The 142,501-nt window shown below is 38.6% G+C and overlaps 5 protein-coding genes across 5 annotated transcripts; 1 reads left to right on the forward strand and 4 right to left on the reverse strand.

Annotated features, from left to right (window-relative positions):
* Positions 1 to 6,233: 6,233 nt before the first annotated feature.
* metrnla (meteorin like, glial cell differentiation regulator a) lies at positions 6,234 to 18,152 on the reverse strand. The gene is made up of 4 exons (XM_082137821.1): positions 17,797 to 18,152; positions 13,466 to 13,854; positions 8,659 to 8,718; positions 6,234 to 7,128 (listed from the first exon to the last, which is right to left on the reverse strand). Exons 1-4 carry the CDS (start codon positions 17,892 to 17,894, stop codon positions 6,815 to 6,817), a joined length of 861 nt encoding a protein of 286 aa, XP_081993947.1. The 5' UTR covers positions 17,895 to 18,152; the 3' UTR covers positions 6,234 to 6,814.
* Positions 18,153 to 67,636: 49,484 nt separating this feature from the next.
* On the reverse strand, positions 67,637 to 113,492 carry tbcd (tubulin folding cofactor D). The gene is made up of 39 exons (XM_082150704.1): positions 112,990 to 113,492; positions 112,586 to 112,636; positions 112,399 to 112,496; positions 112,202 to 112,303; positions 109,561 to 109,707; positions 109,414 to 109,469; positions 108,324 to 108,456; positions 107,032 to 107,077; positions 106,800 to 106,932; positions 106,549 to 106,691; positions 106,392 to 106,452; positions 106,153 to 106,227; positions 105,972 to 106,066; positions 100,689 to 100,845; positions 94,237 to 94,294; positions 93,903 to 93,932; positions 93,680 to 93,765; positions 90,955 to 91,035; positions 90,788 to 90,861; positions 89,415 to 89,532; positions 89,278 to 89,338; positions 89,158 to 89,180; positions 89,022 to 89,053; positions 86,429 to 86,491; positions 86,214 to 86,290; positions 86,049 to 86,130; positions 85,518 to 85,636; positions 85,339 to 85,430; positions 85,017 to 85,157; positions 83,687 to 83,770; positions 83,438 to 83,596; positions 81,374 to 81,512; positions 73,882 to 74,003; positions 73,544 to 73,621; positions 73,214 to 73,303; positions 70,592 to 70,679; positions 70,390 to 70,502; positions 70,213 to 70,297; positions 67,637 to 69,000 (listed from the first exon to the last, which is right to left on the reverse strand). The coding sequence occupies exons 1-39, from the start codon at positions 113,156 to 113,158 to the stop codon at positions 68,995 to 68,997; spliced, it is 3,567 nt and encodes a 1,188-aa protein (XP_082006830.1). The 5' UTR covers positions 113,159 to 113,492; the 3' UTR covers positions 67,637 to 68,994.
* Positions 101,369 to 105,812, forward strand: znf750 (zinc finger protein 750). The gene is made up of 3 exons (XM_082150903.1): positions 101,369 to 102,319; positions 103,367 to 104,649; positions 104,779 to 105,812. The coding sequence occupies exons 2-3, from the start codon at positions 103,415 to 103,417 to the stop codon at positions 105,392 to 105,394; spliced, it is 1,851 nt and encodes a 616-aa protein (XP_082007029.1). The 5' UTR covers positions 101,369 to 102,319; positions 103,367 to 103,414; the 3' UTR covers positions 105,395 to 105,812.
* A 530-nt stretch (positions 113,493 to 114,022) lies between the features above and the next one.
* Positions 114,023 to 121,402, reverse strand: fn3krp (fructosamine 3 kinase related protein). The gene is made up of 6 exons (XM_082151017.1): positions 121,114 to 121,402; positions 119,835 to 119,986; positions 119,628 to 119,719; positions 119,471 to 119,553; positions 119,253 to 119,375; positions 114,023 to 116,062 (listed from the first exon to the last, which is right to left on the reverse strand). Exons 1-6 carry the CDS (start codon positions 121,252 to 121,254, stop codon positions 115,724 to 115,726), a joined length of 930 nt encoding a protein of 309 aa, XP_082007143.1. The 5' UTR covers positions 121,255 to 121,402; the 3' UTR covers positions 114,023 to 115,723.
* Positions 121,403 to 124,208: 2,806 nt separating this feature from the next.
* LOC309484471 (cytolytic toxin-alpha-like) lies at positions 124,209 to 140,069 on the reverse strand. Its single transcript, XM_082150832.1, has 8 exons — positions 139,961 to 140,069; positions 139,142 to 139,193; positions 138,168 to 138,203; positions 131,375 to 131,461; positions 129,334 to 131,061; positions 129,105 to 129,227; positions 125,259 to 125,356; positions 124,209 to 125,164 (listed from the first exon to the last, which is right to left on the reverse strand). The coding sequence occupies exons 1-8, from the start codon at positions 140,051 to 140,053 to the stop codon at positions 124,829 to 124,831; spliced, it is 2,553 nt and encodes an 850-aa protein (XP_082006958.1). The 5' UTR covers positions 140,054 to 140,069; the 3' UTR covers positions 124,209 to 124,828.
* Positions 140,070 to 142,501: the final 2,432 nt, after the last annotated feature.

The raw sequence follows: 142,501 nt of genomic DNA on the forward strand, positions 1-142,501 counted from the left end.
TTTTTCACAAGGGAAGACAAAAGTAAGCCCTCCATGCCTTTACGTATACTTTAAGTACACTTAAGTTGTCTCTCATTATTATACAATCTGCAGGCAGTATATATCTTTAATATTTAAAGTACACTTGAAGTTCACATTCAATACAAAGTTCTGTCATGAAACTCTAGATAGAGCAGGCTGATAGGTCCATAACTCAATCTGCTTGCAATCACATCATTATCTATAGGGCACAGCTGATTGGTTTCTACTGTTTCAGTAGCCAATGAGCTCACTGCTCAACCTTTAAATACTTGGTCAGCATTTGCTGTTGCAGTTGCAGCATGCTTTCAGAAACCCCCCACCTTCCCCAGCTCCACCTGTACAGATCTGCTTCAGGTAATTCATGTATGCTATTGTACAGCAACAGCAGCATGTCTTACTTGCTCACAGCAGCGTGTCGTGTGTTTGCATTGGCTGCAGCAAATCCCCTACATGTTCTGGAGCAGAGCGGATCTATTCCATCAAGACCAAACATATCAACATTGTCATATCCATTGCCATGCCAAACACTCGAGAGGTGTCATGACAGAAATGCAGTTAAGCGCACTTCATTTTCACAAGAGTAAACCCTAACACGTTGCTCAAATAGACTACAGTATACACACTACATGCTAGTATGCTATTCTGAACATTCTAAGATGAGAAATTGAGAGAAGGAGCCAGAGCTTACAATTTGTAAGAAGTCAATTCTGTTCCTATAATCCAGTTTAGACATGCTTACTGGACAAAACGTTAAAACAAATTCTCAACACTGAAAAAAACTCAATATATGGTCAGATGTGCTATAAGGCCATTTGCTTGCGCGTTCATAAGCAATATGCATGTTTTTATTGTCTGTGTGTGAAGGTCTAGCTGGTGGGTGTCCTCTGGGCAGAGGCGTAGTGTTTGTACTGGAGGAAGCGCCACGTGCAGACGCCACAGAGCTCCTATTGATTCGCCTTCATCAAGGCCAGGCTTCTGTGGGGGGGTGCGCGTGTGTGAAGTCAACACATTCCCAGCATTCCTCCACTTCCCCTGCAGGAGAGATGTCACTGGCCCACAGAGCACCAATCACTCGCTTTGTTCGCTTGCCCATCTCCTCTCCCTCGGGACCCCCGGCTCTTTCTCTGGACCTCTTGCTGCCAAGTCGCTGCGCTATTTGCTGTATCTGCAAATATCTTAACCGCTCAGTGTTTATTCGGTCCACTCCAAGGATGTCCTCAATGAATAGTTTCCCGTATTCTTCTAATGCGTATGGTTGGATGTGCATTTTAACATTACTTGGATCAGAACCATTCACTGTGATTATAGCATTTAGAGTCCAGGAAACTGTGTGTTGTCTGCTCAAACCTCAACCTTATAGTGAACTGGGCGAGCAACAGTAGCTATAGTCATGGGAGACACAATCTGACTGGGCGCCGCGCAATATATAACTTTGCTCACACTCTTAAAAAAAAGATTCCAAAAAGGGTTTTCGCAGTGATGCCATAGACAGAAGAACCATTTTTGGTTCCCTAAAGAACCTTCTAGTGAACAGTTCTTTAAAGAACCATTTTTTTCTAAGCGTGAAGAACATTGTGAACCTGGACCACAAAACCAGTCACATGGGTCAATTGTTTTAAATTCGATTTTACATAATATGAAAGCTGAATAAATTAACTTTCCATTGATGTATGGACTGTTAGGATAGGACCATATTTGACCGAGATACAACTATTTGAAAATCTGGAATCTGAGGGTGCAAAAAAAATCGAAACATTGAGAAAATCACCTTTAAAGTTGTCCATTTGTGTTCGCGATTGTGCTGCATTCACTCACAGAAATTAATGTTTTATATATTTACGGTAGGAAATTGACAAAATATCTTCATGGAAGATGATCTTTACTTAATATCCTAATGATTTTTGGCATAAAAGAAAAATCTGTAATTTTGACTCATACAATGTATTGTTGGCTATTGCCACAAATATACCCGTGCGACATGTGACTAGTTTTGCTTGACGTTTTCCCTTTGTGTTGAGCTTATAGGTATATGCCATATTCACTTTACCTTATGTTCCTTGGTGTTGATCATTCAACTGGCAAAGTGCTGAAAATACAGATATCCAGTACATATCCAAAAACATATCCAGTAGACCAAAAAAATTTTAAACATTGGATGTAAAAACTAGATGGCAGTGGCTTCTCTTTGGATGAAATTCAGACGTATACATCCGCCATGTTGTTACTGTTATGTGACCTACCAGCGACAGTTGTGTCGCTTCACTGTCATTCATAAATGCTCCCCCGTGGCCTCATGGGATAGTAGCCTAAAGTGTCCAACGAGTGCGAACTTCAGAATTTTGCTAGAAGTTGTAGGTCATCCGGGTGCTTTTGCAGACTGTTTTTTAAATAGTATGTACTTGGACATACTACTCTGTTAGTATACTGTTTTGCGCATAGTATATAGAATCTACTATATATTGTATAAATCTACATTTTTGAGGTATATGGGTCACAGACACTTATCTATAAATATTTGATTCCGGATGTTTGGCCGGTTAGCATTTAGCATATTTCATTACATTATAGTTGTATAGATGTTTTACCACATTTATTTATTTATTTATTTTTGAATAGTGACATAATAGTCCCTGTCTGCTGTCTTTCACATTTTCCCCTTTGAAGAAAAAAGATGCACTAAACTGTATTGAATGTGCATTTTGTAGTGTTCTTCAAATCTATAATATACACTGCACTTTTAAATAATATAATATTAATGAAATAAAAGGCCACTTAAGTGTACTTTAAGAGACTACACTTGACTTGCATGACTAAGTTTCAAGTACACTTTAAAAAATGCACTTTATAATAATTTTCAAATTTTTGTTTTAATAATTTTATGCTTTAAAGAAGTACACTTATTTTGATGTGTTGACTAACATACAGAGCACATGCCCTTGATTATAATTTTAACTCCAGTGTGTTATTCGATATTAGACTTGCAAATATATCTAATAATTGCAAATATATCTAAATAATACATGCCATGCAAGATTCAATAGAAATGACATTCAATTTTATTTTTTTTATTTTTTTTTACCATAAAGGCCTGTCAGTACATTCGGGAGTACAATTGAGCCATATTTCAAAGACAATAGAAGTAATTATAAATTGCATTTATATACTCCAAGTCTCCCTGTAGTCAGTAATTGTATCCCTTAAAACTCATCTTTGATCACCAAAATTACATATTTAAAGGTTTTTTCTTTGAAAAAAAGTTTTTTTCATGCCTTAAAATAGCTTGAACGTAACTCTACACCCTTGAATGTAACTCCACACAAGAAAATGTCCGTAAACTTAATGTCCTGGCAGAAAATTACCAGCATTTTTTGTTTTTCCACAGATTTGTTTTTCTTACCATGGAGATAGCTTCCAACATTTTTTTTAATCATAAATAAAAAAAAAGGGAGGGGGAACAAACTCAAAACTTTCAACAAAAAACTAATAAATAAATAAATAAATAAATAGGGGGAGAGTTGTAATAGTTGCTATACTCCTGGTTACAGTCAGATTAAGAAAAGGGTGTTGGGGAAGTTCATTCTGCAAGACGCAGCAACTTTATCATGGTGACAAGGGCATGGGTCCACTTCCCCAGTTTATATATAAGTCTACATAAACAACTAAACATTGGCAATGTGACCTTACATCAAGGTCAGTGTCTAGTTCCAGTGGGAATATCTTATCCAAAAACTCCAAACATACTTCACAATGCGGTCGGGATGCCCTTCGACAGAACGTCGCCAGCGAGACGCTCAAAGCGGCTGTGCAAATGGACAACCACACTTCTTTCCCTTTCTTTTCTCTTTCACCTCGCAGGAGCTTGGAGCGAGGGTTTGCTGCGCCGCACCGTTGTCATGGGAACACTGTTTGCATTTCCCAGTGAGCGATTCCAGAGCTGCTGCCGTTGGACTGGAATTCAGACTCTCCATTGAGCGCAGAACAGCCTGCAAAAGCAATTGTCTATTTGTGGCCACTCACTGAGAGACATTATGGGTGTGCTTCTGTCAAAAGTGAAACAAAAAGAAATGGAGAAAAACTAAACTCTTTGAGGACCGAAGTGGGCCTACTTATACTTATTCGGTGTAATGCTGAATGTTGAAAAAGACGCTCTGAAAATAAACCACAAGCATCTTTCATTGGTCAGGTTCGTAGTCCACATGGCCCGTTCCTCCATTTTGTGTGGCATCACAGGGCTCTATTGAAGCCGTCTCGCTCTCTCAGACCGGACCAGCTCACACAAAGAGCCCTTTCAGTCTGACCTTGACTGAGCGCCTCCCTGAGCACCACAGCAACCCGTGGAGAGGAATCCGCTCCAGTCTGCTTCCAGTGAATGATAACGCTCCTGTAAGGCTCGAAAACCAGAAGTAATGCATTTCATATGGAGCTCAACCAATAGACCAACCACCAACAGCAGCGTGAAAGCCTGATATTTCTCAGAGGGAGTCCAGACGGAAGTGAATCCGCACACAATGCTCAACGGATGAAGCTTGTTATGCATCATGTTCTTGATTTAATAATAATGGGGAGAATGGGAGGTTGGTTAGTTAATCACGAACATGAGGTCGGTGAATAATGACAGAGGCATTTTTGTCAGGGAAGGAACTATTTATGAAATGTTTGAGATGTGTTCACATAGATCTTGCAGAAAGTGCAACATTTCAGTGTTTGTTTTTTATTTTGTACTTGCAGAGCCCATAAAGAACATGTGATGGGAAAAAAACATGACATGGGAGGAAAAATCATATGCTTTTGCGTTCTCTCGCAAATGTTTTGCGTTCCCCCGGCTTCTAATCTTAATAAGGCGAATGTTTGGTTTAAATTGTACCTATTATTTAGACATGCAAATATCTTTTGTAGCTTCTGAAGAGTAGAACTAAATATATACAATTTACCCAAATCCTTCAATTCAAACGTTAGAAGCAATTATGATGATCCCTTTTTTATTTTTTATTAACAATTAGCATATTGTGCAAGGTTTTGTAAACTTATGAACTCAAATGTGCTTAATTGTGAAACTAATACCTCAAAGCATCAGCAGTGATTACCAAGAAAGCGCCACTATTGCGCTTGCTCATAATTTGGGGTAGAAATTTGAACAAACCAGGGAATAGAAATGAACTTGTTCCAAGCATTTTTAAGGTATGAACAACAAAAAGTGCCATAACTCCAAAAGTTTATCATAGAAACCTTTTGTTTCATGGAAAGTATCATTAAACAGTATTAACCGGTGTTTAATATTATTAATTTGACTGCACTGACACTTTTGGATGAGAATTCAACTCAAGCTGGATGATGACATCACTGTTTTCTGCAGAGCTGCTTTATAGCTGAATTGAACTAATTTCATAATTGATGTACTTCACAGTTGAACTGAAATGAATCAACAATGAACTGATTTCAACTAAATTATGACAGTTTACTATTGTCTTTTTAGAGCTGTTTTACAGCAGAATTGAATTCTGTTTGCATCATTGAATCATTATTTTCCTGTTTATCCCTGTAAAGCTGCTTTTTGAAACAATCTGCATTGTATAAAGCGTTTCATTTAAAAAATGTTTTCACTCATTTGAAAGGGATTTTGTTCCTGTTTTTGATTAGAGTCTGTATGACTTTCTTTTTCTGTGGAACAAAAGGAAGATCTTTTGAAAAGTGTCTTTTTTTTGGTCCAGGGTATATTGTTTGGACTCCACTGACTTTCAAAATATCTTCTTTTATGTTCCACAGAAGAAAGTCATAAATGTTTTTGGAACGACATGTGGATCAGTAAAAGATCTTAATTTAAATTATCTTTTTTTTTTTTGTGAACTATCCCTTGAAGCGTATAACTTATTCAGCCCCGTTTGTACATACACATACATGAATGATACCTCAAATTGTGGGGTTTTTAGGGGAGATGTGTGATATTACTTTTCTATGCAATCTGACTTACAATTTTCCCCTGGTGGCTGATAAAATTAGTGTGAAAAACACAGTTCACACAGTTTAGCAGAAATGACTCAAGAATATTCAGAATTCAGATTTGGGATAAGCCCTTTGTTAAAATCCTAGTAAGCAACCACCTAAGAACTACATAGAACAAGTACATGATAAATCATTTTCGGACATGGTTCAAAGATTAGGTTGAAAACTACAGTGACCATGAGTGAGCAAAAGACCAAAACACAGACACATGATTTAATTCCAAAGAGAAAAAAAAGAACTTTAATCCTTGGAAAGACACATTTGCAATTGAACAGCCTGAAGACAAAACACAGGCAGGAATTGCACTTCAAATTTTCTTAAAAAATTCAAATTAAAAAGCAGGCTTTTTCTTCAATATATTTCTGTCATAGAAACAACTGCAAAACTGTACAACAAGCTTTTTACAAAGCATTTGGGACTTCCGTTTCAGAATGTTCTTTTCACATTTTACACATTCAACAGCCAGGTCTGCTACATTGTGACCGCAAGAAAGTAAAAAAAACAAAACAAAACAAAAAATATCTGAAAATATCAGTCTTAAGACATGTCAGGAGAATTCGGCATTGGCTTAGTAAATACAAGTCCAACTTTAGTTGTTTTAGCGGGATGTTTTAAGAGCACGAGTCGTGTCTCAGGGAATGCTGGGACAGCAGGCGAGAGATTTCTGCATCGATATTGCAGTCTATACGGACCTAAACCTCTCCTTTCTGCAGACACAAACAGAGACAGACAGCTGCTCGCGGGGTCACAGTTCCTCGCGACGGGGCGGACCGTGTGGTTTCCTGGAAAGAATTCAGTCTGTGTCCAAATGACATGGGTTGGTCCCTCGCTGCTCTGCGTCCTGATACACCCTAAGGAAGTCCTTGTACCGTGGAGCGCAACTGAGCCAGGCCTCTCCAAATCTCACCGTCCCTATAAAGAGGAACTCGCCATCCCCTGGTTTAACCCCGCACTGGCTGGGCATCTTCACAAAGCCCGTCCAGCGTTTGGCCCGGCCGCCCCCGGACACAAACACTTGTGTCTTCTGTCTGTAAAGGCGACTCAGGGACACGGTAACAGAGGTCTGGTCCTCTTCCTCTGCCACACCGAGAATATTCCCCCGTGCCACTGTAGAGGAGAGAAATAAAACTACATAAGACAAACATAGTTGGTGGGATTTTTCCATATTGATTGCGTTACGGGACATCCCTGGTCAAACAATCCTCAAAGAATGTGTATGGGATTCCCATTTGAACTAGCACAATAGGGAACCCATCCTGAAGGATCTACATTGGAATTTTCTCTTAACATAAATTTGCATTATGAAACATTTTTGATTCAAACTTAAAATAAAAACTAGATATTTTAAAAACATGTTCCAAATATCATCATGATCATGATGGCTCATCACAGGAACTGTATGATTTTGCAAGTTCCGATAAAGAAGACATAATGAGGGCTTTTGATTCAGAGATATGCATAATTAATGTTATTAAACTAACAAGATGAGTAAAGTTTGGATGGATGGATGGATGGAAGGATTGATAGACGGATGCATAGATAGAGACACGAATGGATAGATAGAGAGATGAATGGATGGCTGAGACAGACACGGATGGATGGATGGATGAGACAGACGGATAGATAGACAGACGGATAGATAGAGAGACGGATGGATGGATGGATGAGACAGACAGATAGATAGATAGATAGATAGATAGATAGATAGATAGATAGATAGATGGATGGATGAGACAGACAGACAGATAGATAGATAGATAGACAGATGGATGAGACAGACAGATAGATATATAGATAGATAGACGGATAGATAGATGGATGGATGGATAGATAGATAGAGAGACGGATGGATGGATGGATGAGACAGACAGACAGATAGATAGATAGACGGATGGATGAGACAGACAGATAGATATATAGATAGACAGACAGATAGATAGATAGATAGACGGATGGATGAGACAGACAGATAGATATATAGATAGACAGACAGATAGATAGATAGATAGACGGATGGATGAGACAGACAGATAGATATATAGATAGACAGATAGATATATAGATAGATAGACGGATAGATGGATAGATAGATAGATAGATAGATAGATAGATAGATAGATAGATAGATAGATAGATAGATAGATAGATAGACGGATGGATGGATGAGACAGACAGATAGATAGATAGATAGACAGATGGATGAGACAGACAGATAGATATATAGATAGATAGACGGATAGATGGATAGATAGATGGATGGATGGATAGATAGATAGATAGAGAGACGGATGGATGGATGAGACAGACAGACAGATAGATAGATAGACGGATGGATGAATGAGACAGACAGATAGATATATAGATAGATAGACGGATAGATGGATAGATAGATGGATGGATGGATAGATAGATAGAGAGACGGATGGATGGATGAGACAGACAGATAGATAGACGGATAGATGGATAGATAGACAGATCTAGTGCCAGATCTAGATTAAATAGTGCCAGGTGGGAAGGATGCTTTAGGATCGTTTCCCAATTATAATTGACATTTAATTGTAAACTTATTTATTTAGATTTTTAACTAATGATCATTAAAAACATTACAAATTTCTTTAAAGATGTGGCTCGTCTTACCAAAGTCACTGGTGCAAACGGCCAGCAGGACCTCCGTATCTGTACAGGGTTGGCAGGGTGCTGTGGAGATACAGAATAACAAAATCAGACTAAACACAGCCACTGAACAAGAAATAACCATCACATGTGCAGAATGTAGCATGTTATTTTTAGAAATCTGACAAACAAACCAGAACACAGATCTACATCCACACCCGCCACGTGCTCCCAATACACATTGGACCTTCAAAGACATAATTAATTTCTGCTGCAGATTTATTGAGCGTGCAGAAGCCGACTTTATCGTCACGGCTAGTTGGCTTCTAACCAAACAGAGATGTGGGGAGGCCTGCAAGAAAAGGCTCCCCATTATAAAAACTAAAACATCTGTAATTAACCACCAGGACGTTGTGTTGGTGGAGAGGAGGGGAACATCTCGACCCTTCCCCCTCTAGAAAAACACTGACAAACACACACAGTGTCCTCACACCCCAACGCAAATGAGATCCAGCTGAGAACAACTCAAACATGGAGCAGCGACTGCAAGGACTGGAAGCTCTGGGTAAAGAAAAAAAAGAAAAAGAAAGAAACATCCAGAGAAGCCAACCCTGCACAGCACTTCCACCTGTGCCAACAACCTGGGGTGCGTCGAACACTTTGTACTATTTTACAACCCATAGCGACACATGACAAGAGAAAAACACTCCCTCGCTTTCAGGTCGCCGCAGAATCTTGAGACGGCTACAAGGCAATCAGCAAAACCTAAACACTGGCAGCACCGTGTCGGCTTTGATCGGCGTGTTTTCTCTCTCCAAATAAATCAGGCTCCGGGGTCATTACTGCCCCCACGCGCAGATATAGTCCAGCACGTTCGTCTGGAGGGTCTCAAGCCCCCCCAGGCTTGCAGCAGAGCGACTGGTTGATTCAGCTGGCTGGGTGAAGGGTTTATGGGTGTTTTACAGGTTTATGGGATACGGTCTGTTGGGTTGGGCAGGTGTGTCAGTGGACGTTGTCCACAGCTACCAGACAAAAGTTTTGTTGTCTATTAGTGCAGGTAGACTGAGGGGCTTCAAAAAGATTTTCAAAATGACAATTTTCCTGAAGTAAATGTGAGTGGTGGTTGGCCAAAACTCTTGTGGGCGGCTCACAGAGCAATGCTATGTGGTTTTTCAAAGTGTTCTAGCTTTGAGTGAATCGTGATGCAAGGATACACTGGTCCCTAGCTGTAAAGTACAACAAAATTGTTATAAAGTGTTGTATATTGTTATGGAGTGTCTATTTACACAATTTACCTTGTTGGCAGAGGCCATTTACGTTAACTCCGCCCAATGACGTCTGGTTGGGCCAGACAAAATTACGGAAGACACTGGATTGCCAACAGTAGTTTTGACAAAAGTTTTGACGCAAATTGATCCAAGTTCGAATCTGGCCTTTGCCGAATTCGCTCAACTCCCTTTTCCCATCACATATCAGATCCGAAAGGCATTTATTTTCAATTAAAATTAAGAAAATATTTGAAAAGTGGAAATAAAGTGTCTAACGGGTGTTTAATGATCAAGTGTTTGTCGGTCAGGGTAAGGGGAGGGCTTTATTGTCCTAATAAGCCAGCATCCATTTAATAATTTTAATAAATAGTCATTTACACTCTGTTATCATTGCATACCGTTTAATGTACAACAACACTGAGGTGCAAATAGTATCTGCCACTATAATATATATTTATAATAAACACCATTTAAAATATAAATAGCATTACTACTATTTGCACTTATTGCAAAGGAAATACTGATATTTTTACATATTGTAAATAGAATCTATCGCTGTTTTCACTTAGTGTAAATAGCATATTGCTAAGAAAATGCTGCTTTTTCACAGTGTAAATAGAATCAATTGCTTTTAAAACCATGTAAATAGCATCTATCGCTAAAAATATGCTATTTTCACTTTGTGAAAATATAATCTAGTTGCTATTTACACAGTGCAAATAGCCACTGCCATATTGTTATGAAGTGTCGTAAAAAGTATATAGCGTCTGACACCCACTCTACACTGGAAGCAAGTAGCAAATAAGAGTGACAAATGTCAAAAATAAATAAATAATTATAAATGTCTTTGCAGTCATTAAAGGTAAAGCAAAAAAATATGTCACAAACCCTCATTATAAAACTCCCATTACAAATCTCTGAAGTATTTGCACTGCAATGGGCGTTTACAGTGTAGGCTAAATAATTGTTTAGAAAAATATAAATCTAGTTTCGATGCTTATCAAGCTTGCTTCCAACGTACATTGGGCGTTAGCAAAGAAAGTTGGTGAAATAACTGATCTGTTGAGCCTGGCCCTTCACATACTGTATGAGCAGAGCTGGTCCGGTCATGTCTGTTGAGGAGCTGTGGGTGAGGTGAGCGGACCAGAGGTCGCCCGTTGTTGCAACACAAGGCGCGTCGCATCACCAACAGGGCCAGAGGTCATCCAGGAATCAGCTTCGCAACAGCTGGCAAACGCCAAAGCTTCAAAGCGGGTGATCTTTCAGAACGCTAGGCCTCACAGAATTTTGATGTGAAGCGTTAACTGCTGCTGCCAGCGCTTACGTCCTGAACGCGAAAGCTGGGCTTGGAGCGCAGATGGGCTTTTTCAAAAGCTTTGTGGCGACTCGCATGCAAAAAAGTTGAAACGGAACCGCAGGAATGGGCTGGCATCTGAGTCAGCAGGCCTCGCTGCCCCAAATTAATGCAACGCTGCTGGGATCACAACCACTTCACATGCTGGCAGGGTGAAAGGGGGAAGATAGTGTCCCAGCTACATCTGGTCCCCCCCCCCTGCATTCCATGCTAATGCAGAAAAGATTCATATGCCACTCAGCCTGCATCCCAACCACTTCAGAGAGGCGGAACGAAAAGTAATGAAGGAAAAAGTGAGGGAGGGGAAGCCAGGGAGACAGGGGAAAAGAGGAAGAGGAAGGGAGTAGGAAAAAAAAAAATGGAGATAATATATCCTCCCAACAGCTGGTCTAAGACACATTCCACAGTGATGGAAAAGCAACTCAATTCCAGCACAGCAGGTCAGCATTCACGAGGTGAACGCGAAGAAAAACCCACACAAGCTCGGAAAAAGGAAAACAGGTCACCTTACAGATCCACCCGCTCAGATCGCTGAAATCACAAGCAGGCGAACACACAAGCTTGACAATAAAGGACACATTAAACCATGTGTAGAAAAGTTTGCCTGCCCATTTTCTGGACGTAGTAAACTGTCCAACTCGCAAATGCACTATGGTGCAATGGTGGCATTTATTGACAGTGACAAAGAAGTATGAAATATCCACAAAGTACAAAGTATTTACACTTTGAGGATACTTTCAATGCCTCCTACTTCCTAGTATATTATAATATATAAAAGGAAAAGGGTTTATAGTAAATTAGTTCCAGTATACAGAAACCATTTAAAGTTACTCTGGTTTTACTGTATCCATGTCTGTAGAAATCTAACTAAATGCTGTTTATCAGAGCACAGATTTACATGGCAGCTCTGAACGTGTTACCCTTGAGGGGGAAACACACTGAAACAATACTTTAGCTTTGTTTGGGAGAGGAAAAACAGACCTGTTATTTGAAGAATCTACTTTGCTTTAGGCCATTCAGTTTCAGCAGGTGCACTGCTTGAAATTTAATTTCTGAAATGAGGCTAAATGTTTAACATGCTTTTCCGGAGCAAATGACAGATAGAAGCAACGGGGCGCTCGTGGCGTCTCAGCGTGAGACCTATGCCACAAGTCCTGAATAACACGGTATTTAATCACACGGCAAACAAGGTTCAAATCAGTATCACTTTCCAGTATAAATATGAGCACAGATCTCAGCATCACAGAGGGGTGGATGTTTCCTGAGGTAAAGATATCATCTGTTGCTGGGCATGAAAACATTAGCTACGGATCGTGTACTTTTTAAAATAAACAAACCCTTAGTATTGCGTGCATTAATGTACGTGTACCCAAAAACCATGGAGTCACGGAAATGTAATAATGCTTTTTGCTGAAAAAAGCAGCAATTGAATAGAATTTCAAAATAAACTCTTCCAAACTCATTCTTTAAATGATTCAATTCATTAAAGAACCCAGAAAAATGGTTTCCACAAAAACATTAAGCAGACCGACTGTTTTAAAAATTGATAATAAGAAATGTTTCTTGAGCATCAAATCAGCATATTAGAATGATTTCTGAAGGATCATGTGACACTGAAGACTGGAGTAATGATGCTGAAAATTCAGCTTTACCAAATTATTCAAATAGGGTTACAATTTATTTTGATAGTCCAGTTTAGAAATTCTACTAACTCTAAGTAACAACATGTCAAATAACTCTCATTAATTTGCATCTTCATGTTAATTAACTCTTATTAGAGTATTAGTAGACTTTTAGGTTAAGGTTTGGGTTCACGTTAGTAGAATAAGTTGGCATGTAGTTGCAAAGTTACTTATAGTCAGTAGAATACTAAAGTGGACTATCGAAATAAAGTGTAACCTCAAGAGACCTTTTTTTTATTACTGTATTTTTGATAAAATAAAATCCAGCCTTGGTGAGCACGAGAAACTTCTTTCAAAACCACAAAAGAAATCTTACTGTTCCATCAAAGCTTCCAGGAAATCAAAATTGGGATTTTTAGCTGATGTCTGTTGGCTTTGAGGCCATTTTACGTTATATATTTTTTTCCAAATACAACTCCTTTAATTTGACGAAAAAAGAAAAAAAAAAGTCTGTTTGAGGAAACACTTCACATGAAAGAAAACTGTGCTTGTCAAGGGAGTCTTTAAAGATCAAGAGAACATCATACCAGATAATGACTGTGGATCAGCTCCTGGTCTGTGGTTGACCAGCTCATACTGGAAGGATGTGATTTTTCGGCTGATGTCCCTTTGAGGCACTGCCTCGATGAAGAGCGCCCCGTCCTGGATGCTGAAACAGTGCACTCTTCCCTCTGCCTGATCTTCCTCACGGAGGAGCAATCGCAGTTTTCCCAGCCGGTCCAGGTAGATGTGGGTCCCGCTGGACTCTGCAGAGGGTTTGATGCAGACGGAGAGAAGAGACGCCGCTGGGGACAATGTGTTCGGCCGCAGGTTGACGATGATGGCCCCTGTGGGGTACAGCCACTCCAGGTAGCCCTGGGCGCAGCGGAGGTACACCTGTTCCACATCCCGAGTGTGTCCCTCATGGGTCAGACCACTACAAGAAGGCAGAGAAAGGAGATATAAGCTCTGATCCAGGATCTACCCTACTTTAAATGGCAGAATCCTAACTGAAACTCAACCCCAAAAGTAACATAGGCTGCGACCCACAAATAGCGAACCTCAATTGAAACACATGATGAGAACCTCCAACTCACAACTGATTCCAATAGAGTGATGTTAACATGAAGCTAACATTCTAATAAGCATAAAAATACACAGCTCACACAAATTAAATCAGGTGATGGCCAATGTAATGCCAATATACATGATAAACCACAATTTAATGAATATGCTAATTAGCATATTCATAGAACTGCGTATACTAAATGAGGCAAGGGTGTGGAGTTACATTCAAGGTATTTTAAGACGTGAAAAGATTAGTTTTAAGGGATAAAATTTACTACAGGGGGAGTTTAAGATAGAATCAAGAAGTTTTCAAAAAGTGTATATCTATCTATTTTCTAAGAACTTACTATATATCTTATAGTCGACAGTTAATTCGCAACTTCTTAATGCTTAATCAAAATAACATAACGTAAAGCGTCTGGTGACATACGCAGGACTTCTCCAATCACTGAAACAACCACATCTCAAATTCCAATCAACAACCGATGAATAGAAACAAGTCCCCGCCTAACATTTTTTCTTTTTCGATAATCTGTTACACAGATACCACGATACACAAGAAAAGATCTGTCACTTCTTCTGTTTCATTGCAAGTTTAAAAGAGAGAATAAAAAACAAAGTAAACACTGAAACCAGTGCACTGATAGATCTGTGCGATCTGTTCAGGCAAAGATAATTTAACATACAGTACACAGTGAATATGATTGTTCTCAGTACTGTCAAAATAAAAGTCCCACTTATGACCAAACAGAAAAAAAAAAAGCCAAATATTGGCCAATACAATGTATCAGCCAAAGCAATATATTGGTCGGCCACTAGAGCGGATAAACTCAAAATATGGGCCAACATATTGGTCTATCAATGGAAAAAAGTCTATTAGTCTCTTTTTATCAAAACAATTCAGCACTGCATGAAATACAGTTAAAGAATCATGTTCAAATATAGAAAAACGTAGTTTTTAATGTTGTTTATATGTCTATGGGGTGTTTTTAATGTGCTTTAAGTCAAACCATTTGCAAATTCAACACCATTGCTGAGTATTTTCTCCTTAAAACTGCAGTGAACAAACACTCTTAAAAACCCAGTTTGAAATCGATGGTTTCTGATGTAACTACCTTGTAACCAATCACGTCAACCAATTTGGCGGGCCTAATTTGTATATTCATAGAACTGCATATACTAAATGAGGCAAGGGTATAGACTTACACTCAAGCTATTTTAAGGCATGAAGAATTTTTTCTTCAAGGAAAAAAAAACATTTAAATATGTACTTTTGGTGATCAAAGATGAGTTTTAAGGGACAAAATTATTGACTACAGGGGGACTTTAAATACAATCATATAATTAAAAAAACATTATCCATGTCCCTTTCGACTTCATGAAGGCATTGTGTTCACTGAGCACCATCATTCTGGGATTGGCTTATCCATGAATTCTGCCAAAACAAATGATTTCAGAAGGCAGCATAATTTTACTGGCTACTGTCTTGAAGCAATCGTACGTTGCCTTAAAATACTGGAAGGGAAATGGTAGTTCATTAAGTTTTGGAACAGGTCAGTCATCAAACATTGTGATGTATTACTTATCTAATTCTGAAATTGGAGTTATAGCTAGTAAATTTTAACAAACAACTACGTAGATTAAACAAAGCAAACCAGCCTGGTTTGAAGCAAATGGCGGCATCTCACACCAGGGTAATCCCCTAAATAAGGATGGTTGGATCTTCTATCATTGGCCTTTAACGTAAAACACAGCAAAGGAAACTTCAAACATTAGGGCGATCGTTCTGAACAGTCTGCGCCAGAGTCGAGTCCAAAGCTGAAGCTCATATGAAAGGAAAGCTTTTCTCCGAGCAGGAAGAATGAAGTTAATGTCTTTTCACACAAGGTGTTAAGACCCACGCGCAAGGCTTGCTGCATGACCCGTCACGTGCAGGCATGCGCACACACATACACATTAACCGTCTCTCATTTTTCTTCTCTCCTTTCCAACGCTTTGGCAAGATCCAACACTGGGCATACTGCCGTGGGTAGGATTTTTGAAGCGCAAGTCAATGGCTCCTAGGACACGCAGGCCTCTCCGCAGACAAGTGCAGAGACAGTAGCCGAACCCGGAGCATGCAAGTGCAAATGCAGGTCACGCAGTTGAACCTCCCCTCGCTTTCAACTCCTCAAAACGACGAGGATCTGCACGTCCGGGCAGCAGCCATGCCGCTGTCCAACGGCCACACAAAAAGACTCTCTCCTCTACTTTTAGACATCATCTGCGGTTCTGCGCCTCGAGTCTGTGGCCTGATGTCAGTTAGGCAGAAAATGAGCCATCTGCTTCCGAACCCTCCAGCGGTTCTACAACCAGCCTGCTGCAGACCCCAGATTAAACTCTCACCAAAATGAGAGGTGAGGACCCAAAACTCATGTGGAGCCTGGGGTGACACATGTGCGGGGCAGACTCACAAGCTGCCGTGTCCTCATTTATAACGGCTCCTCTTTAATTAAGAGCGTTTGAAATGCAGCTCCGCCGTAATGAGAGGCTGAACTAAGACCTGGCAAATCAACAGCAGATTATGGCTGCACAGTCAGAGTACAGCACACTCAGCCTTTTTATTGTAAAAAGACTTCACAGAGAGCCGAAATATGTTATGCTATTTTTTTTTTGAAGGAAGAGAGCTATTGTTGAGGAATAATAACAAGCATTGTAATGAGATGAAGTTATGTGGCAGAAAAATCTATAGCATGAACTAAGATTTATCATATTTCACATTTAAATGCACATTTACATTTAAAAGCCAAGATGACCAAATAAGATTATATTAAACTAAAAGCTTCTCTGTTTTCTAGAAAATGACACAGCCGGCGTGAGTGTGTATAGGCAATCGTTTATTAACTCAAGAAAAGTTCAACTGTCTAAACAAACAAAGAACAGAGTGATTTGCATATTTTACATGAGAGATTAATCTGGGTTAGGTCAAACCAGTGAGCAGAAATGAATCACTGATCAGAGAGTTTCTGCTTTCAGGTTATGCCAGTGAGCTTCACCATAGCAGGACAGAATAACAAGACTGAACACTGTAAAAAAAAAAGTAGCTGCTTTGAATTTTTAAGTAGCCTACAATCAACTTGGATGTTTAAGTCATTTCAACTTAAATTACATTAAACTGACTTAAACAAATTTGCTGAATCTTGTTTAACTTATTAAAAAAAGTTGAAAATTGCTTAACTTATTTTGATCATTTGAGTGCCAGCAATGTAAAAACATATGTGGTCATAACTTATTGATCATATAATTTTTTTACTGTGTAAATCTGAGTAAGGAAATCTAAACTATCCAGACCAAGAGAACAGTTTATGAGTCGAAAAAATAAGAATATAATGATAAAATGTTATTAATACAGACAGATGCTACAACCACTACCACTCATAACAACATAACTCCTACAAATAACAGGCTTGATACAAAAATAAAATAAAAACTACAATTACTCAACAACTCATAATCATAACTTGAATAGCCTACTAATGATAGACTACTACTGCTCATACTGAGACTTCGCATACTGTAATAACATTAATCATGATTTAATGTTACTATTCTACTTGTTTTATAGGCAATAGAAAAAAAAATTAAGTTTGAAATTAAAACATTAGCTCAACAACAACAACAACATTAACTGCCATCAACACATTTAACCTTGGATTTTAAAGAGTTAAACCTCCAACTGCAATTTACTCAATTGAAATAATTTTTACATTAATAGCAAACGAGTAATAAGGGCGCACTTGTATAATAAGAAAATGTTCAAAGCATGTCTCACCTGCCCCTCCAGCTGCACTGGTCGCTTGAGTACTGGGAGCACGCAATCCTACACAGAACCACAAGCGACAGAAAATACGCCAAGAACGGCGAGAGCATGTTTGTCCCACCGCTGTCTACTTCTCCTCCAGCGCGATACTAAACAACTCTGCTTTGCAGGTATGAAATTTAACAGTCCAGCGTCGGTAATATGCACTACATCGTGTTTTTCTTCAGTATCGTTTCACTTTCTAGCCCGTGATTTACTCAAGAAGAGCAACTAAAGCCGAAAGTCCGAGAAGCGCGCTCGCTCGCTCACTCATGTCGCGCGCGGTGAATATTTGAGTGAACTGAAGACGGCGTTGAGGAATCCGAGCAGTCAGAGCCGCTCACTGAACTTTGAAGACCGCGCATGCGCAGTCATCAGCAGCGCTCTACTCCACTGGAGGCGCGTTCCTCAAGAGTTCAATGAGTGGCTCTGCTCGGATTCCTCTGCGCGTCACCGCCAGCTGACTGACACAGGACGCATGCGCAGAAGTACTTCAAGACGCTACAATTTTTATGATAAGCGTGGCTCATTTGTTCATTAAAGACATAATTGCCTAACAAAGAATTGGAGATATTATTTATTTATTTCTAAATATATCAAAGCAAACATACATTGGGGTGAGGTCCAAAAGTCTGCGAGACTACAAGAAGTCACCACAAAATCAAAATGGACAATTCCTACTTTCTTTTCGTTAGCCTATGGAATATTGCAGTACAGCATATTTATTATAAATTATTTATCTTGCTTAATTCTTAATGCTTATTATTGTTTTTTGTTTATTCATGTGCCCTCATAATAATCTTTCATCAAAATAACTTCCCCAAAATATCTTCTCTTCTCTGATGATGTGTTTACTGGCGCGAGGGCGGGACAACCAGGAATTTACATGTTTGAACAGGAAGCATGTAGGCCTATACAAATGAATCAATATTCGTCAATGGACAATGAACAGTGATTATAATAAAACAATATAATATCTATAATATTATAGGACTACATGTAGATAAAGAAAAGGTGGCTACAATTAATTAAACCTCTAACCCTCAGTAAGAGGTGTTATGATCATGAATGATGTCTCAAAGCTTTTTGAGGACGTTCCATCAATTTTCACCTTGTGACTGATACGGCATAAAAACTGCACAGACATGAAGTAGCAATATCTAGGGACCCAATTATCAGAGACTTGGAGGTGGGGTTTGAGACTATACACTCAAAACACACTAGCATAGTGGCAACAACGTTTCTACATGTAAGCACCACTCTTTTTTTCCTAAGAAAACATAAGAATTTAGTTTTCACATGAAATGTGATATTCTATTCTTTCATCATCATCAAGTTTGATCAAGAAACCCGTTAAGCAGGAGAGACTAGAGGTGTAAGAGACAATTGTTTAACAGAACGCAATGTGATTGAGAGCTGTTTGTGACCGTACTTGTTTTGAAACAGGCACACTGCTGGCCTGCCGCTGTCTCTGAGGATAATGACACAACTCCTCCTTAAACGAGAACAACGTGCATGTCAGGACAAGCGAACCACAACTCAAAGACACCTGCAGATGTATTTCCATATTATTCCCTCTCTGTGTTTGTCTTTTAGGAGACCACAAGCAGAACAGAGCTTCTATAACAGAGCATATGCATATGTAAACAGTTCATATATACAGTTCATCTTAGGTTTCAGAACCCCCAGAGTACCTCAAAACAACCCACATTTCTGACTTCTGATTGCTAGAATGGATTTTGTTTAGGGTGCGAGGACCTCAGACTCATTCTCTGTTTTGGCTGACTGTGCCCCTCTCTGTTTACTTAAAGGAAAACAATTAAAATTAAAATTCTGTCATTGTTTATTCAATCTCATGTCATTCCAAACTCAAATGCTCTTGTTTTTTCTCTCTCCATGGAACACAAGAGGAGACTTTTTGAAGACTCTTCATGCAGCTATTTTCCATACAACAACCAGGTCTACAGATTCAAATCAGTGAATAAAATTAAAACTATTAAAAATGAGTGCCGTCAAATCCATTAATCTAACATAAGAGTTTGTGCATATACACAATATATAGAAATATGTATAGAAATAAATTAAATTAAATATAGATATTAGATGAAAACATTGTTACTTAAGAGGAAACTTTAATGAAAATTGGAAGCAGTTGAAGTACTAAATTACCAAACTGAAAAAAGTTAAAGATAAATAGAAATATTAAAAATAAAAATAAAAATAAATAAAAATAAATACCACAAAAGTATAAAAATAGTTCTACAATAACACTGTTTCAAAAAGGACAGAAAACACTAAAAGTATAAATAACTTTAAATAAATCATAATTTCCTCATCTACTTTTCTGTGGAACACAAATGTTGTTTTGAAGAATGTTTCAACGGTTTTTAAACATTAACAAAAATCAATAAAGGCCAAAAGCCCCAAAAATAACAGAGGTAGCATGAAATTAATTAATGTGACTCACCTGATATATTCTAAACTCTAGGTGTGACATGATCACTTAATATAATAAACAGATTAAAATGTAAGCCTTTATTCACTCTCGAATCAAAACACTAATCACAGACTGCATTACATATCGAAACAAGAACCAACAAGGCCATTAGTTGATGTTTGAGGTTCATACCAACCAACCAACCAACCAACCCACAAACCAACCAACCCACAAACCAACCAACCCACAAACCAACCCACCCACAAACCAACCCACAAACCAACCCACCAACCAACCAACCAACCAACCAACCAACCAACCAACCCACAAACCAAACCGACCGACCGACCAACCGACCGACCGACCGACCCACAGACCAACCCACCAACCAAACCACCAACCAACCCACCCACAAACCAACCCAGCGACCAACCAACCGACCAACCAACCAACCAAACAACCAACCAACCAAACAACCAACCAACCAACCAACCCACCCACCGACCGACCGACCGACCAACCAAACAACCAACCAACCAACCAACCAACCAACCAACCAACCAACCAACCAACCAACCAACCCACCCACCAACCCACCGACCAACCGACCGACCAACCGACCAACCAACCAACCAACCAACCAACCAACCAACCAACCAACCAACCAACCAACCAACCAACCAACCAACCCACAAACCAACCCACCCACCAACCGACCGACCATCCAATCCACCGACCAACCAATTAATTATCCTGTTGTGTTCCACAGAAGAAAGTGTTTGGAATGATAAGTAAATAATAACTTTATACACTATAAATAATTTTGCAACTACATGTCAACTAACTCTCATTAGAGTATTAGTAGACTGCAATAGACGTTAGTAGACTGTTAGGTTAGGGTTCGGGTAAGTAGAATAAGTAGTTGTAAAGTCACTTATAGACAGTAAAATGTCTGTGTTGGGAAGCATCAAAACAAAGTGTTAGCAGTCTATTAATATTCTAATGAGAGTTAGTTGACATGTAGTTGCAAAGTTACTTTTAGTTAGTAGAATATCTAAAGTGGACCATCAAATCCACCTGAAAAAAACAAGAACCAGTTCTAACAGGAGATTCATAAGGAAAGAGCTAGAGTTTTGGGCAGACTGTTTTTGGTTTCTGAGTTATTGCCTAATTGCATGCAGGGATTGAGTCACTCAGCTGTTGCACATCCAGTTTCTGAGCTGAAAAACAAATGCAAAGTGGAGTTAACTGGTGTCAAGGTGTGTATGAGTGTGTGTCTGCAGGAACAAGGAAACCAGTGTATTAGGGAGAACTATGCGTTGTAGTATGACATCATTACTCTGATTCACTTCTCCAAGTTACGAGATTTTTCTTTTTTTCTCACTTGGTAAATTGAGAACCAAGCCCTCACAGAGATAAATATACCAAAACAGTGAGGAAGGAAATGAACCAACCAGCTGTCCTGATCAAGTGCGTTGCTCAGGGAAGATGTAGGCAGTGCTGTTTCACAATGCCAGAAATCACAGCAAATGTCAACCAGACAAGTGTGTTTGATAAAATGCTGCTATGAGCTCAGAGAGAAGTGCACTTATAAACAGGGACTGAAGCAATGAATTCTTGTCATATTTCTGGCACCTGTGCAGTACTGAATGTATAAACCAAATACCTTGCATTCTTCTGTATGTTTTGAAAACATCTGTTTATCTCTCTGAAAAGGAAAGAGAACGTGTATTGAATCTCATTGGCTGAGTGCAGTAGCACTCATGCACGACCTGAAGTGTAGTGCAACATAGCAGCCAACATACATTTTAATGCTGTCAATCATCATTGTTGTTATTGCTCCTGGTAAAACTGCCATCCATTCAGACATGTTCAGATATACAGTAGGCGCTTGTGTGTTTTGCCAGGACTCAAGTAATAGATAATCCAGAAATGAAAATCTGTCATTATTTACTAACGCTCATGTCATGTCGCTCGTGTCAAAACCTGTATGATTTCCTTTCTTCTGTGGAACACAAAATGAGATGTTTTGAAGGCTTGTATTTGTTACTCTTGTCCATATAATTAAAGTCCCTTGAGAAGTAAAAGGAAGTGCACTTAATTCTTAATTATGTCATCCATTATTTGCCTTCATGTTGTTCTAAAACCATAAGACTTTTGTGGAATTTCCATCTTCGGAACACAAATGAAGTTATGCAGTATTTAATGAAATCTGAGAGATTTCTGTTCCTCTATTGAAAATATATTTCTCATAATTCTCATGCTTCAAAATGTTCATAAAGAGATCGTAAAAGAAATCCATATGAATCAAGCAGTTTAGTCCACGTCTTCTGAAGAGACACGGTCACTTTGTATTATGAACAGATTTAATTCAGGCTTTTATTTACATAAAAATGTCAGCGAACGTCAATAGCATCCAAATTTGGTCATGGAAGCTAAAGCATGCTTGATGCGAGATAACACAGCATGTTTGAGCTTCCACAAGAACCAGTGAGGTTAATTCTTGTGTTACACAGCACATTTGACCTTCAGCAGGAACCAATGAGGTTCATTCTTGTGTTACGCAGCATGTTTGAGCTTCCACAAGAACCAATGAGGTTCATTCTTGTGTTACGCAGCATGTTTGAGCTTCCACAAGAACCAATGAGGTTCATTCTTGTGTTACGCAGCATGTTTGAGCTTCCACAAGAACCAGTAAAAGCGTTAGCGTAATTTCTACCAGAAAAACTTCACTGCCATGTCATTAATTTATAATTTGGTGCAGCCAATCACAGCTTGACATCACATATAAAAAGACCAATCTTACCCTCTTGTTTTGAGATTCATTCTCGCATGTCAAGCAAGTACAGTTGAGCTTCTGTTTATGCTCGCTAATCAATGTTTATATGAGAAGACTAAAATTCTCGTTTTGTGTTCCAATGAAAAAAGAAGTCAAATGGGATTGGAACAACATGAGGATGAGTTAATAATAAAGGAATGTTCATCTTGGATTATCCTATAATGAATGAAAGTAACAGCAAAATTTCTATGGAAGCATAGAAGGTGTATTGTAAGCACATAAGATGACATTTTGCATGCAAATGTGTGCACTGTGTATTACACAGCCTGCTTCGCTGTATCAGCCCTTTTAATGCTTTCAAGCTGTGCGTCAGTCAGCCATCAGCGAGATCATACCTCACTCCCACTCCTTTCCATAAATCTCCACCATCCCTCACCACAAAACCCTCTCCAGAAGCATTCTTTGTCAAAGAAATACCCTAACAGGTGAAGCTTATTGCTTTTTGATGCAGATGCCACGTTAGTTACTCTCATCATGGTTTAGCACAGTTTAATAGCCAAAATACAAAATTAAGTGTAGCCTGTGCCATCAGTCATCTGATTATAAAGATCATGACTAAGTTCCAGGTATCAATTATTCAGTTTGTTCCAGATCATTTGTGTTTTTTGAGAAAGAACACTATATTAGTAACAGCTGGGTGTGGGCGGGAGCTTCACTAATGGCTCTTGTCATACAGATTGCATTAGTAATCTGTGTTTGACTCATCATCTTTAGGAGGGGCTCCTTCCTCTTTTCAGATCAGAATCGCTGGACAGATTTTGATACGGCCCCTGTGGTGAAGAAACGGCCTCCTTTTGGCCGGCATTCCAACCCTGGTGTAGGAGGAGAGATTACTATTTGCTTGCTGAAGACAATCATTTTAGATATGCTTGAACTGCGACGTGGGCAGACCATAAAAAGCATCAACCATTGGAGCAGCTGATGGCAGTGGACAAGCATGGAGATCATAGCATGTGGGTGAAGCGTTCAGTTCCTCGTAAAGTCCCAGAGGCTTTCCTGGTTTAACATATAACATGCTTCTGTTTCAATTCAGTTTCATCTGAAGCACATACACAATTTTCAAGAAACAAGAGTTTTAATTTTATTTTACAAAGGCAACAGCAAACCTCTGGTTTCTGTCTATGACTTTTGTTCCATGACTGCAACTTAACTACAGGCCAGTGACAAGTTCTTTGAAACAAACTGAACTCCATAGCAAATGTTTTCAAAAGATGCTTTGATCTGACAGTACAGAATAAGTTTTGTCTGATGGACTATTATGCTATTATACAATTGGAAATGCTTTCATAAAAACATTCATAAACATCATGCGCAGCGTTAGTTCTGGCAGGTCATGTTAGTCAAGCTCGCATCAGCTGACTCTCAGCTGATCCACGTCTACCCATAGGAATACGACGCCTATCACTGTATACATATATAAGCTCCTTCAGTATTATCAGCAGCTATCGCGTTTCTCAGGAGCTAATTACCCTCCTCCATCCCCAGCTCCTCCTCTCTCCAGTCAGGATTTGGCATTCTGATTCCCTCTGAATCAGAATAAATTCTCGAATTATGTTGATTCAAATCTTGAATTAATGATATCTGCAATACACTCATGTTGGTTCTGTTCTGTTTACCCTAAGGGGGGTTATTGCTGCTCTCCCTGCTCTTATCCATGCTAGGCTAGGCTAGGCTAGGCTTAACCAGAACAGAACCATATCGGCAATCCTAAACTGTATGTTAATTGTCAATCGTATTTGACAATAGTGGTCCTGACAGAATTAAAGAATCATAAATAGATCTGGCCCCCCAATTTTATTTTTTTTTAAGAAAAATGTATTCTGGTCAAATTCTCACGCAGTATTGTATATGTAGGAAATCATAGAATGCAACTAGCGCAATGAAAAATCCATCCAAGATGGCAGACAAAGCGACTGCCATCTTTGGTTGTTAATTAGCCGTACACCAGTTTTGTTTTACCTTGTATTTAATACCTTGTTCATTGTTCCGTGTCATTTGCGGTTAACATGGTTGTGTATTATAGGCTATGTCCTGAGATTTCCTGTTCCAGTTGGATTTATTGATTAAACCCGTTTGCAACCCGTTTGCTTACAGAACACGGAACCAAGATTAAAAAAAGTTTGAGCTTCCACAAGAACCAATGAGGTTCATTATTGTTACGCAGCACGTTTGAGCTTCCACAAGAACCAACGAGGTTCATTCTTGTTACGCAGCGCGTTTGAGCTTCCACAAGAACCAATGAGGTTCATTATTGTTACGCAGCACGGAACAAAGATACTTTTTTTTATTTTTTATGGACTTCTTGCCCATCCAACTGCTCAGCCTGGAGCAGGAATTACGAAGCATTGAGGACTACACCAAGGATTTCTTAGACCTTCCGTGCCTTACAAACTTTCCAGACCACTCTCTGTGCTTGTTTTTAAGGACCAGACTGAACAAGAGCACAAAGGCATGCCTGCCTGGTGATGTTCCTAAGGGAAATTTCGCTGCGTTTGTCGAGTGGGTGCTGGTGAACAATGTTTTGGCATTCACCATTTCCCCCTGCCCCATCCGTCACTCTGGGTATCCTCATGGAGTTTGAAGGCATGGAGTGGAGCCACGCTCCTTTCACTGAGGGTGAGCTGCATTTGGCTTCTGCATTATATGAGGAATTGGAAGATGATATTTCCCTTTGTGTCCTGTCTCTGTTGGTCCCGTCCAGCTCCAAGTCTCCTCCATCTCCTGTGATCCCTCCCAGCCTCCTCTGCCTATATCAACCAGTTCTTCAGTCCTGCCTCTGCTGTTTCCCTTCAGTCCCTCTGCTCTTCCTCTGACCCCACTTTGCTGTGTGGATCTGCCTTGGGTCTTCAGGTCTCCAGCTCCACCTTGTCAAGAGGATCCCCTGGCTCCACCTCCAGTCGCTGAGCCCGTCACTCCAACTTGGCTCGCCGACCTCCCTTGGCTCCACCTGAGACCATCGTCCTTATGGCTCCACCGGACTCCCTTCGGCTCCACCTTGGTCAGACGTGGCTCTGCCTGTGCCATAGACTTTCTAGGCTTTCAGCTGCACTTTATCCCTCCACCCTTTTGACTCCACCTTGGTCCTCAGTCCCACTGGCTCTGCCTCAGTCCTCTGGCACCCTGGCTCTACCTCGGACTCTCATCACTGCGGCCTCGCATCGGTCTCCGGATCCATCGGTGTTGCGCAGTCTCATCGGCCCTTCGGCTTCGCCTGGGTCTCCACCTCCATCGGCACCACCTCTGTCTGTGGTCCCCCTGGTTAAACCTGCCAAGTCTCCATCATGGCTCCTACCTCCTTCGGCGGAGTCGCCGTGAGCCTTTGTCCTGGCTGTGGTCTGGATCTCCACCTGGCTCCTCCTGCTCTTGACTGCTCCAAACATAATCGCTTTCCTGGTTTCTCCTGCTGACATTTTCTGTTCCCTGTCCTTCATCAGCCCCTCGTCCACCACCACAGCCCCCACCCTCCCTCCTCTTTTGGACTTTCTTTGTTTAAGGTGTGAAGATCCACCTTCTGGAGGTGTATTGAAACGGGTATGTTTTATGGTCGTGTTTGGTTTTCCCTGTCTGCCTGCCCGTTGGTGTTACTAGTTAAATGTCTGTGCTGGCTGTCTGTCCTAGCTGTGGGTGTATTTAAACCCTTAGTTCTGTCTGTTCATTGTTCTGTGTTATTTGAGGTTAACATGGTTATGTATTATATCTCCTGAGATTTCCTGTTCCAGTTGGATTTATTGATTAAACTATGTTTATCATATTTCCTGAGCTGTGCGATTATTGCTGCAACTCGTTTGCTTAAATAATAAATTAAATACCAAACAATAAGTATCAATAATTAGTACTTTTTTTTTCTTTTTTTTTTTTTTTTTACATTATAGTAACATGCTAATGCAAAACTGAGAGTTGCTGCCTATAACTTTCCAACTTTTCAATTACAACTTCCACATTTTCAACTTTATCATTTCTACTATAAAGCTCTACAGTGTGTTTATGATTTTACTCGTCTGACCTCAGCGGATTGAACAGAAGAAATTTACCACTATTTAAAGTCCATAAACAAACTCCAAACGAACTTTGTTTTGGCCTGATTTTGTTCGTAATGACGTCACACCAGTTCGTTCTTCGATTTACTTGAAGTATATACATTTTGCTTAAGTGTCCAAATACTTTTGGGGGCTACTGTACATGTACACCTGCATAAACAACTGCATGTGTCTTCTCAACTGCTTTTGCATGCGTTCTGTAACTGCGCTCTGCCCTCGTCTAGAGCGGATGATAGATAAACCCACACAACACTTTCTGGCGAACAGTGATTTCATTGTGCACGTTTCTCTCAGAGGAACTGTAAACAAATGATTTAGATCACAACCAGGACTCTGGCCCTTTGTTTTTCCACAGAAAGCTTTCAAGATGGTTTTGACATACTTATTATGTCAACTTATCTTTAAAAATGTATGATTTTATTAGCATCCAAAATCAAGAGCGCTCAGTTCCTGGAGTAGCATGTAAAACATTAACTATTGTTAAAATGTTAACCCAGTTGTTTTCATTGACTACACCATCAGACATGTGGCATAAAGCTTCAGCGTTTTTTCTCTCCTGGGCCATTAACAGGCGCACATTGACTTTGGGGTCAAAGGTTATCATAATTCAGTGATGTGGCTGTGCTTTTGTGCAGTCTTGGGATTCAAACAATTGATCTCCTATTTCAAAGATTGTGTTCTTCACTGCATGAAGACTGCTGCTGTTTTACAGGTGGACACCTGTTTCATTCACTCTACTCAGAAAAGGGTGATGACAGCTCTGTGAGTAAATATCCTGGTGCTGATATACACCAGTGGTACATATCAGTGGTCTACACTATGAAACCAGATCTCACAATGTGAAATTTCTGAATTACTTTACTTGAAGGGAAAGGGGAGGAAGCAACCATTATTACTCAACCAAAGGTCAACTAAATTAAGTTCAAAGATTTACTTCAGCTTTCAGCTTTCGAAATGAATTGCTAATTCAGCTTTTCGTTAACACTTTGTTCTTGTCCTCCTTATTAAACCTCATCCTGAGATTTTCAGAAAGTTTGCAGGGTCTGGCCATGATAACTTATAATACATGTATAATATATAAAGCTTCCCATAATGAGTTCTTCTGTGGTCTAAATCACCCACAAATCTTTTGATAGTTCGATAATTTCCATTTAGTTTTCGTAGAATATTAGTTGTTTTCATGCCTTTTGCAAGACATTGCACAATTTTATGCTTTTCATCTTCAGAAAGATCTTTCTTCCTCCCCATATTGCACGGGAACTGTGACTTTCTTAATAATGTGGAACAACCTCTTTAAGTAGGTTTTCCACTTACCTAAGAAAACCCGGAGAACTACTTAACAAACCTGTCTGAGATTGACACCAGTTATCTTAAAAGATATGAGGAATAAAACAAACAAACACTTTCTTTGAAAAACTCAAACCTGAATGTTTATTGTCCTGAAATCCAACTGATATGTCACTTGCATAATAATTTGGAACACAGTGTACCGTATATACTTTTCTCTCACAAAAAGGTCATATGTTTCTTATACCTGAAACGAAATCTGCTTTTGTTTAAAATTGACTAGTGTTGATTTCTTACATACAGATTTGTCATTTCAATTGGACTATCACAGTATTTTACATTAATAAGCACCACAAAACTTCTAGTCAAGATCAAATATACCGTTTTTCATCCACATTTCAACACAAGCCAAAAATCCCATGGGTGCTGAAAGTAAAGGCACATTTCATGGAAATGCTCAAATAAATACGCAGAGACACAATCAGTCAGCAGTGAGTTGAGAAGAGGCGTTCCTCGAGTTTTATAGGTTTTTCCAAATTATTCAGACCTGATCCGCTTCAGACCACATTTTCGTTTCATTTCATGTCTTGGCATTCGTGTGAGAGTTCATCTTTCTGATGAAAACGGAGTGAGTAATACCCAGAAGGGGTTGGCTCATTTGCTGCCAGGCTCTTGCAAAATACTAAATTTTCAGTCATTGTCCCAGAGAAAAACAAGTGGGACTTGCCAAGGCCTGGGCCATTACATATCACAGTGACAAACATATAACCTGCAGAGACGGTTACTGGAAAGGGTTTGTCATAGAGAGGACATGTGCCAGAACTGATAAAGAAAGAAAAGAACATTTTGAGTTGCCTGCTTACAGAAAGCAGAAAATGGCTTCCAAACTGCTGTAAGGCATGTGTGTGGAATAGGACAAGCACAAAAAAAAAAAATACTGCAGCCTGGCCTTTCTTCCAAAGGAAATTGGTTTTAGACAGCTTTGAAGGCATATCATGTCTAATGATCTAAAACAAATTAAAATTAGCTTCACACAATATTTCATGACTCCAATGCTAAGATCTCTTCTGTCATCTACAAAAATAAATAATACATTTACATAAGCAGTTCAACTCGTTGAACTGTGTTGCGACCACATGCACTTACACTAGTTATAACAAAGTAGGTCAAATCAAGACAAATCATATTTACTGTTTGAAACCCTTCATTGCACTATGAAAAAATTACTTACAGAACTCAAAACTTCCTTACCAGTGCGAAAAAAGAGTGTATTTCACCAACATTGTTTCACAAGGCCATTTTACTCCACAATTTTTGACATTTCAGTGCAAGCTGTTTGATTCTCACATTGTCGATCCTGTCACAAATTTAAAACAAAATTGCTTAATTTCAACTTTTATTGGCCTGAACAGCACACCTGCAGTTAGCAGGAAAATGCTGTATCTCATTTCACGTGTTTACATGGACATCTTAAACGCCCACTGAAGTGCCTTGGAATGTGCAGCTTTGTATGATGCATTGAAGTAATTTCCACTGAAACAGGAAGCTAAGGCGGGACATATTGAATGGCTCCTCCCCCTTTTCAAATAGCCAATAGTGTTTAGTTTACCTCACAGACTGCAAGTCGTACTTGACAGCACCATGGAAGCGAATCCGAGCACTGATGATACGTTGGATTCAATAGTAGATGTCTGAATAAATTCTAGCCATTTCATTCTTAACCAACGTACAGTTGGAAAACGGAATAAATCTCGAGCATTTGAGCAACCGAACACACATCTCCAACCCATATTGCTCTGTGACGTGTGAACGGTCGCTTTGGCCAGGTGGTATTTATAGCATAGGGGGCGGAGCTTTAGATTCTAGAGAGCATTTGATTGGACAGAAGATGTGATGAGAAGCTGAAGTCTGCGGTGATGTCATAACAATCCGTGATCCATTTTAGCGGAAGTGAAAGACTAAGTTTTGAATGCTTATATCTCCTAAATGCAAATTGTGTCATTGTTTTGGAACACACAGCTTATTCATAACCTTAAGGCCAACATATTCATACTAAAAGCTAAAAATCTTCATCATAACTTTTGATTTCAGGGGGCCTTTAAAGGCACAACAGCATAAAACAGCCTGTTTAGTTCTAAAGGTCAGATAGAGAGTAGAAAACGGTCATATAAAACTAACCATGACTTTTTTTTTTTTTTGGTTCAAGACTTTAATAACATTTCTCCCTCAGGGAGAAAAATTAAATAGGAAAATCCATGATACGACCCCTTTAAAAATGAAATCCTGAGCAGGTGCCGAGGGAAGTAAACGGTGTAGACAAGCACTTGGATGCCATTGAGGTTTTTCAAATTAAGATCTTGTTTCATGCACGCTGTGCTGACAACGTGGAACAGAGTGACCGCAGCAGGTCTGGTTGAGTCCTGCATTATGAGTCCAGCTGGAACAGCACCATTATAGTCGTGGCACTGAAAATGAGAATCAAAAGGCTGCTTGACCAGTTCGTAAGCAGCACCGCCGCAGGCCTCAGCACCGCCCCGTACACACGAGGTCACACTCCTCGCACGCCTACAGGCACACGTCGTCATGCTCCCAGTCACGCATGACACATGCAGCCGCGAGCGGGAAAACACACTCTCAGGCGAGTTCACAGGGTCGTCAAACACAAGAAACCCTCCAAAACTCAAAAGAAAGACCAAAAATTCAAGTGTGGATTCATTTCGAGTTCATTTTACATGGTTGGTGAAATACAGCTCTTTTCATTAAAATAAAAACAGAAGCAACTCTTCCAGTCTTGTCAGTGATTAGATTTGTTTTGTTTAAAACACAGTGATGAATAGAGCCATGGCACAATGCCTTAAGGGCTAAAAGAGGTTCACTTCTATTGCAACGTGTGGAGAGGTTTGTCTTTGCAAACACCTGTTGGATCGCATTAATCACCAGAGACACCGATGCAAGACCAGACATGAGTCAGTGCAGGTGAAATGAGAATAAAAAGGAGAGAGAGAGAGAGAGAGAGAGAGAGAGAGAGAGGCAGCTGACAGGTGTTAAAGAAGTGTGACTTGCTGGATTCAGGTTTTCAGAAGCTTTAGAAATAGCTAGTTAGTAGTGAGTATAGCAACAAAAAACAAACAAAAAACGAGTAGTGTGATAGCAGCTCAGTTGTTTTCAAACCAGTGTAACTTTACCCTTAACTTTTTTTTTTCAGCAGTAGCAGTGTAGCGTGACAAAACAATACATTGTTGTTTATTTTACATTGCACAGTGCATAGCCGTTCGCACGCAGTGATTTAGATTAGATAGAAGGTATTGCACTGCACTGTATGATTGGTCTCTGCCCACATACAGAGAAATAATAAAAACATTGTGTGTGGAAAGCAGTGTCAGAAATTGTTATGATGCATTATACATTGCTGCAGTTTATATACAAACACTGTCATCCATCCGGAATGGACATTTGAAATGCAAAAATCTACTTTGTTGTCAAAATGGTGTCATTTATGATTAGATTTTCAAAAGCTGTGTTCTGTTGTGCATCCCAACATTAACAATAAAGCTAGTCATGACATCCTGCGATAAAATCACTGCACGTGTGAACGGCCCAATGCAACCAAACATATTAAGACATTTAAAGTGGTTTAAAAGGTTTGGATCAAATGGTTATTTTCAATGAAATACTGTCACTGTTCACTCATTAATTTAGGGAATCTGTCAATTATATTTCCAAAAGACACTGATTTGCTTTTGCATTGTCTTTTGAGTCAAAATAAATATTAATTAAGACAAAATAAATGCTGCTCTTTTGATCTTCTGATTTATCAAATAATCCTGAAAACAAGTAGATGTTTCTTGAGCATCAAATCATCATATTAGAATGATTTCTGAAGGATCATGTGACACTGAAGACTGGAGTAATGATGCTAAAAATTCAGCTTTGATCACAGGAAATAAATTACATTTTACAATATATTCAAATATATATAAAATAAAAAGGAGAGGTAAAATACCCCTCCTTGAACTGCCACCTTACCGTGGTGGAGAGGTTTGAGTACCCGAATGACCCTAGGAGTTATGTTGTCTGGGGCTATATGCCCCTGGTAGGGTCTCCCAAGGCAAACAGGCCCTAGGTGACGGGTCAGACTAAGAGCGGTTCAGAAACCCCCTATGATGTCGATAAATTCAAGGACCGTGACGTCGCCCCGGCAAGGCGCAGCCGGGGCCCCACCCTGGAGCCAGGCCCGGGGGTTGGGGCTCGTATGCGAGCGCCTGGTGGCCGGGCCTCCCCGCATGGGGCCCGGCTGGGCTCAGCCTGAAGGAGCGACGTGGGGCCGCCCTCCCGTGGGCTCAACACCTACAGGAGGGACCGTAAGGGGCCGGTGCGTAGTGGATCGGGCGGCAGTCGAAGGCGGGGGCCTCGACAACCCGATCCCTGGACACGGAAACTAGCTCTAGGGACATGGAACGTCACCTCTCTGGCGGGGAAGGAGCCTGAGATTGTGTGTGAGGTTCAGAGGTTCCGACTAGAGATAGTCGGGATCACCTCCACGCACGGCTTGGGCTCTGGAACCACACTCCTTGAGAGAGGATGGACTCTTTACCACTCTGGAGTTGCCCATGGTGAGAGGCGGCGGGCTGGTGTGGGTTTGATTATAGCCCCCCAGCTCAGCCACCATGTGTTGGAGTTCACCCCAGTGAATGAGAGGGTCGCTTCCCTGCGCCTTCAGGTCGGGGATTGGTCTCTCACTGTCATGTGCGCCTATGGGCCAAACGGCAGTGTAGAGTACCCCGCCTTCTTGGGGTCTCTGGGAGGGGTGCTGGAAAGTGCCTACTGTGCCTACGTCATTCTACTGGGGAACTTCAACGCCCACGTGGGCAGCGACAGTGACACCTGGAGGGGCGTGATTGGGAGGAACGGCCCCCCTGATCTGAACCCGAGTGGTGTTCTGTTATTGGACTTCTGTGCTAGTTACAGCTTGTCCATAACGAACACCATATTCAAGCATAAGGGTGTCCATCAGTGCACATGGCACCAGGACACCCTAGGCCAGAGGTCCTTAGTCTAGGGAGTGGGATGTCTGGGCATCCCTGCTTAGACTGCTGCCCCCGTGACCCGGCCCCGGATAAGCGGAAGAAGATGGATGGAATATATTCAAATAAAAAACTGTTATTTTAAATTGTAAAAATATTTCACAATATTACTGTATTTTGAAATACATTAAAATAAATGCAGCCTGGGTGAATATTAGAGCCTTCATTCAAAAACATAAAAAAAAATCTTACTGACCCCGAACTTTTGAACGGTAGTGTATTATTATTATTATTATTTTTTATATTTACTTTAAATATATGTTCAGATTTGATGCTGCATATTTAACTTAAATGGCTCAGGTTCCTCGTTCAGTGAAAGGCTTCCGCCAATGTTTCTCTCATCAGTTTTAACATAAAAACAGTAATCCTACACCTCAAGAAGTCACATGATTTAAGGTATCATTCATGTTTGTATAGCACAAATGGGGTTTGTTCAAATCCTTCAGCAATGGGAATTATGTTACTAGCAATAGTAACAGTAGCACACTAATTTGACCTTGTTTTTTTTTTTTTTTTCTTTTTTTACATTTTCCAACACTAAAAATATGAGAGGCTCTGTACGTGTGCAAGTATTTAGGTGTCTGTGATGACTGTCTTGTAAAAACAAGTAAAACATCACATGCTCAGCGATAAGCGGCTTTCTGCTCCCGCCATCTCAAGCGTATGATCAGAATCCCAGGATATGTCTCCAAACAAAGCCTATGATTCAGAGCTGCTCGCCACTTTACCATCAACACAGCCCACGTTTCTTGATCTTTCTCTCTCTTTTTCTCGCCCTGCAAGCCACTCTTCCATAAAACTCACACAATACTGTTAATAATGGATTCTTTGTTCACAACGATCTAATTGTGTTTTCAAAATGGTGAAAAGCTTTCCACATCGTTTTTTTGGGGGGTTTCTTTTCAGTAAAACTTGAGGAGACAGGAAAAGAAAATCTCAGCTGCGTAAGAAAAACAAGATCACACCTGCAGGCAGGATTTATACACCGCCAGCAGACCTCCATCTCTGGGATCAGATCAATCCTCTCGTGCGCCTGCTTTCCGCTAAAGCTGTTTAAAGGAGTTATTTCACAGAAAAGTGGATTGTCCTTGTTCTTTTGAAATAAATATTTCGTTGTAGGCTACTACATAGACATGCTCCAAGTTTGAGAGCTCAAAAGTCAGCCCTGACCTTTTACAGAAACTTTCTTTCAGAAATCTCAAATCCATTAGATTACATATTAACAAACTGAGTTACTATTATTACCAAACAAGAGAGGACGAATTGATCAGAGTCAAGTCAAACCTTGTGTTGATCCTGTTGCTCTGCAGATCTGCATGAAAGATCCTAGTGCTAGAAACAAGCAGATGAGATCTATTTTTAACAAGATCTAATGTATATTAAATCTTAATATTTAAGTTAACTTAATACTGAATATTTTAACTTTAAACAACAACAACAAAAACTACACACTTCACATTTCATTTTATTTTTTTTATTTTTTAGCACGTATTGTTTTTTGAATGTCACAATTTTGATGCTGGTTTTGCAAAGAGTTTGTTTATTAAAAGATGCGGCTGAGCCAATTATACTGAACCTAAAAAAACAAACTCACAATATATACATAAGCGCTGTTACTAATGTGAACATGTTAACCAATTATAACCATTTACATAGAAATCTTAAAAGGTCCAGTAACAAAACCACCAGTTTGTTTTTAAGGGCCAGAAAGAAGCCAGATGATGGTCCAAGAAGCCTTGACTAACATTATAAGTTGAAGGATGTCGTAACGTAATAAGTTCCACAGTAACACTTTATTTCAATGGTCCATTTTAGACATTCTATAACTATAAGTAACTTTGCAACAACATGTACTCTCAGAGTATTAGTGGATTGCCAGTAGCACTTTATTTTATAGTCCGTGTGTACATATGTACTTATTATAGCAATTACATTAACTCGGATATAACTGGGTAATAACCCTGGAGCTGCTCCTAAACCCAACCCATGTAATTACCTTATATCAGATGACTTTCTTTGGTAACTACACTGTAAGTACACATACTGTAACATAAAGGGTAACCGACTGTCTGCTTAATATCTGCTAACACTTTATTGTGATAGTCCTCCAAAAGACATTCTACAGACTATAAGTAACTTTGCAACTACATGTCAACTTATTTTACTAACCTGAACCCTAACAGTCTACTAATACTCTAATGAGAGTTAGTTGACATGTATTTGCAAAGTTACTTATAGTTAAAAAAAAGTTTAAAGTGGACAAAAGTGGAAAAAAATCTGTTCCTCTTCTAAGCATGAACATTTCCAGATCATCCAAGCCACAAAAGGCTGTCGACATATTTTACATCTTTTGTGCATTACCATCCATCAAATGTGAAATTGTGGTGTTTTTAGATTTATTATTTTCCACACAAGCTCTTATCAGAAACGAGCACACCTAATGCTAGGCCTGTCAGCTCGCACTTCCTCCCAGTGTCCCTCACAACATCCTGAGGGACTAAATCAAAAAATATTGGCAGAGCGTGGCGTGGAGTGGCCGGAAACCCTTTGGAAGCGTGGATGGTTTCTGGTGCGGGTCCAGCCTGACCCCAGCCACCCGTCGAGGGAGCTTCTCTAACTTTCATCCGTTAAGGAAACATCTGGACACCAATGACCCGGACTGAGACTGTGTGCATGTGGAAGTATAGAGACAGTAAGTGGAATGCTATGGCAAGCATCATTCTTCATTTTCATTTTGATCAGAATGGTTTACACTCTTAAAAATAAAGGCTCTTTATTCAAAGTTTTCAGTCAAGCGACTGGCACAGAGACCTGCCAAAGAACTGCGGCAAATGTCTGTCAGTTTTCCATCTGTTTCAAGCCATGAATATTAAAAAAGATATGACAAAGATATGTGAACAAACTGCAAGTTTTGGGGCATTTCAATTCACATTTCACAGTTTTTCAATTACTAAAAACAGCAGGACATTCTAAAATGCTAAAAGACATGAAATTTTGCATGTTTTGTTAATATTCTTGGCGCATCTGCTTGCTTTTATATATTATGCCTAGTCAATAAGATGTATACTGAATTTGGTCTTTTAATATCACTGTGTTTGTACATAAGTGCATAGTACAAACCTGGTAAAAATGATTGGCAGACTGTGAAGAAAAGCCTTGTCTTGTGATGTCATGTGAACGATATGAATTGGCATTGATGGTTCCGTAAAGAACCTTTAACATCTATGGAATATTTCTGTTCCACAAAAGGTTCTTTAGATTATTTAAACGTTTTTCTTACAGAGAAAATGGTTCTTTTAAGAACTGTTCACTGAAAGGTTCTGAGGAGAACCAAAAATGGTTCTTCTATGGCATTACTGCCAAAAAGAGTTTTTTTTTAAGAGTGCACTGTTGATTGATGATTAGTAACTAAGGACAATGATCAGAGACATAGTAATGTTTAACCCAGTGTGGTTAACTTGCTTCCAGGTTGAAAAACACCTTGGTTTGTTTCGGCTAGGTGACACTTATTGAATTCCTCCGTATCATTCGTCACTGGTGTGTCTCCATCTCATCGTCTTTCACCGCAGACAGATTTACTGATGCTGAGTCCTGGACATGAAGAGACAAGGGATGAGTTGTTTTTGAAGAGGAACACGCTCTGTCTGTCCACCAGCAGGTGAAGGAGACAAAGAAGAGTTGTAGCATTCATCCTCATGTCTGAGTGAAGAATAACCGCACGGTATGATGACAGAGGTGAGAGTGATGGGTTCAAAGGTCACACCTGCTGAAAATTCAGCTGTCTCAACAGACAATTCTCCCACATGGATGTACCTTATTGAAACCGACAAATAGTGGGCTGGAAAAAGTCAAAACAACATCTGTTCTTCTTTGAGATGCTCTTAAACCCATGAATAATAAATAATAACGTGCAACTAAACATGCAGATAGCTTAGTTTTGATTTCAGCAAAACAAAATTGGCTCAAAAGGTCAAAGGTTGTGCATCAGTTTGGAGCAAGTTTTCAGGTTTTCAGGTTGAAAGGTTGCATGATGCACTTACCCTAAAAAAACCTGTTGATTTTATCATTTTATTATAGCTTCTTGTATTCTTTTTTTTAATCAACACTTGAATGTGGGTTTCATAAAAAAAGCAAAAAATGTTTTTGTTTTTTTCTGGATCGAATGCAGAACGATGATCTAAACATAGATGGAGCAGACTGAGTCCATCAACAACCCCAAAGCTTCACAAGATGCGTAATAGCTCCCCCTACCGTATAACAGTGAAAACACAGAAAGACGGTAAATTCCATCAATGGCGGGGAAGCGTTTTCTCATAAATTACGGAAATTTCGGTCAATGGCGTAGAAAGAGATAATTAGCGCGTAATCATCAGTAGACCACATGCATAACTTGAGGGTGGAAGACGGCGTGATCGGAGATGTGTTTTTGTTGTGTGTCATGGGTTTCGTAATAACTGAGATGGAATAGACGTATAGTTATGAGAAAAGAACACAACGCCAAAGACAAAGGCGACAGGTAAATGGCGTTAAAATTAGCATTCTATTTGTTTATGTGCCGTTAACATTAGCTTTCTATACGTTAGTTCAGGGAGTAAGTATATGTAAATTATGTGTTTACACAGATTTTTCAAAATGGCGGGTGCTAGTGTTTTGCATGGCATGCGTTCGGCCAATCAGTGTGCATTTACATCACTGGAAGTTTCTTTTGTGCTTGGTTAAACCCTACTCTGAATTAGAACCCAAAAGGCTTTCCTAAAACTAAGATTGTTCCCAGTTCCTGCGGTGCAAAAACGCCAAAAAGTGGGTACTTCTGCCAAAAGTAATAGGAACTATGACATTATACTATAACTATAAGGGTGCAAAAGTCTCTCATGGCATTGCTGTGAAACCTCCCTTTTTGAACCTTTCTTTTTTTTCAATGGAGGGACCACCAGTGCCAATGGCTCCTCCTATTTACTTAGGCTTATGATTCTTTTGGGAAATGCAGCCCATAACTACGTGGCTAAACTGATCTATCACAATGTGCAAACAGAATGGAAGCATTAAAATGACCGATCAAACCCTCTTTTTTTGTTCAGAGTAGTAGGGACGTGATATTTGGGAATTACTGGGAGGATGTTGTGCTTCCTGTGCAAATCGACTTCTGACCCAGTCCATCCCCTCTACCTGCAGCCAGACCACGTCTCCACTTTTCCTCTCTTCTCCTTTCTCGCTATACTGTAGCTCCATCCTACATACAAGATGTCGTCTTAGTGCTGCATGACTGACTTGGCAGCTAAGACAACAGCCCTCTCTCCTGAGCTCCACTGTATAAAATCTGCTATTCTCTGCGCCCACGGTCTCTCATCTCCTCTAATGTGGACTGACACCCCCCACTTTGAAGTCCATGGGTGCTGTGGACCTGGGCCCACCCAACAAAAGCAGCCTGATCCCCGGCTGACGCTCCAGCAGAGACACTTATGCTGACATAGGGTTGGAAAAAAGACAAGACCTCTTTCACGCTAGAGCTTCTGCTGCAGACCCGAGACAGTTTGACGTCAGAGTTTGGTTCATTTCATTGGAGTGAAACAAAATGTTTTCCAACTTGTGGAAGCGAACAGCTACAGATGATCTAATTTGCAACTTTGCATGCTCCCAATAATGCATTTCTCAGAGCTGGTGTTCACCAGATAAATATCCTTCGGCAAACAACTAGCATTCTTTACATTTTTTGCAAAGCGTAACTCAAGTTATATCTACTGGAACAGTTAAATATAACAGGAGTCATTATAGCTACAATGAAAACACAGTTGCTGCTAGTACTCACAACGAGGATCCAAACGTTTAGAGATGTAGACACAAACAATGTGAAGACAACTTTAAACTCCATATCCATATTCATTCAGGTATGGCATGCTGTTCCGTCAACAGTTACGTTACCATCTAGAGTCAGTGAGTTCCAAACCAGTTCCAAATAAATCTTAGGTCATGCCAAAATTGCAAGCATTGTGATGGAAAGAAATCGATGCAAAAATGATTGTACCACCTCTTCTCACTTCTCTCTCTCACCAAAAGTGGGAAGTGTCATGCCCATTCAAACTGATAGCCCCTATGTTTTTTTAGCCAAGTGATTTTTCAATGCAACTTTAACTTAAATACAAATTAATTTGCATGACTAATTCATTTTTTAATTTTTTTTTTACATTTAGCAGATATCACTTATTTACAGTATGTCTACATTTGTGTGGCACCTTCTGCAATAAACAAGCTTTTCTGTACAAATACAGATTATAGACTATAATCCTTTTCCAAATAGAAAACATTTCATCGACTCAAAGGTGAAGCTGTGAGATAGTGTGAAGATAGGCTGTGTTAATAGCTGAGTTTTTGACACCCCACTACATGATATAAAACAGTACAAAAAAATAGCTATATACAGAGCGTACTTCATTCTCAGTCTCATTTTTGTTTAAATGTCACATTTTTGTCAATGCTGTATTACTGACTAAGGTTTGTATCATGATGTGGTCCTATAAAAACTGTGGTTTTACAATTTCCTACAGGGCACAGGCCCTGCTTGTTGGTGATGGAACATTGGGAAGAACCAGGATGTGGTTGGCATGAAGTGGGAAGGGATGGGCGATTGAAAGGCCCATTCATACCACTTACCACTGACCTACAGTTGAGGTCTGTTTAGCTAAAGCTCAACGAAAGACTGAATGTCAAAAGGAGAGAGGGGCAAAGAGCAAGAGAAGGGTGCTGTGTTGATAAGTGCCCTCAGCATCAACATTTTATCCATTAAACTGGTAATAGTGAGCATTCATCAGCCTGACACAATGACAGTGAACGTGTTTAACTACAAAACAAAAGAATGTCTGGGAAACACATCTGAAAGGCACACATTCTCCCCAATCTCTGACCTCTCTCTCTTTCCCCGGAAACGTTAGGATATGCAAAACTACCACACTCGTGATTTGCATGTGGTTAGAGGCCACGAGCTTGCGGGCAGAAGTCGCTTTGTAGTGTGACAGCGCTGGAATGTGTCTGTGTTCACGGCACTAATACGTCCGCGTGAGGAAACAAGACAAGTTCCAACAGCTCGCCCCCTAAGGTCCTTCACTGGCTTCCCAAATGTGTTTGTTTTGAGAGCGCTGAATGAAACCATGCACTCTGGATGACATCGTCCAGGCATAATGCCGTCTCTCCTCCTGCACCTAGAGGATTACTTTGTTTCTTTGTTCACCCCTCCACCCATCACGTACGGTACAGTGGGCGCAAAGCATTTATCCACCAACCGCTTCTATCCCAGCGCCCCGCAGGCCCACATAGATGAAGAAAATAGAGGTGTGGAAAACGCAGCTTTTCTGCTGATCTGTTCCGAGACCATTCGGCTCAGTTCCGCGGCCAAAACAAGCTCGCTGTCGAGTCTCGGAAAATTTTCAGGACCAAAATCCTGAGAAGCTGATACAGCACCATCCTGCCAACTGGTACATGGCTGGAGAAGGGCTTAAAGAAGAAAACAACGGAAAGAAAGAGCGGGGGAAGGAAAGCAGGACGGGTAGTTCTAACTCGGGGACTATTCATTTGGGCTTCAATCATTCTCTTAGGCCAGCAGATCTTATAAGATCTGCCAAAATGTTCCGTTAACAAGCACTTAATCTCCATTACCCAATTACTGTCTCCCGGGGCAATTTGAGTCAGCGTAGCTCAAGGTAAATATATAATTAAAAAGTAAGTTATTTATATCTGGTGCATAAATCCTGGCATGGTGGTGAATGGCAGAGGTTGTTCATAAGGATAAGAACGGGTGTCGAAGAACGAAGTGCTGGATTCATTCCGTTCCTAAAACCTAGCAACTTGTGCCAAAGAGCAGTTGCATCTGTTTAACCAAAGGCCATTTATATGTGGAACCTTGAGAGAGCTTTGCATATGGAAATGATGGCGGTCTTTAGCAGCAGGGTTGTAGTAATGTTGCCAGGGGCTCATCTGGACTACTGTTAAACTATGATGTTTTGCTCTGGGGCTGCACCGTGACATATGATTGCCTGATCGCCTCTTTGCATATGTGAACGAGCATGAGCGTAGATATATCATCCTGCAATAAACCAGAGAATTACCTCAGTGCTCAAAAACGCAGCATGTTCTATTCACTACATCTGGTTCACTTTAGCTCCAGCATCCCAAGGAGCTTTCACCTCCAAAAGTGCACACACACAGCATATTAGATTTGTGTGTACGCAGGGTGCTGTGTTTCCATGGATTTTCTTGAGGTTTTAGGGCTAATGTTTTATTTATCAATAACTTTACCGTGTTATGCTTGAAAGTGCCATCCATATTCATAGGAAGAACCGAAGGGAATAGGAGCGTCCAACTCCACTTTGTTGGACCTCATCAGCTCGTCTCCCTTTCATGCACTCAAGTGCTCTTCCATACGAGGTTGTGGTTTTGTGATCCAAGCTTGCAATAAAAGAGGAACTGATGAAGAATTTTCTACATAAGTGCAAGCTGGAGCCATTTTTAGCTCCGAAAATGCAAAGTGCAGAGTAACTGGTCGTGATACGAGACCCTCGCGGCAATTACGCGATGAGGAGGAGGTACTACAGGAAGAAACCGTTTTAAAAAGGTGTGCATGAGTATATCTGCCAACAATTGAGATGGATAGAAGGAGAGGGAGGGGAACAGAGCAAAGGAAAAACAGGAAAGGAATGCATATGGTGTTTATAGTCACAGTCGGTTAAGACTGTCAAAGCCAAAGTGTATAATCTTCAACTCCAGGCAGTAGAAAGTGTAAAGAGATGCCAAACCCTCACTGAATGCCAAGACTGTGTGTTCCATGTCAATGTAGAAGGAGCCCCTCCAAACGCATGTAAAACATTGAGGTTCACCTCTGTACCTTTAAAGGAGTCCCATAGGCAGACCGGTCCCCCTCTAATAAAACTACACTGTACCATTTCCCTGAACTGAACAAAGATTTCTTTGTTCCACTAGTAATACAGAGGAAAAAATGCCAGTAATACTGTTCCATGCTGTAAATCACTCCAAGCAGATGGGTCACAGTTATGGGTGCACTTTATTATCCCATGGACTTATGGGATATCAGTCCCTGGGGCTCTTACGAATTTGGGAAGCCAATGACTGTGCTGTAGCTGGGCTGCAGATCACATCGAGTTTATATTTCAACTCTTTGCTCAATATGGTCCGCGAATAAATCTAAACCTGCCTCACTGTAAAACTCAAGATATTTACAGTGGTACATATTACATGTGATGAAGCACAGGCATTTTTATATCACAAGTCTGACTGTAAACAGTAATTATTGTGCCTGAACACAATCAGATTGTTGCACATGGAACCTTATTTTTCTTAGAAAAGAAGGATTTGTCTGATATGAAAAGCAAACAATTCACTTACAGAAACTGGTGATCCCGAAATAACAGATCAACGTGCAATAAAGTAATAAATCATTAAACAAACTGTATAGTAGTTTTCGCCAACAGTGCTACCGGTAATACGAAATCAGTGGAAAATGACTGTGGTCAGAATTTCCTTTCATCCAAAAGTAATAGGTTACCAATCATTTCATGGACTTAATGCATAAACCAAAGCAAATGGTTCGGTTGTGCACAAGATTATCGTTTTCTTTTTACTGACTGCCACAAACAAGATCTTCGAAAAGTTAATGGCACAAACCTTGCAACCTTTTTTAAATCCAGTGACCAGTTCTTCCTCAGAATAACTCATTGTGGCGCTTCCTTAAACTGGATCAAAATGATTCAAACTAGTGATTTTGGAAAGCTCCTGCAATTATGTATACAATGTATCAGACGGACAAGTGAATGGTTCGTTAACATAAATATGAGTCTTATTGTACTATCAATTTATTGTCATTGGAGGATGACCATAAAGCATTGTGTGTTTTAATGATGGAAAACTTTCACATTTTCTTTGCTGATTTTGGAGGAAAATGGGTTTTAACATCATACTGCACTCAAATTGATACCTACAAGTGTCATCAAATCAGCCACTATAACTGTGAATGACTGGGGTTTCAGTTGTGGAAAACTGCTGAACTTTTTACTGCACAGATTCCATTGTAACTATTTAATGCTGCTCTTAATGAGTGTGATTTGGTCATATTATCTGAGGTCAGTTTTAAAGCTGCAGGCAAACGATTCTGGCAAACACGAGCATATTAGCAGACCATTGCCACATTGGTCACTTGACAACTAATCATAAGAAAAGAACAATAAAATAGCTACAAGGAAATCTGTATTTTTGTGGGAGTATAAAAACAAATCTGGGGCCAAAAATACAAGCAGACAGAGGGAGGAGAGGCACTCCGAGGGAAAAGAGACGGGAGAGCAAACTTAATTTTAGCTGTATGTGATGCTGTAATCCAATCTCCACAGCAACTTTTTGTGAGCTGTGGAATAAGACTGTGGGCTTTGGCACTCGCCGATTCCTACCCTTGATAAAACTTCCACTTTTTTTTCCACATAAGATGACGCTTTAAGACAAAGAGAAAGAGGGGGGGAAGAACATGGAGACAGAGGAGTTGGGGGAGTTTTAGATGACAAATAGAAGTAGGGCGAGAGATTTGATGATTTGAGGAGAAAGACTGATGTTAAAAAAAACAGGGTAAGAAAGCAATGGACTTAAAGAAAAAAAAAAAAAAAAAGAGCCAGTGAAAAGGGAAAAGTGTGTGTGAGAGAGGGGTGAACTGAAGTGCAAATAGAGCTGGGTGAGAAGAAAGGGACATTCCTGGGCCAGCTGTGGCTTAAACGGGATTTTTGACTGGATCTATCAAAATAATCGGAGAATAAGATAAAATGCAAACTCCTCAGGAACATATTGAAATTGTTCACTTTAATAAATGGAGATACCACCAAGCTACTCTTGTAATGTATTGCTGACAGAGACCAACCACAAAGCCAAGTCATGTAACCTTTGACTCCAGTACCGCCGGCTTAATGTCATTGTGGGTCGAGGAGGCAACTGAGGAAATGAGTAGCTATACTGTTCATCCCCAGAGACAGGTGCTGAAGTGTTTAATAAATAAATGGCTTGAGCAAGAGAGACTGAAAGAGACAGAGTCTGAGGCTGATGCTTATTGTTATCACTGATTATGCTGCCAGTCATAACATAACTACTGTTCCACTGTGGAGCGATCGTTCACTGCTGACTATAGACCTCTCAGGGTAGCTTTGCTATTGGCCTGAATTTGATGATTTGTCCTCATCCAACCCTGGTAGCTAATAATAATAATACAAATAATAATTTGTTACATTTATATAGCACTTTTCAGGGTCCTCAAAGCGCTTCACATATGGAAGGGGGGAATCTCCTCAACCACCACCAATGTGCAGCATCCACCTGGATGATGCGACGGCAGCCATATTGCGCCAGAACGCCCACCACACACCAGCTTACTGGTGGAGAGGAGACAGTGATGAAGCCAATCAGAATATATGGGGATGATTAGGAGGCCATGATGGACAGAGGCCAATGGGCAAACACAAGGAGGGTTATAATATCTGGATAAAGCATTCATTTCAATGGCAGCTGTTCGGCTGCCGCAGGACCACAGAATGACCATCTTTGATGTCATCACAACAGTGATTGGCTAATGACACCGCAAGAATACACAGAGTCCCAAACCCTCCAGTGGTGACCATCATGAGCAATGAAGTTAAAGGCAACAGACAGAAAAAATATATAAGTCCATGTTTTAAGAGCCTTAAATAAATAAATAAATAAAGTCAGTTCTAGAACATTCACAGACGAGGCTTAAGCTAGTCCCAGAGTAAAATGTATTTTGAGCTGTTTTAAATGAAAGCAACATATTTGAATATGTCAGCGCCACTGTTTTGTCTCAAGATGCACAAAATTCCTTTTTTGGTGAACTATTCCTTTAAGAAAAGACTCACTTACTCACTCACTCCCTTGGAATTATAAGGTTCTATCTGCATTCTGAGCGGTTTTGAGATATTGAGCTTCATAGTTTTTGCATTCCATTCGTTCATTTGTAGATAGGACATTTTTGTTTTCTAAATAAAGTCCTAAAATGTCAACAATACAATTTTTTTATTTGTTTATCCCATAATGTAAATAAACTGTCACAGAATAGGAATATGTGCATAACACAGTTTTGACAAAAATGTCCGATAGAACCTTATAATTCCAAGGTGACGTCATTCATTCATCGCCTACGAAAGCAATCCAAGTTTAAAAAAGATAAAAATGCAGCAGCTTATTCTGTTTGTGATTGGGCATAATACATAATTCCTACCTGGTCACATTCACATTCATATTCATCGGTTCAATAAGCCTGAGTTGGATTTGGAATTATTTTTTATTTTTTTACTTCTGGAAACCTTGTTATGCTCATAAATTAAGACTCAATATAAGAACAGTCTAGGGGAAAGACGTAGCTAATTTCAAGCTAGCTAGCTGTATAGTATCAGAGCTGGCTTTCGAAATGTAAACAAGCGTGGCTTTGTATTCATTGGGTGACATAGATAACACAGGATTATGTTTTGTCTATGCTAGCTTTGAGTAGCCATGCTCACAGTTTATCTCTGCTGGGGAGTGATGTGACCTGTCAACAGGCTCAAATCTTGCAGCAGACGAGGCTGGGTTTCGGCCAAGGCGTCTGCTATTAAAAACACGAACCCTCAGTAAGATAATGACTTCTATTCACCTCATGACTGACAGATCGTCACCCCCACACCTGCTTCGCCTTAATCTTGCTAACTGTTACTACGGCATACTTGTATGAACCTGCATCTGTTTTAAGAGACGGTGAGTGTTTTTCGTCGTTTGTCCTTGCGTAGGGCCGTAAGCCCTAGGTATACATCCTGTTTCCAAAGCGCACAGTGGGGCCACGTTGACCCCTGAGGGCCACACACGCATGTGGGGCTGGCAGGGACAGACACACATCCTGGTCCTGAAACAACAGGTCAGGCAGGCTCAGAGGGAAGAGCACCCTGCCTGTGGCCTGAGCCATTGTGACACTGTTTATCACCATGGATCTTTGCCCAACACAACATTTGCACATGTCATTGTTCCTACACATTGTCCACGCCTTCTTAGTAAACATAAGGGAGTATGTGTGTGTGTGTGTGTGTGTGTGTGTGTTTGTCGAGGGAGCTGGATTACAGTTATCACTTCTTTGCTATTCACTTATGTTGAATAAGAAACTGTAACCATCTGCCTTTGTGTATATAGTCCTATTTCAAGAGTACGCGTGCTGCTATTGTATATGTACTGTACAAGTATGCACAAGGTGTAGCTTTTCCTGCAAGCATATACTGCATATGGAGCGCTGAACGGATGATAATTCACCACTGGTTCCCTCGAGATTTTCCTATGGTTTTTATAATGGGGGTTTTCAATTTATGAGTAAAATAAGGTCCGTGGTAAACATGACATGACGTTCTGCTTCGTGACTTGACTTCAAAATGAGCATTTTCAATACGAGTTTACATTGTATGAGTCAACTTATATTCACCACGGACCTTATTTTACTTATAAATTGAAAAAAACAAAAACATTATAGAAACCCGAAAATCTCGAGGGAACCAACGGCGAACTAGACTTCCGGGTTTTTACGTCATACCTGCATCACTCCATATTTTGGCTCTAGAGAATGTGTAAACTGTGGAAAACATTAAAATCTCTGCAAGATCTTTGTCAGTTATATATATATATATATATATATATATATATATATATATATATATATATATATATATATATATATATATATATATATATATATATATATATATATCTTTATTTGTCTGTCTAGATGATTTAGAACACATATAATGATGGACTGTATAGCTTGCAAAGATTCAAATAAGCTAGTTCAGCTACAGTCACACACCATACAAAATCAATCCTTTGAGTTTTAGTTTCATTGAAATGGCTGAACCGGTTCACAAAAATTATCTGAATGAGTCAGCAACTTGTTGAACCGGGAACCGCCTTTTTTGGACACTTTTAACGAGCTGATACTGCCATTTGGAATGTACCAAGGATTTGACCATGAGCCGGAAATGTATTGCAGACATACAAAATGAAGAACTATAAATATGTTTACTTGATTGAATGGTCATTCTATGACAATTTTATCAACACAGACAATGGCTTTAACATTTTTTTAATTCTTTGAATACTGTGACTACGTCGAGGATCAAGTGATGACGTAATTATGTGACAAAGAAAATTAGACACAAGCTTTAGAAAAAAAGTGAGTTTATAAAACGCACTACGATCAAAAAGTAACTAACTATATGTAGCTACTAATTCCTGTAGCTCAAACCGGCGCTAGCAATGCTAATTTTAAGAAGAAAAGCAAAGGTTGTCAAGACTTTGAATATAGGCTTGAGAGAGTCATGTTTGCCATTTAAAAAAAAAAAAAAAAAAGTAAAAGCCTTGAAATTGTAAGATTTATAGGCATTAAATGACTCAGCGATTTTCTGAGCTTCGTTTATAATATTTAAAGGGATATTTCACCGCTGGAAAGATGAATGTGTATTTAAATTGGGTAATTTATGTGGTAGAAATGTAAAATTATTTCAGAAGTTGAGAAAAGCCAGAAAATGTATTTTTTGGCTCATGTGGATGAAAGACAACAACTCCCAGAATGCACTTGCTTCGCTGCCCTACAAGGCCACTCCCAAGCCACGCCTACCGGTTACAGAGGGCAGTATTGGAAGAAATGATACAACTAGGCTACTAGTTGACTCGAAACTGAAAAGACGTTGTTTTATCGTGAGATCCCCCTATGGGCGGGTTGAAAACATGCGGAACGAGCTCCTACTACTGGCTGTAGTCTCTCGCCTCTGGCCAAAGAAGCCTCCGATGACGCAAAATGACTTTTTTTTTCAGGCACACAATACAGAAATCTCTCGTCTCAGGGAGACATGAGGGAGGGAAGTACTACCAATACTACCAGGTTTCTACTGATACAAAGCTTAATGCTAATCGGTGAAGTATCCCTTTAAGAAGTTTCCATTGCTAGACGAATTATTCTGATTACAACTTTAATAATTTATTGAACAACTATAATTAGTAATCGGAACTTTTTTGAGTAACTATCCCCTCTCGCTGATTATGCTAATGCAGACAGCAGTCACTCCATCGAGAACTGTTCGCAATAGAGCAGAGACAGGAGACTCATAATGGAGCTGTTTGACAGGCTCACAGCAGGCCCACTGGAGCAGATAACCGCAGAATTCAAAGCCCCTTTGTGGCGGGCAGAGCGGGACAGGCCCATTTCCGGCTAGCGCTGCTCTGATCTCACCAGCCAGCGAACAAAAGATGAGCTCCATGTGCAAGAGGCTAACCACATCACACACAACTCTGGCTTTCCTTTATACAGCAACTCTCTAAATGTACACAATCTCTGATTTGAGCCCTTCTCACCCTGTCCTTCCTTCCTTTGTCTAAACCACATAAAACATGCTGTGGTGGGCACAGGACTTTGCGAGACACTGTCTTATTATTGAATCGCTTATCTGTTGTGACACACATCTGCAGAAGAAAAAAATGCAGTCCATTTAAGCTGCGTCTACATTAATACAGGTACATTTGAAAACGGCGTTTTCGTTTAAAAACGTTCTCCGTCCACACTAGCGTTTTCAGGCGTTTTCCAAAAGTTTCTCATCCACACTGAAACGTCGGAAAACGCTAAATTCACCTTACTGCACATGTGTAAAACTGTACGAAAGCTCACTGAGATGATACAGATGGAAAAACAAATAAAGTTATCATGCAATTCTTCTGCCAGAATTTTATTTAACAAAATATATCACCATTCACTAACCAGGTCGCACTATCCACCATATATTTGGTCATGTTTTTCCACAGGACAGCAAATGTGAGTACATTTTCTGTCATCTTTGTAGGACTGTTATATGAAGAGTGTGCAAAGTAATATATTTTAGCAACAGTGTGAAAGTGAATAGCACATAACAGGCACAATACCAGTATAAACATGAATATATATTGGCACAATATGCGTCACATGACTAATCGTACGTCATTGTTTTTAAATACCTCCGTTTTGAGAGTCCACACTACATCGAGAAAACGGCGTTTTCAAATTGATCCACTTTGGAGAGCGTTTTCAAAAAGGTTCATTTTCATTAATAAAAAAACGCCGGCTCAGTGTTGTTGACGGAAGGCCAAAACGGAGAGAAAAAGATGTCTTCAAACGAAAACATATTAGTGTGGACAAGGCCTTAAACAAAACATCACATTTTGTTGTCATCAACAGTGCACTAGCATGCAGAAATCCAATAAATGGAATCAAACTCGCAAGATCAAGAGAAAAAAAATGGCAAGCAACGAGACGTCAGGATGTAACACGAACAAGTTCATTTAAAACACTTATGACAAGCAGGAAATGGTTGGGATGGAGTTTTGTAGTTGTTCCCTTCTGAGGAGGGAATTGTTACTTTCCACAACAATAACCGATCATGGATTCATCCACAGAAACCACATCCACAACCCTGCTGACATGCTCAACATCAATTCTCGCTGACGGCCAACAAATAGGAACGCCTTGCTTGCAGCCTGGCTAAAGCCAGAACAATGGCAGCATTCAGAAAACAGCTACAACACCTCTGCAATGGCATCAGCCCATGATAGTGACTCAAAATCTGACTCAGCTCAGCTGGTGCTGCCCATTGCACTGTGGAAAATGTTTTGTACTAACTAAGAAATGTTTCAAAGATGGAGGCCATCCTCTAAAGTGGAGGGCTGATGGAAGTGATTATAGGCGTCTGGGCGTAATTCAACTCCCCTCGGACTTGGTTCTTAAAATAGCGTGATGGAGTGGGCTACGGGTAGAGCGGATGTGGGAGTTCCTGTGCTCTGATGTGGGGGCTGGGACCACACGAGTATGGCGGCATGCCCACCCCCTGGGGAGGCGATACGCACATGCCATCCAGCTCAAATAAGGAGACATGCAAAGATTTTTCAAATGGAGGCACCCCTTAACACCAAACACTGGGCTAACACTGGGAAAATATAGACAACATGATCTTAAAAGCTCTGCCGTCTATAATATGTGTGTGTTTATAACTGTAAGGTAGCAGTAGCAGCAGATGTGTAGCCAGACTGGAAAGCTTCCACTTTTAAAGCTAATTCTGGCAAAGCTAGTAAAGTAATCATTAATTCACATAATTTTTTTGCTAGATGTACAGGGAAGGTTTTACATGCATCACGATGAAGATATGACCCCATAACTTAATCTGATTGAGCTTCAGGCATCACAAAAGACAGGCATGGCTAACCAACTAGACAGGAGGAGGAGGAAGCCTCTTTTTATCTTTTATATGTATATTTATGTTCATGGTAGCTTAATCAACTTGCACCTATTATAATCTTAATAGTATCAAGTTATTTTGAAGATCTTTCAGAGTTACAGAACACAGGAATTTTTTTTAAGTTTAATGTCCATCGCAATGGACATCAGGTGTTAAAATATATCATGAATTAGTTGTGTGCCAGGTTGTGAAATTTGTGCAAGCCTTTCAAAGCTAAAACACAGAGCTACACATTCTAATGTTGATGTTTTATTAATTAATTAATTAATTAATTAATTAATCATGATTAATATGATTTTATTTATGTCTTCAAAGTGACCATAAATTGTCCATCAATTTTTCATTGGATTCAGTGAGAAATAGCAACAGTGGAGAAATAGACACAGCAACACACCCACACACCATCCACACGCACACACACCAATGTTTTGACGCTATAATGCACACAATAATATATTAATTAAAACAATCAGCAAGTACACATAAACATACACACAGAGACATAATACACATATACTCAGATTCACCCACAGCAACCAACAAAAAACTACTTTATATCATCTTCCCTTTTTTCTACATTGCTCGTTCTTACAGTATGTGTTCCTTTCAAAATCTTCAACTCTATTTCAACACTATTTCACAAATTCTAGTTCGGTTAAAATAGTATGGTTGGCAAAACGTTTGTTTTTTTAGATTCATTTCTACATTGAAGAAGAGCAAATATCAAGCAAGTAAAAAAAAATATGCTCTGTGAAAAAACTTAAGGTCTGAAGAGGTTAAAAACTTTGCTTTTAAGAATTTGAGTATTTAACACAAAAAAACGTGGAAAATGTGTCATGCTTTAGTCAGAATTATTTTTTTTTTCTTCTCTTTTTTTTACTTCACAGTAATGAAATATAGTTAAGCTCAAGCGTATTCGGTTTACTTGCTACTAAGTGCATCAAACCAAACTTTAAACATCGAAATCTTCTGAACATCTAGAATTGCATCGCAAACCTCACACACTTTGGTAAATCGATCAACTAATTTAGCCTCAAAAGCCCTCTGAGACTAACAGCATGTAGTCTCTACAAAATGATAGATTGGGACCATTGTGCCTGGTTCCACTACCTGAAAATAAATGTACGCGGTCTGTAATTTAGGCTCCTGTTAAAGAACACAAGAAACGCTTTATAAAGACCAGTAGCGCAGGCAGCCAACTCAAACCAGAGTCAGGTCAGGTAATAATCAGTGTCTTTGACACACATCCAGCCATATCCATGAGGTTAACCAGGCAGGCGAGACTGAATACCCACCAGGAGCACAGACAATCAAAGCGATTCAGCAGAGAGCTCAAATCAATCCCTAATTCTAAAAGCAGGGTTAGGTCAAGAATAGACACATTCTTAGCTTTCAATTATTTTAAATGTAACTGCCCTTCCACCTACACAAAACTAAATAGGAAGGGCATATACCTTACAAACAAGGCCTAATCTGTATGGTTCCATAGATAAAAATGACATATGTGACCCTTGACCACAAAACCAGTCACATGGGTAATTTTTTTTTACATTGAGATTTATACATAACATGAAAGCTGAATAAATAAGCTTTCCACTGATGTATGGTTTGTTACGATAATACAATATTTGGTTGAGATACAACTATTTGAAAATCTGGAATCTGAGGGTGCAAAAAAATCTAAACATTGAGAAAAATCACCTTTAAAGTTGCCAATTTATGTTAACGATTGTGCTGCATTCACTCAATCACCTACTGTTTTAAATATTTACAGTAGGAAATTTACAAAATATCTTCATGGAACATTATCTTTACTTAATATCCTAATGATTTTTGGCATAAAAGAAAAAATCGATAATTTTGACCCATACAATGTATTGTTGGCTATTGCCACAAATATACCCGTACGACTTTGTGATCTATTCTCCTGCTGTCAGTAGCAGTCAACAATAATAATCAGGTGAATGTCAAAAACAAAATGATACAAAGTGACAGTGTCCTTTTGTGTTTCCTTGAAGAGCTCATATGAGCAGGAAATTCACAGGCATTGAATTAAATAACCCCAAACCCTCCCCCTGCATCATATGACAGAAAATTATAACCAAACTTTGTAAAGCGTAAACACACAGACAAAGAGTGAAACACACAGGAGATAATCTAATTTGGGTGTCCTGTGACGTGCATTTGAATCCCTCAGTCCTGGAACCCTTGAGGGTGCGCATTTCCAGTTGTTTTTGATCACAAGTTTAAGGCCTAAGACTCAACCCCCCCGATCAACGTTGTGTCCTTTGTTTGCACCTATTTGCCAGTCACAGCTTCATCACATGCTTTAGCAGCACAGATTATAATCTTTTCTATACAAGGCATCTTCTGACTACAGTATGCTGCCCTGTGGTGCAGGTTCTCTCACTTTAGTGAATAATGGGTGGTGTAGACTAGCGGTTAGAGAACTGGCAGTTTGGGCTAAAACTTTCAACTAAATGAGAACATATCAACATTAGCATTGTTGCTGTATTATACAAGAAGACACTGGTGATTGCACAATAAGAGCATTGACCAGTGTTGCTGCTAAAGCATTTACTTAATCTAATAACACAGTGAAGCGGAAAACTCATACTGATATAACAGACGACGCACTGAAATCTTATAGAAGGTAGAACAGTGCCTATGAAGAGAAAAACTGCAGGTAGACATTTTATAACCTTAACAAAACAATGCTGACTACAGTCTGTAAACGCAAACGGGTTTATAGGGAGGAAAAGCTTTCCTTAACCAATTTTCCTTTAAGCAAAGCCTTTACCACCTGGAGCTCTCTTTCAATGATTTATGGGTGGAACTATTAAACTAATGACTTCTGAAGAGTGTGTTGTAATTTCCATCTTTCTAATGAAAGTCTATACTGAAGCGATTCTTACGAAATGAAACAGAAAGGTATGTAAACAAAGACTTCTGCCATGAAAAGTATAGTAAAAAATAAGCCTTGTCAAAGGAGATTTTATGGAGTGCTGCTAAAGGAATCAGACAAGCCGTGCAAGAGTCGGTGAGTCGCATTTGGCATTCAGCCAGGGTTTCAGCTTGACCCTAGAGCAATGACGTCCCTGGATCCAGCTGTGCCTGAGATCCAGAGGTGTCCAGGGTTGGCCAACAGGCCCAGGGTGTGAGGAGCCCTGCCACTGACCCCTCCTGGCCTCCCTGTACATGTTTGGATTGGCTCAACAAGATCCCAGGGAATAGCCGTTAATCTACAGAAAAACGTCTTTTTAATTATTGAAGAATTCTAAAGGAATTGAATAATGAAATCCAAATGCAGGGTGCGGGCAGGAGAGGGTACAAGGGAGAAAGGAGATACGGCTCTGTGGCTAGTGCTGACCCCTGGCTGGCCCCACACGTGTATGGCCTCCAGTAGATTGACTCCAGGTTGAGAGGGTTACTGTGAGCTGGGACAAAAATCCTGAATAGCATTCTGACTAATGGGATCACACTGGTCCTAACTACGTTATCCACTGACACCACAAGGGACCATCTCTCCATGATGCAGTGCAAGGATCTGGAGTGCAGCAACCTTTAAACTCATACTGATTGGCTTCATGCGAAAAGAGCCATATATAAAGCCAAAAGTCCAACCTTAGACGCCTGTTGTGGGTTGGGATCTAATAGTAGTAATTCAATAGCGCTATGCAGCAGACATACCACATCACACTGTCAAATCCGCATACAACATAATACCAGAGCAGCCTCATTCATCTTCATTCAATGTGACACACAATCACGATTATGATGCATGGCATTCCATCTGTGTTCCTACTCCCAAGACGCAAGGGAAGTCTGGAAAGATAGAGTGGACTTACCATGAAAGGCGCTTCACTTCAACTTAGAAAAACACCACAAAAGCAAAGTACAACATCCTCCTATCACTTGCATCTGAGGACAACACACTCTCAGTGAGTTCTCAGTAGACCACCCCAAAAGTCGGACTGACCTCAGTGTCTCTGGCTGCGTTCTGGAGTTAGGCCAGACCAAACTAGTTGTCCTCCCTCTACGGGACGCATCGCAATGAACTGGCTCTACTGCTGCTCAGCCAGGCGCCGGAGGACCATTCGGCAGCCGTTGGCTCAGAAGGAAACAGACTCTAGAAAGGGGTGTTAAGAGCGTGAAGGCTGACACCGTGCTCCCAATAAGGCTCAAAACACACCAGAGGATGCACAGAGCAGACAAGGGTCAGGGGACCAACGGCCCCATCACCAGCTGGCTGCTCTTTCGGTGATGAGCTCATTCTGGACAAGAGCCAGACAGGCCCTGAAGCTTTAGCTATCCTTATGAGGTCACCACTAAAACACACTGTAACGCTGCCGAGCCAAACACCATCACAAAAGGGGTCGAGCGATGACGGACACACCGGTCATGTTACACCAATGACGAAGGTCCTGTTAGGCAAAGAACAAACAGTACTGAATAAAAAAATCTGTGTCAATCACAGGGTGAAGTCATGGCAGGCTGGCACGGGATAAGGGAGGTCAATCTCAGCATTTTTGGCTCTGTAGGCAGCTGCCAAAAGATTCAAGAAAGTGCCAAGAAAAGCCTGCTATTTTCAGGTTGCAAGCATGCACGTTATGTGGTCCGATGGACCAGCGGTTTTGAATTTAAAGATAATAAAACCACGTTCGAATAAACACTCAGTGGGCACTTTAATAAGTGCACCTGTACGCTTGCAAATATACAACTAGCTAATCATCAGGAACCCAGTCCTCAAAAGAAACTCAAACAAAAGCATGCAGATCAGGAACTTCAAAAGGTTTCATTGTTGTTGAAGTCAAACATCAGAACATGACAATGAGTTCAGTTCAGTGTATGCAATGGCCTCCACAGATACCACATCTAAATCCAACAGGGCATCTTTGGGATAGTGAAAGAGCAGAGAAGCCAAAGCATACTTCGCAGAAGCTTCCTAGCTATGCAACCTCGATTGCTTTCGCCATTGTGCCTCCGAATTGCCCTCAGACCACAATCATACAGTTGTGGATGGGAATCGAAAGGAACAGAAAAGTTTTGATGTCTCCTAATGGTTCTGGATCCTTAACGGTGCCATTAACAATTTGTTAATTACTTCTGAGGAAGAAATATTTGGACAAAAGAAATGCAGTTCTTATTACATTTTCTTCCCTCAGCATTCTGTTGCCAAATGATGAGATCATTTTGGATTTAAAAATAACAAAAATAACAAAATCAGATCAATAAAACTTGCCTTACACTTTTTGGAAGCACCATAAATACAGTCCTTTAAAATGGGCTCCAAGTATAGGCTACATCAAATAAAAATAAAAATAAAAACTACATTAAAACTAATAATGTGTACAATATATATTTATATACACAATGAAATAAACAGCCAGTCAGTAACTACACAGTATCACAAACTATCTCAGTGCAATTTGACTTTTAGGTTTAATTTCCGGTCAGCCAGGATGGAAGTAATAACTTCTTGTTTAGTAAATTAGTGAGATACGCACTTTGATTCATAAGTCTTTCTTCATAATTTAAAAAGAACTGGATAGTAAGAGTTATTCATTCTTTAGTTTTGCTGTTTGTTTGGCACTGGTATATATTAGTGAAGGAGACACTGTCAGAGTATTTTTCTAGAGCAGGTATTAGTGTAAAAAACAGCCTGTTTCAGCTAGTTTAATCCAGTTGTTCAGTCTGACAAAAAATCATGATCCTAACCTTTATCTCAGTACTCTCAGTTGGCCAGACAGTGATTCATCTTTTCTGAATCATTAACATATTTAACAAGCCTAGAGACTAGTGTAGTTGTGAGATCTTAAAGGTGTGCTAAAAATGAAATAGTGCTCATAAAAGGCCGTATTTTCACTTGAAATGGAGTAAAGGCTTGGACCCGGCAACAGTAGGCCTATTTGATGGCACAACTTAACAAGCGGATGACACAGGCATTTGAAAGTAACTGTATGGGTGCCTTGAGTATTGAGGTTTGTCACTGCTACAGTATCACAAGAACACACAATACAAGGGACTCAATGCTTGCAATGCACTGGCGTCAGCATTTAACTACTTATGTAAAGTATGTTTCTCGCCTTACTCTTCCTGGAACATCTGACAAACACACACACACACACACACACACACACAGTCTTTTGAGAGGAATCTGGTAACTTCAGACACAAAGTGACGAGGAAATGAGAGGCTAATTGGGGGCAGTCTACTTTATCTGAAGGCAAGCCCACAGATTCAAAGAGGACAAAGACACAGGAAGCCACAGTATTCATAGACCAGCACAGGACTGAGTAGCTAATCTATTTTAACATAAGACAGAACATATGTGCTATAATGCAAACAAAAACATCCCTGCACTTTCAAATACCAACAGCTTGAGTGTTATGACACCAGGCATAATGACACTGATTTAAAGGAACAGTTCACCCAAAACTAAAAGTTTTGTCAATATTTACTCAGCTTCATGTCGTTGAGTAAATGACAAGTCAAACCTATGACTTGCGTAAAGAATCACAGGTAACACTTTACAATAATGTCCCGTTAGTTAAAGGAATAGATCACTTCAAAATGAAAATTCTGTCATCATTTACTCACACTCAAGTTGTTTCAAACCTGTATGAATTTCTTTGTTCTGTTGAACACAAAGGAAGATATTTTGAAAAATGTCTGTAACCAGACAGTTGATGAACCCCATTGACTTCCATAGTATTTTTTTTTCTACTATGGTACTAAGTCAATGGTCTGGTTACCGACATTCTTCCAAATATCTTCTTTTGTGTTCAGCAGAGGAAAGAAATTCATACAGGTTTGAAACAACTTGAGTGTGAGTAAATGATGACAGAATTTTCATTTTGAAGTGAACTAATCCTTTAAAATAAGCTAATGCATTAAGTAATATTAACTAAAAAATAGCTAAACATTTGCAACAGTTTTTTCTTTTCATAAAAACTTTGTTATTCTGGTTGAAACTCTCTTCACATCCTTATAGCAATCAACAAGAGGTTGTCTAAATATATATATTTTAAACATATATCTTGTGTGGAAGTCTCAGGCAATAAAGAGATCGACTATTTTTGACTGTCAAAATGCCGGCGGACACAGCTACAGTGAGTTGTTCAAAATCTTTCTTTTTAGTAAACTCTGTGTACACAAACAATGTTCTTAATGCTCGAGTTCATGTGTAGAGCCCCTGGTGATACTTCAGGCAAAGTTTCATGTTGTGTCGAGCCTTCTTAGTGTTTTAAAAATAGCGATTTTTATGCTATCATAGAAGTGTCCCAAGCACTCCCATTCAAAAGGCAATTTGACTGAAAACGAAAATACGGCCAAACTTAAAAGTGGCGTTTCCATTCTAATTATGCTTTTAAACTAAAGTTTGCCTCGGGTAGATTAACAAAAAGACCCTATTGCATTTTGGCGAGAGTTATCCATTAAGTCGTTTACATTCATTATTATTGTAATGTTATGTGCTTTGACATAAGGTAATTTAACGCCGTATCTCACAACGCTTTGCAGACTCTGCTCTGACGTGTGTGTTCATGTATTTTGAAGGAGGCTTGTCTTTGGAGACGTTCTGAAGGGAGGGTGGGATCTTATGCATTCAAAGCTAGCTAGCTATTGCTAGCCTCTCCGAAATTGCCTACCAACTTTTAAGTAATATTAACAGTAAATTTTGATCTAAGTGATGTATCAGTAATAGCTGAAATTGACATTTACTAACAAATGGTTTAGATGGTTTGTGAACTAATGTTAATAAACGGAACCTTATTGTAAAGTGTTACCAAATTGCATTATTTTCCATGCAATTACTGGAGTACTTTTATGATGCTTTTATAGTGCATTTTTTTAAGCTTGAATAGCCTACCTTATGGCATGGTGAACTGTCCCTTTAAGTTTATCTGTTTATACTTCATATCGGATTCAAACAAAAGCAAAGGGGGGGAAATTATGTGAGCAAAGCACATTACTTCATTTCAAATGTAAACAGAAGAAGAAGGGGAAAAAAAGATGTGATCACAGCATTGTCAATGCTAAAAACATGTCAATTAAGCTAATCTATGACCTCATTAGCCGTAGATTTGACATCAGCCGCATGTCAGCAACCAAATCTGACCTCTCAAGTCAATTAGCGAGATAATCTATAGGCGTCCTTCTGCACGCGCTATATAAAAACGGCCTGCCCATTAACCTGTGGTCTATAAAAGCACACGACTTAGCAATTAGCCCACATTCCCGTCGCGATCCAGCAGCCTCCTTCCCCAAATTACTATAATTCCTAACAACAACGTGGCAATTTCGAAGGCATGGAGCGTATGCCTCTCAAACTGTTCATTAAGGCTTTTGGAAAGATATAAGAAGTGTGGTTTCCTGGAGAATGACCGCATCAGCTGTCATAATCATAATTATAGCATCTCTGCTATTTCTACTGTAATCATATAATTACAACATATCTGGTATTTCAATCATATAATTACATTATTTGGCCATCCTCACAGAAAGATACCCTCTCTTAGGCCTCTATATTTTCAAAAATGAAATATCTGTGGATGTCCACAGATATTTATCCATAAGCGAGCCACGTGTTTGGCGTCGGGACCTCTTGTTTGAGTCCACCAGCTCTGATAGATGATAACATGATGATGAACGGGCAAGAATTCCATATAGCCTATCTATTTTGTCAAAAACATTTCCTGTAGATTCTCATTTTGCAACACACACGGGGAATAAGATCTGAAAACATGATTCTTTTTGAAGCAGAAATCCCTATCTGAAAGCAAACAATGGCTCATTCGTTTTTCTAACAGCATTGAAATCACAATTCTCTCACAGTTGTCTCAGCTAGTTTTTCATGTTTTAGGAAATGTATCTCTTCAATAAAGTGGTTCTTAACTCTGTGTGAGATAAAACAATTATTTTCCTCTTTTACAATCCTTTGAAAGTTATTAGTGCAGGCAGCTGCCATGTTATCATAACAATGAGCTCAGGCAAAACTTTGATTCAGTAAACATTTTTCTAAAATGTCTGCACATTTTGGATGTGCCTTATTCCTTTTAATTTAGTCTCAAAAAAGCAGCTACCTTAATAAGACTCAAGGTAGACCCACCACAGCTTCTCTAAATAAAATCCTGGCCATTATCACAAAGGACTCGCCAACCAGTCTGTGGCCAGGAGACGTTAATGAGCACAGGGTGTCATTTCTCTCTCACCAGGTGTTTCTCTAGCTCCAGGACTTGTGTGCTGTAGTTCCACCTGGGCGTAATTAAACATCCCACATATTTATAACGATTTTATAAAGGGCCCCACATAGTCACCAAGGGCTGTGTCCAACAGAGCTGAATTTATGACTCACTGTCCAACCCTTCTACCTAATGAGATACAGAAGAGTTGGTTTCCTATAAGAAACTGCTGAAATAAACATAGCAAATTAAATATTAATGTACCATGTGGAAACCATAATTTGGGTATGTACAAGAATATCATTACACACAGGACATGCCACAAAAGTGGAACATCTGCTCTTTCTTCATACATTATCCATTGTGTGTGCGTGTAAATATATTCCTCACAGTATTGTTATTTATATAACTTTTAGGTTGTCTTGATCCACTTTGAAATGGAAATTCAGCTGAAACTTTACTCAAAGGCAAAGAATTGTACAGAATAATGGAAAACAGATTTGTTAGTCCAACCATTCAATAAGTACAAGGATAAAGCAAAATTGTTTTATTGAACATTATTTTTTTATCACAATGCAGTGGTAAGTCTGCAAAGCCAATGTGACTACAAACAAGAGTGACCTTCATGATCGAAAATGTGCATTGATTAAAAAATAATAATAATCTAAGAGTGACATTGAGCCAAGATACTACTTTATGTCATAAACATTTTTTAAATGTATAACACATTATACGAGTCTTAATTTTTAGCTAAAGGGGTATATAATGCAACACAAATTATATAAAAAATACATAAAAAATCGGGTTTATGTTCAGCTTGTATGTGTTTTAGTTTAGTTTGCCCTGTTTGCCTGCCTGTCTGTATTCACTATCTAGTGTCTTGGTAACTGATTATGTTACACACCTGTTTCAGTTTCTGTTAATTATCCTCCCTTGCATATATTTAAGCCTTGAGTTCTCACAGTTTTAGTTTGGTTTTATTTTCGTCTCTGTTTATGTGGTCGAGTTTTATATTTCCTGAGTTTCTCATACGTGTTCCCTGTTGGATTTGTTATTAAACCTATTTGTGCAACCATCCATGACAGAACACTGAACCCCTAAAAAGATAATTTTTGGAAAAAAAAGATGGACTTACCAGCGGCCCGCCTTCTTTGCCTGAAGCAGGAGCATAGTTCCCTCGAGGACCACACAACAGACATTTTAGGACTGGCGTGCCTAACACACTTCCCGGATCTTAATGAACAAACTGAGAAGTGGGTGCTGGTTACCTGCGAGTCACCTCCATCTGCCTTGTGGACAAGGACAAAACCAGCCCCACTCCTAACCCAGAGCCAAGCCAGACATTAGCCATGCCCCCAGGGGCCAAGAGCCTGGGCCCACCGCAACACAGAGCCTGAGTCGTCGCAATGCCAGCATCAGAGTCATACTAGAGCCCAAATCACCCTGGAGCTTGAGGTCCACAGAGAGTCGGACCAGGTGCGTGAGCCGGGACACAACGTCCGTCAAGGAGGGCATCCTTGTGGAGTTTGTCGGCATGGACTGGAGCCCCACCCATGCTTCCACCACTGAGGGTGAGCTTTGCGGGGTTCCAGTAAAATGGCATGAGGAAATAGAAGAGGGATTTTCCTGTACTCTCCTGTCCGAGTCTCCTTAATCTCTGCTTGTCCCTCCCAGCCTCCCTCTCCCGCCTTGTCTGCCTATGCCTCCGCTGGCTCCCTTCAGTCCCTTGTCTTCTCCTCTGTTAACTCCACTCTGCTGCTCGGATCCGGCTCGAGTCTTCCGGTCGCCAGCTACCCCTTGGTGCGCAGATCCCCTAGCTCTGCCTCCAGCCGTCGTGCCTGTTACTCCACCTCGACCTGTCAACCAGTCAGCTCCACCTTGGCTCATCGCCCCCTTGGCTCCACCTGGGACTGTGATCCTAACGGCTCCATCTGACTATTTGTCCCTCTAGCTCCAACTTGGTCAGTCGTCTCGTTGCCTGTGCCACAGACTTTCAGGCCTTCGGTGGCACCTTGTCCCTTCTCCCCTTTGGCTCTGTCTTGGTTCTTGGTCCCACCGGCTGCACCTCAGTCCTCCGGCACCCTGGTTCCACCTCGGCCGGTCGTCACCATGGCTCCGCCTTGGCCTCCAGGAACTTCTGTGTCGTTCGGTACCTTTGGCTCTTCAGCGCCGCCAGGGTCTTCACCTCTGTGTGTGGGGGGAGGGGTTCAGCTTGTTTGTTTTAATTTGCCCTGTGTGCCTGCCCGTTTGTATTTACTAGTCAGTTTCCATTTGTTAGTTTGTTTACGTGGTTGTGTTTTATATTTCCTGAGTTTCTCTTACGTGTTTCCCTGTTGGATTTATTATTAAAGACTGTTTGTTTCTTGGAATCTCCAGCGTTGTGCTATTTGTGAACCCACCCGTGACAGCTTATATCACAAAACATTTTCAGGAATTTCATCAAACATTACTATGTTGTGATACTGTTGGCATGATATAACAATTCTCATACCTTCAGATAAGATACTTACCAGCATGATTATTGGGCTCATTTGGTGACGTAATTGAATATGATGGATAAGTGAGATTACTTAGGTTTAATTAGACACGCCTTTCTTTTCTTGGACAAGACAGCTGTAAGAAGACACTCAACAAGGCCTCTTCTTAGAATGACGTTTCCGAGACAAACGCTGTTCCCTACAAGAGCACACATTGTTCTCTCCAAAAACATAGCTGAATGAAAATGGATAATAATCAAACTCAAAAAAAGGTCAGGAGGAGCAGAGTAGAGGAGAAATGTGTTAAGCTACACATATTTCTTTGTGCTAGTACTTGCTATGGTCTTTGTGTGAAGTGACATCTGTATTGGCCGCATGGTGTAGAGATGAAAGCTTATTCATTCATACTTGCACCTCACTCTCAGAGGGGCAGTTACCATGATGCAGTGCAACATGGGAAGCACTTATTCATATGAAGAGAACAAACAAGCTTAATAATAAAAAAATAAAAAAAAGCTTTCCCAGAAGAGTTGAAGCTGCTCAACAATGTATGGGTATCTACATACTTATAGTCCTATAGTCAACCTTAATCTAAGCTGATAAAGCTCCCTTCTCGTAAAGACAGTGGGTTCATAGTATGCACTTTATTAAAACACTATTAAAAGAGAGACTTTAACCTCAGAATGGTGCAGATCACTACAGGCGGCACCTAATCCCATAACAAACAGCTCAGGGGAGAGTGGAAAATGCCCGGCCGCAATATCACCGCACCGCTGAGTGGATGAGAACAGCCCCCCTCCCCATCGGCCTCTTTAAAAGGCCTCCATTGTACAGGAGCCATCGCCATGGCTACTGTCGGCCAACTGTAAGCCTTTCAGAATTATTAGCATTCTTCCTGACTCTCTGCACTGTAGCAGAGCCCCTCGCTATTCCAGAAAATCAGCCAGATAAAAACGAACTGAACTTTCCATCTCTCTCCCCTCAAAATTAATTAAATTCGAATTACAAAAAGGTTGGAGTGGAGAAGGTGAAACCTCATACTAACTAAACACCCAGGGTTTGTGTGAGGTGTATTAAGACTCTGGTGTTGCTTTTGCACAGCAGCGATGGAAGAAACTTTAAAAAACGACAGCATTTAATAAGAACCAGCATTGCGTAGCACTGTTCCAGCTAACAGAGAATGTTCTCAGAACTTTGTCGAACATTCTGGCAAGATTCTCTCAAATATATGAACAAATCTTCTTCCAGTAACATTAATAGAATGTTCATTTGCAACCCCAGGGACTGGAGACAGGGACTGGGGTTGCAAATTAGCCTATTGGCTAGAAACCTTTTATGCAACACATTTACACATTTTGTTATGGCTTTGTCTATGATAATTATGTATGTAATAATGTGCGCTGCATTGTCCCTGACAAATAAACTAATAATAATAATAATAATAATAAAATAATACAATTCACAGTTAAATGGTCTTTAATAATGTTCTCAAAACGTTAACAAAAACATTATTTATACATTGTCCATGGAACGTTTTAGTTGGACATTCGTCTAACATTACTTGTTCCAGAATGTTCAGAGAACATTCAAAAGTAACGTTGCCATAATTATAAAAATGTTCCCCTAACGTTCATATAACTAAGAGAAAATGCTCAGAGAACATTCAGAAATACTATTTATATTACTTACTGTAATAGGAATGTTAGCAAGATGTTCTTGGAACATGTTTTTGTTAGCTGAGATGTTCTAACCAGATGCAATTGGATAAAGGAAGCCATTATAAATCCCTTAAATTTAGTCTTAACCAGCTTCAGCTTAGACAGATGTCAGTACATTCATGAATGCGCTGGAGAGCTGTTTTATAGTGTAAATTTATGTCATAATTATGACAAAAATTCTGATTCCTGAATTTGAAAAACTGCGACAGAGGCAGTTTTTTCCTGTTTATTATTGTTATGAAATAATGTTACTAAAGTTTGGCAATGGTAACATTAGGCATAATGGTTGCTATCCATATCAGATAACGGTGGAAACTTTAACATGGCAAGGCTGGTTGGCTGGTCTTAGCTGGATGTATCTGGTTTAAGCTGGTCTCCAAGCTTGGCCAAGCTGGTGTTTGCTGGTTTTAGCTGGTTGGTCAGCTGGTCTCCCAGCCTGACCATCTAAAGACGTGGCCAAAACCCCTCTAAAACCAGCCTGCTTAACCAGCTACGAACAGGTACGCCTACCCCAGACAGCAACATAGTCTCGGCCCAGATCCGGTACATGTGGATTCAACGCGTATAGTACCAGATGTGGGCCGGATTTGGGCTGACACTATGTTGGTGTCTGGGATGTCAACAGTCTCGTCTCTTCTCAGGGTGGGGCAACCTGTCACTTACATGGTACAAGTTATTTTCACTACACTGTCTCTCTATCATATAGGATGTAATAGATGTAATTTAGTTGGAGACACTCATTAAGGACACTATGTAATGGTTTTCTTGGTTTCCATCCAGACAATTTAAGCTCAATTGTTAAGCCTAATTTTAAGAGGACAGGCTGGTTTAGTTACTCCATAGACTATGGAGACTCCCTGTGCATAGGGGACACTTTCGAAAAACATAATCGGCTTAACGGGTTAAATTTATAAATCTATTTCTAAAATGTCTTCATATAGCCTATAACATTATTGCATGAAAACTCAATCTGCCATTTTTAATTGGAAAATGCCCAGTGGTTTTTCCAGGACCTATTATTAATCCAGCACAACTGCGTAGCCTTAATAATTGTGTTTTTATACGTAGCGTAGCCTTAATAATTGTTTCCCCATTAAGATTCCAGCAAGCCTTACAAACCCTTTAAACACAACAAATGAGTGTGAACCAGGTTATTACTAAAAGTTGCATTTAAGGTACAGTATATATTTTTTGTCAATTAAAGCATTCCATGCGAATCGAACCCATGACCTTGGTGTTGCTAGTACCATGCTCTACCGTCTGAGCTACAGGACAAGACACAGAATTAAGCACACATGTAATATGGATAATTCACCGGGCCACGTTATTACCTGTTCAACTGCTCGTTAACACAAATATCTAATCAGCCAATCACATGGCAGCAACACCTAAAATGCATTTAGGCATGTAGACAAGGTCAAGACGATCTGCTGAAGTTCAAACTGAGCATCAGAATGGGGAACAAGGTGATTTAAGTTACTTTGAACATGGCATGGTTGTTGGTGCTATACGGGCTGGTCTGAGTATTGCAGAAACTGCTGATCAACTGGGATTTTCACGCACAACCATCTCTAGGGTTTACTGAGAATGGTCCAAAAAAGAGGAAGTATTCAATGAGTGGCAGTTCTGTGGGCGAAAATACCCTTTTGAGGTCAGAATGGTCAGACTGATTCGAGCTGGATAAAAGGCAACAGTAACTCACATAACAACTTGTTACAACCGAGGACTGCAGGAGAGCATCTCTGAACGAACAACACATCGAACAGATACAGCAGCAGAAGACACAACGAAAGACCTCTCCTGTCAGCTGAGAACTGGAAACTGAGGCTCACCAAAACTGGACAATAGAAGATTGAAAAAATGTTGCCTGGTCTGATGAATCTCAATTTCCGCTGCAACGTTCAGATGGCAGGGTCAGAATTTGGCATAAACAACATGAATCCATCCCGCTTTTTTTTTAGCACACTTTGGGCCCCTGAGTATTGTTGCTGACCGGGTCCATCCCTTTATGATGGCTACACCCAGCAGGATAATGATCCAAGTCACAACATCTCAAATCATCTCAAACTGGTTTTATACTCAAATGGCCACCACAGTCACCAGCTCTCAATCCAATAGAGCACTTTAGTGATGAGGTGGAATGGGAGATTCACGTCATGGGTGTGCAGCCGACAAATGTGTGATGCTGTCATGTCAAATATGGACCAAAATCTCTGAGGAATGTTTCCAGCACATTGTTGAATCAATGCCATGAATAATTAAGGCAGTTGTGAAGGCAAAACCCAGTACTAGCAAGGTGTACATAGTAAAGTGACTGGTTTCCTTTTGTCTTTTTCTGTATAAATCATCTATTTTCATTGTATGGAAAAGAGCAACTTGGACATTCTTGCCAACATCTAATTTTGTTTAATGTAAGAAAAAAAACCACAAATGTCAGAATGACATGCAGGTGAGTAAATTATGCCAAAATATTTCTTTTGGAGATAATTATTCCTTCAAGTAAAAGAAAAAGAAAAAAACTATTGAAAGTTCAGGGGGAAGGCAAGGACACAATTAAGCCCAAATCCTGATTACCCAACAGGCAGTAATCGAAATCGAACTACTTCATCTACTGTGCCTCTCTAAAAGAATGAGACCCCTTCCATCTAAGGGCTCCAACTCAACAATCAGACCTTTGTTTTAGCCAGGAGTGCTGTTGTGTATTTTGAGACCATGTGGGTTCTTCTCTAAGCTCCAGTAAAGCCTGTGCCCAAAGTGAGAGCCGAGTTGGGTTGGGCTGCGCGTGAGAGAGCGCCAGGCTTCCTCGTCCGGCCCACAGTCAGACATCAGCCACACGGATAGGAAGCCAGGACTGGAATGAGCTTGCCAAGCTGCATCTGTCCACTGCCAGGGCTTCCTCTCCTGTAAATGTTAACACTTTCCCTGGAGTATAATGAGGTGGATTAGATTGAGTTTCATTGCTATAATGCTTGTCTGGAAAGCTGTTGTGTTGGCTGTGACGGATGAGAATGAAGAGGGGGAGCTAATTGTTTGAGGGTGTGAGAGAAGGAAGTAATCTACCTTCAGGTAGATAAAAAAAAAAAAGTACTCACCCTCATGTCATCATTTAAAGTCAAATCAAGTCACCTTTATTTTTTATAGCTCTTTATACAATAAAGATTGTTTCAAAGCCGCTTTACAGTGATCAATAGAGTGTCATTGTTCAGCTGAAGTCAGTTCAGTGCTGATTCAGTTTCTGTGGAACAAAAATATTTCAAATAATCTTGATGCAGCCGTTTCCATACCACAGCTGCTATTAAGTTCCAAAAAAAAAAAAAAAAAAAAAAAAAAAGCATTAAAGTATCAGAAAGCTTTCAAAGTATCACCTTAAAAGCAGTCCAAAATGAACCAAGTCAGTAAAATGAAACAATTAAAGAATGAATCAAAGTTGTGAACCGTTTCAACTGGTTTATTGAAAAGCATAGCCTCAAAAAACTGATCTGTTTGCTGATTTGGTTTTGGAATCATGAAAGTGCGTCAAATATGAATTATTCATTTTCATTTTTGGGTGAACGATTTCTTGAATTTGTGAACAAGTCAAATATGGAAATGGATCCTCCACCTCATATGCCTCTGAATGACATGCTATGAATAATTATCAATATAAATCCCAGATTACCAAATTAAAGGGATGGTTCGGAGTAAAATCAACCTAGGGTCCTTTGCACCATGACCTCGAGCCAAACACCCCCCAGAAGCTTTTTTTCCCTTGGTCGAAACATTATTAAAATTAGAGCTTATTTAGAGATATCAGCCGAATGGTAAGGCGGTAACGGATCCAAGGTTGCATCTCGTAAATTACCCCACTAATAATACCCAGAATGGTATCAACCTTCTACAGTAGTACAGGTAGGTTCTGTACTCATAAAACGAGGCATTGGAAAGTTTGTAAGTACATCAGGAGTTTATTTAAATGACACTTGCCTGACGGCTCATGTTACTGCTAACCCGGACGTCGAGGTCACTTCCGTGATTTGGGAAAAGCCCGTAAAAGTCCTGGCAGAAAGCGATGCATTTTTTATTATTTAAGTGTTGACAACTTAGTGTTAACTAATAATTGTTGCAAACTGGTACTACCAACAAAATATTAGTGCATTCCTGGAACTGGGCGTCGCTACACTACATCCTTATGCATCGCTTTCTGCCAGGACTTTTACGGGCTTTTCCCAAATCACGGAAGTGACCTCGACGTCCGGGTTAGCAGTAACATGAGCCGTCAGGCAAGTGTTATTTAAACGAACTCCTGATGTACTTACAAACTTTCCAATGCCTCGTTTTATGAGTACAGAATCTATTTGTACTACTGTAGAAGTTTGGTACCATTTCGGGGCATTATTAGTGGGATAATTTACGAGATACAACCTTGGATCCATTAGCGCCTGCACTAAGCCATTCGGCTGATATCTCTAAAGAAGCTCTAACTTTAGCTTCCCGACCAAGGGGACAAAAAGCTTCAGGGGGGGTGTTTGGCTCGAGGTCATGGTGCAAAGGACCCTAGGTTGAATTTACTCCGAACCATCCCTTTAACTTGGTAAACTGGGAAATCATAATAAAAAAAAAAATTAAGCACTGAGCTCAAAGACATTTTCCATTAATAATTTAATGATGACAGGTAATATACTATTAGATGGACAACTTTATCAGACAGCAGAGAAGACATAAGGACACTGTCCCTGATGTCCAGACAGAACGCAGTGCAGAGAGGCCGACAGGTGAACTTCTGTCCAGGTGAGACTGAACGGATCTATTGAAGTTAAGTCTGAAACAAACAAACAGACGAGATGACAAATGCACTAAAACCAATATAAAGGCACCACTTTAAAATCAAATTAGACTTTTTTTTTTCAGAGGTACAGTATGTGTTTGATGTGGACATATGACATTCCCAATAAAATATATTTGTTATTTTGGTAACACTTTACAATATGGTTTTTTCCTGAAAAATCTTACTGACCTCACACATTGACGGTGCACACACACACATTGTATATACACAAGCGTACCATTTTATTATTACCAACAGTTATTCCATTGAGTGACAGCTCATCTATTTCATTGTAGCAATGGGCAGTATATTGTGCTGACAGAAAATCTTCATATTGATGGAGAAAGGCATATTCATCACAGATTAAAGGTGACATATTATGCCCCTTTTCACAATATATAATATAAATCTATGGAGTCCCCAGAATCAGTCTGTGAAAATTCAGCTCAATATACCCCCCAGATAAATGGAGCGCAACTTAGGGAGAGACTCAGGAGGAGTTTTGCTACTTTTAAACTGAACCTGGATGTTTCTGAATGGTTAGTGGATAAATGTATGTAGTTGTTGTGGAGTTACATTGATTCATCTCATCGACTTGCATGTACGGTCATGTTCAACTTTCACACAAGTTGGCACAGTTCCCTGATGTCTTTATAAGACAGCTGTGACATTTTTTTGGTCAAATAGTCTTAGGTGCTCGTCTGTGCAACGACGACAGAACGGTTTGCATGCTTTGCTCAAACTTTTGCGATTGCGTTAGAACTGGTTACACTGTCGCTTGCGAAAACCAAAACATTATAATATTGTAATAAGATCCCCTCTGATGTAGAAATCTGATCGGCTTATTTTTTAACATGCTTGCAGTGAAAGGCTTACCAAAACAAAGTTACTGGGTTGTCACTTTTCATGGTTTCTGGGTTGGTAGATGCACCGGGGACCCGATTATAGCACTTAAACATGGAAAAAGTCAGATTTTCATGATATGTCCGCTTTAATTGCAAATGTTCTTGTAACTGAAACCTAATGGTTTCTGTGTCCGATTAGGAGAACTGAACACCCACTAACGCATAAAAACACCTTGTTCTCCCAACAGTCGATGCGTAACACTGAAAGCAGCATCTGGATGTCAGATGCCGTATGATGCAACATCCCCCACACTACAAAATGTTCTCCCATAAAACCTCTTTAGATGCCTAAATGTGTCACCTTGGCTACCAGAGTCGGCCTTGGCACTCCCAACCAATCGCAGAGCTGATTCCTGTGGGTTCGCACAGTAGCGATATCACTTTCCCTAAGACAGGGAATGAGAAACGAGCATTAAATCAGTAGCTGAGCTGAAGTTCTTCATCATAATCCTCCAATAAGCCCCGTGTCAACACTCACCAATTAGTGTCACTAAGCGAGGCCATGACATCAGCCAGCACTTGATCGTCGTCAATGACATCATCGTAGGTCAAGAGCATCTCGTATACCTGGCTGGCAGTCGTCTTCCTGATCTACAGACCCAAGAGAGACAATGGAGTCAGAATTACATCAGAAGTGCCTAGACTAAGTCTGGGCTGAAGTGGTCTGCTAATGGTCTCACCACAGGGAAGGGGTGACAGAGCAACATCAACAGCTGCACCAAGACATTCTTCCTCACATCACCCTGGAACTGCACCATTCCACAGAACCTGCGGTGAAAGAGTGGGAGTCAATCAGAAGGGCTGCAGGATAGAGCCTATTTTAATCAGTGATCGACAGATTGGCCGATGCCAATATCTTAGGGAGGAGTGATATAAAGCCAATTGGCTATGGCTACGTTCACACTGTGAGCCTTTTTTTGTACAGCTCTTCACATTTTGATGTTTTAAACGTGGCCAAAATCAGATTCCAGTGTGAACAGATCATGGTCCTGAACTGACCCGCAAGCGCAAAAGAACGATAAAAATACGTCACGCAACTCGATGTCATAAGGAAGTAAACATGGAGGACATTAAAGTACGTGATTACGCGTTTATTTATAGTGTGATCTGCCGCATTTATGCGCAGGCAATATAAAAAAAAACAAAGACGAGGAAACGAAAATATCGTATATAGAGCTGTCACTGTAATACTCGTGAGTTCTGACACATCACTCCTTCACTGACTGCCTTTCATTTACATTTACATTTATTCATTTAGCTGACGCTTTTATCCAAAGCGACTTACAATTGCTACATATGTCAGAGGTCGCACGCCTCTGGAGCAACTAGGGGTTAAGTGTCTTGCTCAGGGACACATTGGTGTCTCACAGTGGATTCGAACCCGGGTCTCTCACACCAAAGGCATGTGTCTTATCCACTGCGCCACTACCACCGCCTTTCGTAATTGTCTTGATAACATTGAGTATGTAAAATCTTTGAAGTGACTCCCATGAGCGCAGAATTGTGATGAATGTTGATCTAGAGTGACGTACAAGTCCGATATGACTTCTCAGACTGCGGTCGCATTGCAAAACATCTGACCTGTATCGGATTTAGGACCACATATGGAAGTGGCCCAAATCCAAATTGAAAGGATTAGATTCCATGTGGTTTGTGCTCGTGAGAAAAATAGTGAGTCACATATGAGCAAAAAAATCAGATTTGCACCACATTTGCCTGCGGTCTGACCGTAGCCTATGTGTGATATTACAAAATTCATTTTTAAGATGGTAGATAACACATGCATAACAATTGCAGCAATACAGTTTGTTTTACAAAATTAAAAAGTTAGAAATAATTAATTGGAATATCAATAAGCAAAAAATGATTTGAACTCCATAAAAATACATTCGTTAAAACAAACATAGTTCAGATAGAAACTTCATCTTACAGTATTTTTCACAGATCAGGAAATAGTTAAAAACAGGAATAAAAAGGGGAAAAACACTGTAACAAACAGTGCACTGGGAATTGTATTTTCTAATCTGTATTTTTTCCAATTAATTTAATCTAGTGAAGGAGAATGGGAGTCCCTGTGCATCTGCGCACTGTTCTCAGTGCTGTCAAAATAAATTCCGGATGGAAAAAAAATTTATAGGCTGACGTCAAAAATGTACTAAACTGTTGAATATCTTTCCAACCTGGCAACCATGAGTATGTGCTCTCTCTGCTCTGAGAGCGCACATGTAAAGTTGAAGATTAGCGATCTCCACTGCAATATTTTGCCCAAATGAAAGTGTAGTTCTGTAGTCAGTTTCCTGCAGCTACACCTGCTAACAAACCTGAGTGATGAACTGTAATAAATCTGAACATGAATGTTGCATTCGTTTGAGATAGTGGTTGGTCGTTGCTAAATAAATAAATAAATGCAACTTCTGTGCCACAATACAAATTCGAAGATGAAACTCAAACACGTTATCTTGCTTTCGGAGGCAGGTGCCTGCTGTTTGGGAACGCAGTCGTGCAAGAGAGTTCTGTGAGGTAATTATAACGAACCACTTTGACTTAGACTTTGCTCAGGCATTTCAGAACAACCAAAACAGCTTTTCAGATGCTGTACAAAAAGATCGGCCCACAGGTTAGTCCAGTTATTCCGTCCCATCGTGATTTGTGACATTGATGCACATCGAGGAATTTATTCTGCAAATGTGTTTCCGTCGTAGTTTATGCGCATGTTTTCATATTGGAGAAAAAAATTATCCAACTAAAATGAGCGTTTTTATGCAATTTTTTTGAATTTACGCAGATTTTAGTGTTTCCATCCAGCAGTTTTTTTTATGCAATATCCCTCCCAATCAGAGAGAGCGTGCTCAGAAACAATGACCAATCACAAGAGAGATCACACTAAAACAAAAAGTCACACCTGAAATGGCACAAATAAAAAAGATTTGAGTCAATAAATCAACATTTTCATTGAAAACAGTATAAATGTTTGTCAAAATATTACATATCAAGAATTTGGAACATTGGAGCTACATTCCAAGAACTAGATTTCTCAATTTCCACATCCTTAAGGCAGATTCACACTGCACCGACAGACGGCAACAGTCATGTTTTGTTGGTTCAGTGTGTTACCACCGTTGGCGTCTGTCAGAGCTTGTTTTTGCCAATTGAACATGCTGAATCGCAATAAGAATGTCTGAAAAGTGGCTTGCTGTAATCTGGCGACTATCGGAGTTGATCTGCGTCTGTCGGTGCAGTGTGAATTGGCCTTTATTTGCCCCATGTATCCATAGAGTGTTGGGAAATGCAACTGCACTTACACAGCAATACATGAAAACAACTTCTGGACATCCTTGGACTTCTTGATTTCCTCCTTACACAGGGACAGCAGCTCTACGCAAAAAGGATGACTGAAAACAAAACAAATTTTTTTTTACAGATTAAACCAAACCAACACAAACATTCACCCTCTGTCTCCGTATTTCAACATATGACTTGGCCGGGCTCATCTCAAGTTCTCCCAAAGGTTCCCCGTGTGAGTCTTTTCTGTGTATTTCTGTCATGATATCATTTCTCCTGCCGAGCTCTGGATGGTTTGTGTATCTGAGCCAAGGGAGGCAGTAATGTACGCTGGGCTTTCCCACGCTCACCTCTCCTCGCTGGTGAAGAGTTCAAAACAGCCGTTAGCGAGAAGTTGGTCCACCATCTTCAGCAAAGGTACAGAAACCCTGTGGGCAGATCAAAATATATAGTATAAATACAAAATAAAATCTTATCATATGGTTCACAGCCACCAAGTTCCAAAAAAGGTTAAATAAATTAATTTTTTTGTTGTTGTTGTTGATCTTTCAAGCATATACACCATTACTATGATGTCAAATTACTGATACTCAGATTTTTGGCCATACCGCCCACATCTTCCTCACTGCATCTGTATGATATATGCAGTGGTTTTGTGGCTATGTTGTGTTTTGCAGTGCAGTTGTACCTGTCAATGCGCAGGTTATCTCTGAAGATGCGCAACAAAGTGTCTCCAAACTGCTGAAGCGCTGCGGCATCCTGCTGAATGCCCTTCAAGTACTCGAATAAAGACTGAGAGGAAAACCGCACCTGCAAACACGAATAAAGAAGAAAAAAAAAAGAAAAAAAAAATCACTTGTGAGAGACTGATATATTAATGGTGAAAATTATATTTGGTAATTATTCATATAATATATTAACTATTTGTATTTATTGTATTTATTTTCCATGCAATGAAAACACATCATGATCACTGGCTGTCTAGTACAGTTAATGTTTTGCTTGCTTTTGGATAATTACAATAATTAGGTCAGAATTTTAACGATTGTATTCTTCAAAACTATTTTGAGTAAAATAAAAGTGTATTTAATTAAAAAAGCTAAACTGGTTGGTCTTGCATTTATAGAACTTCTACGGCTCGGTTTCACAAACCGGGCTTAGATTAAGCCAAGGTTAGGCCTTAGTTCAATTAGGACATTTAAGTAGCTTTTATAAATGTGCCTTAGAAAAAACATTATTTGTGTGGCACAAAACAATAGCAGTGACATATTTTTAAGACGTATTGCTTTCAGTTACAACAGCTCAAACATGCATTTTAGTCTGGGAGTAGCTTAAGCCTTGTCTGTGAAACCGGGGGTAAGTGTTTTAAATTACTTAAGCCACAAGTGCCCCCTCAAAAAAACTCTTGTTTTATGTGACTGTGCATGAGATCATAATAAATGTTAAAGTATGTGATACATTGTACCTCACAACTGTGTTGTGGCATTTGGCACACAAAGGGAAGAACGTTGGTTGGTTGCTTTAAGATATTGTAAAATAACAAGATTTTTCAGCCTTTTTGTCCTTGGCTGGTACACTTATCTGAAGGTCTTACTGAAACTGTTTGTAATTGTGTAAACTCACATTTTCGCATTATATATGGGGCTGCGTATGTGCTTTCCTCTCCGTGCCTTTTTTACGGTGTTACACACCACATGACATTCATATGTATAGGTAAAGTTGGTAATACTTTAGTTTAGGGTCTAATTCTCACTATTAACTAGTTGCTTATTAGCATGCATATTACTAGGATATTGGCTGTTTCTTAGTACTTATAAAGCATATATCAATGCCTTATTCTGCATGACCATATTCTACATCCCTTAACTAATACCTAAACTTAACAACTACCTTACTAACTATTTATAAGCAGTAATTAGGGGTTTATTGAGGTAAAAGTCGTAGTTAATAGTGAGAATTGGACCATGTGACCCTAAAGTTTTTCCTTGCATATGCTTTGATAAATACAAGTATTAATTCATGAGTAAGTATTAAATATACATTTTTAATAGCTGAAGTGTGTAATGTTTGTCAAGTCAAGTCAAGTTTATTTGTATAGCGCTTTTCACAATACAGATTGTATCAAAGCAGCTTCACAGTATTACATTTAAATAATACAACAAAGTTTGTTTCAAGAGGAATTTATTGATTGATAAAATTTAATTAAATATCCCCAAAATATCCCCAACTGAGCAAGCCAAAGGCAACAGTGGCAAGGAACCGAAAAACTCCATCAAGTGACCTAATGGTGTCCTAAAACTCCATTAGGAGTTATTGTCCATTAGGTTTGTATTGTTTTATTTCTATTAATACACACTTCAGCTGTATTGTTTTATTTTTATTTTTGTGGATTGATCCATCAAATGATGAGATGCATTGTGATCACATCACAGTTTGAAGCCAAATACCGGTAATAAATTGTGAAAGAGACATGCAGGGGGAGCCGGTGGAATTTAAAGTCGCAATGAAACAGAAGTAAAGGCCGATCTTTTCTTCCATATTGTGTTTTACATCCAAGTGCAGCCTCCGCCTCAAATGTCAAGCCCAAGGACTGCTGGATGAATGTCTGATGCATAAGGCAAACAAAATGGGAAAACCTCCGGGAGTTTTGAAGTCGTCAACTGATTGGTTCAATTCTACAGGATTTCTCATTCTTTAAAGGTTTGCCTGGAAACAAAGCCGTTGTGATGCCAAACCCCCTCATGGAAAAAGAAAGCTGTGGTGTTTAATACTGTGACAATGAGTGCTTATCAGGATAAACTAAACGCTGGATTCAGCTATGTGAAGTTCACGGCGTCATTATTGCAGTAAACTTGGCACAACATTCTTGAATTAATAATTTATTAGACGAAAGCTGGTCTGTTATTGTAGGGGCATAAACGTTATATTTTCATGCCCCTAAACATGATACAGAACAAAACAAACTGTGATTGGTTCCTTTGCATGTCGGTCAGTCTTCATCTTGGGCGGTCCTAGGCTAATGAAAGCTGCGATGGAGGCCAGGCCATTCTGACATCAGTCTGAAGGTCTGGCTACGCGAGACTAATCCAAGAGTAACAGATTAAAAAGGAAAGGGACTTGGATTTATGTATCGATTGTTGATTGGATTTTGAGTTGTAGTTACTGCACACAAAAGTGGAGTAAGAGGAGCATGAGCTTGCAGGGACTGGTTTAACCAGGTTTAACCTCCAATCATTTAAATGGGTTTTAAATTTAAATTAAAGGCAGACAAAATGGGAAAATTATTGGAGATTGGAGAAGACCGGCATTCACCACCAGAGAGAAGTCTGTAATTTTCACTGGAAGGCCCAGTTTTTATATTATGATTAAGGTCAAAGCATTCTTAAAAAAATAACATGCATTTAGAAAATAGATTTATAAATAGATAGAAAATAGATTTTAATTGCATTTCAGCTTTAATCAAGGCAGTTCAATTCAGTGCAAGTCATATGAAGTAATGGTACGAGACAGAATGTTCCTATATTTTCATAGAGAAAACATGAATTAATAAGCAAAGAAAGCAGTACTTTCACTCCACATCTTGAACATTTACCCACTACACTCATACTGAATGCAAACTTCTCCCATGCAGCAGTGTGCTAATGTGTGTGAGGGGTCAGATGGTGCATGATTATGTAAGGTATCAGTACGGACTCAGTTGTCCAGAGGGAGCTGATCTTCAGAGAGAAGCTTGATCATTCAGTGTTGAGTCTGTGAGAACCGCTCATTTATCCAGCAGTTTTGGCTTAGAGAGATCACCCAGTTCCAGGCTGAAGGTGAGAGCATAACCTCTACCGTGTCTCTAATCAAAGAAGAGGGGGAGGAAAACTCTGCCGCTTCTAATGGGGGACTCATTTATAGGTCCAGTTGGCAGATGAGTTGACATTTACTACGCTCAAAGCTCCCGTTAAAGGCCTTTTACATTATTTATTCTTCATCAACAAACACTGGTGGCTATAAATAACAAAAGGGCTTAAAATCAAGCTGATGTCCCCACAGCCACTGGAGCAGAGGCACTGAGCCTAAAACACTAAGAAAGTGGGATGAAGAAAGAATAATGTATCTAACAGATTTTATATATAGAAATAAGAATTTGAGCCTGATCTAACCTTGCCATTTTATTTTTATTAGATAACTACCTTCAGGTTTTGACATGTTAGTTGCACTACATGACTTCATATGTACAGTTGTAATCGAAATTATTCAACCCTAATTGCAAATTGGCAAAACTTTCAGACTTTCAGCTGTTTGCAATGAACAAATCAAACAAAAGTAATTTAAATTGCTCAACACAACAAATGTCTCAAGTGGCTTCCCCAAATTCAATTGGAAATGCAACTTTTAATGACTTCTGCGGTCTCAAAACTATTCAACCTCCTGAATAGAATCCCTCACAACAGCCGAAATCTGCAAAACAGGTGTTGTCTCAAGCACACCTAATGCAACTAATCATGGGCTTCATTAGTTGCACCAGGTGTGCTTGAGCTAGAACACATGAAACATCTGAACTGGCTAGGTTTGAATGCATGTTAGTAATAGAATGGTCCAAAAAGTTAAGAGAAGATATCATCTGCCTTCACAAACAAGGAACAGGATACAAAAAGATAGCAAAGAGAAATCCTAATCCTAAGAGAAAATGTCATGCCGTCAGTAAGGAAGCTTAAGCTTGGGCGTCATTGGACCTTGCAAGAGGACAATGATCCCAAGCATACCTCAAATTCCACCAAGGCTTGGTTGCAGAAGAAGTCCTGGAAGTTTCTACAGTGGCCATCACGGTCACCTGACTTGAACTAAAGATGCTTGCCATGGAGGGGTTGAATAATTTTAAGACTGTCATTAAAAGTTGCATTTTCAGTTGAATTTGGGGAAACCACTTGAAACATTAGTTGTGTTGAGCTATTTCAATTACTTCTGTTTGATTTGTTCATTGCAAACAGCTGGAAATCTGTACATTTTGCCAATAAGCCTGATTTGCAATGGGGGTTGAATAATTTCAATTACAACTATGTTTAAACTACATTTTCATTCAAATACATTCCTTTGTTATTAACTGTTATCAAATGTTAAATCAAATTACTAATGTTTAATCTCTAATCCCAAATTGAATAAGAATAACAGTGATGTTCTTTAGAAAAACATATACTACCATTCAAAAAATTTGCTTTCAATAAGATTTTTTTGTTCAGTTTCCACAAAATTATGAAGCAGCAATGTTTAATGTTTGTGATAATAATAAGAAATGTTTCTTAAGCATTAAATCATCATATAATGATTTCTGAAGGAACTGATTTGAAAATTCAGCTTTGCATCATAAAAAAATAAGTATAGAAAGTAAGAATAGGAAGAAAGAAAATCAGCATTTTAAAGAAAAGGAGAAAGGAAAAGATTAAGTGTATGAGAGCTGATGAGCTGAAGATCCCTCCAGGGGCCCTAAGTCACCACCGAAAGCATGAGTGCAAATGCTAAGGGACATGGTGCCAATCCCACTTGCTCCCTTCCAGCTAAATTTGTTTTGAACGAATCCTGGCCCACTGGAGGAGCTGTGGTTTCGCCTCTAAGCCGTTTACACCCTGTGCACTTTGAGGCCAGGACGGGCACAGACTTGCAATTGTGGCAAAATTTCAGTTTATTCAAACACATGTCAGAAATTTTCTTAAAACACCAAAGCGTTTCAACACCAGCTTATTTTTGAAAACCCAAAATAACGGACCACTTTTGTGTTGCAATTCTTGCAAATAAGAAATGAAGCAACGCTAAGTAAAACTACATGGTCTAATAGTCTCAATTTCCCTGAAACTATTCACACTCCTGACTGCGGTCACCATAGACATACTCTCTGGAGAACAGAGTGTCGACGGCTCCCTCTGTTGGTCGCTTTTGTGTCTTTTCTCACCACGCAATTTACTCTAACTGAACCATTTCTCAATTTAATTACCCATAGTGTTTTTCCTCACATGCTTATTCTGATGGCTGTGGTCTGGTTATATGGTAGATTTATTTTCAATTAAGGTTTTCAATCAGGGGTCTGTGAACCCATTCCATGGGGTCAGAGGAGTAGTTACAGTGAGATTTTTATATTTAATATAATTTATTATAATTTTATATTATAAATATAATATTTATCATATTCAGCAAGGATGCATTAAATTGATCATAATTGACAGTAAATACATTTAAAATGTTTCAAAGGATTATATTTCAAATAAATGCTGATCTTTAATATTTTATATTTATCAAACAATCCTGAAAAAAAGTATCATGGTTTCCACAAAAAAAATGAAGCAACACAACTGTTTTCAACATTGATAATAATAAGAAATGTTTCTTTAAATATCAAATCAGCATGTTAGACTGATTTCTGAAGGATCGTGTGACACTGAAGACTGGAGTAATGATGCTGAAAATTCAGCTTAAACATCACAGGAATAAATTACATTTAAATAAACATTCAAATAGAAAACTATTCTTTTACATAGTGATATTTCACAATATTACTGTTTTTACTGTTTTATTGATCAAATAAAAGCAGTCTTGATGAGCACAAGAGACTTCTTTCAAAAATATTAAAAAATCTTACCAATTTGCATACAAATCTTACCGATTTCCATTTTCCACTTTTTAGAACGAACAACTAATTATTTATTAACTTATTATTTGTTAAGCATTATGCAATATAGTAATGTTGGTTATTGTTCAAAATTCTCTCAATTGATTAAAAATTTAATTTAAATGAACTTCAACATAGTAAAGTATTAATGGTAACACTTTAAAAAAAGTTCTAATTTATTACCATTATATAATGCATTAACTAACGTGAACTAACAATGATCAACACATTTTTATTAGGGATGCACCGAAATGAAAATTCTTGGCCGAAACCGAAAACCGAAAAAGAGGAAACTAAGGCCGAAAACCGAAACACCGAAATAAATTATGCCAATTATTAGTACCATTGCATTTATGGCTATGACTGTGTACTAACTTTACTATAATCAAGGCATTGCATAAATTAATATTAAAGTTTCAAAGAATAAATCAATTAAAATGTTATGCAAATATTTATTTAGCACATTGCAAAGTATAAAATTAAATGTTTAACTTGACCCCACTCATGTGTACATTAAATAATAATGTAAAAGCCTACTGGCCTGCAGAAAGGTTTAAAAATGAAATGTTCTCTCATAAAAACAAAGTGCATTTAGGTCAATACTGCCATAGCCCATAATAATATCTGCAGCTATATGCTCATGGACGTGAGTTGCAAAAACCATAAACAGCTAAGGTAAACACACACACCTCTGATAAATGACGGCTGCTCTGCACACACACGCAAGGTCTCTCGCTCCCTCTCTCTGCCGCGCGCGCGCTACGTATGCGCGCTCATGCTCGCTCGCGATTCCGGGAGATTTAAACTAATTTGCGGGCATCAGGGAGCCGCTATCAATACGCGGGAGACTCCCGGAACTTCCGGAAGACTTGGGACGTCTGTGTTTTAAAAATCGCTGTCCGTGGGTCACTCTCAGATATATTGAAATACGTTCACACCGCATATATGTTGCTTCAGACAAGCACGTGCAGGTCGCGGTATCTGCTGTTTGCGTCATCACAACATTTCGGCCGAATTGTTTCGGTGATAAAAGTCTTTCGGCCGAAAACCGAAAATACACTTTTGGGCCATTTTCGGCCGAAAATTTTCGGTGGCCGAATATTCGGTGCATCCCTAATTTTTATTAACCTTTGTTAATGTTAGTTAATAAAATGCTAATGTTAGACAGTGCATTAACTACACTGTGTATTAACAGATCCAACTTTTGAACTTAAAAACGTATTAGTAATGTTAAGGTTTTCAATTAACAAGAATAATAAATGCTGTAGAAGTATTTTTCATTGTTCACTAATGTAGTTAACTAATGTTAACAAATATAACCTCATTGTAAAGTGTCACCTTATTAATCTACAGAACTAAATTGATGTTTGAAAGTATGACTGAAAAAGATCTTTTTTTATACTGCGTTTTAACCTTTAGAAAGGTTAAAATCCCCTGTTTTTTTTAACAAATTATACTCAGCCGCCTCTCAAGGGAAAAAGAGGCGGCTGAGGGTGAATTGTGTTTTAATGGTTGTGTTTATGTGGTGACCTACTGTAGATTCGGTGAGGCCACCCACAGACACGGAAAGGCCCAGGAGTGTGTGGTACTGGTACTGAGGCAGACGCAGCAGCTGCGTGATGTGAGGAAAGGCCTGTGCCGCGGCGTTCCAGTTGAGGGAGTTTACCGCCTCTCTAAGGTACATGTAAAAAAAACACAAAAAAACACCAGAGGTCAGAGATAAACATGAATGAAGCATTTGGGATGGGACTTTTTATTGAGCTTCAGCTAAAATTGTAAACAATGAAAATAAAAAGATGTGCTTTCCAGAAACTTCAATGCAAAAGTGCACCTCCCAAATTTAATGACATAATGTAAGCCTTGTTAATGCCTGACGCATCCGTTGCATGCAAATCAGAGGTAAAAAGAGGTGTAGGTAGAAAACTAAGACACCTAAGCCAGTATCGAGGCCAAAAAACAACAAAAAAAGCATTTATTTTTGATGAACCGTTCTTAATAATTGAACGCATGTCTAGCAATATCTGAAGGCAGACAAGTTTTGGAGTTTTTTCTACAATCAGAGAGAATACATTAATGAAAACCGACAGTTTGAGCCAAAGTCATGGAGAACCAAGATTTAAAGCCCTTATTTCTACTTTAAACTAGCATAATTTTTTCCATAGTTCAATGTAGTGTTTTGTAATAAGACCATAAACACTAAAATGCTATATAATGTAGTATATAAACCAAAAATACAAGTGGCCTAAAAATATTATGAAATTATAGCTACAATTGACCCAAAGATAAAAAATAAACTTCCTCATTCCTCTTGCGCTATTAAGTGGTGATACAGCAAAAAATTACTTTTAATAAACTAAAGTTTATTTAAAAATCAACTAATCACATTTATATAATAATCAACCCACAAATTGTTGTATATAAAAATATTAATTGCAAATAAGGCACTTTTAATACAAACTTTTTTATGATTTGTGGTTGAAACACATTTTGTAATGGTTGGTGGTTGTAATAATAACTTGTTTTCATGACATTTATTCAAACATACATTAAATAATGAAGATGAGGTTAAATAAAATTGTTGAATATGTAATACAGTGCAAATAATCAGCAAAAAGCTCCTCTTTAATACAATTTTTTTTCTATCTGACTATCGAGTTTATGGAAACCGAATGAAAAAAATGACAAATCGATAGTCAACACAGTTGGCATTTTTAACTTACCTTATTAAAACTACCTGTGTGCTTATTCACATGATATGCACACAAAATAGACCTTGACAAAGTCAAAATGTGCCATCAATTAAATGTCAATAGTTTCCTCAGTTATCTCGGTCTGTTTCAGTCTAATCTGAAAATGTTCTGGCAAAAATGTTCCGCTGCCAAAATGTCAGTGCATCACAACTCAGTCAAGTTTTTCATTCCAACTGATAAGCTATAACAAACAATTTAAGCTAAAACATTACCTGTGATTGTCTGCCGCAGAAAGTGTTTGGTATGAAAGGCTATTTTCCTCATATCATCCAATTGAAACCATGGTAATAATGCGGCCTGTGTAAAACTGCACAAAACGGTGATTGAGAATTGCAACGTAAATTTTTTTAGTGAGTGCACTCTCGTGCTTTTGTGGATGCATCAAGTGTAAACCATGTTTTGATCAGATCGGTTTAATTTGTTTGCTAAGTTTCGAAAAGTAGGTTTTGACCAAAATCCAATATGGTGGAAAAATTTGAATGACGGAAATGAAATCGGAGAGACGAACGGTCTAGGAGTTATCAGCTATTTAGCATTTTTCATCACTGTAGCACCCCCTATGGGCCGATCAAGGTGACTCTTTGCACCTGAGTAGCGGTGAATAGTACTACCGTTTGGCCAAGTTTCACGTCTCTAGACCTTACGGTTTTGTCTGCACGATCAGCTAAGCGAAGAAAAATTATATTAATAATAATAATAAATATAGCTGCAAGCAGCAATTATCAGGGTTCAAGTGTTTGCGTACAAATCTTTCGTAAAAAACACACATATGGCGATTTGTGAGCAAGCAGTAGGTCTGTTTGTAAAACTGGACTATATTAACGTTTCCGAGCACGTGTGGCACTCACGGAGGGAAGATGCGCAATAGCTCCTCCCGGTGGGGAATGTGTGGTACTGCGGGCTCCGTGCTATGGAGCAGCCGCAGGAAAACGGTGCCGGCATGAGCTCGGTAGCGGTCGATCTTCTCTGCTGCCTGCTGGGCTAGGCAACACATCATACGCTGAACACTACAGAAAATGAGAAAAATATCTGTGAGCAGTCTGCAATGTGCACTTGGTTAGCTGTGTTTAAGTTAAGTGAGACTGATAGTGTCTCACAGGTCAGAGGAGAGGAGCTCCGGAGCAGACGCCACCACCAGCAGGGTCACGTCCATGAGACTGCTCATAGCTGCCGCCCTCACCCTGAAACAGAACGAGCGCGAAACATCTGAGCTACACTGTGACTGTCAGAGAACCGCAACCACACATGAGATGCTTCAAATATTTGTTGATGCTTTGTTAGTCATGAAGGCATTATGACAATTGCACAAGTTGATTGTTCACATTTTCAGCGTCACGTTGAGGTTTTGCTATCCCTGGAGGCACCAGTGGGGATTTTGAGGAATGCAGGCCGGGAACAGCGGAGCACAATACATATGTTCAGCGTTATATTTTAAGACAATATAGTGTAGAATTGCAATAGTTGCCAGTTTAAGTTTAAGTTATGGTCAAATTAAGTAAAATTTAAAATTGGTTAAATTAAGTGAAAGCTAATATTTTTTATTTAAAAGCTAAATTAATTAATTAAATTAATATACCAGGGCTATACATAATTATTTACATTAAATGACAAATAATGAGTAAAATAAAGCATTTAAAAAAACAAAACATTTGAATTCAAATAATCTGATTGCTTAAATTTTATTGCATTATTTTGTTCAAACTAAATGACTACATTAAACTGATTCAACTTATCATTGTTATAAAATGAGGATATAAGGAAAAACTCACCTAAGACAATTTTTTTTAACTTAAAAAAAAAAATATATAATAATTTTTATTTGTAATTTTATTAAATTACAAAAATAAAACACAATAAAAAGCGTATAAAATGTGAATATTTATATTTCACTAAATAATAATTAAACAGACCAATACATAAATGTATTACTAGATTAATACTATTGTACTGTAAATTAAAACTTTTTTTTTATAATAATAATAATAATAATAATATATAATAATAATAATAGTTGTTACTATCATTAAAATATTTGTTTTATAATTTTTTTTAGGATATATATAAATATAGATATATTATGAAATATGTTTTATATATATTTTGTAAAATATATGTATTAATATAGTTATACTATTGTACTGTAAAATAAAAGTAGAATTTAAATAAATAATGCATTTATTTTATAGAGCAACAGTAAAATTACAAGACTAATAGCTTACAATAGCCGTCTTAATTTCTTTGCTTGTAAACGTTACATCATAGAACTTTTATTTTTGGCAGAAAACCGCATGGAGATGTAGCAGATGTAGTCCATGTGGAGGAGCATTTACTGTGACCCAAGGCAGTACCTTTATTTTGAGGTTTGAATACCACGATAGCACTGTTGCACTTGTATACCGTGCAACACAAGGCAGCATGTGAACTTACCAGGCCCCTACATCCCCTCTGCTGTCCGTGCTGTAGTCGTTCATACAGCCCAGCAAGGCTTCATACACAGGCCTTATGTTGCCCTCACACAGGACGCGGTCCGGGCTTCCTTGTGCACACACTCCTACAGCTACACACACCCTGAGAAGACAAGAAAGCACAGGACATATGGACATGCAAAGCAAGATGGGACAAAGCAGTGAAACTAGACATGAATTTCAGGTCCTGCAGGAAGGAGCAGGCGTTGACCAAGCTGGCTGACGCTAAGCTCTGGCAGACTGGTTCTTCAAGCGCAGAGTAGACAGGAGAAGGTGTTACTCACTGAGACATGGCTGTGGCCGCATCCCTCCTGGCTTCAGTTCGACTCTCCTGTTTCTGAGCAACTCTGCAGGCCGCCTGGAGCCCAGGCAAGATCTGTGGAACACGTAAGAGTACGCATACTCAGCCTAATGGCTCAGATTCACACTTGAGCTGAAAACAAGAGGTGTTATGAGGTGTGACCTGCTGTAGTTTGCCATGGATCATGAACGGAGGCAGTGAGCCCAAGGCGAGAGCGCAGCCACAGCGTGTCAGAACCTCGGGACACTCCAGGGCTGACAGGTATTGACTAACCAACTGATCTGTATGGCAACAAATGGATGTAAACAAACAATAAATAGACAAAAGTATGTGGACACACAATAACCACACCAACAAGTACTCGTTCAACATTTAACTCTTTCCACGCCATTGACGAGATTTTCAGTCATGTATGACACAACAACTTTCTGAAATAGTAAAGCGTCTCCGGACCCAAAAACAAGCAAGGAAGATGATCTGCGTAAACCAGGAGTGGATAGAAGCATTGCTTACACACAAGTAAGCTAACGTGATCACCAAACATTCGACAGGATGTAATTCAAAACTGGCTAACGTTACCGAATGAAATGTCGACCCAGGAAAAGGTATATGACATTGGTGGGGAAAGAGTTAATATACATCATCATAATAACCACAACCTGCTATTGTGTTAAATGAATTAGTTTCCTGTACCTTGCATTTTCAGGTCGGCTACCCCGGGTTCAACCTGATAACACTGGTGACACAACGCTGCCAATGCTGAGACCGCGGCATCCTACAGAAAACACATTACATTCTCATAACGATCACATTCGGTACAGTTGTAAGGCCTTCTGGGTGTTGAGGTGGGGCCTGTACCTGTATACCCCGTCTGGCACCGCTGGAGAACAGGTGAAGGTTCTTCAAGCTGTCGTCTATTAGCCATTGCCAACCAGCTGAAAGATATCAAATACATATTAACTCACAAACAAGTCGACAACATTACAAATCCATCAAACAATTACTCCTCTGTGAGACATTTGTAGTCAAACATATTTAAATAATGCAATTGTAAAGAGGTGTGGTTGACTCACTGATAACTGGGTCATCTTTAAAAGGCATCTTGGAGAGAGAGAGCTTTTCAATGAGGCCACAGACTAAAAAAAAAAAAAAAAAAGACAAAGGAAAAGGGTGTAAAAAAAACAACTTTTTAAAGTAACTGGGTCATCTGCAATGTCTTAAACTTCTATTTCCTGAACTATTATTCACTGATTCTTAAGATATGGGCCAAAACACGTCCCTCAACTTTATGTGCCATTAGTTTTTGGCAGCATTTCCACTTTGAATCAAAGAACTTTTTCCAGTGAATTATATTTAACATTTAACTTGATTTTATCTTTGATTTGATCAAAATCTCATGCACTTGGTTGATTTTTTGGAAAATATGAAAATTTTGGCCGATATCGATAACTCTTGAAATAACTCAAATAACTCTCTGATAACTCTCAAAAAATACTTGAAAGCTGATAACCGATGTATTGGCCGATAAATCTAAATTTTACGTTTTTTTTTCTAATTACAAAAACAACTCTCACCATTAAATCCATGTCCCAAGCACACAACTATAATGGTGTTCTCATTAGAATTTTATGTAGCCTATATGACAGCAATTCAAAACCATCAAGGTGAACAGTGTGCATAAGACGTGTCTCAGCTGAAGGATATAATACATTATTTATCGCTTAAATATATCGGACAAATTTTCTTATTGGCGGATACCAATATGGTGGCCGACATACAACCTGTGCATCCCTAGTGCTTGCCCATGCAAAAAAAAAAAAAAAAAGGTTCAACTTTCTTGATTCCAAATTGGTAAGATGTTTAATGAATTTATCAGATCACATTATAGGAACACTAGCTGCATTTAATCCATATTACTAGGGATGTGCATAGGTACTGAAGTTACACCATTGATCTCTGTTGTAAGAACTTATGCATTAAGTGACTTTTTGCTGAATGGGAAATTCTGTAACAACTTCAGGTCTAGCTGACACTCTATTAAAGCAACACTAAAGCACTTTTCCTCTTCGGTCCCCCTACAGGTTGAAAGCGGAATTGTCTATTACCGCTGTCGTAAATAATTTAGCCTACTGTCGCACGCACGCTATTTGTTTATCCAGCACCAGCTTTGGAAATAACGATGTCCACAGACAAGGTAGAGTATGTTGCATGATTTTATGAAAGTATGATGTATTGAAACATCAGAAACGGCATTTTTTTATATAGGCTCCACCTATCGGCTGTAGTAACGCTTGCCGTAAAGCAAGTCAAGTTTGTAGTTTCTTATGTCTCATTCGAACTACAGATCCGCTACCCAATCTGGCAAACTTGCATAGTGCGGTTATAGCCGATAGAGGGTCGCAAAGCAAATGCAGAAGTGCCGTTCACCCTGTTACGAGTTGATGAACCACTCACATAAGCGGTGTTCGAAACAGTCCTCTATACCTTCATTCACTATTCCCTACATTACTCCCATTTTATAGACCATTTGAAGGAGTGATTGACAACGAGCGCAGGAAGGGCTGCCGCTTTTGCATCGTTTGTGCTTCTTGTATAATAATCATTTGAAACTTAGCAAACTGGCAGCTCCAGTAGTAAGATGAAAAGATAAACTGGCATGTATAAACCTTAATTAAACAATACAATAATCGATTAAAAATGTATTTATACCTGTATGATACTACACTGTACCCACATTGGACCAGCGGTTTGGAAAATGGATGACATCTTCTGGCGAGATGCGGGAATTTATTTGGCGAGACCTTCACAATACATTATGGGTATTCTCTAGCTATTGAGCGTTCATCGGTTGTTCACTCGTTATTGGGGTGCATTATGGGATTGAATGAGTGCACTCGATAACGTCCACTATGGTTTCGGACACCACTACAAATGGCTGTCCTCTAAAATAGTGATATTTAAGGGTATATGGGGCGATTTTGGACACAGCCAACAGAAGCAGTGGCGCAGTAATACTGATGTTATGCGGTCACAGGTGTATTTTTGTAGAGTAATTTAAAACAGCTTCGAAAACAGCTCAACCAGTCATAATCAAGGACCAGAACTATCCATTTTATAATAAATAATTAAAACAAGCAGCACTTAAAAAAAGTGTCAACACTTGTCAAGCCTGTCATTATTGAAAATCAGCGTGTTCTTTTTATGATTATTATGATAATCTGTAGGCGGCGCATAAAGATGATCTTTAAGGTGTTTTTCATTGAGTTGATCAGAGTCTTCGTCAAAACCACCATATAATCGGATAACACGGACATCTGTAATTTTCTTCTAAAGAAAATGTTCTGGTGGTTTGCTAGGGGATTTTTGTACTAGCCCAAGTCAAAAGAGCCCACCCTAAGTCTTATTGATATTCTGGTTCCTATATGGCATAGGTCCCGCCTTCCACCACTTCCTGCCAGAGCAAAATTATAAGTGGTACACACCTTTCCTTAATTTGAGGAATTATTCATGTCTGTATCAGAAAGCTAAAGATTTGTTCAAACCACTAACAATTAGTATGAGCTATAGTAGTAATGAGGCTTTCTTTATGTCACACACACTTACATTATTCGTTTATAATTTCAACACGTGAAGCACAATCAATTCTACAGTAATATTATTTCTTACCAGCTGGTCTCATTAGCTCTCCACCAAATCCCCTAGGGTTAAAACAAAAAACATGAGTTACACGCTATAAGAAAAAATAAGTGCCCCTGAAAAGCTTTGATGTCAATTATTGCCAGGTTATGAAGCAAGTGCTTACCTGTACTGTTTTCTGTCAGAGAGCTAAAGTGAACAAACACATGGAGAATCAGTTGCAAAAAAAAAAAATGCTTTTTGTTTTTTATTTCACGAAATAACACAAGAGAGTAATTCTGCAGACCTTTTGATGAATGTCTTTAAGGCCTTCAATGGTGTCAGAGGACAGGAAGTCAGTCACTGACCTACAAGGAAACAAATGCATTAAATAAAATAAAGTTATGGTTAGGCAAAGCTGTAATAAATAAAAGCGGGTGTAACCTATTGTTCTGGGAGGCCAGCTCATAGAGAGCATGAGTGATCTCAGCGCAGGCCAGGATAGCGCCGTGACGACGGTGTAAATCCATCCCTGTCGCCATGGGCAGCAGCTGGGGTAAAACTGAAATCAAAAATAAAGGTATGATGGCACAACATTTTAGGCATTTGTGTAGAGGTGAAAAAGCTGTGTTGAAGAATTGGGTTTGCTTTATGTGTACAGACGAAAACTATGGCGAAAAATGTTCGGCAACAAGCTTTATTTCCAGGACTAAGACGAGACGATGACGAGACGACACAAAGGTCATTAAACGATAACCGACTATAGCAGCAAGCCTGTTGATATAGTCAGCGTTACCTGTGTTACGTGGTGTTCAGCCGCACACCGATTACATCACCGCCCTCAACTGTCGTTTTGAGTTTTTATAGTAATAAAACTAATTTAGTTCAGTTAGAGAACAGTCGCTACAATTAAAAACTGAACATGTCTGCTCATTTCAGCGTGAGCCGAACGAGAGTCGTAGCACAGATCAGCAGCAGGAGTAACATTTATCACACGACGAGAGTGAGGCGAGCTCAGCTGACTGACGAGACGATGGCAGAAGATTTGGTTTCAAAGCAAAATGTAAAAGTGCCTATTTGGTAATATTTTGGATTAAACCCAGTGCTAATAGGGAACCTGCAAATGGTTGTGTTTTTCATTATGAATAATAATGAACCCACCAATTAAGCAATTGCCTTCCCCGAATGGCCACTAATTCGAAAAGTAAAATGAGTGTCCGCTGGTGCGGAGCAGAGTGAGCATTTCCAGTTCATTCCTATGAAAGCTGAGCTTCACGCTGCGCTGACTCAACTTCCATAGGGATTAATTGAAAACGCTTTCTCAGTGATGAACTGTAATAAATCCAAACATGGATCTCGCATACGTTGTATGCGATTGTGGTTGCTGATGTTGTTTTAATATAAAAACATGAAAGTAATTTGGAATTACTATTAGGAATTTCACTGTTTTAATATTTGAGAGACGTTTCGTGTTTTACCAGTTTTCATAATGTAGAGAGTGTGTTCATTTATATGATAAATAGCCCATAATAAATCAGAAACTAAAATGAGGAAAATTAAACCATGACATTCCCTTGATGCTTATAGGGGAAAGTGCAAAAATTCTGATGACATGTAAAAATACATTTTGCAAATGACTACAATCGTTGCGATTATGATCTTGTGCAAACTAATCGTTATTATCAGTTTAACCATTATGCAGTCAACTAAAACTTGACTAAACAAAAACAGGACAATGTTGACTAAATGAAAAAACTGAAAAGTACATAAGACTAAATGAAAAAATGAATAGCTGACAAAATGAACACTGTTCTCACCTGTGTTGGCCATGTATTCAGGAGCCTGGGCAGTTAGATTGTGCAGTGCTTTCGTGGCCAGCTCTCTGATCACCCTAATAAATGCGATTACAGCTTTAGTTAAAATAAATAAAATAAAATCCCCCCCAAAAAACAAAAAATCCAATTGAAACAGTACAATTACTTACCCGTCCCAGTGATTGATTTTCATAGCCACCAAGTGATCAATTAAGGGTTTGGTGTATTCCTCAAAACCAGCGATGTAGACACTGAAAAAAATGGTACATTAGTTTTACACAGCAATTTCTGACTGTTAGTATTCAAGAGGCGGATTTTGCTACTGTACTTAAGGCCACATACAGCGGGCATAAATAAGTATTGAACACGTCATCATTTTTCTCAGTAAATATATTTCCAAAGGTGCTATTGACATGCAATGTTCACCAGATGTTGGTAACAACCCAAGTAAGCCATACATACAAAGAAACAAACAAAAATAAGTTCAGAAATTAAGTTATGTGTAATAATGTGAAGTGACACAGGGAAAAAGTATTGAGCACATGAAGAAAGGGACGCGCAAAAAGGCATGGAAAGCCAAGACAACTGCTGAAAACTTACAGTAATTAAAAAGCAATCCAGCCCCCTGTCAGTGGAAATTAATAACAGCTGGTTCAGTCCCAAATGATGGCCTACAAAAAGGTCTCATTGCCAAGGTGTCACACAAGACACATCTCATGATGGGTAAAAGCAAAGAGCTGTCTCAAGACCTTCGCAACCTAATTGTTGCAAAACATAATGATGGCATTGGTTATAGGCGCCATTCTAAGCTTCTGAATGGTCCAGTGAGCACTTTTGGGGCCATAATACGGAAGTGGAAAGACAATAATTTCACCATAAATTTGCCTCGACCAGTGCTCCTCGCAAGATTTCTGATAGAGGAGTGAAAAGAATAATCAGAAGAGTTGTCCAAGAGCCAAGGATCACTTGATGAGAGCTTCAAAAAGACCTGCAGATAGCAGGTACTGTTGTCTCAAAGAAAACAGTAAGTAATGCACTCCACCGCCATGGCCTGTATGCACGCTCACCACGCAAGACTCCATTACTGAAAAAAAAAAGCATGTTGAAGCTCATTTAAAGTTTGCTGCACAACATTTGGAAAAGCCAGTGAAATACTGGGAGAATATAGTGTAGTCACATGAGAGCAAAATTGAACTGTTTGGATGCCATAATACACACCATATTTGGAGGAGAAATGGCAGAGCACATTACCCTAAAAACACCATACAACTTGGTGTTGGCTCTTGGACAACTCTTCTGATTATTCTTTTCACTCCTCTATCAGAAATCTTGCGAGGAGCACTGGTCGAGGCAAATTTATGGTGAAATTATTGTCTTTCCACTTCCGTATTATGGCCCCAAAAGTGCTCACTGGACCATTCAGAAGCTTAGAATGGCGCCTATAACCAATGCCATCATTATGTTTTGCAACAATTAGGTTGTTCAATACTTATTTCCCCCGCTGTATGTAAATGACAAGGATTATGATTTGTTCATATGCATGCATGTATGCATGCAGGTGGTCATATGCTAGGGAATTTGGAGGCTCAAATTAGCTTGAGCTGAGACCAAATGGTCTCGACGAAGCCTCGATTACCTCTCTAACAGATAAAATGTATCAGTTTGAGGAAGAATCATAGCTTATATGCATTTGTATATGAGTGTGTGTGCAATGACAGCTACTCCACAAAACGAACTTGTCAATCCATCTTGATGACTGAAGCTATGTAGAACAAACAGGTGCGTCGCATCTGACTTGCATAAACACATTTTGGAATGTTTTGAAAAGAAATTGAATCGAACAAGAAAATAAGTCCCAAAACAAAAGATCTTTACAGTGGTGTGAAAAGACCTTTAGCATGCTTATTGTTCTGATGTCAACAGTTTCTGAACGGCCTAGTTTTACTGTTTTAAAGTATATGTTTACTAAAAAGGTTTGTCCAGACTGTTAGGGGGACTGCTATCATATGCCACCTTTAAGGGTGTGTTCACACTTGTAGTTGGGTTCTCTTGGTTCCTTTGGTCCAGACCAAAAAAGAACATACATTTAGTTCTGGTTCGCTTTGCGTTCACACTGTCATTTTTAACACAGAACCTTAAGATTCAAAGCAAAAAAAGGCTTTTATGATGTACATTTTGCGACAGACCTCGTCAAACACTGGAAACGATGCTGTGTTCTGGGCTAAATGCGCTCGTTGTGTGTGCATAGCCTAAATATGATGGTTTTTGATGGAGCTGACGATTTGTGAAGAGCTTATAAAATGTGTAAAGGAGTCAAAACAGCAGCAGGAATCCCTCCGTCACACACAAACGAAGATCTGCTGCGAGGAGACGTAGTTCTGATGCCTGTACTGTGATGCGCAACATCGCGACTATGACGAGAAAAACAGGTGTGCTTGTATTGAGAATTCTGTGCTTTTAAGGGTTGCATCTTGTGACATCATGTCCTGTTTTTGTTTCGTTCATATTTCAGTGGAACTGCACCAGAGTTCGTTGGAAAGCGGACCGAGAGCCATCTTTTCAGCGGTAAGACTCGAGTGCGGCTCTTTGCTCCCTAAGGCTAGCATTTTTCTCATTGCTTTTTCACTACACTGAGATGACGCAGTCAAATGGTGGCATTTTTCGGAAGGGTGGGACACAAGAAAAGGGACAAGACAGACACGACAGCGTAACATCTGCTTCACTCATAGATGCATTCAAAAAATACCGTGATTGTGCTTTGATCTGTCGGATTGTTCTGAGAAATGGGGTGTATGATTGATCTACCTGAGGCATGTACACTGAGGAACAATGGAGCTTAAATTAAGCACATCAAAACAGCTCTTAGTCACACATTGTCACCTCCTTACTCCTTACCTAATGGTCAAGTAGCAGTTATTCAGGTTACCGACCGTGAAGTAGTCCGCCGCTGTGACAATGTCTATGCCATGGGGGAAAGTGCCCTGTGGAGACAGAATATCTCAGGGGATCAGAGTAGACACAGACTCGGCAGGCTTCACAGTTGCACTACAAATCAGTGCAGGTGTTAATAATGGATCTGAATAGTCTTAATGTAAATGTATTTTCTTTTTTGTCGTACCTGTCTGCCCACATTCTCTTGGAAAGCAGCCTAAAAGAAAAGGAAGCAAACATTACATTTTCTAAAATGTCTTATTGTATGCAAGTGTATTTTGTTTCCCTGTTACAATACTTTCTCCTATCCAGATGTTACATTAAGCCAACATTTTCGGTCATTTACCAAACTCCTTGTCAAAAACGCTAATGCTTTTAAATACTTCAGAAACATTTCCACAGTTAATGCATATTAGAATTGAATATACACCTTTATGTTCATCTCTAATCTGTATTAGTTTATTTTTTATTGTGGAATTGTTTTTAAAGCAGCTTTAAAAAGAATTTCAGGATAAACTCACAGACGCGGCCTTTCTGCAGGTGATGTTCCTGTCAAACACAGTTGCGATGACCAGCGCACTGTAAAGGCAGAAACAAATGAAAGATCATAGACAGAATGACATCCATCTATCTATCTATCTATCTATCTATCTATCTATCTATCTATCTATCTATCTATCTATCTATCTCAACTGTTATTATATATCATGCATCCCATCTCTTGATTTTGTTCGTTTGGCAGCCTGAGGTAACGCGCATTTACCGCTTTCACTCAAACGTGTACAGCTCTAAACTTTCACATCTTTCACCCCCAGTGATGAGGCATATTATTAAAAAACAAGTGTGTAGTTCTCATCTATCATTTCAGTGCCCCCATAAACCTGTTGCACTCTTTTCCCTTTATTCCACCACTCCTCCTCCTCAATCGAGCTGTGTGAACGTGCCCTCGAGGTATTCCCACCGTCACTCACAGCCTGGGAGAATGAAGTACACAAACATACACAGTACACACGCACAAGCCTAAGGGCTTAACACGGCCGCGCTGGTTTCGATGAACAACTGATAGTGGCCCGGAGCAGCATAAAATGGACAGGGACTGAACATGCATGCAGAGCTAGACACGTCACTGTTATTGTTTTATAATAACGCCTTACGGAAACCATTGAAAACTTCGGCTTGTGCAATGTGCAGTGTAGTAAGAAATAGTTCTTCCTTACTTTCTTCCAAACAAAACACAAAAGGAAGAAGAATTGTGCTGGTCACACTACAAAAATGCAATTACAGTGAATGGAGACTGATGCTTTAAAGATTCAAACAGGACTTAAGAGTTTCATTAATGTGCTTCATACAACTGTTATATTTCAAATCTTTCGAAGCCATATAATACGTTTGTTTGGAGAACAAACCAGAGGGACCAGTACAACTTCTTCAAATTTCTCTTTTTGTTCCCCTGAGGAAAGTCATATATTTGGAACAAGATTTAGTTAGAGTAAATAAAGATAGACTTATCATAGCTGAGTGAACTTTTCCTTTAAATTAAGTGTCCCAAAACTGAAAATGCAATGTACACAATGTTTTTTGTGTGTAAACTTTTGTATATATACACTACTGTTCAAAAGTTTGCAGTAGGTAAGATTTTAACATGTTTTGTTTAAAAAAATTTTTTTTTGGATCAATTTAAAAAAGAAGACATTTTTAAATAAATTTTAAAAAACTGTAAAAAAAACGTAACGTTGTGAAATATTACAATCGAAAATAACAGTTTTCTAATTTTAAATAATTTTAAAAAAAGTAATTTATTCCTGTGATGTTTAAGCTGAATTTTCAGCATCATTACTCCAGTCTTCAGTGTCACATGATCCTTCAGAAATCATTCTGTGATAATTTGATGCTCAAGAAACATTTATTATTATTATCAATGTTGAAAACAGTTCGATCATATTTGTGAGAAAACAGTGATTTTTTTTTTTTTTTTTCACGATTCTTTGAAAGTTCAAAAGATCAGCATTTATTTGTAACAACGTAAACGTCTTTACTGTCACTTGCTAAATGAAAGAAAAAATTTATTTTAGAAAAATCTGGCCCCAAGCTTTTAATGTATAAATGTATATATAAAAAAAGAATTGAGGAAAAAAATAACAATAGCGTAGTTTCATGCAATGACACAGTTTCTGAAAGCATCAGTAAGCTCATAGAAACAGCCTATGACTGCTGATGAAATTAGAACAGGACTCGACATGCCTTCAGACTGGGTGCCAAATGGTGACCGAAACCCACGACAACAGACGAAACCTGGCAGCACCGTGGGGGTAGGGAGGAGGGAAGTTGCGGGGAGGGCCAACAAACCGAAGGAGCAATGAAAAAGCACAGTCAGTTACATGCAGGCCCGCACTTGTCCTAAACAGTGAAAGGGGGAGTAGCGGAGCATCTTTCAGCTGTCATTCTCCTAATATCATTATGTTTTTACGGTGACTGAAAGGCTTTACTGTTGAACCTTGGGAGGGGAAAAAATACTTTCTGCTGATGAAACTGTTTCGCTGAGCTGAATCACCACTACATCACCACACAAACCGAACATGGCAGAATTGCTAGAGGAATTAAAGAATACAGTTACACAGCAAACCCCTAACCATAAGTCTGAGTAATAATAGCAAGCACCACAGTTAAAGCAAATACACAACATCCGTGTGGGACACCGCAGAAAAAAACGTTAGCTATCACAAAAAGATCCATGAAATAAGACTTGCTGTTAGGGCTGTCACTCACGATACCTAATTTAAGTTAAATACCCGGAAATGGCGCATTTCAAGGGCGAGAATCCATAACCCGCATTACTTCAGTTTTATACGGCTGCAACAACTAATCGATAAAATCGATAATGAAAATCATCGACAACGAATGTCATTATCGATAAGTTAACGTCAGCCACGTCAAATTACAGCACTGAATAACACATTTCTATGGACAAAATGCATCTAAAAATAGCGGAGGAAAAGGAGTGAGTTGTCGCAGGATTGGCGTGTGATCCAAGCCGCCCAAAACATGAGAATTCTTCATTTTAAGCATCAAGCTAATGCATAAGCGTGATGTTTAACGTGGTTTGCCCTGTCAGGCGCTTTGACAGATTGTGCTGTTTAATGTGTGAGATACATTTCCTCAGTGCAAAACTTGTATTTTACGGTTATATCCTCATTTGTAAATGTTACAAATTCACGTGAGTATTTCCATTTTGCATGTCTGCGTTAAACTTCAGACTTTACCGAATGAGCGCCGGCACATTAAAGGAGGAGACAATTAATATACAGTGCAAAAATATTAATTTAGCTGAAATATCTGTTGTTGGACGTTAAATTTAGGTTTAAAAGTCTACATGTGAGTATTTTATGAGAGTAGTAACTGTAAAGGAATAACAGCGTGCAATTGAATATAAATGTAAGACGTTTCTAACATTTACAGGATAAAGAAATGACAGTAACAGTGTGCATTCCTCTAATGTTAATACTGAGTTTGTGTTTATATTGTTTTTAATATCTTAATTTTTAATGCAGAGCTTTAAACTGTCCTTTTGTTTTATAACTCATATAATGTATAGCATAGATATATAGTGAATATATCTATAAGTTTTCATAGCATTCAGTTGGCACATTTGTTTGAAGGCCAACATGGGGCAGGATGTGGAATAGTGTTTAGTTAAAAAAAAGAAAGAAAAAAGAGAAAAAAATACCTTTTTATCCGATTATTCGAAGTAATAATCGACCAACTAATCGATTATCAAAATATTTGTTAGTTGCAGCCCTGCATAGTGCTATTGTGAAATCATAAAGTTTGTGATTAAATTAAATACATATATGTGCTGCGGGTTTCTGAGTAAAGTGTGGTGCTTTTTACAGTGTTATTCTTATTACCACAATTTTCTTTTTGGGATTACTCACTTAATCGTCAACTTTTTTCCCTTTTTTCCCCAGATTATTCGATTACCACAACAGTTGTTAGTGACAGCCATATTTCACTGATGCTCCAGTGAAATATGAAAGAACACCACAACCTATTTTTTTTTCATCCGTCAACCACATGGAATCTGTGCAGACTTCCAAAGAATCAACTAGGTCTACACACCCTCCACCCCTTGCTTGTCCTTTTATTCAGTATTTAAGCTTTATATATTTTGATAATGCTTTCAGCTACCAATAACAGCACAGTACTCTCAGCATTGGTTAACACATTTTAACATTATTAAATTCACTCTGCAGATTTTCTCAGAAAATCAGTGTAAAAATAAATAAATCTCATCAGTCATGTGTATCAAGGCATTACTACATTTTTTTAAGAATCTTTAAGCAGGTGTGCAACTGTTGTAGTCCACAAAAACTTGCAGTCCAGTTTAGAGCTTTGGTAGAAGTGAAGACTGTCAAGTAATTATTTTGGTTTCATTGTCACACAAAACAACCATATGACTTCAGAAGACATTTTTGTTGTTGTCCGTTTTGGATCTTAAACTGTAAAAAAGCCACATGAAGATTCTTAATTTTTTTGGGGGAACTTTGTGTTCTTTTGTTTGTTTTGTTTTTTGACAAATCAAAGGGAGTGGTTCTCATTGGTTAATGGTTCTCATTTCACGTTTGCATTCCTGTTTGTAATAACATGACAGCATAGGGTGAAATATTCCTGTAATTTAATGATCTAAATGATCAACTTTGGGAAGTTTGTAATCTTTTGTCAGGTTCATCCAGGGTTCATACACATTTTTTTTCCTATACATTTTCATCACTTATCCATGACTTTTGAGACAATTATTTATGATCTAATGTTCGATTAAAAGTCTATGTACAATACAAGAATAAAAATCCATGTTAAAATGTATCATAACATATCTTAACTAAAATCAGTGACTATTAATGCTATTTGTTTTAACAAAAAGTACAAACTGTGAGTGTGCCAGACGTTCCTCCATGCAGAGAACATAATGTCACATGAATGAATGCCTGAATGCTAAGCATTGTAATTTGTATAACAGAATAAAGAAACAAATGAAAGTTGTATTCAGGTACAGAAATACTACATTGAATAAACTAAATTAAAAAGATGAATCCTTAAAATTAAAGTTAAAAATGTTATTCAGTCAAGAGCAGAGTGAATTTCTTTGTCTTTTGTTTGATTAACATTAATGAGACAGACGGCAGCAGGATTATTAGGCTCCTGTCACTTTAAGATCGAATGCATGAATCCAGTATACTGTTAGACGTTTTCTTTCTCAACTGTTTACATTCACTTACCCGATAGTGTTTATGAGGATACTTGCCAAGATGGGCATTCTGACATAACTTTTGCGTGCATTTGGCCGTTTAAATGCAATAAGCCGCACTTACTATAAGCTTTACTATATACGGGAAACAAACTGTAATAGATCTATATCTAACCGTACATTCCAAAATTACTTTAATTTTACAGTAAAATACTGTTTAACAGTTGTTGGAAATAAAAAGGAACAAATCATCTGATAATTTACAGTGAAAAGCCATAAACAGACATTTGTGACACTTTACAATTGATGGTTTTTCATTTTAATATTTCTGTTTTTTCTTATTTTTTTGTAATCAGTTGTGTACATTAGGGTCATATAATTTAATAATATGTTATTAAATTATTGCATTATTTTAGTGTTGTGTGTTACCATGATTTTTTTTTTTTTTATGACACTGTGCACACCTTCTATATATTAGTATTTACTTCAGCATGTGAAAAAAGCAACTTGTGATGAATTTTGATTCATCATGTTGACTTCTCTTTACCTCCCGTATTATTATGGTGTTATTATTATTGTCAGTACATTTTAAAGGTACAAAACAGATTTAAGTAGCAGCATGGCCTTACTAAAAAAAAAAAAAAAAATATCTTATATCATAATTAGAGCTGAAAAAGCTAATTGTACATTACAGTTCATTGTTGTTGCTCCTCATACTGAGTACTTTAATGTTCTGGCAGAAGCACAGACCAACCGAATGAACTGTACCTCCTCAGTAGGGAGAGGTTTTGAGCTGTAAGAGGTGTATAAACTGGTTAAGGCGGTAAATAACTACAGCCAGGAGAACAGGTATGAGAGGAGGCTCTTATAATCCTTGTCCTTCAAATCTCACTAAAACTTTCTCTATATATGTCCATAAAGTAAAAAAAAAATACAAAAAAATGGATGCTTAAGATAGAATTATATCAAACAATAATCTTCTTTCAAATATAATTTGCTGTGACAGAATGTTCTATAATTACCAGGTAGTGAGGTGAAAAAAAATGGCCATTCATCTTGCCACACACTGTAGGGCTTGCTGACTAAAGAACAAATAGCCCTCAGTATGTGTGCTGCAGATCTGCTGCCCAGCCTCACTAAATCAAATTCCACAGCCTAACCTCACTTACAAAAAAAATATTTTCATTGGAGAGAAAGTGTAACCGTATTGTCAAGAGCCACCCAAGTCGAACTGTCATTTTCACTCGTCATTGACATCAGATCAGCTCTCAGCACAGTTGGTTGTGGTGCAAAGAGCTTTCATACTGGAGAACATCCAAAAACACCTTCACAGAGATCTAAGAAAGGTCACGCCAAATGCTTGTATAAATAGTGGGCGAACAAGGAGTCAGTTTGCTATCCAGAATTGAGAACTTATTTATGTTCATTTTTCATATATTCATATTTAAGATGAATTACTCTAGATCTGATCCACACGCCTGCCAGGCAGGAAATCTATTGAGTTGGATTATTTAAAAGAATAAATAACATAGTAAAGTTAGCTCTGTGAATTAAGAGCCAAGAGTAATATATTAAATAGATTGACTGTTTTTTTTTCAGGGCAAAATGTTGGTCTGTAGCACACATGGTATGGCATGAGATACTTAAAGTTGGTAACTTAATTAGCAAATTTAATGAATGGCATAAATAACATGCATAATGTCTCAGTCAGTGGTGGTGTTGGGATCGTACCTGGCAATCTGGTTGACATAAGGCTTTAGTTCGCTTGGCTCATAGGCACGGGCGAAAGCCCAGCACACGTAACAGGCTGCATCACGTACATTTGATCCCAAACTGCATGCTCCCCTTTTTTCGTCATATATCAGAGCTTTTAGAACCAGAGGCACCACTGTAGGATTCAGAGACAAAACATTAGTATGCAAAAATCATTAGTTTTGCAATCCAAATACATACATGCATGCATATACAGTAGTCAACATTTGAAGTGGATCAAAACCTTTCATCAAAGTTATACATGAATTTTGAACAATACCCGTTCTTGTCTTAGGACAACTTTGATGAACTTTTTTGATCATACAGTATACATACATACATACATACATACAGTATACATACATACAGTATACATACATACAGTATACATACATACATGCATACATAAAGACACACAATAATAATTTTTATATATATATATATATATATATATTAAAAAAAAAAAGCAGTTACAAGGTTTCTTAGATAAATAGATATCTTTTGTAACATTATTTTAACCGTAACATGTCTTTACGGTAACTTTTGATTTATTTAATGCATCCTTGCTGAAAAAATAAATAAAAATTACATTCTTAAAAATAATCTTACTGACTACAAACTTTTGAACTTTTTGATATAATTATAGAACTAAAATATATAATGTGTGTGGTGCATAAATATTAGGGGTGGAACGGTACATGTATTCGTATTGAACCGAAACGGTACGGGCGTCACGGTTCGGTGCATAAATTTACACGGAGAATACACGGTATAAAAATCAATAAAACTCGCGTGCAAATTAATTAATGTAATGCGGAACTACTGTTAGATATGCGGGTTCTTTAGGGACACCTAATCTGTAGCTCCGCCTTAGCTCTGAAGCAGGCTGCGATGTAAAGATTGCAATGCTGGAATATGTTGTGTGTGTGAGAGAGAGAGAGGCGCGGGCGTATTAAGTATTAAGAGTTTATGATTCATGCTATATGTGCAAATTAATGATAAATAAATTTCAAAACACAAAACTTTACCATTAAATTTATACAAACTGAGATCCAGCGTAAATAACTGCTCAGAACAAACATTTTCATAATCATGCTGTAAAGATACATCAGGTGCAGCACACATTTGGCTCCATGCAAATCTCACTGGTTGTCCTCAATATCTCCACACCCCTCTGACAACATCCTCAAACCTGCTTCACACCTAACTCTACCACTCCTGGGCTAATTCAACCATTCAGGCAAACAAAAGCAAAAAACAGTCTTGTCTGGCTTCTAGTCCAAGTGGACGCTCACTAACAGGTGAGACAGGAGGCAAACTTGCAATGTATCGTGGCTTGGGGCTTGCCTAATATTAGGCACATTGATGCTGCCTCAGGGCTCTACTGCTTGGGCATAGACTCCACCCCACAGAGTCAACACCTCAGAAAGCAAGAGACTCATCAGACTCATCAGAAACGTGACAGAACACCTAAAGAGCAGACACCTGCGTTCAAGGACAATCATATCAGCCAAACTGTTCTACTGTGGGACTGTCATAAACTTCAGGAGGTCCGCTGTGGACATAATCCATTGACGATACTTCCAGCATCACGTGGAATCTGATAACAGGTAAGGCTGTAAAAGCTAAATCACTAAGATTTTTAATGGCAACTGTTCTTATTGCTGTTTGAATGTACTAGCATTTGTTAAGGCTGATGTACTTTATAGCAGGTGTTTCAGGGGTAGATCTAAATTGCTGACTACAGAGGCACCTGTTAGACCACATTTGGCAGAAAATACTCTTTTTGTATTTGTCATGTGGTTGTACACATATACACAGTGTCTAAAAAGTCAAAAACGTACAACAATTCTCGTTTTACGCTAATATCACAAGATTTCGGTGTACCCATAGAAGAGTGATTAAGAACCAGGAAACAAGGAAACAACGCATAATACAGCAAAATAAAACTTCACAGTACAAAAACGTTCTTTTAATTTGTGCCTTAAGGAGGGAGCGGCTTGATATGAAACATGGGAGTCAAAACCTGAGCCACCACTTCTTGCGACAGCAAGTGTGACAAACAGGTTCCTTAAGGTGGAGTCATTTTCTGCATAACTTGCCTAGCAATCTCTTTCTTCAAAATTCTGCTTCCCTATACAAACCTTCAGGCCTCAAAATCTTTGCACACTTACCAGACCATTATGTATCCTCATTGTAGTGAAGAATTGTAGAAACCAATTCTTTCAATCACAGAAGCAGTCCAATTGATTACTAATTTTATAACAATGAAATTCCATTCTAATACCTCTGGTAGCTTCTCTACATTTACAGTGCGAGTGAAATCAACTTTTAAATGTCTGGAGTTTGTATCTTGCAAGCAAGGTCATGGGAAACAGGTGTATGTGGTTTCCCACGCCATCAGGTTTTGATGAAGGGTAGCATGTTTCTACAGGCCTACACTGGCTTCACTAGTGCAGATAGAGCATGCCATGCTAACACGCAGGCCAGCGAACAATACAGAACTGCTACAAACTAGTTGAAAGGCTTAAGGGACTGTGAACATGCAAACTCCCTTTATATAAACCTAAAGTAGTGACCCAACAAACAGCAGATGCTCTTGTCCAGTGTGTGGCAGAACTGTTAATGATTTTTTTTTTTTTTTTTTTTGTTGCCAGATAAAGCTGACAAACCGCACAGCGTTGGATTGGAACAACTGCACAAGTATGGACATTCTCCAGGGGAGAAAACCGAAGAAACCCCATTACATTCCACGCCCTCCTGGCAAACCATTCAAATATCAGTGCTTCCAATGTCCCTTCACCTGCAACATCAAGTCTCATCTCTTCAACCACATGAAGTACAACCTTTGCAAGAACTCCATCTCTCTGGTATCTCAGCGCATGGAACAGACAGGAAAAACAACCAGAGCTTCCCAGAATAATCTTCCTTTCAACCACAACAGTAAAGAGCCACCCCTGGAAGCTGAAGCCAGCAAACCTATAGAAAGGATCAGTGACAAGGTTGAACAAGAGGAGATGGTTAAAGAAACAAGACAAAAGCCTGAAAGTCCCATCAAGGAGGTCAGCAAGCAAGTCCCAGAGGCAGTCCATGAGATTAGGGACAAAAGTGCAGACATAGACATTGCACAGAACAAATTATCTTCGGCTTTCTCACCAGTTGCACGAACAGTTGAAAGTGAAACTCTGTCTCCACGCAGAGACAATCAAACATCTTCACCCATTCCTCAGTTCTACAATCAAATGGCACCTTGGGTCCCACCTGCTTCCACAGCACCTCTTCTTCCTCTAATACAAGACTATCCTTCATACATGGTACCTGAGAGGCCCTTGCACTCCCTCTACACACCTTACCCACACAACCAAGCAAACACCTCTGCCTACCAACTCACACCCCGGGAGACCCAGAGAACTCTGGTGCCATCACCTTTGGTGGTCCCGCCTAGTCCTTCTCTTCTCCACCCTTATCACTATAGATATGCTCATGCTCATTCTATAATACCTGGTCCACCTCTACCCTACAGCGTCTACCAACACCCTGAACTATCCATGTCCTTACAGAGAACAAGGTATCTTCCTCTGGATGTATACAGCAACAGATTTTATCCTCGAGAGTACGGAGGACACCTGGTCCCCATATCTCATCCGGATTCTTACAGCAGACTTCCTGAGGACAGGGCTGTCCAAGAGCACAGTCCAGGAGACAAAGGTACTCGCCAGAGTCCTTTAGCAGGATGTGCCGCCTCTGGGTCGCCAGACAGGCCCAGTACCGCAGATGTCATCCAGCGTATCCCGGTTACAATTAGGCTCGCTTCCCATGGGGAGTCACTCCCAGTCAGTCAATCACAGCATGTCTTACCAGGGGCAACTACAGCAACCGACAACTTAACCGAGAAATCATGTGGACAGCCTCAAGAGAATATGTTACAAAAGAGAGAGAGGTAGGTAAACTATGTGAGACATAAAGACCCCAAAGACACTTTATATGACAGTCAAATAAAGCAAGTTAATGGTTTCCCTAATCTTTACAGAACTTGAAATAACATTGGTATCTTGTTTTCTCTTTCTAGGAATGACCCACAAACCACAGATTCTGCAAGAGGCAGTGAGATTTCATCAGAAAAGGTGGAGGACGAAGAAAATGAGGAGGAGCCAGGTCCTCTTAACCTTTCAAAGAGGGACCAGGCCGCATCCAGTCACATGACACACCAATACTCTGACCGAGAGCTCCATTATGATTCAGAGAGTAGTCAAGAGGCACCGCTCAACCTCTGCCTCAGGGGACAGTCCAAAAACCAAGCCTTGCCCAACACCACAGGCTCAGAAACTCCAGAAAGACAAACCCTCATAAATGTTGAGGAATCCACAATTGCTTCACCCAGAAAACAAGACCTAGACCCATGTGACCAGAGGCACTCAGCAGCCTTTGCTCTGTGTCAGCTAGCTAGCTCAAGGGACATTATCATGGACTCTATTGATCAACAAGAAATGGCCGAGTGCCAGAACAGCAATCACCTTCCTCCCCCAGACAGCTGCCCAGTAAAAGACACTCCAGACACACCCAAACAGAACACACGGGTGCTGGGACAAAAACGGGCAACCAACAGACCTCTGAGGCACAATACCAAAAGAGCAAAGGTAAAAGAACCATCCCGAACTCAAAGAAAGAGGTCGCAAAACTGCTGATGCAGAGATTTCAAAAGAATGGACTGCTGCAATTCAAATATTTGTTCCAGTGAAAAGATCAATACTCAAGAGACTTCACAGGAAGAGATGGTCAACATCTTTCAGACAACATGGGATCAATTCAAAGACTATGCCTAAATGGCAAAATGTATCAATTTAATCCAATGTAAGTTGCTTTGGATAAAAGCGTCTAGCTAATGCATGCAAATGTAGATACTTCCAAAATACAACATTATGCACTGATTGGAAAAAGAAGGCACCCCAGATTGTATACTGAAAATCTTCTGCTCTTTGACAGACTTACAAAAGTATGTATCAATTCATTAAAGGGAGCTGGGTGGTGGCATTTCTTTCTTTGTTTTAATAAAGAAGCTAGTCAAACTTGCAGTATTTGAATAAAGTGTTTGCATAAAGTGAAGTATGTTTGCTTGTGAATGTTTTGTACTGAGTACGATCAAGGGGAGTTACAATGTTTAGATTAAGATTATAGCATTAATTGATGTCAGTGGGTAAACTTAAAACCAATAGTTTTCAAATTGAATACAATAGAGAATAAAAAAAGAGAATAAAAACCAACCATCTGAAAGACGCGAAGGAAGCAGGAGTCCTCTCCGTCCTAGCTCTGCAAGAGCCAGGCAGCCCCCATGCCATGCATTATCTGTTTCCTGGAAACTGCAATATGCAGAAAAAATACCTTACTAAGTATTTGATGAGATTCACATCATCACATCTCAACCTCCTGTTATATCATGCCACACCTGAAACACTCCAAAACAGATTCAACCACTTCATCTGCGAGCTCTTTAGGTAGTCTACCAGTCACCCTTCCAATCCTGCAGGTGGTTAAAAAGAGAAAGACCAGTTAAAAAAGGAATAATTTAAGTACTCTAGAGATTATTACAGAGAAATGTGGCACTAACATATGGCAGTGTCATACCAAGCCAAGACAGACAAAATCAAACAAAGTGTATTTGATAAACTATTTGACTGTTCTCACCCCTTTGCAGAAGACCATCGCACTATTGTCTCTTTGTCTTTCAGTCCCACCAACAGTTGTTCTGCAACAACGAATAAGGAAATTAGCATTAACAAGATAGCATTTAAATATTTAGCAAACAAAACAAACAGAAATGGAAATATGCCTGGATACTTACCAATGACATTCTCTACCTCCTGAGGTATGTCATAGTCTTCCTCCTGACTGACAGACTCTAGATCAGGTTTTGTATCTTCAACACTTCCAGTGACAGAAGACAGGGCCAGGTTCACTGCTAGTGACCGACTTCCTCTCTGGTATCTGGATGCAGTCATACAAAATGCTTACAAACAAGCTGACACTTGAGCATTCCTTGTTTCATTTTTATGTTTTTGTTTTGTTTTTGTCAGTCGGTCACTCCTCCATTACCTCCATTTGGCCAAACGTGGTTTTAGACAAGTCAAGCCAAGTCTCTGGACAACTTTTACTCCCAGCTTACGCAACGTGGCTTGGTTACTTTCAGCTATTCTCTTCTGGTTCAGGCACTGAAGCACTGTGGGGGCTGTGAATGAAGGGTCAGATAAAGATTAGCGAACATTTATCTATTTGTATGTTTTGGCTTTATAGAGACCAAAGAAAGACCTATAACACATATACACACCATACTGCAGGAAGTCATCACGTTTCCCATGCTTGAAGAGCTGGGCCTGGAGAGAAATCATTACTTGATTAGGATGGATGCAGTGTTTGCTAACATTTTTTGTCATGCATTCAACTTTTTAAACAAAATCATAGTAACTATGCTTAAAGTCCTGCGGTACACATAGGTCTACCCCTGGTTGGGAAATACCAAACTACTCATTAAAAATCTATGAGCAATACATCACCTATATATCATTAGGTTGATGTAGAGTCAAATTTATTAAAATGAATTAAACCCATTTGCAACGTGTCTTGTAAAATGCTGAATACAGTTACGCTTAATGCCAAGTGTGCACCACACATGTTCCTGCTCCCTGCCTTGTAGCACTTAAAGCCTATATGCAAATCGTTGATGGCAGTTTTAGTACCTCAGGCATTCCCAACACACAGAGCCAGTTTTGAGCACCTCGGGCGATAGAGACATGCTTCACAAAAGAATAACAACTGCAGGATTGTTTTCACGGCTCTCTGGACTTTAAACAATGTAGGATGTCCCATTGCAAAAAATAAATACAAATTCTGATAACGATCAGTCACTAAAATGAGCAATTATGAGTGTTTTAACACAGCACTGTAAAAATACAGGTAGGAGGGCATGTGACATCTGTGCAGCTATTAAACCAGTGCAGGAATTACAGTATAAGCTTAAAGGGCCGTTCACACATATAACTACAACAAAAACTATATTAGTGTCCACACCAATAGATAATATCGTTGTTTATTATAAGCATGCGCTGCAGTTGTTATCGGTCTCTGTAATGCTCAAGTAGAATGGATTCTGATTGGCTATCAATGTTTTTATTGTTCATTAGCTAGAAAAAAAAAAGGTGGTTCACTTTATTTTGATGGTCCCTTTAACACATTCTGTTGACTATAAGTAAGGTTGCCCATACATGTCTACTAACTCTCATTAGAGTGTTAGTAGAGTATTAGTAGACTGGTAGGATTAGAGTTAGAATAAATTGACATGTTGCAAAGTTACTAACTGCAACCATGCATTTTATGTTTACCCACCCTTGAAACCATTTACTCTACATTTATACATACAATTGTCTCATTTAGTATTAATTAATTTAATGAAAGGTAAATATTTTATTGCTTGAAATCTCAGGGAGTTTTATTTGAATCACCTTGGATTGTTTTTGCCAAGCATTTGCATGTTCGACGTCTTAATTCTCTTGAAAAGAAAGGGAGGAAGTGGTGGATGTAAACAGCCCTATATGTGAGATAAACAGTGGATTGGAGGCTCACCAGGGACTGCAAAGCTCCATCAAGGGCCACGGTTCCCTCCATGGTCATTTCACTGGTCTGAGATATGGTGGTCAGACACCAGTCCAGAAAATCACCCAAACGCTTCTGCTTCACATCTGGACGGGTCACAAACCTGCGCAGATAATACAAATCTTTCAAGCAAAGAGATCATCCACAAGTGTTTAAACAGTGCCCTCTACTGCTCAGTGAGTAAAGCTGGTAATATTTTGCAGTAAACACCGACTTTTGGATATTATAAAAGTGGCATTCATTGGAAATAATTTTTATTACACCTTATTTTATCACACTTTTTTTTTTAATGATCATTTAAACCAAACAGCCATTTACACAAGGGGATTCAAAATGCTTAAAGATAAATATCATATATATATATATATATATATATTTAATAAAGCATGTTTTCCACACTTCTTTTCACTAAATTAATGCTAGAAAGAATGATATTTAATCATTTTCATTTATCTACACAAATACATTGTACATTATTAGACCAAAGCACTAAACAGCAACATATACATGCTTATATAGTATACTAAAATGTTTTAATACATGGAGACTTATAAGTTATGGCGCAAATGAATCACTCAATCAGTGTTTGGAATAAAGTAATTGAAATGAACCGTTTGAAATGAACTTCCCAGCTCAAATGCTGAGTACTAAAGCGTAAATGAGAGTCACTATTAAATCAGCCTTAAAGGGATAGTTCGGAGTAATTTCAACCTAGGGTCCTATGCACCGTGATTACGTGCTTTTACGTGCTTTTCCCAAATAACATAAGTGACCTCGACATCCGGGTTAGCAATAGCATGAGCTGTCAGGCAAGTGTTATTTTACTTACAAACTTTTTTTTTTACTCCGAACCATCCCTTTAACTGTCTAATACACAGAGGCATGGGGAATTTTGTATAATTACAATCTAAAAAAAAAAAAAAATTAAGTACACAAATAAAGACCAATTAAAAACAAACTCATTAAAATGATAGCAATATTTACATCTAAATATTTAAGCCCAGCTCTACCCAGATAATAAACACACATATAGAGGAATAACAAATAACATGAAACTTACTTTGATACAAGGACTGATGCAGCATCTCGAGATTTGTCACTGACCCCGAGAAAGGACTGCAAATATATAAATATATATCTTTAATAGTACAATTATTAATTAATAATAAAGATTTTGTTTATGGTGGTCTGCGATTGTGGGTGTCACCTTGGCAACAGCCAGAATACGATCCATTATGGTCTCTCTGTTCAGCCCGGGGTCAGCGGACATGTGGCCGTCCAGACGGGACAAGTCAAAGGGAATGAGACATGTCATGGAGAGCCAGAGGACGAGTATGTAGCGTGTTTCCCAGGTCTAATACAGAAACATACAGTCAATTACTAGATGATGTACAACTTTTGTGCTTTGGGAAGGATAAATTACAAAAAACACATGGATGGCATTTTTCTAGACATGACAAATGTTGACCTGCTCCACTAGTTACTGCCTGAAGCTATTCAGTGGTCATTTCTTGCTTAATAAATGCAAATGACAAAAAAATTAAATGCCTGACTTGATCAATGTTAGAAAATTAAGTCTGAAATAAGAGACTAGTTCAAAAGTGGTGGGCTCAAAAGTTAAAGGCACACTATGCAGTTTCCGTTTTTCTCAAACAGCGACCCCTAGAGTCTCTGTGGAGTACTTGTATTTAACGTTACTGTCGTAAATACCACTCACGCAGAGCCGTCCCTGCACTCTTCCGACCGAGCTTTCTTTGTTTTGTTCGTCGACTCTGCCATGATTCACGTCTGAAATGCGTGCTAGTGTCTTCCATAGAGGCTGCTTCATATGTTGTTGATGTATGTGACGTCGTGCTGTAAAGCAAGTCGGGATTCTCGCGAGATTTGTCGGGGTGCCACCTCTCAAACTTGCATTGCCGGTTTTGCCAGCGGTGCCCCCCCCCACCCCCGCTTTGCTATCGGGATGATTCGCCCTACTACGAGTCCGTTTGATTTCGAAGCTGTTATATTAAGGTATAAATCTTGCAGTGTGCCTTTAAAAGGTCCCATAATGTCAAAACTGAAATTTCCTGGCTTTTTTCATGATAGCAGAGGTCTAGGGGCTATGTAACTACCATATAAGTTTCAAAATGTACAAATGTACACAGCCTGCATAAAGTAGCTGTGCCTTTTCACAAGCCATTGTGACTTCCGTAAAAATGTGACGTCAGAACTACTCAGTCACCGCCTTCAGTCCCACCCCGAGCACTGCCCACCATCCCTTTCTCCATTTGCCCAACCCCAGACAACATCGTTGCTGATCGAGCAACAGCAACACGGAAACATGTCGAGAAAATGCTGTTCAGTCGATGGATGTAGAGACCTGCACTCCCGTGGGACCCAACGCAACAGAGTGCGGCACAGGACTAAATTTGATGGCCGAGTGCGGGCGCGGGCGTAAGGTACTCTTGTGTGTGTGTGTGTGTGCGGGTTGCGGGAGAATAAAACTATTTGCGGAATCACAGGACTCCCGCAAAATAGAAATATCTAAAAAATAAAACAAATAAATTGTTATTCATATGTTGCACAAAAGCAACAAGAATAACTAAATAAAAACGATTTACAGGCCAGAACGAGTTTCTATTTATAACATGTTTGCAGCCTTGAGCAATGTAGCCAATCACAGACATATGTGTTGATTTCTTTAACGCAATGGCCAATGAGATGCAATTAAGATAGAATCCACTCACCGCTCAAAGCTGAGTTTTTGTTCAGTGCTGAATTCTGCATGCTGGCAAATCCTCTGATTATAACAAACGAAGTGTTGACATTATGAAAGATAATAACGTAGCTTTGTGAGATAGCGATGAACTGAGATGTCAGCTTTTAAGGAATTATTAAGGGAGCGCACTTTGCACTCCACTATTTCTGTCATGCCAAACCATGCACGTAGAAGCCTATGCTTGCTTTTATGTTAAATTAACAGTGGTTTGTGAATGTTTATGCTTTAATAACAAATAATTTTATCACCATCATTACAGGTGTTTCATTTACCTTACTTGTGAGCATCACCAAGACACAACATACATGACCCTAGTTACTTGTGGTTGGTCTGGCCGTACATCACTCAGAAAACAACAGGCCAATCAGAAGAGAGGCTCATGAATATTAATTAGACAGGCCAAAATCGACCTGTTCTTGGCAGAGCTCCTGAGAAAGGTTTTTGATACTTATACCGCAAATATATATTCTTAAGGACATCAAAACCTAAAATAAAACTCCAGAAAGGTGTACAATATGGGACCTTTAAGATATTCCTGTAGTATCGGTAGTGCCAAGCACTTTAACTTGGTACCCGCACTTCTGAACGCTCGCCTAAGTGCACCTGATAACAAATTACAATTTTTGTCTGTTGTCATCAAGTACCTTAAGTTCATAACCACATTAACCTGAAATATTTCTTCAGATAAATGTGGCTCTTTGCCCAAAATGCAGAGAAATAAGTCATGTGGTTATAACAGAAAAAGTTACATTTATTTATTTTTTTAGATAAAAGAGCTTGTAGCATTATGAAAGCATACAGTAACTTTTAGAACTCAAAACTTCCTTCCTAGGAGGACAAAAAGGAGCATTTACTGAAACCAAGCTGTAAAAAAAAAAAAACTTCTGAACTCTGCAACTTTCTCACCTTAGACAGATGAATGCATTTGTGTATGTAGTGTTTACATTGATTCACAGCTGCAAATAATGTCTTGTTAAATTTAAGGATCATTGAGAAGGGGCAAAATGGACACATACACAAAGTACAGACACGAAGTACATAAAAAATGTATTAACAAAAGAGCATACAAACTATGGGACCAGCTCACCTCAGTGTCTTTTTGGTCCTGTCTGCATAAAAGATCCAGAACTGGCTGAACGTCCGACACCTCGTGGGGAAACAGCTGCATGAAAATCTTGTATCCTCTGACCTACGAAAGCACCAGAAATTCAGTTACAGATCTCCAAACCACGATTTTAGAGAGATGATCAGTCCAACTTAGAGAACAATGCACCATCTTAATACCTTTGAGATGATATAGAGGAATTTGAAACAGAGATGGACCAGAAGAGGTGGTGACTTCTCATTGCGGATCATCTCTAACAGCATGTTCAGCATCCACTCTGAATAACGGCAAATACAGCGTTAATAGCAGCGTCCAACCACAGAACACAATCATCATGTCCAACACATCCATGATACTTCCTCTTACCCAGGTGAGGGTCCAGAAGATGTGGCTGCTCCTGGTAGCGATCCATCATAACTGCAACAGAAACTCAAAGCATGACTTGACATTTTCACCATGATCTTTTATTTTATACTTCACCTTTGCATTATAATAGCATAGACAGACAGACAGACAGACAGGATAGATAGATAGATAGATAGATAGATAGATAGATAGATAGATAGATAGATAGATATGCTTAAAGAGACAGACATACACAGAGAGACAGGCAGACAGAGAGACAGGCATACAGGCAGTTATACAGCTAGATACCACATATGACAGAGAGAGAGAGAGAGAGAGAGAGAGAGAGAGAGAGAGAGAGAGAGAGAGAGAGAGAGCTATGGCTGTAGCTAACAAGACATAATGTACATGAAAAGCATTCTTACCAACAAATTTCTCGATGGTGGTCTCTCTGCCGACCGTGTCGTGATGGATGTCCGGCAGGCTGCTGATGAGACCCCGAGCCTCTGCGCCCTCACTGAACTCGGACAGCACACACGCCTGAGCCGTCACCTCCGGCTCCTCTCCATTACATACTCCCTCCATCGCCGACATTATCTACCACTGCTGTCTCTGACTGACCAGGCTACAGATGCGCTAAACGTGCGCGCTCACGTTTGTTTAGAGTTTCTCAGACTAGAAGATCTGACTGATCCAAGATGAAGTCGCAACCGCTCCTCACAATGACGCACTCAAGTCTCTTCAAACTCCAGCTCATCACTTCTCAGTTTCTCTAATACGCGGCAAAACATGCATTAAAAGCAACTGCTGTTGTCTTCTTCAAACTACTCACAAACAGTCAAATATATGACACAATCAGAAAAGACCGTAAAGGCTTGTAACTGCACCCCGCGTATTATTATGATGCTCGCGCAGGCTGCATGTTAACGGCAAGTCGCGAGGATCAAAATAAATAAAAACGCGTTTATTTATTTTTTTACTTCAAGTTTAAAGTCTTTACAACTGGAAGGGAATGTTGCAATGAAACGCATTATACAATTTTAGATGCGATAAATTCGCATCTTTTAATTTATATTCCTATATTTTTTAAAGCTTAATATTCCCTTTCATCGTTTTTTTTTCTTTTCCCGCCAAAGTATCAGTTCATAAGAGAACAACTAATGGCCTAACTTAGCTTGATAGCCAGCAGTCATATACTGTATAAAATAAATTAATAAATAAAAACACTCTGAATGATTACATCATCCACGAAATTTTCCAAATCAAAATGTGAGGTCACAGGATCTTACATTAATTTATTAAATAATAATAACAACATTATTGTTGTTATTCAAATGGTTATTGTGTTCTCTCTTTGAACAGATTGGCAATATTTAAAGCTAATAAACTATGGTCATAATATTTGTAAATGCGTACATAGTTCCAAAACTACATGGCAATCAAAAACACAACACAAAGTTATTTTTAAAGTTTTATTTGAATGTCCATACATCCATTAAGCATCCTGTTATTCCTGCAAGCAGTTCAGCAAGATCATAGCTGTTTAAATAAACCGTATTCAGGTGTGTTTTCATTTTTGGGTGAACTAACCCGTTAAACATCAGTATGTTAGTTAGTAACAATGTAGTGTAGTGAAATGTTATCATAGAATACTTCATGCGCACATGTTAAATCAAGAAGTCTTGTAAAATGGGCTCTCTTCAAAAGCATATTTGGGCCATTCAACAGAATTGGTATTACCATGTGCTGTCCCACAACCAAAAAACACAATTAAAAAGCATTTAAGGGTACTATACGGTTATCCGGACCACACAATGGCCTACCCCTAACCCCGCCCCTAAACCTACCCGTCACTGGGGTTAAGACTGACTATACGGGACTAAAAGACACAAGTGTGGTCCGGATAACCGTATAGTTCCCATTTAAGTATTCAAATCTTAGATGTTTACAAAGATCATGCTATTATCTACTGAATCCCAGAATAATATTTAAAATATCAGTAAGCTTAATATATATAAAATCATAATTTATTGGGTACTTTCAATTGGGAGGTGGCTGTCCTGACCCCTAACCCCTAAATTTCAACTTGTAAAATGATATTGAATAATTTTTTTGTGGCGTTATTCGATAAAATTTTGTTTTTTATGTGTGTACGACTGTTCAGAACTGTGCTAGGTAACCATGTGCTGGTTATCATATTTGAACTAGGCTCAAAAGTATCTAAAATTGTCACTACCGAAACAGTCATGACCGAAACATGTCATCATTGTTTTGGTAGTGACACATTTATTTTGGGGAAATAAACAAAATGTTAGTACAGTTATGCAAATCATTAGTATCTTAGTAGTGTTTTAGTATTTGAGCTAAAATTCTGGAATGTGATGTGGTCGCTACCAAAGCATTGTTGTCACTACCGAAAATGTGCCGTCACGACCGAAACACGCATGTTTTGTCTAAAATAAAGTATTTTGAATTATCAACTAAGATGATATTATAGTGTTTGGTTCAATGTATATTCAGACTAATGAATCCTTAACTTTGAAATCAGTATGATTAACTTAATGCCTTTCACAAAGAAAGATAGGATTCAAAATACACCAAATCTTATAAATTACACTTGAAATATTGTTAAAATTGTAATTGTTATTGATTTACCTGTGAATTTACCCGTGATCTTTTTTTTGCTATTTTAAAAAAAAATAGCAAAACATATATTTAGAAGTTAGATGTAAACCAAATATTAATAGGTCAATATAAGCCTTGTTATTAAATTATTTAATATTGTGTTTCGGTAGTGACAAATGAAAGGAAAGGAAAAATATTCCAAAACTTTCTGAAAATACAACATCATAATTAACTGCACAATTACTAGAAAAATACACTTTTTTTTTAAGTCAAGTTAAAGTGCAATTTGCAAAAAGCAATGATGCATTTTAAATAATTAATTTTTTGGCCATTGCATGGAAAACAAATGTATTCATGGTTTTAACAAAAAAAATGTATATATATATATATATATATATAAGATATTTTCAATCTGTGCAAATAATTTGTATCTTGTCAATGCATTTCCATCAGACAGGTAATGTACGATTCAAAGTGTGTGACTAGCTTCGAGTTAGTTTATCATCCACCTTCATAAATGAAGACTTGAGAAGTCTACTTTGTCAGATCCTTCATGATCTTTAGAGAAGAGCCCCTGTAACCCCCACCGAAATGATTCCAGTGGTTCAGATAGTGGAACAGCTGGTATAGTTGCTGCCTCTTTGCAAACCCAGCGGTCTTGGGGATCTTCTGATGGTAAGCATTGTAAAACGAGCTCCCAAAACCAGAAAATATGCCGCCAATAGCCAGCTCGAACTCCGAATGGCCATAAAACGATGCTGGGTCAAAGATGATGGGACCATCAGAGCATTCGGCCACATTTCCTCCCCAGAGGTCTCCATGCAGCAGAGCTGGAACCACCTCTACATCTGTGAAAAGCTGAGGGATCTTCATCTAATAAAGAAAAGTACATATGCAGCACTGTATGAAGACTTACAGACAGCACCATTAGCTTGTCATTCTTTAAATAAATTACAGGGATAGTTCACCCACAAATGAAAATCCTCATTATTTACGCACCCTCATGCTGATCCAAACATGTGTGCAATTCTTTCTTCTATAAAACATCAAAGAAGACAGTTTGAAGAATGTTGGTAACCAAACAGTTTTGGTATCCATTGACTTCCATTGTGTTTTTGTCCATACAATTCAATTCAATGGGAACTGAAACTCTATGGTTACCAACGTTCTTTAAAATATTTTCTTTTATGTTCCACAGAAGAAAGAAAGTCCTACATGTTTAGATCAACATGAGGGGGAGTAAATGATGAAAGAATTGTCATTTGTGGGTGAACTATCCATTTACACTTTTGAGACAAAGACCAAACAGGGAAAAAAAGATGTTTATAAATAAAAGATGCTTTATAATGATTTTCGTTTACACTTTATTTTAAGGTGCCGTAGTTACATGATACTTGCTCAAATTAGTACTGGGGAATATTAATTAACTACATGTCATGTACTAACAATAGAGATACGGTTAGGGTTAGGGTTTGGTTTAGTAATTATGCATAATTTACTGTTATTACTATAGTAAGTACATGCAGTAACGTGTAACTACATCACCTTAAAATAAAGTTACATTAAACATTATTTTGTTTGTCCCTGTCAATGGATAATGTGGACTTTCTGTTTTTAAATATATTTGAGCAAATGTTGGATAACCATTATGGATACATATCAAATTACTAATTTAAGTTGTGTACTTTTACACTTCATTTTACTACTGTACCATTAAATTACATAATTTATCAAAAATAAAAACAAAATACAATTTAAAATGATAATGATAATGATAATGATGATTTGGGATTCAATCAGTAATTGATTTGATTTGATCTGGTGATTTTATACCAGAATGTAGTCATGATTGGAGTGGAAGGGTTGGAAAGTCATTTAAGAGGCACAGAAAGTCATAAAATCTCAAGGAAAGATTATGAAGACAAAGATTTTTTGTTTTTTTGGAATAACATGCACTAATGAGTTATTCAGCATAGGAACAAAATAGGTAATATTTTGATTTTTATATCATTAATATAATGTCTATTCTATTATATTACATTAATGTATATTTTAATGTTTAAATTAATTTAAAATAGTTTTTAATGAACAAATCATGATTCATCAACTTTCATTCTAAAATGTATGCTAAATTATGAAAAATAATATAGGAACAACTGAAACCACTTGTACACAAAAATTACATAGTCTTGGTGGCCTTATAAACATGTCAAGATTGGACACCACGTCCATTGCACGTCACCACGTAGGCTCACTATTGGCCGACGCTGGTCATGTGTCTGACGTGTAACACAGACGCGCTGCGCAAAAACACTACGAGGCCCAGAGAGAAGGAAATGAATAGTGGAATAAAGTCGTTATTTTGTTTTTGCGCACAAAAAGTATTCTCGTCGCTTGATATACTTAAGATTGAGCCACTGTAGTCACTTGGACTATATTAACGATCTCTTTAATAACTTTTCTGGGCCAGCAAGTTTGGGCCACCTAGCACCCTATGGAGAAGTGACCCAGCCAGCACTCAGATTTCATCAAAAATATCTTAATTTGTGTTCCGAAGATGAACGAAGGTCTTACGCGGTTGGAACAACATGAGGGTGAGTAATTACTGACAGAATTTTCATTTTTGGGTGAACTAACCCTTTAAATCTTCAACATGGATATAGATATATAGATAAAAATAGATATCATATAGGCCTATCAGTAAGAGATTAAGAAAAGGTGCGTTATAGCTCATGCTGCGAGTCGCAGCATGAGCTATAACGCACGCCTGCGAGGTAGCTCTGCATAAAGACGCAGATACACGTACGTACAGCTGGCAAAACAGAGGTCTGTAATGTCTGTATAAAAGGTGTTTAATGCATTTGAACTAGTTTTGAGGATGGCACTCTTGGCATTGCTCTGGGATCTTGCGAGAACGCATCTGTAGAGAGTGTCATGTTGGTGTGAGGGAAAAGGGTATGTGAAATGCCCTTATATGGACATGGTTTGGGTGTGTTTTATGTAAATGAGTTATCTCAGGCATGCGGTCGCTCATTTAGAATACTCCGAATTCATCAACATTAGAACAAGGTTAAGAACTAATTAATGTGCGTACGCATGTGTTGTGAATTTGGCAGAAAGTTTTTGTGAGAAGTTCAAATGTGCGTATATAATACGAAAAGTGTACTAGATTACTGTAATGCTTTATTAGCTGGTTGTCCTGCATCCTCAATAAACAAGCTACAGTTAGTCCAAAATGCCGCCGCTAGAGTTCTTACTAGATCAAGAAAATATGATCATATAACACCAATTTTATCATCACTGCATTGGTTACCTATAAAGTTCCGTATTAATTACAAGGTATTGCTACTGACTTATAAAGCCCTAAACGGCTTAGCTCCAGTCTATTTAACGGATCTTCTATCGCCCTATAATCCATCGCGCTCTTTAAGATCACTAAATTCAAGGCTTTTGGTCATACCTAGGATTTCTAGGTCCACCAAAGGAGGGAGAGCATTTTCACATTTAGCTCCAAAACTCTGGAATAGTCTTCCTGATACTGTTCGTTGCTCAGACTCGCTCTCCCAGTTTAAAACTAGATTAAAGACGCATCTCTTCAGCCAGGCATTCATATAATACTTTTAATCTTACAGTTAAATCCGACCTCTAGTTCATAAATGCCAGAGGAGAACTGGCCCCCGACTGAGCCTGGGTTCTCCCAAGGTTTTTTTTTCTCCATTAGGTCACCTGATGGAGTTTTTCGGTTCCTTGCCACTGTTGCCTTTGGCTTGCTCAGTTGGGGATATTTGGGGATATTTGGGGATATTTAATTGAATTAATCAATCAACAATACTATTGATCAGCATTACCAAACGTGGACGTTTTCCACTAGAAACAAACATTGATGTATTATTTTAATTTAATACTGTGAAGCTGCTTTGATACAATCTGTATTGTGAAAAGCGCTATATAAATAAACTTGACTTGACTTGACTTGTACGCAATTATTAGTAAATGAGACCCAGTATCTTTTTGTGTTTGCATGACATTTTGCTGGAATAACAATCTGAGCTTTTTGGTTTACTTGGAGTTTGGACCACAATTCCCTGGCCTCTCTGTCTCCGTACGACTGCTCCACCAAGCCAAGCTGGTGCTGCAGCCTTTGCTGGGAGTAAAAGGACACCCAGTCATCCTGCCAGTCATTTACCTGAAAACCGAAAGGAGAGATTGCAAAGTATGTTTGAATATAAATCACTCCATTTGTTATTATGATCAGACAGCATACAGAGCAGAGATGCTGACCTGAGGGATATAACCACAGCATGTGTTCACGTGAAACCCAAACCTGTTGGCTGTTTTGACCTCAGACTGTCCTGATCCTTTCCCTTTTTTAAATACAGGAATTATGATAAATAATAATGGCACTGAAAAGTCTCCATCAAAAAAATAAAAACCTTACCAACAGTCTGCTGCTCCTTGTTTTGTTTCTCTATCTGTCTCATGTTATAAAGATGCAGGTCAGCTAGTCGTTCCCCCAGTTCTGATGAGTATCTACATAAACATTACATATTTTAAAAGGGGCACTTTCCAAAAATGCCCAAAATGTTAATGTGACATTGACCCAATTCTCAGATCCTAAACAAGCTCTATGGGTTCACGTGATTACTTATTTAAGCTCCTCATGTCCACATGTTCCATTACGAGAAGAGCTCCACTTCTCTCGAGGTCCAAGACCTTCACAGGCCTGGGCACTTTCACTGTGTTCGTGGACAGGATCGCTTCCAAGCTTGCCATCTCTCCATCAAACATCCTCCTAGCCTAAAGAAAGAGAGATTAGAAAAAGTTTGATGATTAGTTGATGATTTACTTTCAAATAGTTACAGATAGACAGTTTACGTTATATATTGATACTTTATAATGCAATCATATACTATTGCATGATATAATGCTAAATTATTAATTTGTGCACTTTCAAATAGATATAAAGCAAAAACTTTACAATAAGGTTTCATAAGTTCACTAACTATGAACAATACATTATTACAGCATTTATTAACCTCTGTTAATGTTAGTTAATACATTTTCATTGTTCATGTTAGTTCACAGTCCATTAACTAATGTTGACAGATAGAGAATTTTGTTCTTAAAAATGTATTAGTAAATGCTGAAAATACCATTGACTAAGATTAATAAATGATGTAAAAGTGTTGTTCATTGGTAAATCATGTTGACAAATGTAGTCGACTAATGTTAACTAATTAAAACTGGTTTTAAAGTGTTACCGTTATAAATATTGTATATAAAATTACATTGCATAATGTGCAACAGCTGATAATGTACTTAATGTAATAAAAATGTATATCTATAAGCTACTTATTAGCATACATAATGTACATAATTACATTGCACAAAGATCAAAAGTAATAATGAAAGGAAGCAGTATATTCACAATATACGGTGTCATTTAAGGTAATATTAGTTAAGAACATAGGGTTAGGGTAGGATTAGGGTTTGGTTGAGGGTTAGTTGCATCATGTAATAATGCACAATTTACTGTCATTACTATGGTAAGTCCATGTAACACAGTATGGGCACTGTAAAATAAAGTGTTACCAGTTAAAATACTAAAGACAATTAGAAAATGTTGAAAATATGTACTCGAAAACAGTTTGGTTTATCCAACATTTTCATATTTATTTTGGTATCATCTTGAGACAAAACAATGGCACTAAGATTTTTTTTTATATGTCAGAAGTTACTTACAGTTAAAACTAGACTTAAGTTTTCTGTGAAAGCATTTACGTTCGATACGTAATCTACTTTACTAACGTTATACCAAATCACATTATTATTCCAACTTTGATGACACAGACACATAAAGTAGCATTGCAAGATTGCAATGCAAATCCAAAGCGTCGAGCTCAAGTGTATGTGTGCGCGCGCACCTCCGACTTGTGGTTGATCTTGACGAACACTGTACCAGAGTCAGTGTAAAAGCTCTGGCCTTCACTGATGCATCCTCCTCCTGAATGACCAGTGCTCTTCAAAACAGATGTGGCCAGCTCTCTCTTCAACAACGCCTCCATCTCACTGCACAACGCTCATACAACCATAAAATAAATACAAAACAATGCGTTTCTGCAAAACTGGTTCATTTTGCTCTGGGCTACTTACAAGTGCTGAGTAAATATCTCTGGATGATTGCGTTGGTATTAACAACACAGGCGTGAGCAGGATTACTGTTGAGATGTCAAAATAAAAGTCATGGGTCCGTGTCGTAGTTCGCTCCCCTGTTTTAGATATAGTTTTAAAATACACATAGAGCGAATATAATAGTGTAGTTTAAAAACTATATGTATTAATACTAATATATATATATATATTTGTTATAGGAAATGTTACAGGTGTCTGAATACATTTTGAATATATATATATATATATATATATATATATATATATATATATATATATATATATATATATATATATATATATATATTATGTGTGTGTGTGTGTGTGTGTGTGTGTGTGTGTGTGTGTGTGTGTGTGTGTGTGTGTATTCAAAATGTATTCAGACACCTATAACATTTCTCACATTATCACAGTTTATTCGTTATAGTTTAGAAAATGGTAATAAAATATGACAAGAATTCAGAGTTATCAAATTAGTTGATATTTCATGGCTTTGGCATCCTTCAGTCTCACAAATGACAGCTTCTGGTAATTGGTTGACCTACATTAGTATTATCAGAGAATGTCTAATATAAAGAGAATTGGCACTCTCTGCTTACTTCCGGGTTCTGGACTGGTTGCAGTAACACGTCCATCCATGCGAGGGCGCTCGCGGGCGAGTGCAGAATGAATGGAGGTCTATGGCGAAATACCCCTCAAAACCCACTTTTCTCAGGATATAATTTTTTTTCTAGTAATTTAAATGTTGTATTCGAAAGGGGGGGGCTAAGATAATACACTCAGCTGAAAATTGCATTTTTAAGTTCACTTATCTGCTCTAAAAAAGCGTTCAAAAATGTGATGACGTCATTCATTAGCAGAATGCCAGCTTGTTCCGGCCAACAACGGCCCAACCTGTAAGAAATCGAAAGGACATAAGTACTGGTTCATTCAACTTTCGACCTATAACCTATGTTGAACTTGCAAAACCTACAATAAAATCTGAGATTTCTCAACGGCAATCGGGTGAAAGAGACACATTTAGCCGTCTAGCCCCATTGACTCCCATTCAATCTGCACTCGCCCGCGATCACCCCCAGTGGAATTCTAATGGTACTGCAACCAAAATCAATACAATGGGGCTAAATAGGGAGTGCCAAGGCTCTTCGTAGACGGGCTCTGGTATTATCTTATTGCATCACACACATGACCAGCGTCGGCCAATAGTGAGCCTACGTGTGATGTACAACACAGAAGCGCTGCGCTATTACACTACGTGAACTCACTCAAGGCTCACAGAGAAGGAAATGAATAGTGGAATAAAGTCGTTATTTTTGTTTACTTGTTGCGCACAAAAAGTATTCTCGTCGCTTGATAAACTTAAGATTGAGCAACTAGTCACTTGGACTATATTAACGATGTCTTTAATAACTTTTCTGGGCCAGCCAGTTTCAATCCCTTAGAAGCCTATGGAGAAGTGATCCAGCTCTCAGATTTAATAAAAAATATCTTAATTTGTGTTCCGAAGATGAACGAAGGTGAGGTCTTACAGGGTTGGAACAACATGAGGGTGAGTAATTACTGACAGAATTTTCATTTTTGGGTGAACTATCCCTTTAACGTTAGCTTTCTTCTTTCAGCCTATGTTAAGTTTGTCGGTTGTGCACGAAAATAATAATAATAAAGTTGCTATGAATACAGGTGGTTTTCTAATGAATTACTTGTTTGTCATTAAGTCAATGTTGCTGATGCAAAGCCCTTTGTTACCAAACTCCAAGTAACTAAATAAGGATACAATTATGTGTCATTAGAAAACTGTTAAACTGCTGATTACTTTGGTCTGTTAACTGGTTACATATTTCAGATTTATTGCATGACTCGGGCAGAGAAAAGCTGTTGCTATCAAACATTGTTTACTTAAAGGGATACTTCAGGATTTAGCATTAAGCTTTGTATTAGTAATTCGAATTACCGTGCTTTCTACCCTCATATCCCCCTGATGAGAGATTTATGTATTTTTTTGTTTGGAAAAAATCCTCCGATGACGCAAAATGACGATTTTAAAAAGTAAAAAGTCACGTTGGTTCTAATGACAGAAGTGAGAGGGAGAGGATTTTTCAGGAGTGACTTTTTACTGCGCCGAGTCGAAGTGCTCCCAAGTGCTATTCCGCCATACATTATAGTTATCCTTTTTACCCGCTTAGAAAAGCGCCACATTTTATTTTGTGTCACCATACTTCGTCGTGTAACTACTTGTGTAACTGTATTTAAATTGGGAAAATGTGGAGGTGTTTGGTCGCTTCTAACTTCATCTCTGTTTGGTTCCTAATGAATGAACTAGGCTAAGCTAAGTGCTATCAAAGTGTCGCCGCGCGCCAGAGCGATTGAGTGCACGCACTGAGACGAGAGAGGTATGTATCAACTCGTCTTAGTTAAGGGAATAACATAGTTTAATATGAAAAAACGGTGAAGTATCCCTTTAACAACATCAGCATTGCATGACTACATTTAATGCCCTTCCAATATGTATCCTTGTTTTCGCATCTCCACCTCCAACATCCTCACACTCATAGCCTATTAGCCAAGACTCCTTCTTTATGTGTACAGATGTGACGTAATGACGCAAAGACATGCTCGAATTTCCCACGGAAATCCACCAGTAACACTGGAATTAAAAACATTATTACAAGCTGTAATATTAATATTTTGTAAAACATTTGTTCTGAAAAAGCTAATGTCAAGGAAATATAATTGCTTTAACTCATCTGCTTTTAACAAAAGAACATTTGTGAGCAACAGCTTACCACTTGAATAAAGAGATCAAATGAAATACACAATAATCTTTACGAAAAGCTTGTATCAGGCAAAATCAAGTTAAGATCTTTATTGTCAATGGAAATCAAGATTTTTACTTTAACAATGTTGTTACAGATTAATAAAACAAATACAGAAAAGAAATAAAGATGGGCATAAATGATGGATACAATGAATTGTTGATATACTATGATTTTTACTGTTATGTTACTGTTACTGTTTCATTGTAGGATGATGTTTTATTTTATATTTGTTGTGCAGCACTTTAGTCAGCACTCATGCTATTAAGGTGCTATAAATCAACTTTGACCTTTGTCCTTGACAAAACAGAATAAGATGCAATATACATTTTTCTCCGTGAATACACCAAAATCACCATTTAGACTCATAGATTTGATGCTTTTAAGGTTATATGTTCCACTAACCCCGAAAAAACTAACAAACAAGAAATGACAGAATATGATAATCTGATTGATACAAGAAAGCAGGTAAAATATTACTGATTGATTGATTGATTAAAAACTGATACGTTTACTCATGAAATCTGATGTGTATATAAACATTATTGTTAAGAGTAGCTATATAATTGCTTTTCAGGTGTCTGCAGAAATACTCTTTAAAGACAATTGTGCAATTTAACAATTGTGACAGATATGCATGAATAGTTGGAGGCATCTAAATGAAGTTGAAACCCAAAGCATCAATGTGGTCTCCGATTCTCACCATTAAACCAAAACACTTTCCTGACTTCACATCGACTCTCACTGGCTCACCCACAAATCCACCCTTCAGAGATAATGTTATTCTTGCACCATCACTTTTGGCAACCACGAATTCCAACCCACTGAGTCTGTCCTCAAAAACACTTGGCCACAGTGTTGCAGCGACAATTTTATCATCGGCATCAAAAAGAAATTCATGTTCGTAATCCCCTGTTGGCCTACCAACTTTAATTACATTGCCATTGTTGAAAATGACTTGGATTGACTTCATGGTGTACACAAGTTCATCCTACAGTGGCACAAAAACGGAATTTCATTTGGGCAGTTTTGGGCAGGGTCTGATTCAAAAATAATCAAATAAAATGACACAAATCTTCACATACCTTATCAAAAGTAATTGTGATCTTTTTAATGGTGCTCCTGGAGGATGTCATAATGGAGAATTCAACACCTCCTGGCCCACCCACAATCACGGGTTGTACTAATAAGCAAACAAACAAACAATTGTGTTCACACAGCAGCAGAATACATTTTAGATCTAGTGACAGTTTTCCAACAGAGGATCTCCCATCAGTTTTGCTGTTCTCTGCACTTGGGTAAAAAGACATTGTCTTTTAATAATGATTTCACAGAAGAACTCACTCCTAGACTTTGGGCAACAAAAATGAGCCTGCCAAAAATTCAGGTCACGCACAACCCCCCACCCCTCAAACATAATCTAATGAATTAAATATGATTATCATTAATAAATTAAATATATGTAATTATCATGCACATTACAAATCCAATTTAAATAAAAAATAAGCACAAAAAAATGTTGTGGTAATTGTTCTTTTTCATCAACAATAAATAACATCAACAACTGCATGAAGTATGTTTCAAAGAACTTACGGTTATGACCATAGTTTGTGCAAAAGGTTATCTTTATACAGACTGAGTAGTAACATTTTCACAATGTCAGAGGGATAGTAAATTAAATTCAGTATTTATTTTGTTGTTATAGAGACCTTTTTTTCTTTTGCAGAACATTAAGGGAGAACTTAAAATGTTCTACTCACATAATGACCATTAAATGACAGTGAATAGTTACCTTCTTAAGCTTTAATAAAGGACATGAAAGAATAATAAAAATGTGATTTGTGCCATTTATTCCAAGTATTTTGAAGGCATAGCATTCAGCATAGCATTGGCGAGCATTGTAATTTATCATTTAGCGAAAATCTGGACCTCGACTGTTGTTCTCCTATGTACATTCATTAGAAAGCATGAAGTTCACACAGGCACATCCAGGAAAAGCACACATGCATACTTACCCTTTTGAGAAATCAAGATTAAAACATAACACAAAAGGCAAACCCTATAAACCCCCAAAAAGTATGCATGTGATTTCTTCTCTGAGATGAAAATTACCGTTGTCCAGTTTTCAGTCAACAGTCAGACAAACAGACAGTGACTGGTTATGGTCCTGAACGGACCCATATTCACAAAAGAACAATAACAAAGATGGCGCGCAGCATTAACATGGACGTTACAGAAGTCAGCATTTACGCGTTCATTCATACATTTATGTGCCGTGGAAGCTAATTAATTTAGAGATAAGGAGGATGCAAACGAGGATGGGGAGAAAGAGGGCAATGTTTTCCCACACATTTTTTCTTTAAGTTTTCTTGTATAGAGCTGTGTCAGTCACCATCAAAATACTTATGAGTAACAGGCACAGCTCACGGTCCCTCCACTAACCAAATTCACGGCCATCTTTCAAAGAAGTAGTTATTTGTCAAATCTTTGATGTCCATCAGCACAGAATTGTGGTGAATGTCAATCTAGAGTGACATAAAAGTCTCATGAATTCCGATACAACTGTTCAGACTGAGGTTGCAAAGCAAAACACCAGACCACATCTGGAAAAGGCCCAAATTAGAATCGAAAAGATCAGATTCCACGTGGTTTGTGTTATTCACACTGATATAAAAAACTCAGATCTGAGTCACAAATAAGCAAAATAAAATTGGATTTTGCCTGCAGTGTGAACACCAATTTATGTGTATAGGAGCTACTTAAAGCTGCAGTCCGCAGTTTTTCCTCTTTGTCGCCATCTCTGTTCGAAATCTGCAATTGCAGTTATTCGCGGAATTATCAACTTTACGTGCGCTGTGCCTCGGCATGGCACAGCACGGATGAATCCAATGTTTTGAGGCGAATATGCGGCTGTCAGTCACCGTGCTGGTGATGTTGATACTGGCATTCGGAATCACAGATTCTACTTTTTGGAAGTATGACCAACATAAGAATTTTCACTGGAAAATGTTGTCTGAACAAGTAAGTATCATCCACTTTTGTTCTGCCCAACTAAGGGGAAAACAGCATTGCATTAATTAACTGTCACCTGCCCGTATACGGGCAACCTAAATTTACTTCACTATTACTATTAAATCCTAATCTAGTCATGTCAAACTATATATCGTTGGAAAGGTCTAAGACTCCTTAATAGATATTTCAGCATTGTTTTTTGTTACAATTTATGCCGGAACAGTAATAGATGAATTTATGACAAGAGCGCACCTCAAAAAATCTACATCATAACAGGCGTTTCTTCCGTTTGTCACAAAAAGTCGACGCACACACTTTTAATAATTTAAACTTTGGTTTTCATGCTAAAAGTTCATAATAAAACATTTATTTGTCAATAAAAAAAATTATAAATAATATTATCCTCTAAAAAGTATAATATACATATTATCCTCTAAAATATAATATTATCTTTTTTATTGCCTTTTTATTACATCACATATTTTAGTAGTTATCATAAATTAGGTATCATTTGAAAGCTTACGATCTCAGAATTCATCCTGTGAAAACTGTTTTGAAATTGGACATTGTGTTACCATAGAAACGGTACTCTAAATTATTTTATCAGGCTCCTCCCCTTTTGGGCGTCGTCATGTTTCATAATTAATGATCAAAATATTTTCTAATCTTGACAAAACACATATTGTCAGAAAGGTCTGAGTCTCAAGGTTGCATATTTTGTGACAGAAGTGATATTTGGACAGAAATTTATTAATTTGTTATGGTAGAATGCATACAGTTAAATTCAATGGAATTCAATGACACCCGATGGCTATTTTTGGTAATACGCCTAAACAAAATCTCATGGGAACTTCAATTTTTGTGATATCAACTTCAAATTTGGAACACAACTTGGTTAGATATATTGCTTTGATTTTATAGTAATTTTTTTGTAAAACATATTTTGTAAAATATATATTTTATATAAAAGAAAAATATTAAATAAATTATAATTTATTTAATGTAAATTTAAACTTCCATAACTTTTCCATACTTAAATTTTTTGAAGTGCTTTCACCTGCATTTCCCCCCCTTTAAAACAAGACCAAACTTGGGTCTATACTCCAAAGCATTCTTGAATTACAACCATTTAAGCTTGAATAGTGCATTTTAATGTCCATTCTCAAAAAGGAGGGTGACAGCTAAGGGGTTAAATCGCGCCGATTAAATCTAACGATCGCTTATCATATCACGTCAAACCGTGCAAATTATACTTTGTTCTCCAATTGTTAATGCTAACAACATCAGCATTGCGTAACTACATTTAATGCCCTTCCGATATTTGTCCTTGTTTTCGCATGGGCCGGTTGCAGTCTCTTTTTTTCTCCGATGTCTGAAGTCTTTCGCGTTTTACAGCGGGTGAATCTCCTGGTGATTGTCGTTTGAACCTTTCTGGATCCGCCATCAAATTGATAAGTTTAATTATATCAAGTGCTGCGAGAAAAGGCTGTATCTCCACCTCCAACATCCTCACACGCAATATAGCCTAGTAGCCGAGACACCTTCTTTATGTGTACAGATGTGACCTAATGACGCAAAGACATGCTCGAATTTCCCACAGAAATCCACCAGTACCTCTAGAATTAAAAACATTATTACAAGCTTACCATTTTGAATCGAGCTAAGGCAAGCAGATAGTGTTGAACACTGGCTGGTTATGTACTTGCTCAAAAAATTATTTTGGATAATTTTTAACCCAAAAAAGCTACAGACTGCAGCTTTAAAAATAATTGTAACCTGTTGTAGGAACAGGACAGTTTGACAGTCATGCCTAATAATAAATTAATTTACTGTATCAGTCCAAATACTGTGTAAATGTAGCCAATGGCATAAAAAACTAAACAAAGATGAAATGAATCAAATGTGCAGATAACACTTACCTGAGGATGGTATTGGGTTGACAGTGTCACTGGCTTCACTCACTCCCACGTTACCCACTATCCTGTAGCGGATCAAGTAATGCTTTCCAGACTCCAATCCAGTCAGAGTAAAGTCTTCTTCAGCTGAATTAATTTACTGTATTAGTCCAAATACTGTGTAAATGTAGCCAATGGCATAAAAAAAAGAAAAAAAAAAGATGAAATTAATAATTGTGCAGATAACACTTACCTGAGGATGGTATTGGGTTGACAATGTCACTGGCTTCACTCACTCCCACTTTACCCACTATCCTGTAGCGGATCAAGTAATGCTTTCCAGACTCCAATCCAGTCAGAGTAAAGTCTTCATCAGCTGTGTCTATGACAAGCCACTGTCCCTCAGCTCCAGAATCTGCTTTTACTTGCTTGTACTCAACTCTGTACTGCACTGTTTCTCCAGTTGGGGATTTCTGCAGTTTCAGGGACACAGTTTGGTCCAGGACACTCTTCACTATCGGTGGGGGCGGTTTAGACACAGGCTGGAAGTGTTTGTCTGTCAGATTCCCTTGTTCATACAGATAGATGGAGGAGCCTGGATTGGAGGCATCAGAGATGGCAGAAATAATGAAGCGGATACTCTTGTCATCTTTTCTGGCCTTTGAAAAACTTTTGAAGTGAGATAAGTTCTCTCTCATCTTTGTAGAGACACCAGGATGTTTAAACCACTCTCTGATAAATGCCACTGAAAACAAGGACTTGTTCACATCAAGCTCTTGAAACTTGTCTGATTCTAGAAACTCCTTCAGGACTGAAATATACGGGTCTTCATACTCCAGAGATGTGAAGGTGAAGCACACCACAACATCAATTTCAGGATCAAGTAGGATGGTGTCAACACCACATGAGACTTCAATTTCGATCCCCTCCAGTGCCTTGATGTAAAAACTCAAGTGGTCAAGTTCTAACTTTGCCTCATGTAACCAATGGTTAAGCTTGTTAGCATTATAAGGGGAGTCATGGTGAATCTTCAGGATATCTTCTAGTGACTTCTCCTTCATTCCTTCCTCTCCTCGAATAGCAGGTAAGACCTTGCTGACAGCTTTCTGAAACTCTAACTTGTAAATGCTAAATGAATCCTGAAATGACAGAAGCCTCTCATTAATGTCACTGAAAACCTGACGATCAACCAGCTCATTTCTGATGAGGTCGTTGCATGTCCTCTCTACCTTCTCCAGCTCATCCATAATTACTTCAGTGTTGTAAACCAGATGTGTGCTGATTTGTCTCACTAACTGAGCTGCTTTTGTATTCAGTAGATTAAGAGGATATAGCCAGACTTTTATTGGAACTGCACTCTTGGGATTCTCCTTCAGCATAGATGGGAGCTTCTGGTACAAATCAAGGGCCTGCATGTATGTGGTGGGGCTTTGCTCAAGATGGAAGTCACCATGAAATGTGCAGGCAATATTCTCAGCTATTTTCTTCTCACTGTCTGTCATGTTTGCAGATCCGTCTCCATTAATATTAAATTTAGGAATATTACTGACCATGGCATGCAGTTTCCCTTCAATCTTCTGCTTGTGTTCACTTTGTGAAAAAGTCCGATCAAAAACCATGAAAGCCTGAGCTCCGTACAGTACAGCTGTGACCACATGAGTTGCAGTTTTCTGGTCAAAGACCTGAGGGTAGGTGAACTTGCTCAGTTGAGTCATAGTGAGATGTTCGTATCTGGATGTTTCACCATAATACAGTGTTACGCTGGACTGTTGGTTTGAGGATTTAGTATCATGCAGGAACTTGCCAGATCCTTCCACTTCCACCAGCCCCCCCAAGAAACTGGCCTTCAGGGAAGCACTTATATCAATGAGACTGAACTTACTAGATAGAGTGTCAGATGCACTGATCTTCAAATCTGTATGGGGCTGTGGATGGGTGTGCAAATGTTCACTCAGTGATTCGACATCCCACAGAGTAACACCTGAAATGAGAAGTGACTTTAACAATAAGTGTATTTATTTGTTACAATAACTAGTAAATAGATGATTTAACATATGTGTAACATTGTCAGTCCAATGAAGAAGATGAGATGCAAAGGCTTGATCAACATTCAGCATATTTATTAAACTAAGTAAACTTGAATTATTTAATCAAAAACCACAGTAACCAACAAATAAAATAAAACAAAGGAAACGGGTAACAAAAAGAAACAAACTAACACTAAAACTAAGTAAAAGACTAAACATAACAATATGATGAAAAGGGGGATATTTTTGTTTGTTTGAGTACATCACCTGGAATGAAGGAATCCTTACGGCAGTCATAAAGCGTTCCAATGAACAAAGGCCTCCCCAAGGCTGCCACTTCAATCTGATCCATGACTGTAATTAACAAAGTAAAAAATAAAATATGTATAAACTTTTTTGGTTTCACTTTATTTTGATGGTCCCTTTAACACATTCTGTTGACTATAAGTAACGTTGTACCTACATGTCTACTAACTCATTAAAGTTTAAGTAGAGTATTATTAGACAGGTAGGTTAGGGTTTAGAATAAGTTGACGTAGTTGCAAAGTTACTTGTAGTTAGTACAATGTCTGTTGAGGATCATCAGTATAAAGTGTTAGCAGATATTAAGCAAACAATCTACTAATATTCCAATGAGAGTTAGTTGACATGTAGTTACAAAGTCACTGATTGTCAACTTAATGTTGGTGTAGGGTTAGTAATCTCAGCACGAGATTCAACGTCCCTTCGACGTTGCGTCAGGCTCGTGCCCTCTGAGGAGGGTCGAAAAGCAGTCAAGTTGGTTGTTTCACTCCACTATGTTTCAGGTCACCGAAGTGGCTACTCTAACTACATCAGAGGCCAGCCTTAAGAGGCTGGTTCCCTAGATTATCTGGCAGAATGGAGGATTCTGCCAAACATATCTTAATGAGTCCTGCAGATTTTAGAAAAAGGTTACAGAATCCAGTTTGGTTCTCGTCCACCACAATACAACAGGGTGTTACTCACAGTAGTACATCAGGAGCAGGCTCTGGTGATGGAACAAGAAGTGAAATCTCTATGATCAAAGGAAGTTATAGAACCGGTTCCTCCACTCATCAGAGACTCTGGGTTCTACAGCTGGTATTTCACTGTTCCCAAAGGACGGAGGGTAGATCTTCGTCTGAAGACAGTTGAAGCAGATGACGTGGATGCAGCTCTGGCGCCACTCAGACTGCAGACTTTATATTCCAGGACATCAGAATGTAGAAGCAGACATCCTGTCGAGACAGGGGCTGAGGCCCGGGGAATGGAGACTTAACCCTGAGGTGGCGGAGCATGTATGAGAGGTTTGCAGCCAAGCAGAAGTGGATCTGTTAGTGTCTCAGAACACGACGCACTGTCCGCTGTGGTACTCTCTCACACATCCAGCCCCACTGGGGTTGGATGCGATGGTAAAGACGTGGCTGAGGTTGTGTCTGTACGCTTTACCCCCGAATACTCTGCTCCCAGGAGTTCTAGAGAAGGTCCGCCATGATGGAATAAGTCTACTGCTAGTAGTGCCGTACTGGTTGTGCCAGGTTTTGTTTCCAGACCTAGGTCCCTATTTTAACGATCTGAAACGCAGGTATCAAACGCGAAACGCAAGTAACTTTGTGGGCGGATCTCTGGCGCTGTTGCTATTATACTGGCGGGATAAATGACTTTTGCACCCGACGCAAATCTCAAATGGGTTGGTCTGAAGTAGCTACATTACTCATAGGTGTGGTTTGGGGCGTAACGTGAAATAAACAAATCAGAGCGTCATCTCACATTCCCTTTAAAAGCAGGCATGCTTGTTCCACGGCGGATTGCTATTAAAATGGCGGATTTGCCAGGAGCGGTTCACAGCTGAGGAGACTGACATTCTCGTCAGGGCCGTAAAAGACAGAGAAGTGACATTGTATGGGGATGGGAGAAACCCACCAAAATAAGCTTCGGTTAAACAGGCGTATAATAATTTGGGTAAATGTGTAAGCTAGATTTATGCCTATTTTTACACATCTTCATGGATAGCACAATGATTTCCCTTGTGTGGAATATTTTTCCTTGTAATTATGTGTGGTTTGCAAAAATGGCAACTGCTCCGTCTGTGTGGATGAGACATGAGAGAAGCAAAGTGTATGCGTGTTGTGCACACACTACAATATGGCCAAGCATGCGCCCTTAAAATAGTATCTGAATGCGCCACTGAATTTAGACTATGTTTTTCTTGGTCCATGGCGGAATTGTTTTCTGAAACTGCAAAATAGCACCTGGGAACGTTTGCGCCGGAACACGCCTCCCCTTTTCGCTGAACAGCCCTGTGGCTCACTTTGAGCCTCTTGATTCGGTCTCTGAAAAGTTTCTGACCCTAAAAACTGTGTTCCTTCTGGCCATATCTTCACTAAAGAGAGTATGAGATTTTCAGGCCCTGTCAGTATCCCCCTCGTGCCTTGAGTTCGCACCAGGGATGGTCAAGGCTTTCCTTTACTCTAAGCCGGGCTACGTTCCGACCAACCTACCGTAGCCTATAGTTCTGCAGGCATCCTGTCCTCCTTTCAAGAATCGGGACCAATAAAAGCTGAAACTTGTTTGTCCAGTTAGAGCATTGGATACTTATGTCCACAGAGCTGCCCTGTGGAGGAAGTCTGATCAGCTGTTTGTCAGTTATGGGTCACCTAAGAAAGGGCTCCCTGCATTTAAACAGACTGTTAGCAAGTGGATAGTTGAGGCTCTCTCTGTTGCCTATGAAGCTTCTGGCCAGCCATCAACTTTGGCCATTAGATCTCATTCCACTAGGAGTATGGTGGCCTCCAAGGCCTTAATATCTGGGGTCTCCCTTCAAAAAGTTTGTGATGCGGGGGGTTGGTCCTTGCCGCTCACGTTCATCAGGTTTTATGACTTGGACCTGGGTGCCCCTTGATCACAAGGGCTTATGTTGTAGCTGCTCTTAGTATTCACACGACAGGTACTTGTGCAAATGGTGTTTGGGCATTGGCATTCCCAAACATCATTGATGAAGTACTCTCAGCGCAGTAGTTCTCTCGAAAGGGAACATCTCAAGTAACGGCTGTATTCCCATTAGGAGGCCCATTAATATTAATATTAGGCCCATTAGGAGGGATGATGGCGACGCACTTTTGTTGCACTTTTTATCGGATTAACTCATTTCTCCACGCATCTCAAATATAGGTTGATCAAGCTTTCAACAATGAGGCAATCACCGCTGATATTTAGCAAAACACAAAGCATATGTGCGCGCCTTGAACAGAAACAACTCGAACGCCAGAGAGAGCACACAAACAAACAATGCCACCTGAGTCTCTACTTGCTGTTCATCTGCGCTACAGTGATATTTTTTTTTTACACTTTTTGCCTCTATGGTTGGATCCTTTAAACCCAGAACTCAACTAGAGTCTGTAAGAAATGTTCAAACACTAAGCTCTGTCCCCAAAAAAATTCATCTGTATAACTTCGGATATGGACAACTCATCATTTACCGCTCCTTTTTAATCTTTGATTCAAGGCGCACTTTACGCACAACAACATGTTACTCTAACCGCATCAAAGCAAAAAGAGAGGCCAGCCTGCGCGGTTGAAAGCATAGGCGTAATTCTATGGGGGGACAGGGGGACATGTCCCCCCCAATATTCAAAGAAGGACAATTTGTCCCCCCCAATATTTGATCATACTGATTATGCGGGCAATATCGATGTGATTGCAAATACGTCTTTCTTTCCAGCTCCGAAAATATAAAATCCCGGCCGGTCCATTTCCCAAATCCATTCGACTTGCCTTACACTATACATTAACAAAACCTATTTCTCCTGAAATCCATGTCATGTTTTCCCTATACCTTTAGTAGCTTGTGCACCGTCAGTGAGTTATGAAAAACCAAACAGAAGAAGAGTTAGGAGCGTGAAATCTGATAGACATTTGGCACATATCTATGAATGGTAAATATCCTGTATTTGGCTGACATAATCCCTTAGATAACGACCAGGTGAATTTCACTAGAATTTCGAATTGTAGAATTTGTGAATTTCGACTGTAATACTATACAGCTTGTATGAATGGGAGGGACTATTGACAAGCTAGCCGACAGCTAGCTAACGTTACTGTATATACACGCTAGCATGTAGCCTGGCTTTAAAGCAAACTGGGATAGCGGTCAGTGACAGGCTTGTCAAATGTACTGTACCAAACCCAGTTTTGACAGCTAACGTTAGCGTTTTGGGCCACGTTCCTGTTCTCCTGTTAGTACATAACTGTTTTACTATCATTGCTCAAGACTTGATATTAGAATATTGTTATCCTGTAACAGTAATTTAATCAAAATGTTTATAGCCACTATATGTTTATAGAAGAATATAAGAGAGAGATCACTGGCCGCTTTGTTGTCAATTCAGGCTTGTAATTGATGCCGATGCTGTAATAATTACAGGGTGAGTATACGTTGGTTTGACGATCAGATGTAATAAAATTCCTTGTTGTGTTATACAATTACAAACATTCTGACTTTTATTTTGATAAAAAAAATGTGTGCATGCGCCAACACAAAAAGTCCCACAGCTGTCCCCCCCAATGTGTGATTGACAATTTCGCCCTTGGTTGAAAGGTTGACAGAGGCCAGTACGGTGATGGATAACAAACTAGGCCTAACCAGTACCCTGAACCGCTCAGCTAACAGTGCTGGATGGCGAAGAAGAACTACTGTCCCCGCCAAAGTAAGACCACTCCAAACACAAGCACTGACCAAACAGAGACAGACTCTATTCTATCAAACTGTTAATAATGCCAAAGTGGTTTGGGATTCCACGGTAAAACCTAAAGGTATTTTGGGAGGTCATTTAAACATCCGAAGCTTATTTCCCAAGCGAGATGAGATCAGGATATTGTTGTCTGAGTCCAATATCGATTTTCTCTGTATTAGTGAAACTTGGCTACATGATCAAATTCCAACAAGCATAATTGATGTTCCGGGGTATACATGCTTTAGAAGGGACCGATCTGTGGGCAGGGGTGGGGGTGTACTGATATACATCAAGGACACATTCAATGCAAGAAATGTATCCAACTGTTGATATGTCTACTGAATGTCTATGTGTTAATGTAATATTGTCGCAAAGTATGCAATTTTATATTTTAGCGGTATATAATCCTCCCTCGGCGTGCACTGCAACGCTCTGCGAAAACTTGGATGCGCTGTTTAAGAACTTTAAGCACAAGAACGAGGTGCTTGTGTTCGGAGATTTTAATACTGTATAAATTCACTGTAAAAAAAAATGACATCCCCAAGTCAAAAATTTCTAGTGACTGATAACATCTAAATTTTTCAATTAGTCTGACGTATTATTTCTCATTGAGCCAATGTTAACAGACTATTGCAACAAGAATTGCACTTGGGCCAATTTAAAAATTTAGATGTGACCAGTCACTAAAAAATTTTGACTTGGAGACGTTAGACATTTTTTACAGTGTTGGCTAGACAAACACTGTAGGAAAAAACTGAAAAATCTTGCGTCCAAACATGACTTTATTCAAATGATTGAAGCGCCTACACGTATCACCAGGAATACTCAAACACTAATAGATTTAATGTTCGTGAACAAACCTGACAGAATCATAAAAACATATAATTTAGTCACTGGTCTATCTGACCATAATATGATTTTAATTGCAAGAAAACTGACAAAGAAAAGAATGACTAGGTTTTTAAATCCAAATCAGAATTCATTTAAACTTGAAATCCCTCGTAAAAAAGCTGACTGAATTTGAGAATGAGTTAAACAATATGATCAAGTAAACGACTGCTGTAATAAGCTTATATCCACTATTGAGAGTATTGTTGATAAATACATTAAAAAGCGGAAAAAAATCCCAGAGAAAATTTCAGCTACCATGGATGAACGATAATATTCGAAAACTGATGAAAAGGAGAGACCTTGCCTTGAAAACATTTATCAAGACCCGAAGGGACACTGATTTGAAATGATTTAAAGGTTTGCGTAACCAAGTTGTTAAAGAACTCATAATGTCCAAATCAAATCATTATATTCAAGCTCTATCAGAGGCTAAAGGGAATGGCAAATTAATTTGGAAGCAATTGAACAACCTACTAAATCCAAAGGGTAACGCCACCCAAAACAAATATGAACTTAAAATGGGTGAACACATCATCACTGATAGTGCACAAGTTGCTAATGAATTCAACAACTTCTTCATACAATCTGTTAACAACCTTGCATCAAGCTTTCAATGCTGGAACGATGTAGGCTTAACAACAGTAGACCTGCTTGAAGATCAAGATAACTAATTTCAGCTCAGGGAGGTCGGTCAGACAGCTGATTGTTCTTCCACTGATTGTGCTGGGTGACAATGCAGTGGGAAAAGGTGCCAGAATCCATTTCTACAGTCCACCAAGATCCAATCAAAATGTAGCAAACCTTTCTCCACTGTTATGGACAGAGAGGCCTGGCCATAAACTGGGTCCTAGAATGTGCTGTTCACATTCTTGTGTTTCCACTCGCTGCTCTAGCGAGGAGATAAACATGGTGAACTGTGTACAGCTTACTAAGGGGAGGATCTAAGGATCTAACAGGGAAGATTTCGTCATCAGTAATGAACGCCTGTTACATTTTGATGTCATAGAAAACACGAACGACTCATTAAGAAACGGTTTATGATTTAAGTGGAATATAAAGAAAGGAGTGGGTGGATTGGCACAATTACATGGTGGTTGTGTACACACAGCTGACACAAATTTATGTTCAAACATGTAAAAGTGAATTTTGTATAATAGATCCCCTTTAATTTATAAGAATGTGTATACATTACAAGTATACACTAGATGTATATACATCGGCTAAATACAAAGGCTTGATACACAAAAAAAATATTACAATTTTCTACCAATTCTGCACCATTTTTTAAGGACCTCTGAACTACACATATGGAACAATAGAGATGAATGCAGCAAGTAATTTCAAGGTGCCTTTCTCTACCATTCTCAAGGGTACATTAAATAAAGTCTATTATTCTATCAACATGAAAAGTTATAGATTTTTTTTTTTTGCTGTACCTGATCCTGTCATTTCACCTGGCTCTGATTCCATGGCTGTTGAAAATAAAGAAACAGAGAATATTTATTAAATACAAATCTTGAAGCGTTGTGCTAAAATGCTTTGAAAAACTTTTGTTCACATCAATCCACAGCCCATAATGAAAAAGGAAACAAATTATTTGTGATAACTTTTCAAATGTAATTATATGGTGTAATATGGAATAATTTCATTGCATAAGTATTCATATCCTCATGTCAGTACTTGTTTGAAGCAATTTTGGCAGTGATTACAGCTTCAAGTCTTTAAAAGTACAGAGGTAAAAATGAAGGGGTATGAATAAATTTGCAAGGCACTGTAGTTTACACCTTATGATGAAAACTGTTTATTACTGCAGAAAACCATTATGAAGAAAACATGGCTTTTTAAAAGTGATGACCTATAGTGCTGTCTTTCTGTCATTTTTAAGGGAGCTGTTAAATATAACATTGGGATTTTTATACTAAGGCTTCTTTTTAATCCTCCAAAAATCAGCCCCATTTATTTCCATTGTAAGTACTTCAGTGTGTGTAACCAAGTAGGCTAACCAAAAAAAAAAAAAAAAAAAAAAAAAAAAAGAGCTCAGACAGACCATTTCTCATTGAAAGAGCAGATGGCAGAATTAGAATCTTTATCATTGGAGAAATCATAATGGCGACATTTACCATTTTGAGAATTACAGCAGTCAGTCTTATTCACAGATCCGATAAGCATGAATGGGGAGTGTCATAAAATTAATCATACCATAACCATACCATATTTAAAAAAAAATTCTGTATACACTTTTTGCAGAAGTAAACTAAAGCAGGGTGAACAAGTGTGAACCTTGGAGAGGTAAATGAGAGATCATAGCAAGTATAATTTTTCAACAAAATTTTTTTTTTTTTTTTTTGCATCTGATTAATGATAGTTGTGTCTAATTTTTTGTTTCAAATGGTTTTCAACTTTATCTCACCTGGAGTCTTGATAGGTGTTCTGATGTTTTTAACTCCCATTACCCTTTTTACCTGAAATATTTAATTCAATTATTTTTCACTGAAAAAAAAACAACAACATTTTACAAGTCCCATTTTTATGAGGTACATTGTAAAAAAAAAATTGCCATGAACATACAGGATTAAAGAGTATTATTTTACTATAAATTAGTCAGAAGTGTGACAAATCACAACGTTTGTTAAAACAATGACAAGCTAGAATATAAAATAAGTTGATTTTAAGTTAATCGATGATTATTTAATTGTAACGTTATTTTAGCATGAATATTTACCAGCATCCTATTTCAAGTTCATAACTGTTTGAAGATGTATCTTTAACAGTAGTGAAACAACTGCTGAGAATCTACAACACAATACTTTTTTCTCTTATATAAGCATCACCTAATGATGCACAAACATCAATAAATCAACATTACAAAACACAACAATTGGTGAAAAAAAAATAAAAAATCATAATAATAATAATAATAATAAACTCTGAATATTTCAAAAAAAACTTATTCATGCTGCATTGCATGCTGGGCACCTTACAATATAACTCAAGATAAAACCTTTTTTATAGTACAATTCTAAAAACTTGACTAAAAATGACAGTAAAGTACTGTATATTTTACAATACATTTCTGAGAGTGCAGTTAGACACAAAATAAGTCATCCTGTGAAATTACTGTGGAAGTAATGCAAATATTAACCATTAATATACTGTCATTTCACATTAAAATATGTAACAGTGTACATCTGGCCACACTTCCACATTGTGTCTGAATGAAAGCACTTGCCCGTATATCTGGTGCAGCCAGGGTTGCCAACCATAGATTCGTAAATAAGTAGATGTATTTCAGCAGCTCCGGGTACGTCAAAAACATCACCATCTTGAAACGATCAACAAGTCTGTTTGAATGAAAGTCAGAATAGAATATGCCTCAGCGCCCTGAATTGATTATTATTTATACATTGTTCATGCATGTATGAGAAATGTGACAACATGCCCCATTACATGTGAGGGGAACATTGTAACATAACCATATGACAGATTAAAATGTTATCTGATCTCAATAATAATAATAAGCAATACAAACTAAAAACATTTTTCAATAAAATACTATTATTAACTTTTTCATATAAATTAATGGAATTTTTCAATTACATTTTTTGTTTTTGTTTTTTTGACAACGAACACACTGGAAAACACAGCTATAGCCTACAACATAGTACAAAACATAATAATAATTTATAATTTCTGAACATTGACTCTTAGTCTTTATTCACGTTTTTCTCATTGTTTCTCAATAGAATTCATAAAAGTATAGAATAGAATAGTTCTAATAGGGGCACATTGTAACACAGAGTTATAACGTTCCCCATCTGTACAACTAGGATTTAAACCCTGCTAGTGTCTTCTGCTGGTAAGATCAGCATTAAATAACTATCTAAACTATTAAATAACAGATATAAGATTAAAATAATGTCAGATTTGTCTAATTTTAAATAAACAAAAAAACAGAGATGAAAATTTTATTTCATTAAGAAATTTGCTTTTACGATGGTGAAATTAAATTTGATATCTTCCAAAGATTTCTGAATTGTGGTGCAATTTTTTCTCTATAAATGTTGATATGGCAACTAGTAAATAGGCCTACACTAAGTTTCGTCATGCTAGCATGCGTGGAAGTATTTAAAACAGGTGTGTTACAAGTACAACTAGCCCCTAGTTGTTTATACAGTTTACATCAGGCCCAAGGTGTTAGAAACTTGGTGGTGGCGAGAGCTATTAAGGGCAAGGCATTTCTACTGGCAGATAAATTGGAGCAAGAACAGAGAAATGTCAATGTTCCTGAAGATGAGTGCAATTTTCCTTTTGCTTTTTTTTTTTTTTTTTTTTTTTGCTTGAACATGTTAAACATATCTAATAATTTCTGTAATACATTTTAATTTCAATTTTGCAACTTATAAAACGTTAAAATATACAGTACATGTTAAACTTATATGTTAGATAAATAGCCGATTTAAATTTGGCTCGATTATATTGAATTTAAATAAGCATTTTGTTCCAAATATTGCGCAATAAATATGCAAATAAATAAATAAATCCACAAAATTCTACATAGATAAATATATAAGTAAATAAATGTGCAAATAAATAAATAAATACATAAGTCCACTTATTATTGCGTAATTAAGTAATTAAATGTGCGAGGAGATTTACATAAATAAATAAACACAACGAATGTTGGGGGGAATTAAAAAAAGTTAAAGGAAATGCTAAACTGAGATATTGTCTTTTTTCCCCTTGTTTATTCATTTTTTAATGTAGCTTCGTATTTATTTTTCCTTGGCGCAACATGCTGATTATATTCTCTTCTGTATAGATGCATCTATACACGCTTTAGGTTAGTTAGCAGATACATTTTATGTGGCTGTAGACCTGTTTGTCCGCTAAAATAGCTAAGTAAAGTTAGTTTTAGGTTTGATATTGGCTGCATGTTCGCCTAGACTGCTAAAGGGACCAATATAAACAATTAACCTCATTTTCTTCTTTTATAGCTTAGACAACTATTATTATGTTTTTTGCCCAAATTTATTATGTTGAAAGATAATAATTATATTGTAAAACACTGTTTTACGAATTGATCCATTAATACTAACACTTTCTTTTCTTTTTCTCTTCTCATCTTGTTAAAAAAAATTCACTGCGTTAGACTAAACTAGGAAGGGTCACAGCACTTGCATATTGTTGCTCTCCTCATTGTAAATCGCTTTGGATTAAAGCGTCTGCTAAATAATTAAATGTAAATGTACCTAGACTATACATTATGTTCTGGTATTACCTTATGAACTGTGATTATTTTAAGTGTTTTCATAACATAATACATTTCTCATACAATAACCTATTACATTATGTGAATTGTTATTACATTGAAAAAAAATTATTACATTATGAACTCAAGATTTTATTACATTTTGAGAAAATTATTTGTCTACATTGTGAACATTTTATTAACAATGTAATACTTATTACATTCTGAGTTGCTTCAGCTGTCTAATCGACACTCATGTATTCACTAACTGACACTTACAATGTTATCCTCTATATAGCGCCACTCCTAAATGAGCCCTGCTGAGTCGGAGGACGTCTCGCCCCTTATGAACACTATCACTTAAGAATAAAGATTATGGCAAGCCGTTTTAACATTTAATCCTTAAAAACTCGTCTCTATTTCCATGCTACTAGTACTTATTTTTTAGATACTAGTATCTTTTCCATTAAGTACAAGTGCTTTTTGCCAAATAAAGAAAAACATGTTTAACAATATTCTCAG

Source organism: Leuciscus leuciscus, assembly GCF_965113295.1.
Source record: "Leuciscus leuciscus genome assembly, chromosome: 1".
In the NCBI taxonomy this organism is placed as follows: Eukaryota; Metazoa; Chordata; class Actinopteri; order Cypriniformes; family Leuciscidae; genus Leuciscus; species Leuciscus leuciscus.

What these genes read in the sequence shown, in the direction of transcription:
- metrnla (XM_082137821.1), bottom strand. Translation starts at nt 17,894, where the DNA reads ATGCTCTCGCCGTTCTTGGCGTATTTTCTGTCGCTTGTGGTTCTGTGT. An exon ending in CAGTGCAGCTGGAGGGGCAG is followed by an intron (nt 13,855 to 17,796) that starts GTGAGACATGCT and finishes GCCTTCTTGTAG; the next exon opens with TGGTCTGACCCATGAGGGAC. An exon ending in CGTTTGCACCAGTGACTTTG is followed by an intron (nt 7,129 to 8,658) that starts GTAAGACGAGCC and finishes TCTCCTCTACAG; the next exon opens with TGGCACGGGGGAATATTCTC.
- znf750 (XM_082150903.1), top strand. Translation starts at nt 103,415, where the DNA reads ATGGACATTCTCCAGGGGAGAAAACCGAAGAAACCCCATTACATTCCA. An exon ending in ATGTTACAAAAGAGAGAGAG is followed by an intron (nt 104,650 to 104,778) that starts GTAGGTAAACTA and finishes TTCTCTTTCTAG; the next exon opens with GAATGACCCACAAACCACAG.
- tbcd (XM_082150704.1), bottom strand. Translation starts at nt 113,158, where the DNA reads ATGTCGGCGATGGAGGGAGTATGTAATGGAGAGGAGCCGGAGGTGACG. An exon ending in CACCATCGAGAAATTTGTTG is followed by an intron (nt 112,637 to 112,989) that starts GTAAGAATGCTT and finishes TTTCTGTTGCAG; the next exon opens with TTATGATGGATCGCTACCAG. An exon ending in AACTGCTACTTGACCATTAG is followed by an intron (nt 91,036 to 93,679) that starts GTAAGGAGTAAG and finishes CATTTTTTTCAG; the next exon opens with TGTCTACATCGCTGGTTTTG.
- fn3krp (XM_082151017.1), bottom strand. Translation starts at nt 121,254, where the DNA reads ATGGAGGCGTTGTTGAAGAGAGAGCTGGCCACATCTGTTTTGAAGAGC. An exon ending in CAAGGAGCAGCAGACTGTTG is followed by an intron (nt 119,554 to 119,627) that starts GTAAGGTTTTTA and finishes TATTTAAAAAAG; the next exon opens with GGAAAGGATCAGGACAGTCT. An exon ending in GCTGTGGTTATATCCCTCAG is followed by an intron (nt 119,376 to 119,470) that starts GTCAGCATCTCT and finishes TTCGGTTTTCAG; the next exon opens with GTAAATGACTGGCAGGATGA.
- LOC309484471 (XM_082150832.1), bottom strand. Translation starts at nt 140,053, where the DNA reads ATGGTGATGTTTTTGACGTACCCGGAGCTGCTGAAATACATCTACTTA. An exon ending in AACACCTATCAAGACTCCAG is followed by an intron (nt 138,204 to 139,141) that starts GTGAGATAAAGT and finishes TATTTTCAACAG; the next exon opens with CCATGGAATCAGAGCCAGGT. An exon ending in CAACCCAATACCATCCTCAG is followed by an intron (nt 125,357 to 129,104) that starts GTAAGTGTTATC and finishes TTTGCTTATTAG; the next exon opens with TACAACCCGTGATTGTGGGT.